General features: G+C 43.5%; 1 protein-coding gene across 2 annotated transcripts; it reads left to right on the top strand.

Moving 5' to 3' along the window:
* Positions 1 to 37,945: 37,945 nt before the first annotated feature.
* Positions 37,946 to 105,320, top strand: SLC13A1 (solute carrier family 13 member 1). 2 transcript variants are annotated; one of them, XR_014473435.1, is made up of 18 exons: positions 37,946 to 37,972; positions 44,948 to 45,075; positions 57,254 to 57,382; positions 61,164 to 61,300; positions 62,857 to 63,044; positions 65,928 to 65,979; positions 66,068 to 66,113; positions 68,893 to 68,949; positions 84,104 to 84,258; positions 86,537 to 86,656; positions 91,002 to 91,100; positions 91,206 to 91,307; positions 92,669 to 92,772; positions 96,565 to 96,674; positions 98,554 to 98,715; positions 99,612 to 99,749; positions 103,155 to 104,608; positions 104,648 to 105,320. XR_014473435.1 is itself a non-coding variant. In XM_083182847.1 (17 exons), exons 2-17 carry the CDS (start codon positions 44,974 to 44,976, stop codon positions 103,323 to 103,325), a joined length of 1,872 nt encoding a protein of 623 aa, XP_083038973.1. In that variant the 5' UTR covers positions 37,946 to 37,972; positions 44,948 to 44,973; the 3' UTR covers positions 103,326 to 105,320. The 2 variants fall into 2 exon arrangements, 1 of the variants encoding a protein (XP_083038973.1); XM_083182847.1 differs by having other exon boundaries at positions 103,155 to 105,320.
* The last annotated feature ends 38,859 nt before the right edge of the window (positions 105,321 to 144,179 follow it).

The following is a 144,179-nucleotide window of genomic DNA, read 5'->3' as shown; positions in this document are numbered from 1 at the left end:
CTATTGGTCAAACATAAATACCGTTGTTCACAGATCCTTTTGGAAGGTGGTGTACCTTCCCTTATATGTTTGACAAAGCTGCACCCTACTTAATTTATTGCGCTAGATTATCCCACAAACACTTGCCTTTTTGATACGTCTGTTTGTCATATCTGTTTGTCTGGTTTTGTCGTGTCCGTAGGCCACCTTTGAGAGGGGGGCACTGTTACAAGCTGCAGTCACAGCTTGTTTCTGTTTGTTGGTTGATACCCATTCCAGGGTTTGGTATTCTCCATGTAGGGGAGAACCTGGTATTGGGGTCCCTTGACCCCTCTTCAAGGGGGGGGTACTGTTAGGATCCGCCTCCAGCGGATCTGTGTTATGCGCAGAATCACATATTCTGTGTGTAGTTTCATGTTCTCCCTGGGTTTATCTCAGCCTGTGTGTGTGTTTACTCGCTAGTGGCATCCAGTGGTCAGCCTGGGCCATTGCAGGTTACTTTCAGTACTGTTTGTTCTGGACTCAGGTGTCTTGATTAGGCTCCTAGCCTGCAGTGCACACCTTTAGGCAATGTGTAATCAGCACCACATTGTGCTCACTATATAAACCCTCTGGTTATTCAGGCCCATGCCGGTTATAGCTTTTGTACCTTAGGGTCTCTAGTGTTCCTGGTTCCCAGTCTTCCGTTATTCCTGGTTCCTGTTCCCAGTCATCCTGCATCCTGTCGTTGATTCCCAGCTGTGTCCTCCGTCCAGTCTCCTGTCCTCCCGGTGTCCGTGTGTCGTCCTTTATCCGTCTCCCGGTCCCTGCAGCTCCTGTTGGTCTTTGTGGGATCCCTTCTCCAGCGTGGTGCTTCCTTCGGCTGGTTCCCTGCCTTGTCCGCAGCATCTCAGCTCCAGCTAAGTTGATATCCCTCGGTGTTCAGATAAGTTGGGAGATTCCCCCTCTTTGTCTCCTTACTAATCATTTGCTTATTGTGTCAGCGTATAGTGTATTGTTACACCTGTCAGCAGTACTTATTGTGTCAGCGTATCGTGTATTGTTACACCTGTCAGCAGTACTTATTGTGTCAGCATATAGTGTATTGTTACACCCGTCAGCAGTTCTTAGTGTGTCAGCATATCGTGTATGGTTACACCCGTCAGCAGTTCTTAGTGTGTCAGCATACTGTGTATGGTTACACCTGTTAAGTATTAGCACAGCGGGTTCCAGTTTAGAGTGCTATCCACTGGCACCCCTCTCCGCAGGGCAGGGTGGTTCTCGCCTCTTTGTTTGTTAGATAGATTTCCCCTTGTTTACCCCTGGCCTTGGCGGCTGCGTTGTCGCTAGTAAGACCAGGTGGCATCGGGGTGGGAGCCTGACTAACGGGCTCCCACGAACGCGGCTATTATTGGTGAAGGTTAGCTTAGCACGCATCCGCCAACTCCAAGGGGTGACAACGGAGTTAGGGTTGGCGAGATCTCCCTGTTCCTAACACATCCTAGCCAATGACAGGCTAGGAAATCCACTCTATTCATTGGTTCAGTACCAATTTGGGTAGGGTCTAGGACCTCCTGCTAAGGTATAACAGCCACAGTTGAAAATACAGTACATTGAAGAAAAATATCACAGACTGCACCTGCAACAATTATGGATAATAATTCCCATAGGTTCCAGCCAATGCAAGGTTAACCAATGGGACTGAAGGCCAAGACAACATATCACCTGCTAACATCCAAGTAATCACCTATAGAGCATCTCAACAAACAGAAATGAACATTCATTCTGATGGACAATATATGGCCTGTACAGGTTCTGATACTTTTATTGAGTTATGTGATTCTGTATAACCCTACTGCCCAGGATTCAGACCAAGAAAAATTATATTAATTACTATATAAGTGATAAGGAGGGGACGCTCCGCAGTGAGTTCATTTCTCAAATAGCTGCTATTACAAATTACTGGGGGAAATAACTCCCAGTCAAAGGCATACACAAAAACAATAATAATATGAGTAAAAGCGATAGCACCAGAATTTAAAATATAGTCACATTTAAGAAATAAAATTCAATATAAAATAATGTTAACATCTAATATATAAATGATAAACAATGGAAATTAAGGACTATTCAATGAAAATGACCACATGCATTTTGTGTGGTTAGGTATATTCACCCATGGATTCCTCTGAGAAGTGCTGAGAATGAGTACATATGAAGGAGTCCCTTTCTATTATGCCCTGCTCAAACATCGTTGGATGTCCAGGCACCTCAGTACTTAATGGCTGCAGGGGTTTGGCATATCCCTGTCCTCCGGATGCCATTCTCGGAATTGGATGCTAACCAAGTGCATGGCAAGAGGATAGTGCAATCCTGATGGGAGGCTGTTTGGTAAGCCTTCAAAATTGGTAAATGCAGGGCTGGTCCGGTCCCCAAAAGCTGAATAGTGAGGTGCAGCACAAATGAGTTTACTGGGTGTCAGTGTATGGGTGAATATACCTAACCACACAAAATACATGTGCTCATTTTCATTGAATAGTCATTATTTATTTTAGCAGTGTTTTATATTGAATTTAATTTATTAAATGTGACTATATAAAATATAGTGCTAGCGCTGTTACCCTATTATTATTATTGTTTCAGGATTCAGACCAAGACTAGATCTACAAGGCCTTTTACATTCTGCATGTAAAGAAGAAGGTACAAATTATGAAACTGGACATAACACCACAACACCAATAAACAAGGTAAATTTAAACCTTAAACACTCCATCCACTCATGGTTTAATGAAATGCTGTGCAAACATATGGGAAGAGGTGTTTATTGCATTTACAAATTGATATCAAATGCATATTATAAAAACCGTTACGATAACAAACCGGTGACTAACTTAATTGTTACACTATATTTGTTACCTTTATAATACATATAAACCATTACCCTTAGCAACAAGGTTACCATAGTGATGTAAGCAGATACCTAACACAGAGTTTTAAAGGCTCTCCTATTCACAGACACTTTGGAGGGCTGTAAACCACATTAGCATATGAATAGATGCTCTTGAATCCATTGTACAGTGTGCCCCACATGTTGAACCTGTTCACTGGCTTGATAAGAAATAAACCTATATATATTATTATATGCTTATCCAGAAATAAATCTATACTGCATGTCTAATGCGGCCCCACATGTGACTATGCGTGTGACTCACTCGCTAATAGGACTAAAGAAATGATGCACATAGACACACGGTTATATTTGAGATCACAGATAGTATATTATATGGGAAAATGGTCCAAAAAGGGTAACAGATATTTACATGGTACTTACACAATACTGTTTAGACTATACACAGGTTACAACAACTATAATAACTATACATGTAAATGAACGCAGGCCCAACACCATCCTAACACCAGCATACACACAAGGATACAATTACCGCCACAGAGACAGGGGAAAAGAGTCCTCCTTGGATCACATCTTCTTGGTGAGTGAGTGAGTTCAGAGAGAGCCTGAGAAACATAAAGTATAGTTTTGGGGGCAGGTAAGGGGGCGGGGAAGTCAATCTTGGTTGGCATTGGCTAAAACAAAGAGACTGGGCCTCTCTTTATTGGCCCTCCTGTCCACAGGGGCATCTTCCTTTAGATACTCCCTTTGTTTCTGGCCATGAGGCAAGAACCTGTTTTGAATTGATTTGTCCTTGGTGTCCCACATAATGATTCACTAGATTACACAGTTAAAATATATCTAAGGTCATGTATTGTGATCACATTACAATCACCATACTGACCTTGCGTCTGTGGCGGCAATTACAACATTTCTACATATAAAGTATGGACGATCATATTCCAATACTTTGGGGAATACACAAATGTAAATACAAAAAGGAATATCACTATGATTTAGCCATTAATGCATTACGTCCGTCCTTGTCCGTGAATTTATGCTAATAAGACGCGACTGCGCCTGAGTATTGCGTAAAGGCCGACCGTAATACGCCAATGGCATTTGAGGTGCAAATACGTTTTCCACAATATGTAATCAGGATCAGCCATCCATATAATGGGCCTCTTCGGGCGCTTCATGCCCCACTCCAACACTTCTCACATTGGGCCTTATTCTAGTCCACTCTTTCTGACAAAATTCTTCTTAAATGGACAAAACCATGTGCACTGCAGTAGGGGGGGGGGGAATAGACATGTGCAGAAATAATTTGATTTGGGTGGGATTATACTTCAAAGTGAGATCTATATTGCCCCACCTGCAGTGCACATGGTTTTGTCCATCTAAGAAGGATTTTGTCAGAAAGAGTGAACTAGAATAAGGCCCAATGTGAGAAGTGTTGGAGTGGGGCATGAAGCGCCCGAAGAGGATGCAATGGTAGAGGCACTGTAACAGCAGCACATTGCTGAAAGGAGATTGCTACCTAACAGAGATTAGTGAGGTACTTATAGGCCAACTATTCCATAAACACCCATCCACAGACACTTGTACTTTTGTGAGAGGTTGAGAGTGTGGTGTGGTGTAGTTAGGCTCTTACCTTACTGTACTTGCTCTTACCTAAAGCTGTTATACAGCTTGTCTTGGAATGCAAGTTGGATGACTCTGGAAAAGGAAAGATGACATTGCAACATGGATAGATCAATAAATTGGACCAACTAACTTATTTGACAAATTCTGTGTTCATCATCAAGCTTCTCAGATACTCTGTAATTTTATCATCTATTACCACACTTCTAATAGCTTGACCAGCCTCTTGCCCTCAGTCTTAGCACTGATGTGTGTCAGACAGGCCTGGGGCAGCATGTAAAGACACACAAGTTTTGTGGCTGAGCTGGATGCAGGCCTGGATTGGAATTGATTTTTAAAGGGGCAAAACCATACCTTGTATATGATTTACTCTTTAAAAAAAAGTCTAAGGCCAAACTCTGGCATCATTACAACATTATTCTGGTCTACAAAAGGACAAATGTAATTCAATAGTACTCACCATGCCAATCACTTTAATTATTGTAGTTTCTGTACAATACAGCGTACTGAGAAACATACAGGCAAGGTAAACAGAGAACGGCAAATTTATAGGTAAAAAAGAGCGCTATATTGTAAGTGATGTTCTGTAATTAAAACTAGGAAATTAAGAATAAAGTTCTTTAATTAAAAAAAGGGAAAAACTAAACTAAAATAAAACATACACAGTAACCAGCCATGTTAAAGATGAAGGGTAGAGGTATAGAGAAGGAGATGGGAGGGTACAGTGAGGAAAGGAGAACGTAGGGAAACGAATCAATGTTTTTACAGTCTGTTTTGACTATCTGTGGAGAAGGTGCGTTGTGTGTCTGGCTGGTGGCACTAGCTGACAACATAACTACAGCTCTGGTGGCCTCTCCCACTCTGTACCATCCTGTTTGCATTCCCACTCTTCTGCCGAACACGTTTCGGACTGTAATGCACTTTTTAAAGGATAAGCTACAGAATGGTCTTCATTCTGGTGTTTAAATACTAGAAATTTGTTATATTAATCAGGAAGTTGTCTTTCCAGGATGTTCATTAAAAAACAGAAAATGGTTATTCCAGGATGTGGTTAACAGTTAATAATCTCATGGTGGCAAATTTGCCTGTTGGTTACCATTTGATATTGCTGGGATTTTGGTTTTCCAAATGTTGTTTTCATTACTGCAAGTGGAGAGGAGGAAGGGTATGCAAGTCACAAGGATTGGTGGAATGGAGTCTGAAGAAGGGAAAGAGCAAGAAAAAATAAAAATAAAAAAGACAAATTAACATAAGAAAAAAATATATAAATAAAATAGATCACTGCTTTAAAAAGACGAATGCAGTGGCTTTAGAAATAATCTTTGATCATGTAAGTATTCTGAAGCTCAGGTTGGTAATATGGTGTTATATTTATACTCAGTTTGGAACGGTATGATTTCTAAATATTATAATTGACCATGTAATATAAAAATCTTTTGTAATTTACTATAAGCATTTAATCATACCTACAGTAAAAAAAATGTAATTCCATCTACCTCTTTCTTGCCTACCTTCCCAGAATGACAGGGAGGCTCCTGAAAATCATGTGGCCCTTCTGGCCCCCCCCGAAAAGTGGGCAAGCCCCACGGACCAACACGCATCCCCCTCCTCCGCAGGGAAAATACCAGCAACCGCGACTGTTCAGGAGGGACTAAAATGATGCAAATCATGTTATTTTACATAACTTTAGCCCCGTCCCCTGCTTATAAATTTGCGAATCATGGCATGTGCTGTAATGGTGGTGGGATAAAATCAGGCCCCACCACCCAAAGTGCAAATGAGCATATCCTCTCTGGGCTTCTCCTGAAGAGAATGGGAAAAAAATGGGGAAGTATGATCTACCAAATCTCCAAGATGGTATGCGATCATTAGGTTGACAGTCATTAGGTTAACAAGTGAATAAGGTTAACGTCTACATGGTCAAAAGGTCAACAAAAGCAATAGATCAACATGAGTCTTTTATGATCTTTTTTTTAAACCGACTAGTTCCTAGTTTACCATCCCAGTGGGCATAGAGGGAGATCACCAAAAAAAGTGAAAGATCAAATTGCCATTTTCTAAACCTTTTTCATGTGTTGAAATTTTGCTTGTGTCGACCATGACAAACTTTTGACCATGTCAACCTTTCTCCTGTATCGACCTATAGTGGTATACCTAACGACCCATGGCTTCCAAGGGACCACCTGTATGTTAATTACCAGTGCATAGCCCCTGCATTCTTCACTCTTTTATACAGTATGTCTAGTTTGCACTAAACACAGATTACTTTTATCTATGTTGTGTTGTTGGTATATGATTTAAATACTTTATCTTGCAGTTGATGTTTTTTTTTACTTTTCTAATACAGTGGTTCCAAACTTTTTGGAATGATTGTGTCCATAAGCATCAACAAAAATTTCCAGCAAATAGATTATAACCAAAAATGTATATTGTATAATTCTGAAAAAAACATTAAATTAAGTAAATTGTGTTCAGCAATAGGTTCAGCTATGTGTTGAGGGACAGGATTCACATATTTTTTTGTTGGAAGCCAAAAGCGCTAGCTTATATTGTCTATAAATAATTTGAATTGGTTCAGAAACGGCAAACCAGGGACCCCTGCAAGTGTCCTGAGGACCCGAAGGGTGGAACGGCACCCAGTTTGGGAATCACTATTCTACTGTGATATCAAATGATACACTACATATTTTATACAATAACTCAGAATGAGTTGTTTATGTCAATCTGTTTATTATTTTTTCATGTTTTGCCGTATTTGTTTTTATAATGCATGTGATATTTTCATACAGTATATTACCTGCTTACACCAGCTGTATTTCCTAATGAGGTGCAAATTTAAATGGCTGGCATTACAGCCTCCTAGCAATGCAAATTCCCTTTTGCTGTGAAACTCATGAAAATGTGCATGATTGTAGGGTATAGCCATTCCCTTAATAATGTCCCACCTGCATTACAACACAAACCTGACACCTGTTTACCACTGTTCTGTTCTGTATACCTTATAAAAAATTTGGACAGCATGAACAAATGTGCCAAAGGTCAGGACATCTCAACAGTTCCCTAAAATTTGACCCACAAAACTATAAGGTCAAATATTAGCAAAATTGATAAAAAAAACATAACTGCATGCTGAAAATTATTTAAAAATAATAATGTACAAGGTTGCAATTTACTGACAATATACTACACAGGGTGTGTCACAATTTGGCTTCTCAAGGACTTACCCATCCATACGGACGATCCGGTGGGTTTTGTCGCTCAGGATCCATTTGTCTGTCAGCTGGGCACCGCCATCTTGTCGGATCACATGACAGCACTGGCCAATTCCTTCTGCAGCCACTGTTAGCCAATCAGCAGACACTAGGGGGTATAAAGGTGTTCACGCTACAAGGATCTAAGGCCAGTGCAACACTATCCTTAAGCTTTTCTGCAGAAGCGTCCTGAGATCCCATCAGCTGCTCTGAATCAGCATCGATCATGTTACTCCACTGGAATTATTTCTTCAATCTTCAGCTCCATTCCGGTTACTCTGGTTACTCCTCTAGAATTATATTCGGTACTTATGTATTATCTGGGCTCCCATGTTAAATGCACCCCATTTTTTCATACCCCTACTATCCAACTACGCATGGAGTTGATTTTATATAGTGTGGCGAGCGCAGCGAGCCACCGTGCCCGAAGCGTGGTGAGGGGACGCGGTCTCATAAGAAAAACGGGAGCCCAGATATTACATAAGTACCTTATATTCTTCAGTCTTCTGTCTTCTGTCTTTAGCTCTGATCCACTCATCTGGTAATTCTCCGGATTAGTATTCCTCAGTCTTCAGTTTTGGTCCACTTGTCTGGCAAATCTCTGGATAATATTCTTCAGTCTTTACTCTTCACTCCAATCCAGTCTGCAGCTCATATCTATTCTTTGGGGTCACTAAAGTCCACAACTCTTTGTGGGGGTTCTTGGTGAAGACCACCCGACATGTTAGACTCCGCACCCCACTCCTGAGTCATGTCAGCCTCTTTCACAGCTACTGGCATCCCTACCGTTGGTACACAAGCACTACATAAAGCCTGCAAACCTACAGCTTCCAAATTCCAAAGTCAGAACTCAAGACTTTCAGCTGGGTTCACAAAAAAACACTAACATGACTTCTTGTCAGTAACAATGAGGAAATGTAAGTTGTGTCAAGTATAAAAGTGTTTTTTGGTTTGAAACTGAAAATCCACCAATATACTATGTATAATATTATTACAATGAATACTATAAAACATTGTTTGCAAATAAAGGTCATATATTTCTGGTTAATTAAATTGTGACAGCACTATTAACATCCCATCGTTATAAAGAGATGTTTTGTGAAACAGACTCGTAGCTTATATGTAGAACAAGTATTACCCAATGAGAAATCCCATAACACATGGTTTTAGGCTACTCCATGCCCCTTCCCAAAAATATGTAGCACGCAAATGAAATAAAGGGGGGAAAATTATTATTTAAAACAAGGCAAATGAGAAACTATTTGAAACATATTTCATATAACTTTGGGTTATACCAGGTACAGTCAGATAAACATTACAAAGTACATACGCTGCCAAGTGCACAGACAGAGCTATTCATACACCAATGATAGGTATGAGCATCCAATTAAAGCAGTTAATGTCTTGGATATATTAAATAGTGAAGTTTGAACTTTGACATTTAAAAACATGTTATGCGGCTTGTATGGAACACATTAAACGTTGGCATCTAATTTGGCTGTACCTATCATTACTTGATGCCAGGCAGTAGCGGGTTGCTACAGAAACCAATGACATCTTTCCTGTCAATTGTTAGCTTGAGTAAAAGCTTTCACAAACATGATATACTGTAGTTTTAGTTTTTTTAAGTAGTTTCATACAGTATATTATGTTCTATAAATACTAGGCACCTTTGTACATGTCATATTCTTGGAAGAAAAATAATGATCACCAGAGTGTCATATTCTTATTAGGGATAAGTAAATTCAGATTAGGAGAATCCGGATACCCCCAGACACCTTTAATCTGAACCTGCTCTCTGAGCCTGTTCAGTAAACCCGGCCAGGCTCGGAGCATGGGTCTCACAAGACCAATTAACGGCATGTGTGCCGTTTAATGTGACCTGTTCTTGATAAAAGTCATCACGACTGAAATGTTGGATACCACCACAGTCTGGTTTTGATTTAATTGTGTACCAAGTCCTACGAGTGCCGCCATCCAATCCGGGTATAAGTTTGTATATATATATATATATATATATATATATATATATATATATATATATATATATATATATATATAGGTACAGTACAGATGGGTCCTGGCACTCAATAAAGGAGGATACAACAACTCCAGTGCCACTCAATCATCAACGGAATATGTAAGCATATTCGGGCACAACGAATTCAGGCACAAAGTTTCAGTTGACTTACAACTACTTGTGTCTACTATCTTTATTACCGTTAGCTGCCGCGGTGCAGATTAAGAAATTTTAGGTGTGCTCTCTAACTTTATTGCTTATATGTATATAAATATGCGGGCGGGTGGTGCCATTTCCTCACTCCAGCTCAGGAGAGAAAGGGTGTGCTGTGCTGTGCTGCTGTGGTGTCGTGGCTCGTGTCAGTCCAGTCCAGTGATACTGCTACCATTAAAGTCCAGTGATACTGCTGCATACGTCCAGTCCAGTGATCCTGCTGTATAAATCCAGTCCAGTGATGCTGCTGTTAAACTCCTGTCCAGTGATACTGCTGCAGTTCCAGTCCAGTAATATATAAGTCCAGTCCAGTGGTACTGCCATTAAAGTTTATTGGTACTGCTTTAAAGTCCAGTGATACTGCAGTTAAAGTCCAGTCCAGTGATTGTGCTGCATAACTCCAGTCCAGTGGTACTGCCATTAAAGTTTAGTGATACTGCCATTAAAGTCCAGTGATACTGCCATTAAAGTCCAGTGGTACTGCCATTAAAGCCCAGTGATACTGCCGTTAAAGTCCATGGGTAGTGTACTGCCATTAAGGTCCAGTGATACTGATATTAAAGTCCAGTGATACTGCCTTTAAAGTCCAGTGATACTGCAGTAAAAGTCCAGTGATACTGCAGTTAAAGTCCACTCCAGTGGTACTGCCATTAAAGTCCATTGGTACTGCCATTAAAGCCCAGTGATACTGCCGTTAAAGTCCAGTCCAGTTATACTGCTGTATAATCCCTGTCAGTGATACTGCTGCATAGGTCCAAATCCAGTGGTACTGCCGTTAAAGTCCAGTGGTACTGCAGTTAAAGTTCAGTGGTACTGCAGTTTAAGTCCAGTCCAATGATAGTGTTGTATAATCCTAGTCCAGTGATACTGGTGCATAAATCCAGCCCAGTGTCCATTGGTACTGCCATTAAAGTCCAGTGATACTGCCGTTAAAGACCAATGATACTGCCATTAAAGTCCAGTGATACTGCCGTTAAAGTCCAGTGATACTGCCGTTAAAGTCCAGTGATACTGCCTATAAAGTCCCGTCCAGTGATACTACTGTGTAAACCCAGTTCAGTGATACTGCTGCATAAATCCAGTCCAGTGGTACTGCCGTTAAAGTCCATTGGTGCTGCCAGGGGCGGATCCAGGATAAAATGACAGGGGGGGGCACCATGATAAAAGAGGGTTTAGGTGGGGGAGGGGCAATATTAGTGGTGCCAGTGTACATGCTAAGAGAGCGGCAGAGAGAGGGTGGGAATGGGATTAAAAATAGGCGCTGGCATTTAAAGTATGCAGGCCCACCATGGCGACAAAAGCGAAGGATGTAGTTGTACGCGCGCCGAAGGCGCGCTCCGGAAAAGGGGTGTGGCCACTCAACAGAGGTGTGTCCTTGAGTGTAGTCTACAACACCATATACAACTTCTACACATTATGCAACAAAATAATAGACCCCTTTATACTTCCCCCTTACACATGATGCCAAATGGAATGAAACTAAATTCACATAATGCCACACGGATTGAGCCAAAATTCACATAATGCCACATGGATTGTGTCAAAATTCACATAATGCCACATGGATTGAGCCAAAATTCACATAATGCCACACGGATCGAGACAAAATTCACATAATGCCACACGGATTGAGACAAAATTCACATAATGCCACATATATTGAGACAAAATTCACATAATGCCACACAGATTAAGCCAAAAATCACAATACGCTTCATAAACAGGGACATTGCGCACCAAAGGCGCGCATTAAACATTTACACCATAATGTCCATTACACGTTAAGTTACACGCCATTATGTCCATTATGTGTTATGCCAAACACCATAATGCCTATTAAAAATTATGCTACATAAGTGCTGCTTATCTACATGCTCATTGCCAAGGGTTCCATGCTCATTGCCAGAGGTTCCATGCTCGTTGCCATGTGGGATTACATGTTCATTGCCAAGGGGAGTACATGCTCGCCGTAAATGGGGGAAAGCTGCCGCCAGGCAGAAGTGATAGCCTGGCTGTATTTAGAGCACTGCAGGTACTGGCTATTTGAAATAATACCCCTTTCACACCAGAAAATGCATTCCCAGTTTGGCCCCTTTTACACCAGCCTAGTCCCTGCATTTTCTGGTGTGAGAGGGAGAAAACCACCCCTCCCCCCCCCCCCTTCCCCCTTTAACCAGTTATCTCATTTAACCGGCTATATCTTCAGAAGCAACTGACCCATTTACATGAGTATCATATTGAAGAACTTTTGAGTGGGCTTTGAATGATTTTGGTCCAGTGAAACTGGAACGTTTGGTTCCAGAGTAATCTGCCCTCAAAGAACATGAACAGCCGTGAAATTACATTTCAAAAATAAAAAAATCAGTTTACATGCAATATCTCTGGAACCGATTGACCGATATGGACCAGCCTGGTATCATATTGAAGGCCCAGCGATTTGGAATTGAATGAGATCAACCACAAGCTTCTCTGATGCCAAGGCGGGAACTGGCAGCCGTCGGAACCGGGTGGGGGTCGGAATTGACGGGTCCCATATTATCCTATGGGGAACGTTGCAGCTTTGCCAGGCGATATCTCCGGTTTCCAGGGGGCTAGAGACACGGGGCTGGGCTCGTTGGAAAGCCCTGGTCCTCAGCTACAAAATGAAGTGACAGGGGGGCACGTGCCCGGGTGCCCCCCCCCTGAATCCGCCACTGGGTGCTGCAATTACAGTCCAGTGATACTGCTGTACAATCAAAGTCCAGTGATACTTGCACGCCCTCTGCATATGCTGGAAGGAATTCCCACAGTACAGTTCCTGAATTTGTGATTGAAGGTGTCAATGTTGTACACCAGGAGGAGGATATTGATGTAGCTATCACTGATGAGGAATTGACGAGGAGGATGCTGCTGATGGTGAAGTGGTTTGCACCAGGCGAGACAGTTGTTGTCCGTGGGACATAACCATGCCTGGTCAAAAGACCAAAAAATCCACCTCTTTGATCTGGAATTATTTTTATTTAGATCGAGACAAAAATTGTCTTGCTATATGTAGTTTATGTAAAGCTTTAATAAGCAGGGGTAAGGAAGTTGGCCACCTAGAGACATCCTCCCCTATGTGTCACCTGAAGCTCATTCATAAGTCCCTGTTTAGTTCATAAACTGTGACTAGGACCGTAAGCAGTTTATGGACACCTAAATCCCTTGGTCCTGTATAGAGATGAGTGGGTTTGAATCATAGAGATCCGAATTTACCTAATCCGAGGCCAGATCTGAGGAGTTCAATGGGTCCCCGCCATTTTCAGAGTCCAAAACGCAGCCAAAACGTCATCATCCCGAATCAGATTCTTGCAAGACCAGATCTCTAGATAAGTCCTGGCTCCGGTGCCATCTTCAGTCTGTGTGTGATAGTCGGACAGCACGGACGTGTGTTCATACTGTGTGAAGCAGGAGGGGGGTCAAACACCGGAGGGGGGCGCTATGGGGCTGCAGGGGGGGACAAACAAAGGGGAACTGCAAGGATACTTAACTTAATGAGGGCTGCAGGGGGGGGGGGTTTACAAACAAGGGGGAACTGCCAGGATGCATAACTTCATGGGGGCTGCAGGGGGGGGGGACACAAACAAGGGGAACTAACAGGATGCCAGGTTGCATAACTTCACAAGGGCTGCAGGGGGGACAAACAAGGGGTAACAAATGAAAGGGCACATACACTAAGGGGGAACTGCTGAGCGGCAGGGTACATCTAATAAAGGGGAACTACAGTACTATAATGGTAACTATACTAACTTGGAACTACTGAAGGTACCACTACTAAGGGGGTATTACTAAGGGTTCTATTATTATCAGTCCAGGGATGCCCGCATGTGTGTCGTATCAGCCCAGGGGTGCCCACATGTGTGCCATATCAGTCCATGGGTGCCCACATGTGTGCAGTATAATTCTAGGGGTGCCCACATGTGTGCCGTATAATTCCAGGGGTGCCCCCATGTGTCCTGTATCAGTCCAGGGTACCCACATGTGTGCCTTATAATTCCATGGGTGCCTGCATGTGTGCCGTTTAATTTCAGGGGTGCCCACATCTGTGCCAAATAATTCCATGGGTGTCACATGCCGCCGTGCAGCGACACGGCGGGCACAGTATTCACCCGTCCATGTCCACCGCCAGCTGGCATGTGTACGGTGGAGTCCTCGGTCAGGCTGGTGACAGCAGGTCATGGCGGCTCAGGATGCCATGCTCTGAAAGGCTTGTTGGAGGCGTAGCAGTCTGACTGTGTGTTGGTAGGTGCTGGGAGGCCAGCGCCACCATCTTGGAAAAGGGCAAAACAGTGATTGGCCAGGTCTGGGTCTTTCCCTCCTCCTCTGTCCAGGTGGCCAATGGCAGCAACCCCCTTGCCATAAAGAGGATTGCCTAGGCTATCCTGAGTCAGTGCAAAGAGTCTCTTGGGCAGTACACAGCTCTGGGAAGATCCTGACTCCTGTTTGTGCATCTGCTCACTGTGTCCTGCCAGTCAGTAGTCCCTGCTGGCCTCTGACCTCTTCTCAGCCTCTTACTGGTATCCGGTCCATTGATCCAACTCCATTCCCGGGGAGCCACTGGACCATTACGCTACCCTCCGGTTCTACCTCTTGATCCGGATTCCATCTCCAATCTTCAATCATTCCATAGTCTTATCTTCAATCATCCAATCTTCAATCATACAATCGTCCAATCTTCAATCATAAAATCTTCAATCATACAATTGTTCAATCTTCAATCATACAATCGTCCAATCATACAATTGTCCACTCTATCTTCAAACACCAATTCCCATATTTATGCAAAGACTTGTTTCTCAGATCTTTCCAAGGTTATTTCTAAGATTTATTATTTATGATTTGTGACTGCTTATCAAATAAGTATTTGATTCAAGTTCATGTCATTTATATATGAATTCTTTCATTAAACCTGCTCATTTTAAACTTACATCTTCTGGTCAATCATCTGTTCCTTTGCACCACACGATACCATCTAATCCACCACCTGTGACACATGGGTGTCTGCATGTGTGCCATATAAATCCAGGGGTGCCCACATGTGTGCCGTATAATTCCATTGGTGCCTGCATGTGCACCGTATAATTCCAGGGGTGCCCACATGTGTGCAGTATAATTCCAGGGGTGCCCGCATGTGTGCCGTATAATACCATGGGTGCCCCCATGTGTCCCGGATCAGTCCAGGGGTATCCACATGTGCGCCGTATAATTCCAAGGGTGTCTGCATGTGTGCCATATAATTCCAGGGATGCCTGCATGTGTGACGTATAATTCCAGGGGACCCACATGTGTGCCGTATAATTCCAGGGGTGCCTGCATGTGTGCCGTATAATTCCAGGGGACCCACATGTGTGCCGTATAATTCCAGGGGTGCCTGCATGTGTGCCGTATAATTCCAGGGGACCCACATGTGTGCCGTATAATTCCATGTATGCCCCCATGTGTCCCGAATCAGTTTAGGGGTGCCCATATGTGTGCCGTATAATTCCATGGGTGCCTGCATGTGTGCCATATAATTCCAGGGGTGCCCATGTGTTCCACAGACCAGGAGAGCTGCCCTTTACTGTAATTCCACGTGTGCTGCTCTTTTTTTTCTTACTAGAAGAATAAAAGTGTATTTCTTTTTTTTTACTGCAGGACAATGGGATTGCAGGTAAAGATGTAATGTCCTTGATTTCGATCGGTGCCCAGTTGCACCTGAGGGTTATACCCAGGGATGTCCGGATAGCAGATGAATGATCAGATGAATGACCCTTGATCAATCAAGATTTTCTTTTCTCCCACACCTGTGGCTGCGACGAAAGAGCTCAAATTTCCTACCCGACCCACTGGTGGTGATGCAGGGCAGGCAGGAGCAAGTTTGGACATCTGGTCTGGTCTGGTCTGTTCTGGACTGATGGACCTGCCAACAATTGGTGACATGACTACTTAGATGCTGTCACCATTGCAAAAATGGTGGAGGATTACATTGGTTACAGCATCCAAGTAGTCATGTCAGACAGTCCATAACTGTACAATTTGGAAACCCCTGCGCAAACTGGGTCTATATTAACTGAGTTGTCTCCCTTCCAGTGTGTACTTCGAAAGAGTTTTTAGTGCATCCGGGAATCTGGTCAACAAGCACCATAGGCGGTTGCTTCCACAAAACTTGGAGAAGATGTTCATCAAAATTAATTATCCATTCTTTAATGAAGACCAGCAATTGTCTCCAGAGACTACAGAGAGACCTGTGATTTTGGAGTTCAGTGGAGACAAATTTCTAATCTGTGAGGATGAGGAAATACACACTGAAGGGGGTGAGGAATCGGAGGATGAGGACGAAATCATGCCTCTTTAAAGCCGGTTTGTACATGGAGAGATGAATTGCTTCTTTTTTTGTGGGGGCCCAAACAAACCAATCACTTTAGCCACAGTCGTGTGGCAGACCCTGTCACTGAAATGATTGTTTTGTTAAAGACAGTATGCATGTCCTATTTACGTAACATACAGTAAGGGTGGGTGGGAATGGGTGGGTGGGTGGCTGGGAATGCCCAAGGACAATTCCATCTTGCACCTCTTTTTTTGTCATTATGTGCTCTTTGTGACTTAGTTTTTCAAACTGCCATCCAGTCTGCCACTGCATTGCCACTCCTAGATGAGCCATGTGTTTGTACCACCCACTTGTGTTGCTTAGCATAGTCATCCAGCTACCTTGTGCAACCTTTTGGGCCAAAAACAACATTGTGAGGTGTAAGGTTTTCAGGATAGACTGGGAATTAGTGAAAATGAAAGTCATTGAGATTAATAATAGCGAAGGAGCAATAAAACCCCCAAATTCTGCGATTTTAGTGTTTTTTATGTTTTTTAAAAAATCATCTAGATCCAAAACAAAAACATAAAAAAGTGGGTTTTTGGAACAGATCCAGATCCAAAACACTGCCGGAGATACAGACCCAAAAACACAAAAAGTGCCCAGTTCCCAGTGCACACCCCTGAATCATATAAGAAAAGCATAGACACGCTTCAATTGTGAAATTGAATGCTGTACTTCTGGCAAGTAAGATTACAGCAAGGACTGTTTGTCTAGATTTCTTATTGCACCAACCTTAATCTCATGATTGTGCCTGCTTTCCGCTTACTACAGCCAATCCCCGGTAACCTGGGATAGAAAAGGTTGGAAAACTGCATCACCTGTGCATGATTATTGTGCTTGCACTGTTGTCTAGCTTTTCAATGTGTTCTGCTGTTTGGCTTCCAGGACACTGAACCTTGGCTATGTCTTACTTCAGTCGCTGATTTCCTTGGCTTCGTTTCTGACCTTGATACTACAGTATATCATCTCTCAGCTACCAATTCCAGTTTAATGACTGCTGTTACCTGTGTATTGAACTTTTGCCTTTTCCTATGAGTCTTGCTCCATTTAACGACTTAGCTACATGCAATTGGATCCATCCCCTGAAATTACATCAATGCAGCCTCTGATCTATAGATTATGTGCCCCGTTCAACAGAGCCCTCCGCCGTCTCTCTGCAGCTTCCCCGCTGCCCCCAGCTCCCCCGATCCCTGCCCATCTCCCTGAAGCAGAGACGGGCAGGGAAAGCATTCCCTGCTGCCGTGTTGACGGGGACATGACGCTCGCACATCCCCTTCAGATGGAGTGCCTCTGGTGATTGCCAGCACTGGCTGAGAGGCGCTCCATCCGTAGTTCTTTCAGAGCATGCCATCATTTTGTAATGTAATTCCACATACATACATGATTTATATCACTCACATGTTGGGTGAAATGTGAAAGGGTGAGAGAATCAAAAAGTGAGATACTTGGTAAGAAATCTCCAGTTTTTTAAAGTGGCAATCATTTACACTGAAACACCAGTTTGATTTTGCAGTGTAAATGATTGCCGCTTTAAAAAAAAGGAGATTTCTTACCAAATCTCTCACATTCTGATTCTCTCACCCTATAACAGTTCACCCATTCAGTCTCTTATACCAATTTCACACCGAGCTTTGTGGGTACCTGGATAAACCCAGGTTTTCTTGGTGTGAAAGGGTTAGTCCAAGTTATGTGTAATGGGCCCGAGACCCTGGTCATGACCAGGGTTATTCCAGAGACTTATCCGATACAATGCTGGATGATCCAGTTTATGTTTACAAGCTATTCATTGGCAAACCAGGAGCACTGAGAGATGACATCATCAAAAGGAAGAGCAGACATGGTAAACTGGCAGGACTTGGAAGTCAGAAAGCTTCTGGCCATTAGGTGGATAGGAGATAATATAAATAACAAGATGTACAGTATATGACAATTTTGCTAAAATAATGTCTAAAATAAAATAATGACTGCAGAGGAATCAAGTGATCACAGCAGCGAGTTGTCAACAAACTGAAGGCAGTACAGTAAAGTGCACAAACACACAATAATAAAAGTGGTGTGTCCATAATAGGACTTGTGCAACACTGTTTGGCAACCCTACCCAAGACAAATTCCCTTTCCTCTTCAAACTGTGCTTACAGAAATGCAACTCCTGAAAGCAGCCAGTGTGGTTTGTCCTTGCCACATACGATAATATCAGCAGAAGGGGAATGAGCTGTGCTTGGCGGTGTTCAAAAAATATTTATATTAATGTTGTTAAAGGACTAAACCAATAATGAAGTACAAAACATAATTAATAAGTAATGTATTTAATAAGAAGGTCATTAATAACAAAAGTCATAATCAATATGAGTCCTTAGGGCTAAAGGAATAAGTAAATGCCGTCATATATTTAAAGGAAGTTATAAACATAGTAAAATATTTAAAAGTTTATGGAGAAGTTATCCTGCAATAGGGGTGAGTATGAGAGGAGAGAGATACTGAGCTTCCTCGGATCTCTCTGAGGGTTATATGTATAAAAGAAGGACTAAGGGAGAAGAAGTGTGGCAGAGGAGAAGTGGCCCATGGCAACCAATCAGCACTGAAGTAACATCTATAATTTGCATAATATTAAATTATACAGAGTAGCTGATTGGTTGCCATGGGCCATTCTCCTCCCTTATAACTACTTTATAAATATATCTCCTCAAGTGCAGTTGCACTGTTCATGTATTGAAATAGACACACTAATGTCACCTAGCCAATTTCAGGTAGGTGAGACCACCAAATGTCTAAGCAACCTCGTAGTAAACCAAGGGCAACCTAGTCACAAGCATAAGATAAAAACGCCACACAAAACCACAATATTACACTTCACAAAAAACACAGCAAATCACACAAAGATCCTTGAAGTACCATAAACAGGAAATAATTATATGTTGGGGTAAAACACACCCGGTGGGACTGTGCTGTCCTGAATCGCTTAAAAGGACTCAGGTGTCCAATCCCCTGAGGAGGATCATCTCAGCCTCTGGGCTTAATGGTGTCAGCTGCGGCAAGGCACACCTGGACAAGGTCACCCATTGTCCCGACAATGTGGAAGTCATCACAAGGCTTAACCCCTGCTGGGGCAGAAGTTGTCCTCCAGCATTCCTGGTTGCCAAGCAACAGGGGACGCGAACGTAGACTGACAGCAGCACCGGGACTCCCTAGCAGTCCGGGAAGCGTGCCCGACCCCATTGCCACTTGTCAGCATGGCTTAAGGAGGGGTTTCAAAAACTACTACCCCCAGGCTTATGAGGAAACTCACAAAAGAACATCCTCTTAAGTCTAGGGGCATGTAGATCCTTATCCAAGACCCATGATCTCTCCTCCAGTCCGTATCCCCTCCAATGGACCAGGAAGAGAAGAGATCCCCAACAGATCCTTGATACCAGGATTTTTTTCCACCAAGAACTCCTGTTTCCCTTAAATATCCACTGAGTGTAATCCCTTAACCACCTTGCGAGGAAACTTGCTGGAAAAAAAGGGTTTAAGGAGAGAGGTTTGGAAAGTATTGCCAATTTTTTTGTGACTTGGGCAACTGTAACTGGAAAGCCACTGGTTTTACTTTCTTTATAATATGGAATGGACCAAATGTCCTGGGGCCAAATGTTTAATGTAGTGGGCTGACAACAGACCCAGTTGCCAACTTTAAATGAACAAGAACGCCTGGATTTTTTAGAGAAGACATTCTCATGAAAGTAGCCGCCTTACTACTGTATGTACCTTTTTCCAAATCACCATAAGGCGGGAAGGCCCAGAAGATGAAAGAACCATAGCTTCAGGACCCAGTGAGTTGGCTTTGATATGATACCCAAACACAGTGAAGAAAAACAAAACATTACTGGAGGAATGATAAGCATTGTTGTAGGTGAACTCAGCGAGCGGAAGAAAATCAGCCCAGTCATTTTATAACTTATATACAAAACGCAAATATTGTTTTAATGACTGATTAAGCCTTTCCTTCTGACGAATGGAAAGCCTAAGTTAAACTGAGTTTAATTTTGAGAGAAGAACAAAAAAGTTTCCAGAATTGCGCAACAAACTGTGGACCTTGATCTGATACAATAACCATGGGTAGATCGTGCAGTCTGGAAATATGCTGAAGAAACAGATTGGTTAGACTTTAGCTGATTGCCTTAATGCTACAAAGTGAGCCATCTTACTAAATCAGTCAATGACCACCTAAATGGTTTGAAAACCCGAAGAAACGTGCAGACCTACCACTAAGTCCATAGAAATGTGGGACCAGGGTCTAGTAGGGATGGCCAACGGCATAAGTTGCCCCTCAAGCTGAGAACGAGGAACCTTACATCTGGCACAGTCTGGCAGGAAAGAACAAACTGCTTAGTATAATGGAAAATACTAGACCACCAAATGACACGAGAAAGAAGTTTCAAGGTCTTAAGAACCCCAGGATGACCTGCAATCTTCCTATCATGGAACTCAGCTAGAACTCTACTTCTGAGAATCTCTGGAACAAAAAGGTGACCTGTGGGAGTTTGAACAGAAGCCCGATACTTCGCGTGGCAGATAAGATCCTCTATTGTCTGGGTAAGGCCATACTGAATACATGTGGCAGGTAGAATAGATACCGCAGGCACATAACCCTAGTGTCGGGGAAGAAAACACTGTGAGAGTGTAGAGGTAGGATTTTAGAAGATACTCTTGGCGCTAAAATAATAGGGGTTCGCCTATTCCGAGTATGGGGATGTGCTCCCTAATCCCCAAATAACATGGATACAAGTAGAATAGTGTACTCTGAACTTGGCGCTCCCCTAATGGACACTAAAAACTGAATAATAAAATGAAATCAAATAAAAAGGGATACTCCCCTTCCTTTATGGATGTGAATGGCAATCTTCAACAAATGTTTTTTTCCTTGAGGCTCCTTTTCTCTCAGATTTTTCTCATCATTTTCTGTTCTCACACTGGGGCCAGTGGTCCCCTCCACATTACCTTATTTACACAGACATTCAGCTAACACAGACTCCGTTACTGGGATGGTCTGCTGCTCTCTACACCGGGACTCGCCTCTGTCTCACGGGCCCTCTGCTCCCAGATCCAGCCGAACTCCTCCTGTGAGAGTGTATCTGCCCTCACGTTCTTGAAGCCAGGCCTGTAAGTAATAAGAACATTGAAGCGAGTAAAAAACAGAGCCCAGCGAGCCTGATGAGCATTGAGGCTCGGCCCAATATTCTGAAGGTTTTATGATCAGTGATAACCAGGAATGGATGACTGGCCCCTCAAGCCAATGCCTCCACTCCTCAAAAGCCCACTTAATGGCCAGTAGACCTCAACGACAAAGGGAAGATCAGGTTTAGGATGTCTGAGGACAGGAGCTGAAACAAAAGCCTGCTTAAGGGATTGGAAGGCATGCTCAACTTCTGAAGACCATTTGGACGGATCAGCCCCTTTTTTAGTTAAGGCTACTATGAGGACCAACTAAATCCAAAAAAGAATGAATGAATGAAACACCTATAATAAGTTGCAAAACCCACAAATCTTTGGATTGCCTTGAGATTGGTAGGCACGAACCCAATCCAAGAAGGCCTGAAACTTTTTAGGCTCCATATAAAACCCCTTAGGAGAAATTATATATCCTAAAAAGGACACCTGAGCCACCTCAAATTCACATTTCTCCAATTTGGCAAAAATATGATTCTCATGTAACTTCTGGAGAACTTGGCAAACCTAAGACTCCAGATCTTCTGAAAAAATCAACGAACGTCTAAATAAACAAAAAACTTTCCTAAAAAATCTCTCAGAACGTTATTGATCAAATCCTGAAAGATGGCTGGGGCATTGGAAAATGGCATGACCAAGTAGTCATAGTGGCCAGACTGAGTACTGTCATTTTCCATTCATCCCCCAACTTGATCTGAATGAGGTTGAATGCATCTCTAAGATCGATCTTGAAAGAAAGTGGCGAGAGGGAGTTGATCATAAATAACAGAAATCAAGGGAAACGGGTAGGTTTTCTTAATGGTGATCTTATTAAGGGCTCTAAAATCAATACAAGGCCTAAGGAAGTGGTCTTTTTTCACACAAAAAACCTGCATTTAAAGGTGACCTGGATGGTCTAATAAAGCCATTTATAATACTCTCTTGAACATACTCGTCTATGTCCTTAGGCCCTGATTCTGGTTTACTCACAAAGGCTAATTCTGTTCAGATGTAACATGTGCAGAGAGAGTTAGATTTCGGTGGGTTTTGTACTTCAAGCTGATATATATATATTGCAGTGTAAAAATAAAGCAGCCAGTATTTACCCTGCACAGAAACAAATTAACAAGTGAATCTAACTCTCCCTGCAAATGTTACATCACCCCACCTGTAGTGCACATGGTTTTGTCCATTAGAGAAAGAAATTGTGTTTGCAAGTGAACCAGAATCAGGTCCTTAGTCTTAGGAGCATAAAGCTCATAAAGTCTGCCTTTAGGCAGTGGAGCACCGGGAACCAAATTAATGGCGCAGTCATGAGGACAATGAATGAGGAGACTGTCCGATTTACCCTTGGAAAAAACATTGGAAGCATCTGCATACAGATGGAGCTGACCTCTTTCTTGCAGGGGCTGGCGATTCTATCCCCGTGGCTATGGAGCTTTCTCTGCCACCCGTCGCCTCCCCGCCACCTCTTCCAGTGCCCCTCACCACCCCACCGTGCCCCCTTTCCCTGCCCGTCTCCCTGAAGAGGAGATGGGCAGGATGCCGCCGCGGCGCCACCCTGAAACTGTGAAGTGCGTGCATTTGAGACACACGCGCGTCCCAGTCAGATGGAGCGCCTCTGAGCTGGCGATCGCTAGCGCAGGCATGCTGGCAATCCCCGGGCAAGGTTTAGAGGCACTCCATCTGTAAGGAGGAATTTCCACAACAGAGGAATGACCAGTACAGTTGGAACTCCAACGAGAAATCTCACCCGATCTCCAATTAAAAGAGAGGATTATGGTCAAATAGCCAGGGATGGCCTAGAACCAAAGGAACGGTGGGACAAGTGGTCCCCGAGTCAGACAACCCGAGCGTGGCGAGCGCCGCGAGCCCGCGAGGGGCGGCGGTACGCGTCCTACGACCTTTTCATACCCACACTATCCACGTCGGTGTGGAGTTTAGAATAGAAAATGAGCCCGAAGCGTGGCGAGCGTAGCGAGCCCTACGAGGGGACGCGGATACCTTCACAGGTATCCGTGTCCCCTCGCGGGCTTCACAGGTATCCGTGTCCCCTCGGGGGGCTCGCTGCCCACGCCACATTTCGGGCTCAGTGGCTCGCTGCGCTCGCCACACTTTCTATTCTTAGCTCCACACCGACGTGGATAGTGGGGGTATGAAAAGGTCGTAGGACGCGTACCGCCGCCCCTCGCGGGCTCGCTGCGCTCGCTACGCTTCGGGTTGGCGTTGATAGTGGGGGTGGTACAGTGTGAAAAATGACATTTGGGGTGCATTTTACATGATTTCAACTCATGTCCATAATTTCAGTGGAAAATGACATTGCATCAGATCGCATGCGATGTAATGCGATTTTTCCGTATACGATGCCCATCGTGGGAGCCGTGATACTACACAAGCACCCAATTTTTTTGTACTCTCCAATCCCCCATGTACTACAGATTGTTGTGAGATTGTTGTGGTGCCAATCCAGGGCCGGTGCTAGGGTGCCCGGCGCCCTCCTGCAAACCATACATTTTGACGCCTTTTCACATTGCCATTGCAACAAGCTGCAGCCCAATAGTGGGAGTGTATGCAACATGCGATCCTATGGAGGATCTTTGGTGCATGTACATGTATGCATACACCATCTCAGTGCTGTGTCCGCAGTGGGACACAGTGTGTGCAGGAAGCTGCTCAGCTTCTCCATACTGTCGCCCACTGTCATACAGGCGCTGCGGGCAGCGTGCAGGAGGCAGTGACAGTGAGGGTTGAGGCAGCTTTAGCAGAGCAGGGATGGAGACAGCGCCTTTTCAGCATGGCGCCTCCCTGCTTTGCAGGAGCTGCTGAGTGGGTAGCGCCGGCCCTGTGCCAATCCAATAATAGAATAAATAGGGTGGGTTAGGGTCAGGCCGAGGAAGGGTGGGTTCATTTTAGGGACTGGGGGTGTAAGGGTTAGGCTGCGTGGAGGTTAGACACTAAAAAGGCAGGTTACGATTAGGGAGGGAGGTTAAGGTTATGCTGCAAGGGCCATTAGGGGGATAGGGGGAGAAGGTTAGGTCACTTATGGAGCCCATAATATTGTTTGTGTCCAATTTGTAATATACCTCCCCATAGGATCACTACACCCCTACACTACCAAAAATATAACCCCCCCCAGTATCACTACACACCCACCACCAGTGCCGGTGTAAGCACTTTCATCGCCCCAGGCAAAATGGGGGGTTGTCTCCGGGTGCCGCTCACCTGGGGGTGGGGGGTTTGAGGCCGACCTGCCGCCCAACCTGCTCTGACATCCGGTCCACCGGGGACAGGATGCAGGCAGACATCCGACTGCTCAATAGCTCCATAGGGGGGGGGGCGGCGCTCACCTGCTCCAAAAAGAGAGGGAGGGGGGTGCGGGCATCCACCTGGCAGCTCAATTGCTCCATGGGGGGGGGGGGTGCGGCAGACCCGACGCTCACCTGCTCCAGAGAGGGGGGGTTCAGGCAGCCGCCCGGCAGCTCAATTGCTCCACAGGTGGGTGTGGCAGACCCGCCGTTCGCTAGGTTCTTCTGCTCCATGGGGGAAGTGAGGTCATCCTCACACCACAACACCGCCGCATAACCCCCATCCCAGCTCCTTTCATGCCGCCCTTCAGTGACCAGCGCCCTAGGCAATTGCCTAAAGCTGCCTAGTGGTGGTGCCGGCCCTGCCCACCACCCTCTAGCAGTACCACATATTACATTAATACCCCAGTTAGTATTAATAAGCCCCTCTACATCTCCCTATATACATGTATTTACCAGCAGGTTGTAGGTGCCTGCTTGGTCTAGCAGATTGCGGAGCTATAGGAGGAGGAGACACGCCCATCAGTGCTGGGGCTTTGCGGAACAAAAGTCGTGGGGTTTCGGCTGGGACATCCTCACCCGCAGCCCATTGGTGGCAGTGGGTGATGGGCTGTTCAGCATCGCAGCAGTGCCTGCTGCAGTGCTGTGAGTCCAATGACAACAGCAATGCACCTGCTGCGTTGGAAACTGAGGCAAAACTAACAGTTTCCTACTGCTCCGGGGGCCCCTAGGGAAAGGGGGGCCTCGGGGTACATACCCCCTGGGCACCCCCTTAATCCATCTCTGATGTATATGTAGTAACAACAACAATAATAATAATCAAGAAAAATGGAACTAAGGCTAAGAAGGACACATTATGGGTAAACTACATATACAGTATGAAGATGAATACTGGAAAACTATTTGCAGATTGTTGTAAGTCCCAGATGCTGATAAATTAAATCGAAGATGCAGAGCTGAGATCCAGATAACATACTCAAATAAGGCAAAAGGAAAGTGGGTTGCAATAATTAAACAAGTCCCGGACAGCTGCCGATTTTAATAAACATGTCCCAGATGACTGATATATTTAATAATGCAGAGTAATGTCCCAGATAAATTACTTAAATAGTACACCATGTGTATAGCAGATTTACAGGGCCAGGACGAAGAGCCAGAAGGCAATCAGAGAACTCTAGCTGCACACATATGGTCTAGAGCAGTGGTTCTTGACCTCGGTCCTCAAGTACCCCAAACAGATCACACTTTTCACTTCTCCACACAGAATAACAGGTGAAATAATTAAGCTCCACCTGTGATCTTTGAAAATGTGTCAGTGAATAATCTGTGCTCCTGCCAGGTGCACTGTTAGGGGTACTCGAGGACCAAGGTTGAGAACCACAGGTCTAGAGTGCAGTCCCTGATGCAGACTTGACTTAATGAACTTGCGCTGGTTAAATAGTCAAGTGCAGCAAACAACCACCTGATTAGGTAATCAGGGCTGCAAGATCACAGAGGAGCCAGAGTGGAGAATGCTAGACAGACCTCAGGCAGAACGATACCCCAGGCAGGGAAGAGGTTGTGACATTACTCCATTAACCCCTTCACGACATTTGACGTATATATACGTCATGGCCGGGATGTACTTCCCGACACATGACGTATATATACGTCATGACTTTAAACTGTCACTGCGTCTCGAGACGCAGTGACAGAGTGACGATGTCTGCTGTCCCTGACAGCAGACATGTCCCTGCATGCCCAGGGGGGGCTGCGATGTCGCCCCCCCGTCGGCGATCGCTGTGATTGGCTGTTCAGTGTGAACAGCCATTCACAGCGTTTTCCTGTGTTACCAGCGAATCAGACGCTTGGTAACACAGGTGTCAATCACCGCCGGGCGTCAGGGGGCATGAGGGGGTCATCGGTGACGATGACACCTCACCCCACCCTCACCCCACCTGCCCCCAAGGCTGTGATTGGTCCGTGGGACCCACGGACCAATCACAGCCAAGGCGCGACATTTAAACTACCGGTGACTGCGCTGCAGACGCCATTCCGGTCTGGAGTAGCGTGCAGAGCGGTCACCGTGCCTATCTGCCGTTATACTGACCTGATCCTTGCTCATACTTACCTGATCCTTGCAAATACCTTACCTGATCACTTGATCACTGCTTGTAGCGTGCTGGACGCTTCCTGGATCTGACTTCCTGAGACTTCCTGCTGCTGCTGCAGTGTGATAGAGAGATAGAGAGATAGAGAGAGAGAGATAGAGAGAGATAGAGAGATAGTGACAGAGAGAGCTATATTTTGTGTCTGCTACCCCCCCTTTTTGGGGGTGCAGGGTTTTTTTATATATAAATAACTGTCGCTGCTGCTGCAGTGTCATAGTGATAGATAGTGATAGATAGTGAGAGATAGTGATAGATAGTAATAGATAGTGAGAGATAGAGAGATTTGTGTCTGCTACCCCCCCTTTGGGGGTGCAGGTTTTTTTTTTATATATATAACTGTCAGTGCTGCTGCTGCAGTGTCATAGTGATAGATAGTGATAGATAGTGAGAGATAGAGAGAGATAGTGACAGAGAGTGATAGAGAGTGTATATTTTGTGTCTGCTACCCCCCCTTTTTGGGGGTGCAGGTTTTTTTTTATACATATAACTGTCAGTGCTGCTGCTGCAGTGTTATAGATAGTGATAGATAGTGATAGATAGTGATAGATAGTGAGAGATAGAGAGAGATAGAGAGAGATAGTGACAGAGAGTGATAGAGAGTGTATATTTTGTGTCTGCTACCCCCGCCTTTTGTGCTGATCACTATATCTGAGGTGATCAGCAACTTTTTGGGGGTGCAGAGGTTTTTTTTTTTTATATATACCTGTCAGTTGCTGCCAGTTGCACCAAAGGTTGTGCACCTGCTGCCCCTCACTGGTAATCAGTGTCGCATCACTGATCACCTTTTTTTTTTTTTTTTGTGGGTGCTGTGTGGTCTTTTTTTAATTTTTTTTTTACACACACTGTGATTTTGTGGGTGTCCTGTGGCCACTGTGCGCTGATCAGTGACGTACATCACTGATCAGCTTTTTTCGGCACAGGGTTGATCTATTTTTTTTTTTTTGATCAAATTCCTGTTGCCTTTGAGCGCTGTTCAGTGACAGACGTTACTGACCAACATCTGTGCTCAATTTTTGGCGCAGGACCTTTTTTTTTTTTTTTTTAACCCCTTCAATTTTTTTTTTTTTAACCCCTTCAATTTTTTTTTTTTGTATAAAGTATTTTTTTTGTTCTGCACTACATACACACAACACACTACATACCCCCCGGGTTGAAATAAAGTTTGTACCCCCCCCTACACTATACACGTGTTGAAACATTTCACTACCAGTAACACAAAAATAAAAATGTCATCCCAAATGTCATCCCAGTCATCCAGAAGAATGTATTCAGTGGAGGAGGCATATGCCATGCTTGCCTCTGATTCTGACACAGCCAGTGAGGCAAGCGGGGAATTTCAAGGATTCGTCTTAAGCTCCTCTTCCTCCTCTGGTGATGAGGGACCCCCTCAAAGACGCCCCCGTAGAGCAGCTGAGACCCCCCCCCCAATAATTGATCTCGTATGGACCCCACCACCAGACAATTTTGAGCCCCAGGTTCCTGAGTTTTTGGCCATGCCAGGAATCCAATTTGATTCCACAGGTCTCAGAGAAATTGACTTTTTCAAATTATTTTTCTCTGATGATTTTATAAATTTAATGGTGGACCAAACTAATTTATATGCCCAGCAGTTTATTGCTCAAAACCCCACGTCATCATTTGCTAGGTGGACCCCTGTAGATGCAGTAGAGATGATGACGTTTTGGGGTCTGGTGTTTCATATGGGCATAGTAAAAAAGCCACAAATTAGGCAATATTGGAGTACAGATGTTCTGTACAGCACCCCATTTTACCGTATGGCCATGACTCGGACTCGTTTTGAGGCAATCCATAAATTTATACATTACACCGATAATGCACAGTGCCCACCCAGAGATGATCCCACCTTTGACCGGCTATTCAAAGTCAGGCCGGTCATTGATCATTTCAGTGCCAAATTTGCAGAGCTATACATCCCTGAAAAATTTATTTGTATTGACGAGTCCCTTATACATTTTAAAGGAAGGGTTAAATTCCGCCAGTACCTTCCCAGTAAGAGGGCAAGGTATGGCATAAAAATGTATAAGCTGTGTGAAAGCACCACAGGGTACACCCACAAGTTTAGGGTATATGAAGGGAAGGATTCAAGAATTGAACCGCCAGAATGCCCCCCCTCCCTCGTAGGTGTTAGTGGCAAAATTGTCTGGGATTTAGTGCACCCCTTCCTGGATAAGGGTTATCACCTCTATGTGGATAACTTTTACACCAGCATCCCCCTGTTTAAGGCCCTTGGTTCAAGAGGTACAGCAGCTTGCGGTACTGTGCGCAAGAACCAAAGAGGCCTCCCCAAAACGCACATTGCCCAAGTAATGAGAAGGGGTGAAAGCAGGGGAATATGCACCGAAAATATGTTGTTGGTCAAATATAAGGACAAGAGGGATGTCCTTATACTGACAACAATTCATGGAGACAGTACCACCTCCATCCCTGTACGAGGTACCAGTACCCACACCTCAAAACCAAATTGTATCCTAGATTACAATAAGTACATGGGCGGAGTGGATCTTTCAGATCAGGTACTGAAGCCGTACAGTGCCCTGCGGAAAACAAATATCTGGTACAAGAAGCTGGCCGTGTATATCATCCAGATGGCACTGTATAACGCTTACGTGCTATTCCGTTCTACCGGCCAGAGGGGGACATTTATGCACTTTCAAGAGGAAGTCATAAAGGGCCTAATATTTGGGAACCAGCAGGCAGAGGGCCCCAGTACTTCTAGTACTGGCCCCCGTATTGTACCAGGGCAGCATTTTCCCAACGAAATCCCCTCCACTGCAAGAAAGGGCAGGACACAAAAAAGGTGCAAAGTTTGCTATAAAAAGGGAATAAGAAAGGAAACTATTTTCCACTGTGAAACTTGCCCCGACAAACCCGGCCTATGTATAAAGGAGTGTTTCAAAATATACCACACATCGATGGATTACTAGGTTCATCATTTCACCGTGCATCGGGGGTCTTGCTAATGCCACATAGCACCCACCATTCATTCCACCAGAATCTGAGCTGCAAAATCCAAAAATCACTCCTTCCCTTCTGAGTCCTGCCATGCACCCAACTGGTATTTTTTGGTCACATGTGAGGCATTGCCGTACTCTGGAGAAATGGGGGCACAGATTTTGGGGTGCTTTGTCTCCTTCATTCCTTGTGAAAATGAAAAATTTTGAGCCAGAACTGCATTTTTGTGTAAAAAAATGTAATTTTTCATTGTCACAGCCCAGTTGTACCAAAATTGGTGAAACCCCTGGGGGTTTGAAATGTACACTATACCCCTAGATGAATTCCCTGAGGGGTGTAGTTTGCAAAATGGGGTCACTTGTGGGGGGGTTCCACTGTATTGGTAATGCAACATAGCACCCACCATTCATTCCACCAAAATCTGTGCTGCCAAATCCAAAAATCACTCCTTCCCTTCTGAGTCCTGCCATGCACCCAACTGGTATTTTTTGGTCACATGTGAGGCATTGCCGTACTCGGGAGAAATTGGGGCACAGATTTTGGGGTGCTTTGTCTCCTTCATTCCTTGTGAAAATGAAAAATTTTGAGCCAGAACTGCATTTTTGTGTAAAAAAATGTAATTTTTCATTTTCACAGCCCAGTTGTACCAAAATTGGTGAAACCCCTGGGGGTTTGAAATGTACACTATACCCCTAGATGAATTCCCTGAGAGGTGTAGTTTGCAAAATGGGGTCACTTGTGGGGGGGTTCCACTGTATTGGTAATGCAACATAGCACCCACCATTCATTCCACCAAAATCTGTGCTGCCAAATCCAAAAATCACTCCTTCCCTTCTGAGTCCTGCCATGCACCCAACTGGTATTTTTTGGTCACATGTGAGGCATTGCCGTACTCGGGAGAAATTGGGGCACAGATTTTGGGGTGCTTTGTCTCCTTCATTCCTTGTGAAAATGAAAAATTTTGAGCCAGAACTGCATTTTTGTGTAAAAAAATGTAATTTTTCATTTTCACAGCCCAGTTGTACCAAAATTGGTGAAACCCCTGGGGGTTTGAAATGTACACTATACCCCTAGATGAATTCCCTGAGGGGTGTACTTTGCAAAATGGGGTGACTTGTGGGGGGGTTCCACTCTATTGGTGCTTTGGGAGTCTTGCTAATGCAACATGGCACCCACCATTCATTCCACCAAAATCTGTGCTGCCAAATCCAAAAATCACTCCTTCCCTTCTGAGTCCTGCCATGCGCCCAACTGGTATTTTTTGGTCACATGTGAGGCATTGCCGTACTCGGGAGAAATTGGGGCACAGATTTTGGGGTGCTTTGTCTCCTTCATTCCTTGTGAAAATGAAAAATTTTGAGCCAGAACTGCATTTTTGTGTAAAAAAATGTAATTTTTCATTTTCACTGCCCAGTTGTATCAAAATTGGTGAAACCCCTGGGGGTTTGAAATGTACACTATACCCCTAGATGAATTCCCTGAGGGGTGTACTTTGCAAAATGGGGTGACTTGTGGGGGGGTTCCACTCTATTGGTGCTTTGGGAGTCTTGCTAATGCAACATGGCACCCACCATTCATTCCACCAAAATCTGTGCTGCCAAATCCAAAAATCACTCCTTCCCTTCTGAGTCCTGCCATGCGCCCAACTGGTATTTTTTGGTCACATGTGAGGCATTGCCGTACTCGGGAGAAATTGGGGCACAGATTTTGGGGTGCTTTGTCTCCTTCATTCCTTGTGAAAATGAAAAATTTTGAGCCAGAACTGCATTTTTGTGTAAAAAAATGTAATTTTTCATTTTCACTGCCCAGTTGTATCAAAATTGGTGAAACCCCTGGGGGTTTGAAATGTACACTATACCCCTAGATGAATTCCCTGAGGGGTGTACTTTGCAAAATGGGGTGACTTGTGGGGGGGTTCCACTGTATTGGTGCTTTGGGAGTCTTGCTAATGCAACATGGCACCCACCATTCATTCCACCAAAATCTGTGCTGCCAAATCCAAAAATCACTCCTTCCCTTCTGAGTCCTGCCATGCGCCCCACTGGTATTTTTTGGTCACATGTGAGGCATTGCCGTACTCGGGAGAAATTGGGGCACAGATTTTGGGGTGCTTTGTCTCCTTCATTCCTTGTGAAAATGAAAAATTTTGAGCCAGAACTGCATGTTTGTGTAAAAAAATGTAATTTTCCATTTTCACATCCCAGTTGTACCAAAATTGGTGAAACCCCTGGGGGTTTGAAATGTACACTATACCCCTAGATGAATTCCCTGAGGGGTGTACTTTGCAAAATGGGGTGACTTGTGGGGGGGTTCCACTGTATTGGTGCTTTGGGAGTCTTGCTAATGCAACATGGCACCCACCATTCATTCCACCAAAATCTGTGCTGCCAAATCCAAAAATCACTCCTTCCCTTCTGAGTCCTGCCATGCGCCCCACTGGTATTTTTTGGTCACATGTGAGGCATTGCCGTACTCGGGAGAAATTGGGGCACAGAATTTGGGGTGCTTTGTCTCCTTCATTCCTTGTGAAAATGAAAAATTTTGAGCCAGAACTGCATGTTTGTGTAAAAAAATTTAATTTTCCATTTTCACATCCCAGTTGTACCAAAATTGGTGAAACCCCTGGGGGTTTGAAATGTACACTATACCCCTAGATGAATTCCCTGAGGGGTGTACTTTGCAAAATGGGGTGACTTGTGGGGGGGTTCCACTGTATTGGTGCAACATAGCACCCACCATTCATTCCACCAAAATCTGTGCTGCAAAATCCAAAAATCACTCCTTCCCTTCTGAGTCCTGCCATGCACCCAACTGGTATTTTTTGGTCACATGTGAGGCATTGCCGTACTCGGGAGAAATTGGGGCACAGATTTTGGGGTGCTTTGTCTCCTTCATTCCTTGTGAAAATGAAAAATTTTGAGCCATAACTGCATGTTTGTGTAAAAAAATGTAATTTTCCATTTTCACATCCCAGTTGTATCAAAATTGGTGAAACCCCTGGGGGTTTGAAATATACACTATACCCCTAGATGAATTCCCTGAGGGGTGTACTTTGCAAAATGTGGTGACTTGTGGGGGGGTTCCACTGTATTGGTGCTTTGGGAGTCTTGCTAATGCAACATGGCACCCACCATTCATTCCACCAAAATCTGTGCTGCCAAATCCAAAAATCACTCCTTCCCTTCTGAGTCCTGCTATGCGCCCCACTGGTATTTTTTGGTCACATGTGAGGCATTGCCGTACTCGGGAGAAATTGGGGCACAGATTTTGGGGTGCTTTGTCTCCTTCATTCCTTGTGAAAATGAAAAATTTTGAGCCAGAACTGCATGTTTGTGTAAAAAAATGTAATTTTCCATTTTCACATCCCAGTTGTACCAAAATTGGTGAAACCCCTGGGGGTTTGAAATGTACACTATACCCCTAGATGAATTCCCTGAGGGGTGTAGATTACAAAATGGGGTGACTTGTGGGGAAGGTTCCTAACTTTTAGCACTTATGGTGCCTAGAAACCTACATGGTGCCTAAAAAAAAATCTCATAAAAAGGAGGCTCCAAAATCAAGTAGGTGCTCCTTCTATTATGAAGCCTGTGGTTTGGTCAACGTGCACACTAGGGCCACATATAGGATATTTTTGAAAACACAAGAATTGGGGGAATCAATTTTTAGTCACATTTCTCTAGTAAAATCTATTGTATTTGTTAGAAAAATGTATTAAAATTGAAACTCTGCAAAAAAAAAAGAAATTTTGAAATTTCACCTACACTTTGTTTTAATTCCTGTGAAACACCTAAAGGGTTAACAAACTTCCAAAATGCTGTTTTGAATACTGTGAGGGGTGCAGTTTTTGAAATGGCATCATTTATGGGGGTGTCTCACATACAAGTCCCTCAAAGTCACATCAGAACTGAACTGGTCCCTAAAAAAATCAGTGTTTGAAATTTTCTTGAAAATTTGAGAATTTGCTAGTCATATTTGAAGCCTCCTAGTGTCCAAAAAAATGAAAAGGGGGTTGAAATAATGATGGCAACATAAAGTAGACATATGGTCTATGTTAGTTATTAACTATTTTGAGTGGTATGATTATTTGTCTCACAAGCAGAAAATTTAACATTTTGCATATTGCTAAATTTTCCATTTTTTCACGATATTTTGGTATTTTTCACAAAAAACCACAGACTGTATCGACCAAAATTTACCACTAACTTGAAGTACAATGTGTCACGAGAAAACAATCTCAAAATCACTGGGATAAGTAAAAGCAAAAAAAAGTTATCCCCACTTAAGTGAGACATGTCAGATTTGAAAAAAAGGGCTCTGTCATGAAGGCACAAACTGGCTCTGTCATGAAGGGGTTAAAGACTTTCCACTGACTGTGTCTATTTATGTCCCTTTCTCAAATATTATATAAATAATAGTAATCCAACTTTAAAAACCTTACAGAGTTGATAGCAATAAGAATTTGCTTTAGTTTTGCCAATTTTTGTAGGCACTACATATCCCTAGCTGTAAAGAAGAAGCCACCAATCAGCTTGACATTATTTATTTGAAAGGTCCATACACACTAGGGGATTATGCCCAGCATGTATGGACAGAGATGACCGCTGTCATCGCTGGGGGGGAAAGCCACTCAGTGCATATACACTGAGTGGCCTTCCCTCTACACTATGCAAAGTCGTCCACAAAGCCGCTAATCTGCTGGTAATACAAGCAGATGAACAGCTTTCCCGGTGATGATACGGGATCGCTCATCGCCGGGCTGTACATACTGGGCGGCTTTGAGCTGAAAGCTGCTCAAATTTGGTGTTTTGAGTGGCTTTCAGCTCAAAATCACCTAGTTTGTATGGGCCTTAAGTTTCGCTCCAGTGGAGACCACCCAGCAAATTTAACTAACAACTTTAGAACAAAGTTTTATCTGTTCCTCAGAATGAGATTCTGTCACATAAAACCACCAAAAAAATAGGGACTAGGCACATATTGGTAACATTCATTTAACCACTTGAGTACTCAGATCAATCAGGAGCTCAAAATATACTGAACTTAAACTGTTTAATAATACAACTTTAATCTTCTTAGTTCACATGGATATAACAAACTTTAACACACAAGGACCAACAACATTTTAAGACAAGCAAAGAAAGGGTGTTGTAATTTAAATGTCTGAATTGCTTGACCTGCTGTTTTTTTACAACAGGGAATAGAGGGAACAGGGAATACATTTTCCTAGCACGGTGCCCGTCGTGGTAGATCGCATACCTTAAGTTAAGGTAACTTAAGGTATGCGATGGACGCAATTCTCTGTCAATGAAGTGTTTTAATTGCCGGCAAGGAGAAAATCGCATTGATCGCATCCATCGCATGCCATTATAATGGCATGCGATGCGACCGACGCGATCAACACGATTTTACATAGGGCTCAATGTTAAATTAGCTTCCAATGATAAAATTGCGTTGATTGCGACCACAGCATGCCATTATAATGGCATGCGATGCGATCGACACGATCAACGTGATTTTACATAGGTAACAATGGGAAATGGGCCAATGGGCCCAATTATTGATTGTATATGCACCGTCATGGGTTTTAAGTATGTGAAGTGTCCCCCCATTGTTAACGCCACCCCACTATTGACGCCAACCCGAAGCGTGGTGAGCGCAGCGAGCCCGTGAGGGGCGGCGGTACGCGTCCTCTGACCTTTTCATACCCCCACTATCCACGTCGGCGTGGAGTTGACTTTATAAAGCGTGGTGAGGGGACGCGAATACCTGTGAAGTTATGCGCGTCCGCTCGCCATGCTCCGGGCTCAGTGGCTCACTGCGCTCGCCACACTTTATAAGATCAATTCCACACCGACGTGGATAGTGGGGGTATGAAAAGGTCGGAGGACACGTACCGTCGCCCCGCTTTGGGTTGGCGTTCATCGTGGGGTGCGTTAACAATGGGGGACCATTTCACCCATGAGGGGGGTATGCAATTAAAATTGGGGTTTCGGGGGCTTTTTACTTTGGGACCAATGTAAAATTGGGTCTCAGGGACCATTTTACATTGATTCCAATGTAAAAATCGCGTAAATCGCATCGCATGCGATTTGGTTGCATGCGATGCGATCGACACAATTTTTTTAGGTCCCGATGCTTAAGATAAAAATCGCTGGCACCGTACTAGGAAACAAGTACCCATTTTTCACTTATTTATACTAAAAAATAGCCACCATCATCTGACATGCCCAGGTTCATTTGTAGAATATACGATTACCTGCCCTCGTGCCCAACTATAGCTTAACTTGAATTCAAAGAACAGATGACACTGGAATGTTCATCTATCAGGACTAACCTCTTTTTGCAAACCCGTTATATTGCTGGCAGTTTGAAAGGGGTATTATTGACAGCCTTTGAGTATATTTTATACTGCTTAAATGTGTACTTTATAATGTATTTTATGTTGTTTACTCTGTATCTGTTTGGGGTAGATCACAACTGGGGAAGAGTTTGTTGTAATCTTTATTGATTAGATACATGGTGCAGATTCTGACATCATTACCTGAGTGACGTGTTGAGGCAGCTAGACACAGAAAAGTAATGGTGATTTTGTATTGCTTTGTTACTTCATAAAAGAGCAATAAAACACTGAAAAAATTCAAATACATCGCTATTAATGGACTGGAGTGCTGTTTGCTGTATTCTACCATGATGGTCAGCCTTCACTGATTTCTTGGGCACCTGGCAAGGATTTTATATTAGCCAACAATACCGGACCATGGACATATTCTGTGTTTATATCCTTTATTATGTGTCTGATTCTGGGACTTATCGCATGGCTGAGAATTCACAGGCTGGGCATTGTTCGATAGAATGTGTACGGTCCATAGTATGCATGCATATGGCTATCCTGCGATAAAAACCTGCTCAGTTTTTGTTTGCAGGCCGTTCGCAAGTTGATTGACAGAAAGCATGTGTTTGGCATTCTGCTCATTTCTGAGAGTGTCAGGGAAAATGCAGGCATGCCTAGGTGTTTAAGAGGAATGTGTGTGATGTCAGCTCTGGCCCCGATCAGCCTGTTTCTATCGTAGCCACCAAGTAAGTCTGCAGGGCTCCAGAAATTAACAGCCTTTCACCCAGTTCTGAATTAGGCCCTATTTCAGACACCTTTACAGACACCTTAAAAACACATCAATGATGTGTGACTAATATGAAAGCTCCAAAAATGCTGGTCCCCAAACCAAATGGAAATGAAATGTACAGCGGCACAAAAATGTTCAATTTTAATAATACTTTTTGGACCTGGGACATTTGTCAGCGTGAAAGCATTCATTGTTGAAAGATTATCGGGAGGGGAATTTATAGCTTAATTCTCAAAACAAAGCATCAGAAGAGCTTAGGAACAAATTTAAGTTTTAAAAGAACACGGCGACTTTTCAGTACTCTGTATCTTATGGCTCCAAGTAAGTGCATTCACATAGGAATATATCTTCATTGTCTACTATAGAAAAGGTTGCCTTTTACATTGCCAACATGCAACCTTATTTAGCTCATTATTACAATAGCTATTACAGTATTTCTCTTGGCCTTTATATAGCAATTGTGTTTTTCATATTGTACATGTAGTATAGAGAGTCAATATATATAGCACATAGTAACTAGCTTCAACTGAGATTGTGTTCTAGGTTTCTAACACCATCTGTCTGATAGCCGCTTATGCAGTAGGTCCCTTCTTGGTAGGAAGGAAGTTATTGAGCTGAGTGATGCACCTCTAATTTACATATGTGTGTATATATATATATATATATATATATATATATACTGTATATGCCCCTGATTTACATATATAAATCTAAAATATTATATTGTTGTATATTAAACCCAGTGTACTAAGAATGCTGCTCTGTTATAGTGGTAATATACAGACACACCCATCTAATCCGACAGTATGTTGCCAGTTTTCTGGTAATGTTTGCATTGTGAGAATTACTGTAACTGCAACTTTGTCCTGCAGAGCTTAATCTACAGTACATCATCCAGCGTAAGTACAGTCTACTCTTCTTATTAAATGTGTAAAATAAAATGCATGCAATGGCAGCTGTATATAACACGTCTATAATGTACGGTATAGTGTTTTGCTATTTCACATTATTTAACGTTGAAATGAATTCTGATTATTTGTAAAAGCAATGTTGTTCTTCCCAATATGCTGGACTATACTAGGGTACTAGGCTGTACTATTGTTTTCTGTCTAAAGTAGGTACCTTACCCTTCATTTAACCGAAAGGAGACAGTAGTACCTTCACATTACTGAGTTACTATTACAAGCACATTAACAACTGTATAGTCACACATTATAATTATAATTACTTTGGGGAACATGAATCCCACTACACAAAACACATGCAGTTGTGTTAACAACATATTCCATTCTCTAGTGCAGGTGTAGCCAACTCCAGTCCTCGAGAGCTACCAACAGTTCATACTTTCCAGACCACCTTACCAACTGACACATTTTAAATGATCCACAGGTGGAGCTAATTACTTCACTTTGTGAGAAGATCTGGAAAACATGCACTGTTGGTAGTTCTCGAGGACTGGAGTTGGCTACCCCAGCTCTAGTGCAATCAGTTTGAGCACTGTTGGTGTAATAAATATGGGGAGAGAGGATTGATAATGAATATTAGCACTGGTACAGGTTGAGTATCCCGTATCCAAAATGCTCGGGACCAGGAGAATTTTGGATAACGGATTATTCCGTATTTCGGAATATTTTAATATTTCAATGATGTATTTTGAAGTATCTTGCATTAATGCTGTATAAACACATAATATACACACAAATATATTTTATTACCACATAAAATACACACAAATATATTTTAATTGTTCAAAAAACAAGGTTTCAAAACGTGAAACAAAATGTGTGTACTATCTCAGCACTGAATTTGAATGCCAAGCAATCATTGTCTTGCACATATATAGTGCCAGTTACATATCATGTCCCCAGTGATGCTGTTACAAATGTCCCCAGTGAGTTTCTAGCAAAAAAAAAAATTTTTTTTCACTTTCTGGAATGTCCGTATTTCGGAATAATTCGGATAACGGATATTCGGATACGGGATACTCGACCTGTATTATCAGTATGGGCCATTGTTATCATGTATAGAGTGACACTGCTTAAATAACCTCAATGAGTATAAAACACTGCTAATATTGGGGGTTATAAAGACCTGATTGCATGGCTGCAAACTCACAGGCATTTATCAAATGACCTTCAATAACATCCAGTGTCTTTTTTTATCGCTAGCCATATGCAAGTTGATTGACAGGAAGATGGCATTTGTGGGTGTCACCCGGCCATTAACTGGAAATTTCAGGAAAAATGCAAGCAAGCCCAGGCATTTTGAGTGAGGGCATGTAATGTCAGCTGTGGCCCAGATCACTCTGTTTCTATCGCAGCCGCCTAGTAGGTCCCGGTCTGCACACAGTGGAAAACTCATTCCATGATGAGCACTTGTGAATGGATTTGCATCTAATCGCAGGGCTGCAATGTTTACACAAGCTATTGCAGGCTTGCACAGGGCAGAGTTTCAGTCTGGCTGGGCAGAGATTACCTGATCACAGGGCTCCACAAATTAAGCAGCCAGCAATCAGGTCTTTTTAACCTCCATAAAAATAGTCTCTGCTGTCACAAATCAAAAAGTTGGCGTAATAAATGTTTGGGTACTTGTTTAGTTTCCGGGTACGGCGCTCACCAAACTATCTAAAATAAACAAAATTAACTCTATGCCAACGTAGATAGTTCATACCCCTACTATCCACATTGGCATAGAGTTGATTTTAGATAGCGTGGCGAGCGTAGCGAGCCACTGAGCCCGCAGCATGGGCGAGTGAAGCGAGCCCCGCAAGGGGACTCAGACGCACGGCCGCCGCTGCCGTGAAACTAAACAAGTACCAATGTTTGTACTGCATACTGGTAATCTATAAATATAAAAGGCTAACTACTCCTCACCTCTATGAGATGAAGTACAGTCACTGACCAATACAGGCCACACAATGGACCAAATTACTTCTTCGTAACCCAAAAACTGTCACAGCTCAAAGTGGGCTTTTAACTAGTTGTGATATAAATAATATGATGGCATGACTAGTATAATCATATTTATTATGTGTCTCTGGGATATGGGGGTACTGGGGAAGTAGACATTGGGAAACAGTTCACCAAGGCTTGGGATGAACACAGTCAATCTGCATTTTGTAATCACAAATGAGAGTGTGTCGGTATATGTGTCAATGTTTTAGTTCTAGTATATACAGTATGTACAGTAAGCTCTGGAATTGTGGATGGTGGTTGCTTGTTTTACCTCCTACCAGTATCCCTTTCCTCAGGCTTCTGTAACTAGAAAGTTAACAAACAGGTATCCCTGCACATGCTGGTTTAGTAAACGTGAAGTAGGTACAGCAGCTGTAGTGATTTATACAGTAGATCACAGCAATGAAATGAATGAACACCAAGCTATCTAATTTTTAGGAAAACATTAGGTTCTGTGGTTCATTTAAGGTCCTTATCAGGTCTTCAATGCTTCTCCCCAAGATTAGTTAAGTGTGGCAGAAAAATCTCTTAGCGTAAGGGCTATTTCACACACTCCGGCTCCTGCTGGGCGGCGAAACCCCGCACGGCCAAAAGCCGTGCCACACACATTAGTGGCCATCCCCACCATTGTAAACTTCTGAGTGCGGCACGGCTTCTTGGCCGTGCAGGGTTTCCCCTGCCCGGCAGGAGCCGGAGCATGTGAAATAGCCCTAACAATGAACACTAATAGTTTCCGGGATTGTAATTGTCAGCCTACTAGAAGAGCTCCAAATATCGGCTTCATCTATCTCCGCTCTTTGGGGCTAATTCAGTAAACCCCACAGATTAGAAAAAATGGTAATTTTGCCAATCTGTGCATGCAAAAAATGCAACCGCAGTGTAAGGTGGACATTTGCAGGGGTGGCAATGAAGTATTGTGTGGGCGTGGTCCAGACAACGCAGGCATGTTTGGAATCTTTGGTGTGATAGCAGGCCTCCACTTGGCTTCACAGCTAGGCTTTAGAGCCAGAGGGCTACCCTTAATGTGCGAGCGCTTCACTGTATAGCAAAGAGAAAAGCATCTGCACAATAGCAATGCACGCACAAAAGATTGCGGACCCTTTGCATGGAGGGACTGTTATTTTGGAGTGGCCTTGCCTTGTGCTGGACAGCACCCACAAAATTACATCTGCTACTGAATTAGGCCCTTAACTACAATTTGAGTGCTATCGAATGCAGTCTTGAACCTCCTGGGTGAATTTAAGAGTAAGGCGCAATGCTTATACTGCTGTACTTAATCAACCTCCTGGAAAATCGGTCTCTCCTGGCATATTTGAGACTCAGCTAAAGTTGTTGCAGCTGCAAACATACTACGTTAGACCTGGTACCCAAAAAGATCAGAAGGGCCAGATTAACAATGGGGCACATGATAATACATCCACAGGCCTCCACATAAAAATAGTCTTATCTTCATAACGGCATGGTGATGACCCGATGGCCAACTTGGCCACATGTCATGACTAATAAAATTGTATTTCAATTTTCCACACAAAATTATGCAATTTTACAACTTTTATGTAGTTAAGGAGACAGCGGGGTTGATGGTGTTTTGGATGTAAACGCCCACTGGCCATACCCACATCTCATTCTCCTGTGACAATAGACCCTTGATCATTTTTATCCCCAGGACCATATCGCCCTTCATTTGGCCCTGTGGTTCAGTCAGCATCACTGGAATAGGTGACAATCCAGTAGGTATAGAGCTTTGATGCAAGCTGGAATCCCACAAGTCAATGATTCTCAGAAATAAGATGCTCTCTGTAATCAAAGTCACTTTTTAATTTCCCTCAAATTCCTCACATCCATTCACATATCAAAGGAATTACAAGAGAAGATGTTGAGAGAGAAGTGCACTAGTTTCCTGCCCTCCAGAGAGGTTTCAGGTCCTATCCCAAAAGGGACATTGAGAACAATACTGATCCTGTGCAGGGTTGCCTACCCTCTCCTTCAGGGAGAAACTGCTCTGTTCCTGGACTTCCCTGGTAATGTAGGATTGCCATCACCTGTGGTGAAACACCTTTCTTATTAATTACCTAGATCACCACAGGTGATGGCAATCATACATTACCAGGGAAGCCCAGGAACAGAGCATTTTCTCCCTGAAGGAGGGGGTCAGGTAGGCAACCCTGATGTATGTGAATCTCATTGATATTCTGAAATCTCTATAATCTCTTATTATGTATTATCCCCACTCCATAAATAGGATTTAATAAGGAAGTTTTTTTTTTTTTTTTTTTACTTTTCTTTGTAGTCTTTGTTTTGGCTGTTTTTAAGTTGTTCAGTGAGGTTTAATTTATGGGAGGATATTTTGCCTAGTGTTTATCTATCAAAGGCTAATTTATGTCCTTGATGAGGTGATCATGTGACCTCAGCTGTACCTTCTCCTAATTAGCCTTGCTATATCTCTGCATTTTAGTCTCAGGGCAGTTGTCTGCCATGGCAGTTGTCTAGTTAGAAAATATACAAAGTAGAAATTACTCCTAAAAGAACAGTTAAAAAACAGTAGAAAAACATTGACCAACATCAAGGTAATAAAGTAAAGCAGTTACCTCAGTGCGGTTTGGGGCACCCGAGGGGACCCCCCCGCCCGCCGCCGATTGCCGGTAAAGGCGGTAGGGGAGAAGGGATCCCCACGCTTTACCGGCAATAGGCAGGGGGGGGGTGTCCCCTCAGGTGCCCCAAACCGCACTGAGACAACTGCCTAACTTTATATAGAAAGATCTTTGAATTAACAAACAAAAACATACATGCATTGTCATCTATTAACTTCCGGGTCTCGTGACCTTATTATACAATGGCTAATATCATATATTCTCTGTTTTTTATATTTTATTATATGAGTAATATTCTGCCAGCCCAAACTGCCTCCTAGACTGACAGAATATAGAATATTAAAGATACTAGACGGTTCTTGATATTTTTAAATAGTTGTCTATATGTGACAGGTGCATCTTGATACAGGTGCACCAATTAAAAACCAATTGAGCAATGAACCTACTGCTATATAAACTGGGCTGTGACCATCAGTCCACACTTGCTCTTGAGGAAGCCGGCCACAGATAAGTCGCGGAAACGCATTGAGCCTGTTATCCATCTGTCTGGACTCCCATCCATCCACTATATGTGACCAGTCCATTCTCCCAACAACGAACCACCACTCCTGATATCTGGACTCTTTCAATATTTAGGATACATGCTTTATTCCTAATCCAGCACAAAGGAGATCACTCGCCAAATAGGGAGGCTTGAGCCCTTGGAATTATAGGGCAAAGGACACTTGGGGTCACCCTTCCCTGGACTATTCATATTTTCCAGGAGACACAAAAGGATGGTAATGCTGATCCGCTCTGCCAGTCTCTCCATGGGTTACCTGTGTTTTACCTTATTCAATATAAAACCCTTCTGCTAGCATATAAAGCTATTAACCATTCTGCACCAGCTTATGTCTCTTTACTTATCTCAAAATATCTCCCATCTCCACCACTCCGCTCTGCACAAGTTCTGCGTCTCTCTTCTGCACGGATCACCAGCTCCCATTCACTATTACAGGGCGTTCATTGGGCTGCTCCTACCCTATGGAATGCCCTTCCATGCACAATAAGACTCTCCACCAGTCTCCAAACTTTCACGCATTCCCTGAAAACTCACCTCTTCAGGCAAGCCTATCATATTTAAGCTCCATACGCATAACCCTCTGAGGCACTTATGTATTATATAGCTTCCCTTCTGGACTTGTAACTTGGTGGGACTGCTATGCTATTACTGGTGCTTGTCCTTGTGTTTCCCTCCTATATCCCTATAGATTGTAAGCTTGCAGCAGAGCCCTCTTACCAACAGGGGTTGTTGTTACTCAGTTTGTTTTATCTCTGTTTACAATTGTAAAGTGCAACGGAATCTGCTGCGCTATATAAGAAACTGTAAATAAATAAACTCCAAACAGTTAGGGCCATGGTGGGAATCAAACCTATGACCCCAGATGTGTAAAGCAGTAGTGGGAGCAAAGTCAGATGGGAGTGAAGTCACTGACTATACTACAAAGTGCTACAGACACGAGTTTATAAAAATGCTGGCTGAGAACCAAGGATGGATGGTCCTGTTCATGAGATCTTAAAGACTAATAGATTGGGTATTAATTTGGAGGTAAACTGGGGAGCGAGGAGCGAGGACAGGGGTTGAGTATTAAGAGTGTGGGAAGGCTAGTAGGCTTTAATGAAAAGGTATATCTTTAGGGCAGCTGGTAGGCAACATGATAGGATGGGAAAGGCAGCAGCTAAGGTGAAGTCTTCTATTTGGGAGTGGGAGGAGGTAATCAGAGAGGAGGCAATGTGACAATAAGAGGAAGAATGGAGAGGACAAGAAGGAGTGGGAATTGACATGAGGTCTGTAGGAGGGGTACAAGTGATTAAGTGCTTTGAAGGAGTGTGTGACAAACTTAAACTGGATTCTGTAGGGGAAGGGAAAACTGTTGGCAGCTCATATTATCAGGGAATAATAATTTTAGGCATTTCCTTAAATGGCTTTCTCTACGGTCAACTGATTTATCAGTCGTAAATAGTTTGCTTATATATGATTTATTTATTTATTATTCTGGAAACTACTGTACATTAATATAAAAATGTCAAGCTATATAATCTGTTAGCATATGAGATAAAATACATGTCTATTAAACAGAGCTTACCTAGATTAAAGTCTCTTTATAACTTCATTATTTACAATTAGTTTCCATTCAATCAATGATGAATTTCTTGTAGTAAAACAATAAAGTTTTATTGTTAACTAGATTGGCAAAATGCCTGCAAGTGGGTAAAGGTGATTCAGTAGAGAAACATTAATCGAGGTTGTCTATTTAACAGTCATCTTAGTTTTCTTGTGCTCTTACAGGTAAGGAGAACGTAGTCATTATTACAATGCGCCTTTTCCTCAACTACATATGGATGTACCGAAGACTTTTACTGATTATTTTAATCCCACTGCTTCTACTACCAGTGCCTCTTATCATCAAAACAAAAGTAAGTAATGTGTCTAACTATAGTCACCCGACCATTTTCACTAAATAAACAGCATTGAACTTGTGACTTTAAGGAAACACATTCCTGTAAAAAAGAAAAGGAAGAGTGATCCCGCAATATATATATATATATATATATATATATATATATATTCCTTTACTTCAATATATACAGGTTGATTATCCCTTATCCAAAATGCTCAGGACCAGAAGAATATTGGATATTGGATTATTCCGTATTTCAGAATATTTTTATATTTCAATAATGTATCTTGAGGTATCTTGCATTTATGTTGTACAAACACATCAAACACATGAAATACACACAGATATATTTTATTTGTGTATAAAACAAGGTTTCAAAAACATTAAACAAAGTTTGTGTACAATCACAGGCACTGAATTTAAATGCCAAACAATCATTTTTTTGCACATATTTAGTGCCAGTTACATATCATGTCCCCAGTAGTGCCAGTAACATATCATGTCCTCAATAGTGCTGTCAGAGATGTCCACAGTACTGCTTTTAGCAAGATTATTTTTTCTCCCCATTTTCTGGAATGTATGGTTTTTGAAATAATTTGGATAATGGATATTTGGATAAGGAATACTCAACCTGTACTCCTTTACTCCAATATTGTTGATTGTGTCATGTGTCAATACTATTACACACAATGCTGTGCATTGATAGGATCATAGTGAAGGTGATACAGATGTCTGTCATTTAGAGTGCAGTATGCATTTACATTTACTTTTATCTTAATTTGACTAATTTAAAGGGGAAGCTTGCAACACTTGAAGCATTTAAAAGATTAATGTACCACAGCACCAAATAGGTTCTGGTAAATCTTCCCGAATGTAGACTGCAATTAGCTGGCAACTGCCACTAAATTTAAATTGTCAGTTGGTTTTTCATTCTGGTGCCTTCATATTGCATTTGGGCCATAGTGTGATTCTACTACCATAATGCTGTAACAATTTTGTATCCCTTATTTCATTGTACTATAATAAAACCAAGATACTAAATGTACTGTAAAACTAAAGCCATTTACTGTTTTGAACTGAGAGCTGGACCATAGATTAATGAATAATTCTGATCTTTGTAAGTAACTTCAAGTAGCACAAAAAAGAAACTGCATTGTCATAAAATTGTATTCAGCGTTCAAAGGTTAATTCCCCTTAGTTTCTGGCAACTTAACATAACAATTACAAACAAACCTTTAAATACTTTATTATTAAATTACCTAGACAATGTCAAGTTCAAAGGAAATCACCTTGGGTGCCTGTACTCAGGCTTTTAGTCCACGAAAAGTAAGTCCAATAGGGTTTCTGGTTAGGGGTCGACAGTAACAAGGGGTCGATGCCAACGTTTATGTTTCCTACACATGGTCGCTATGGTGATCATGAAGTTACTAAAATGGCACTATTGCAAATAGAAAACTTGAAAATGACCAAAAAATAAAAAATCGACCATTCGTAAATCTAACCCTGTGGCTTGTGTTTGGTCTTCCTGCTGACACACATACACTCCGATGGCATTTATTAATTTTATTTTTTAACAGTTTGTTATATAGAGCAGCATATTCTTGCACTTTACAATTGGAAACAACCATGATAAAAGAAAACTTGGCTATAAACAGACATACATTTTAGTAGGAATGACCTGCTTGCAAGTTTATCATCTATAGGCAAATATGCATTTATACACAATGATAGTGCGATCGTCTGCATAATGGTCCACCAGATTGCAAAGGTGTTTGGTGGCCTGTATTACATAGGTACATGGCAATGAAAGCTGTGGGTCAGGTCAGGTTTGAAAATATTTTGAAATAAGGGAAGAGATGTGTGTTGAGATGTTTGGAATGTGAGTAATCACTGCATGCTTAAACAGTGTTTGAAAGATACCAGTAGAGAGAAAGAGAGAGAGAGAGAGAGAGAGAGGGGGGGGGGATTGCAGATTTTTGTTAAGTTTGGGACGAGTGCAGGAGACAGAGCTTTATTGATTTGTGAGAGCAATAGATCAAGAGGGTAGGTAGTAAAGTAGGAGGAATAGAAATGTGTTCATACTTCATCTTCATTTTGTGGGATAAAATGAAGAGAAGGTGCCAGGGGGTTCAGGTAGGCTTAGGAAAAACATAATGTTTAATTTTAGATCATATCAATCTTGTTCTTCAAGTAGGTAGCAAGTTCTTGTGAAATGCTAATAGCTGGCTGTTTGGGTGAAGGTAAGTTAATACGTGATTTACAGTATGGTTAGAGACTTGTGCAGAGATGAGAGATTGGAAATGTGTTTGTTTGGGAGTGTCCAGGGCATCACAATAAGAGTGCATGAGTCTTATATGTGAGGACTACAAGAATTACATTATTGATGTTCTGTTTTACATGATGACAGATTATGTAGGTGTCTTGTTAAGTAAGAGTGCCACTGTTGACATATAAGCCTAATGTATATGGATTGTGATGGGTAGCCTGGGCCACTTTATCAATGACTATTTATAGAGTTTGGTTAAGGTATGATACAGTAACCACAGTAGTGAACACAGAAATTGGCTAGAACGGGCATTCAAGAGAGGTTGAAAGTTGTTTCTAGTTTTGAGGAAGCTTGGTTGACTTCAGTGACATTCAAGTAAACCAAAGTACTTAGGCGCTTATCGATTTAGAGGAAAAAAGAAAAAGAAAATGTATCCATTAATAAAAAGGGTAACGTTTGAATAATATTCTATAAAGCTGCGGGTCTCTGGCGTGATGGTGTTTACATGCCCAATCATTTTGGATCTGCTCTTTTCTCCCTTAGGTGGAAAAGACAGAGTAAACCAAGATACAAGACATAAAATGGAGGCACTGCACTAATTATTTATATTGAAAACTAGTACCATGGACTGATACACATGTACCAATATGTAAAATATGTATTAAATAAACAATAATGTAAAAAAAAATATATAAATGTATATATGTATTTTGAGGTGGCCACCTATCAATTTATAACAATAACATTAATCATACATATATCAAATTCATATAATTCAAAAAAAGAAAAATATATTAAAATATGCAATAATGTGAATAAAATCTCTCACTGTCAAAAATGTACTTTGTTTCCAGTGTGATGTGCTCTGTGCACAAAACTAGCAGTCCACTGTGACTCAGGGTTACTTGTCAGTCAGGTGATTGAATGGTGGGATCTATGTTGTACCGCTGAAATCCGCTGTGGTGTCGGGACTCAACACTCCACAGCAGTGGTCCAAAGGAGTGGAGCTGGCCGGGTTTAAGCAGGCAAGTGTACCGGGGGGTCAAGGCGGCATCTCACACCTGCCGCGTGACAAAATGAAATGTCCCCAGTGAGCGGGACACGGCATCTCTCATCAACCATGTCACAACACGTGGGCCACTGCAAGGTACTGTAGATGGTGGGTGGACCTTGCCGGAGACAGGTACTGGTGATGGATTGCAGCAGACTGTATCTTTCACTCATTGTGTGGTAGTTAATCCCTTTGCTCCAGTTGTAGTATGGACTTTACTTCTAGCGGCTGATAGTTGCAGGTATCCCAGGACTTGCGGTGTCTAGATTTGCCAGAAATGTTATGGATGACTGTAGACAGTTGCAGAGGGATAAGAGAATGTCCACATTGAAAATCAAAGCTGCATAAATTCTTTAAAGTAGTCCACTAACGCGTTTCGCTCAAAAGGAACTTTATTGTTATTGTATATTGTTATAAATTAATAGGTGGCCACCTCAGACTACATACTGTATATACTTTTATATATTTCCATTTATATTATTGTTTATTTAATAAATATTTTATATATTGGTACATGTGTACCAATCAATGGTACTAGTTTCCTATATAAATAATTAGCGCAATGCCTCCATTTTCAGTGACTTTCAAGGCTGATTCAGGATCGCTAGCAGCGATCTGAAATTGACGCCAGCCCCGATGGTCAGGGTTTGCGCATGCGCATTTCTGTGCATGTGCAAACCCTGTCAGCGAATGGCTTTGGCGAGTTACACACTTGCCATGCCGTTTGATGTGGGGAGAGAGGGGCAGGCTGGGGAGGTGATGGCGTTGGACTATGGGAAGAGTTTTATGGCATCCTCATGACAATGCTGGTGCCCCATCTTCGTCCTAGCGTTCATACAAAAAATTCAGTCGAAACTGAGTTTTATTTGTGAAGACAGGAGAAATAATTCAACGGAGGCATATGAAGGGATGTGTTCTCGTACACATCCCTTCACATCCCTTCATGGTACCATGAAGATTCGGCAGCAAGGGGGGATGGGTATTTGGCAGGGCAGCATCTCAGGCACTCGGAGCTTACCAAGACAACATGAATTAGGGCATCAGTTTGATGTATTGGAGGAGAGCTTGATACTTGATAGCAGGTGATAAAGATGTTATATGAGAGATGGAAGGAAGTAATAGTGAATTCAGAGTCTGGTGAAAACAAGATGAAGACAATGGTCATCCTGATGAGTAAAGAAGTCAGTCCACTTGGAGAGGTAGACAGGAGAGGTTAGAGAGTGAAGTATGGAGGCATGAGCAGTTTGTTCCACTATCAATAGGGATACTGAAATCACTAATGATTATGTGGGGATGTCAATGTAAAAGTAGTGGGGGAGCCAGGCACAAAAAAGTGCTGGAAATTGTTTGGGTTCCCAAAGTGGGTGATAGTTAGCAGTAAAATGCAGTGAGAAAGGGGTAAAATACTGATAAAATGTTCAAGCAAAATAAATGTGAGTGATGGAATTTGTGGTAGAACTGTGTTTGAGAAAGGCTCTCATAATAATTTTACAAATCCGTCTCTTTTACTGTTACCAGGCCTGGGGGGGGGGGGGGGGGTGTGAGGTGGAGAACACATGTGATATTCAAGTTCTTTTGGTCCTCTGTGTATTCGCACAGTAATAATTTTACAAATCCGTCTCTTTTACTGTTACCAGGCCTGGGGTGGGGGGGGGGGGGTGTGAGGTGGAGAACACATGTGATTCTCAAGTTCTTTTGGTCCTCTGTGTATTCGCACGGAGGACCGATGTTGGGCGCCTGCGTATGTTCAGACGTATGGTGCGTGCACCCACAGCGAACTTTCGGTTCACCGGGTGCACGCATCCATGATGGCGTGCGGGGTGGAGAAGGGCGGGGACGTCGGGCTGCCACATTACCATATGAGAACGCCCAGCATTCCATGGGCGTTCCCATGAGAACACTGGGCATTCTCATGGTAATGAGCCAGTGACACTGGAGTAGGGGGCTGGCAGCTGACTTCACTGGAGGTCAGCTGCCCGCCCATATCCATGCCAGCGTGCACGCATATGTCAGTGACTTAAAAGTCACTTTTATATGCGTGTACCTTCCACATCTTTCGATGGACGCTGACCATCGAAAGATGTGGGCGGTTACCCGAGGCATACGAATGGATGTTTATGGGGGGGCATTCATTCGCCGGGAGGGGTTTGGTGGACTCGCAAGGCTGCAAATTCACAGCCTTTTGAATCAACCAGAATAACCCCCAGTGCTTCAAGGGGAGGTGGTGTCTGATTGTATGAGCCATGTTTCTGTTACAGTCAGCAAATGCCGGAGATGTGGGAGTTTGTTTGAGAATGGCTTGGTTGATTACTGCTTAAAAATACAGCCGTTCTCGGATAAACTCCCGCACCTCTGGCTTCTTCTAGCCTGTTACACATTTATCCACAATCTGCATTCCACAAGGCACATTTTAGGCATTTGGAGGGTGATGGTAGACCAGGCTTGCCTACCCTCCCGGATTTTCCGAAAATCGGGTCCCCCTCCCAGCCCCCCCGGGAAGGTTGGCAATCCTCCCGCATTTGCCAGGCAGCCCCTGCACCCCCCTTCCATGCCGCGGGTCCATGACAAGGGGTGGGACTAAAGAAGACGCAAATCGCGTCATTCTGCATCATTTTAGCCACACTCCTACTCACGGTCCCGCGAATCGCTGCTTTTCCATGAATTGGGGGTGGAGCTTGGAGTCATCAGCCCTGTCCCCCCCCGACCTGGAGATCCGGCTGTCCTCTCCGGGCTTCTCCCAGAGAGGATATTTTAAAAGTCAGCAAGTATGAGGTAGACATGTCATGATTATTAGTTAGCCAGATTTATATATTGTTGCAAATCATTTGAATGTGAGTAGGGAAAGTGGATGAAAGCCTGAGATTGGTGATATGTCACAAGCTAATAGGTGTCTATGGTGGGAACTGAGAAATCAGACAATATCACCGGACATCCCACTTCCCCCCGAACGTACACGCATATGTAAGGTTGCTCAGAGCAACCTTACATATGCGTGCACCTTCCACATCTTTCGATGGTCTGTGACCATGAAAAGATGTGGGAAGTTCCCACTGACATGCAAATGGATGTTAATGTAAAACATCGAAACGCAGCCAGTGTGAAGGAACACAGCTTGCAAATGGTGGGATGGAGTACCACCATTCGCAAGGCGGGATCTTGTTCCCTCTCATGTATGCAAATTCGCATCTGAGCGAATGAACAAGAAAAAACCCCCATGGTGTATTTGGATTATAACTTAACCCTTTGAGTGCCTAGCAAATTTGTGAGAATTTCCAAGCAAACATTTTTTATTTGAATTTAAAGTTGAATACAGCTGAATTTCAATGTTCACTGATTTTGAAACTGCTTTTTTAACTGTTCATTTTCGAACACTTAGGGGTAAATTTACTAAGATGGGAGTTCTATTGAAGATGGGATGTTGTCCATAGCAGATTGTATCTATTATCTTCTAGAAGGTGCTAAATAAATAAGTAGACTCTGATTGGTTGCCCATAGCAACATCACATGCGTATCTAAGTAAATGTACCCCTTAGTGATATGAACACTTTAAGTATTTGAATGCCCAGCTAATCCTAAACTGCATATAAAGATATGCTATGTATAATTAACAAATGCTACAACTGAGTCAAATGTTCAGCCAATTAAAGGATTTAAATTGCAATGTGTATAACTGTACAAACACCAATCCAGTTGTCTTCATTAACTATGCATCACTAACCAAAATATCAAACACAGGCATTTACAGTTGCAAGCAAATTATGATAGTACATCAAAACAAATTGTTTGCAAAATGATGACAGAGTGAGGATTGCAGGGTGACACAGCACATAATATATGTTTAGCATAGAGATTGATTGCAAAAGTTTATAAAGTAATAGATATGAACATACCTAAAGTCCCATACACATTATACAATCCCCGCCGACACCAATATAGGCAGCGGTAGGGTGCCAACATCGGATATTGCATACACCAGTGGTTCCCAAACTGTGCGCCTAGGCTCCCTGGGGTGCCTCGGAGCACTTGCAGGGGTGCCTCAGATTGTTGGTCCAGAACCAGGGCTATTTTTGTGCAGGCTCTAGCAGGAACTGTGGCCCTTATTCTAGCTCACTCTTTCTGACAAAATATTTCTTAGATGGACAAAACCATGTGCACTGCAGGTGAGGCAGATGTAAAACCCCACCCAAATCTAATTATCTCTGCACAAGTAACACCTGCCTCACCTGCAGTGCTCATGGTTTTGTCCATCTAAGAAATATTTTGTCAGAAAGAGTGAGCTAGAATAAGGGCCACAGTTCCTGCTGGAGCCTGCACAAAAATAGCCCTGTCCAGAACCAATTCAAATTATTTATGCCAGTGGTAATGGTGGACAGTGGACGCAGGGGTGCGGGTGTTAGTGCAGCTCTAATTGGTGTCACCCCACAGAAGGGTGACACCCGGTGTGGCCCGCACCCCCCTAGCGACGCCACTGGGTGGGGTGGAGGGGTTACTGCTCCCCACTGCTGCCACTTGTTGCTCTCGGCAGACGCTCGGAGACTGTCTGCGGCGCACAGTGCGCTCTGTGACCGCCACCCTCTCTGCTTCTGCTGCCTGATAAGCCGGCGGCGCCCCGCCGGCGCTTGCTCCCACAAGCAGCCGCCGTGGCTGCCGTACAGTATCTACGCCACTGATTTTACAGATGACAGGGTTTTAGTGGGGGGGTTACTACTCCCTGCTGCTACGTCTATTTACGTCACCTGGTTACTGTTCCCCAGCCCGCCGCTCAGCTGCTGCTAAGAGACTGCTGCAGGCAAGGAGGTACCGCTCCCCATGGCTGCCGTCAGATGTATAGCGCTGCTCCTGGTGAGAGATAGGCTTCTTGTTGGGCTGAACAAGGGGCGCCCTCCAGCCCTGACTGTACATGACTTATCCGTGCAATGCTGATGCATCGTACCTATTTGGCTGCTGTTAAATACAGCAGCCAAATACCACTCACATCGACATCAGAAATACATTTGTAAGGAGAATATAGCAGCTTAGTAAATTTGCCATATTCTCCATTCGTATTTTCATCCGATTACATCCGATCCCAGTCATAGCCGCTCGTAGCACAGATCTTACTAAATTTCTACTTAGTAAAAGTTATCGCTCAAAAAGCTGATTGATATCTTTAACTATATCCTTTAGTCAGGGCTGGCAATAGAAATCTTGGGGCCCCGCACACTGATATTTCAGGAGCCCCCCACCCCCACCCCACCACCTAATCACAAACCACACAACACATGCATGTACCAATAAATGTATTTAACCCATTGAAGCTGCTTAAAAACAATTAAGCACACGGCACTCATTCAATACTGTAACATGACAATAATGAGGGCACTGCAGAGCTGGTTCCTAGCTACTGCTTCGTGCTGGCTGCTGCTGGCCTGCTGCAGCTGCCGCGTGCCTTGACTTGTCACTTACACAAAAGAATGCAGAGCAGGCAGTGCAGGCCGTTCGCAGAGGGCGGAACAGACGACCAGCCCATGCGCAGTAAAAATACAGGAGCTTGAAACTGAGGCCACAGCAAGGAACACCGAGCAGCCCCGGGCCATGCGCACACACAGACTATGAGTAGACGGCTCTGAGCGGCTGCGGTTGGTGGGGCGCACACAGAGTAGATGGCAGTGGCACACAATGAGTCAGTCAGACTCAGCGAGCCACACACAAAAAGCGCACAGTAGAAGGCCGAACTGTGGAGGTCTCTTACAGGCCAGCTAGTACAGGCGGTAGCCGGGCGGGGCACAGAAGATCTGGGGCCATTCAGATCGCTGGGGCCCATCACACTTGTCCCTCTTGACCCCCAAGGTCACCGGTCCTGCCTCTAGTGTGTATGGCGCTTTTAGCATAGATATTGTTTGCAAGAGTTTCAATTTGCGACAGGAAGATTGCAGAGTGATATATATATACAGGTTGAGTATCCCGTATCCAAAATGCTCGGGACCAGGAGAATTTTGGATAACGGATTATTCCGTATTTTGGAATATTTTAATATTTCAATTATGTATTTTGAAGTATCTTGCATTTATGCTGTATAAACACATCAAACACATGAAATGCACACAAATATATTTTATTTGTTCAAAAAACAAGGTTTCAAAACATGAAACAAAATTTGTGATACTCAACCTGTATCAACATACAAGAGAATGATAGAAAAAAAGGAAGATAATTTTTTTAAGGCTATTGCAAAATAATTTACTGTTTTTTAACTTTTCATTTTCAAGCACTTAATAATAAGAATATTTTCTCAGCACAGTAAAAACAACTGCATGTAGCAGACCCCGGTCTCTGGCAAGGGACAGTTGCACTTTAATATTGTAAAAAAAATACAGCTGGTTGAGTGGCATTCGTATACAGGTATTTATTGCCTTCACAGATTGAGTTATTATTTCCGTAACACATACAGTATACAGATAAATTGGCTGAGCTAAATAGTTGCTACTGGTTTTAGTAGAAACTAAAAAGTACAGAAGACGTTTGTTTAGTGGCGACAATTATGATCAGGGTGACCTTGAACTGACAATCTGCCAGACAGTTAATCCTTGTTCCTGGATGCTCCACTGTATTACAGAAACAATCAAACAAGATAAATGGTTTATTTATTTATTGCACCATGTAAATGCTGCTGAATGCACTGGTTCACTGCATCTAAAAAAAAGATCTGCACAACTATAGAACTGCTTTAATGTATTTTAAGCTGGGTACACATATGTACAATTTCATTTTTCTTGCGACCGTTCAAACGACTGAATACACGTTCGGCCGTCCAAAACATACGACCGTTCTGCGCGTACACATATGTACAATTTTACTTGCGACGTCCGATGTACTCCCGTCCAAACTTTTGCAAGAAGAAGTATATGAGAGACCCTGTAACCCTTTGCCTGCTGTTTTAACTAATGTGTGTTTAATGCTTACTGCCCAACACTTTAGAGGCATCACTTTAAGACATTAATCAATGTTGAAGTTTTAATAGTGTGTTATGGTGCCCTGCAAAGAGCTTCCAGCACACTCTATTAAAACTTCAACATTGATTAATGTCTTAAAGTGATGCCTCTAAAGTGTTGGGCAGTGAGCCATTAAACACACATTAGTTAAAACAGCAGGCAAAGGGTTACAGGGCCTCTCATAATGCAGCATACCACCGTGCTTTGTCAAACTGTCAAGCATATCGATCGAACGTGCGTACACACTTCACTTTTGTTCCGATATGGAGCCGTCCTGTCGGATGAAATATTAAGCAGCAAAGAACCTTCGACCGACCGACCGTGGACGGCCAAGAGCGTTTTTGGCCGTTTATCGATCGCACAGCAGCAATTGGGACAGCGTACACACCTATACAATCGAACGGCCGTTTGCCCCCAGATTGGAAGAACGGCCCGACGATTGTATATATGTGTACCTAGCTTTAGTTTGCAAAATAGAAATAGATATAATTGGTTGGATTAACACATATGACCTAAGGCACTCAACATACAACTGTGTTAGAGAGGGAGTCTACCCCATAACTCTCATCATCAGTGGCATACCGGAAGCTATTGTTAATGGGGCCGCCGCCGATTACCTGTTGCTGCCGGCCTCCGGAACCAGCAGAGCTTCCTGCTGTCTGCTGTCCCGGTGCTCCTCTGGGGTCTGTTAGAATGGCAGTTGCAAAATGGCCGCACCCCTCACAGCAGATGGTTATTAAGGATGCTAGAGGATGCAGCGACCTCTTCTTGCATCCTAAATAACGGTCTGCTGTAAGGTGGCGGCCATTTTGCAAGTGACATTCTAATAGGAGGAGTGCCGCACCGGGATGCAGACAGGAGGATCTGCTGGTCCCGGCGGGCTGTCAACGGACCAGGCGGCAGATGCAGTGGTAAGGGGGCAGAAGGGGTGCACATATTTTAGTGTTGAGGAGGCGCCCAAATTGTAGTTATGACACTGCTCATTGTTGTTCTATAGGGTATCTGCAATATATATGCACTTTCTTATACAAATTTGATGCACTCAAATTAAAGTCTGGCATACTAATAAGGAAACTCCTGATGAAGTATTTTGATAGACAAAAGCGTTAGGTTAATGTTATTCCATTGTGACCTCAATTGAGGACATCTGTTTTATATTAAAATAATTTTAATAAAAACCGTCTGGATGACTACATTCATGTTTCACTAAATAAGGGCTCTAATATATCTATATCTATATATGCAATCTATATATGCACTCACAAAGAAAGGTAGCGAGGCACCTGCTGCTGAGATGATAATGATACATACTTATATGTATATATACTCAGATAGGGCGCTCAGCAAATTGAGGTAGTGTAAAGCATCGTATGCACCACCCTAGGTATGGCCCTGCTCCACATCATTGATTTTTGCTTATACTTTTGGTGTTTTTTATTATATATATATATATATATATATATAATAAAAAATTATGACTGTCTATCATGAGTTCATGAGTCAGTCTATGAGCAGTGGTTTTTGAAGGACCCTTGATTGCATTAACAGATGGTGCTGCTTATCACACTGTGAAAGTTTTGTGAATGCTTTACATGCTTTAAGTGCGTTGCGTGTTATTCTAAAAATGTAGTCTTACTACTCCACTGTAAATCATTATATTATTATTTGGAACGTGCTATAAGGGATATCTAAAGACTATTGTACAGTAGGTTGAATAGATTTTTTCATGTCTGTTCAGCGGTACTTATGATTAGGAAATTGGATATTTCTGCATACATTTTTATTGAGATACCTACAGTATATGGTAAAACATTTTTTTTTAAATATTAGATGAATTGCATATAATTATATGCAAGTCTTAAATGCATAATATATTTTTACCCTTCTTCTGTGTCTCTGGTTGCAGGAAGCAGAATGTGCCTATGTCCTGTTTGTAGTTGCCGTGTTCTGGCTGTCAGAAGCGTTACCCCTTTCAGTGACTGCTTTTATCCCTGCACTAATGTTCCCGTTGTTTGGGATCCTACCATCTAAATCAGTAAGTGCAGACATTTCTAACTGGTTATTATCTGATTCAAGTTTCTAGAAATTCTTGAACAATGCAGCAACATATTGGAAAAGTATTACAAACGTCAATGCTTCACGTACTGTACATAGGCCCTTCTTCTGGTTGGTGTGGTAATAGCCGCGTGCGTTCGTGCCGCCGATGTTTTGTGTATGCGCATGTGCAGAGGCGTCTCTGCGCATGTGCGAGCGGGACGCACGGCCACATTCCGCATGAAATGTGTACACTACGAACAGGGGGTGGAGAGGGGTGTGAAGGGCTGTTTGGGCTCATTACCATATGTTTACACCCCGCGTTTCATGGGCGTTCCCATGCAAACGCTGGGCGTACGTATGGTAATGCGGCCGTGACGCACATGTAGGGGGCGGACATATGACATTGCCGGATGTCAGCTGCCCGCCCAGATCCCTGCTTTTGCATGGAGAAATGCCCATGTGGTCTGAGGTTGCGGGAGCTGCCTGGCCACTCGGTCCTGCATTCGATGGTCTGCGACCATCGAATGATGAGGGAGGTTCCCTGAGATGAAGGAGGCGTATTCATGAGAAATACACGTGCGGTCCGTTCGGACAGCTTCTTACCGCGTACGGACGGAGTTGGCGATCCGTATGGAAGGCGGGGTTTAGGACGCACGGTGCTGGCCGCATATTCGGATCCGGCCGCACCGATCAGAATAAGGGACATAGGGCCTTATTCTGGTTGGTGCGGCCGGGCCGTACGCGTACGTTCCGGGGTTTTTCATGATCTGCGCATGCGTACATTCGCTAATGCGCAGGCGCGAACACTCCACAACGCTTACGGACGGGTCTCTCCGTGCGAAAAAACCTGTACGCGAGAGTACGGGCATTGGGGGCGGCATAGGGGCGTGTTGAGGGGAACGGCCGAAATAATGAGGGAAAATGGGCGTAAACATGGGCGTACACGGGGGTGTGCACCAAAAATGAACGGTGCTACTACCGCACGATCGACTAAAGCACCGTTCATTTCGGACACAAAACAGGCGGCCGCCAACCGCCACCTCAGACCACCCCTACAGATACAGCATGGAAGCGTGCGCCTGGGTTTGCTAATTTACGCTGATTACTACTCAAACACAAACACCTGAATGTAATAACCAATGCTGCAGTCTATTAAGTCCAAACCATGATTTCACTACCTGCAAGCCACACACAGCACTTAAACACATTGGAAGCTTATCTTTCTATACTTCTCTACATTTAAAGGTTTGTTTAATTTAAGATAAGAATCTTTTTAAGACCTGCTTATATATGCTAAGGTAGGTATTTGTTAAACAGTTATACACATTCACTACGTGCTTTCATAGACTTTACACAGTAGCACACTCAATCTACACAAGTCGACATGTGTCAACGTGTTCACTCTAATACAAACATAGGTTTTGTATTTATGATACAATAACATAAACCACATCTAACACCTACAAAGGATGTTTCAGCAATGTTTTAAGCCCATGCCCACTATTTTGCACATTAATTAATTCAATCAATTAATTAATTTTCATAATTATAGTTGAAAGGCAAGATTTGCAGGTCCATATATGTGAAGGGTATGCCAGCGTACACGGACGTACGCTCACTCTCACGAGCGGTGACATAAGCTGAGTTTTCTATTGAAAACAATAGGGACCCGTCCGTGTAAGCTGGCGTACGCTCAGATAGCCGCAAGAAGTCGGTGGGAAGACGGACGAGAGACGTCCGTAAACGGTGGCGTACGCTCAATTGTACGCCAGTTGTCGGAGTGTAAGGGCTGGTCCGTCCGTGTACGTTGGCGTACGCTCAATTGTACGCCACTCCCCTTCGACGTTGTTTCTGCCCATACATATGCGGCTGATTTGTGGGTGGACTTAACCCCAACGGCCGCGTACGGATAGCGTACGTTAATAGCGAACGTACGCACGTTTGGCCGCTACGATCAGAATAACCTCCATAGTGAGGAATTATCAAAAGTCTGTTTTATCATTAACTCATCTCTTATATCATTATTGAAAAAGAAAAGAAATAGGTGCCAAAAATACTTTGCTGTGGAAGCAATGGAGCACTTATAACTGGGCCTTAACTAGGTGTGTGCCAGCGGTTCCTCACCCACAACACATTTGCACTGTGGGTGCATGGCAGCACCAACTGCAGGGCCACTCTCCACCCACCTTCCGCTGCCCTGTATATGGTGTGCACTCAGCTTCAATGCTGCTGAGTGACTCGCACCAGGGCCCAAAGGTGTAACTACCATAGGTGCAGGGGGTGCAGCTGCTATGGGGCCCAGAGCTGAGAGGGGCCCACTTTGCCTGTCAAAGTATCATGTGCTGTATACATTTTTCAGCTTTAGGTGATAAATAGGGGCCCTTACAAACTTTTGCTATGGGGCCCACATGTATCTAGTTACGCCACTGCCAGGGCCACTGACATTTCAAATGACACCGACCCGCCAGCTTATCAGAGCTCATGAACAGGCAGCTTCAGTTAGCGGGTGGCTGCCAGACCGCAAGATCCAATTGGCTCATGCACATATGCCATATTTCCAATGTCAGTTGGCGCTGGTGTGAGCCGCGTAGCAGCATAGGAGCTGAGCGCATGCCATGCAGGGCTGCAGCGGTGAGTGCTCCACTCCCCCTTCTCTTCTTTCCTCTCCTCATGTGACCACTAATATTTGCACTAATGAGGGCACTGTGTAAGGGGCATTAATGTGGAGACAGTGTAAAGGGCACTACAGTGGGCACTCTGAAGGGCACTACTGGGGAAATAATGTGTAATGGGCACTACTGGTAAGCCATTTGGATATCAATTTCCACCACACAAATGCATTTCAAGTATGTTTTCAACGTTTCTGTAGTAAAACTCTGGCATATTACACTAAAATATATATACATGTTTTATTACCATGAGTTAACTTGAAAGATTGTTCTGGTAAAGCTGCTGCTAAGGAACAAATAAACCATTATATGAGGTTTAACTGCAATAATCATGCAAGCATTTATAGGAGCATTCCTTTATTGTTGGATATCCACATGATGACCCTGTATGTTTCTGGGGTTGTACCTAATTTATAAGTAAGAAAAGTGTGTGCCTATCTTGGGGGGGGGGGCACCTCTGAGAACTCCTGTTTTATACCGGGGGGGGGGGGGGGGTTAGGAGGATGGGATTGTGGTTTAAGTGAATATTCTATGTGGGACAGTTATGTAGCCCACATATTGCCTGTTTCTGTTTTTCATTTCAGAAAAAGTTTAGACATTGTTTCCTTGTGTTCCTTAATAAAGAAAATATTCTGTGTAACATCATTGCTATATATAAGGGCAGTAGTTCACAAACTAGTGGCCCTTGCAAGGTTGCCTCAGGTCAGTGGTCCATGATTAATTTAATTTATTTATGGTCATTAATTTAATTTATTTATGGTCAGGGTAAGAGGCAAGATTTCCCGACATTCAAAATACAGACTGTCAAACTACCAACAAGCATTGACAGACCAACATGACACACGGTCAAAATGCTGACAAGGTTAGAATGCCATGTAAATGTCAACATCAACATTTTTTGTGTCTATGTTGACATAGGTCTACATGGACACCATATAAGTGTACCTCTCATGGTTCGCTTCGCTTGCCATATTTGTGTCATTTTGACTGTCTACCAATGGTTGTCTGTATTTTGCCTTGCTATTAATATATATATATATATATTTATATATATATATATATATATATATATATATACATTGTTTTGCTGTTCTATATATTTTTTTTCAGATTGCATCCACTTACTTCAAAGATTTTCATCTTTTACTGACTGGGGTGATTTGTTTGGCAACCTCAATAGAAAAATGGAACTTGCACAAAAGGATTGCATTAAGGATGGTGATGCTGGTTGGTGTGAATCCTGGATGGTACGGTTTTATGTATTTCCTCTAATTACAAACAAAAGCATAAGGTTTACTTTGCTACACAAAGTTACAATATCCCATAACATTTTCTAATATTTCCTGAAAAAGGTACCAGATCACAGCGATTAATAGGACTTCTAGTTAGTATCCTCAATAGGTTACTGGGTCTTAATGACCATTCATTAAAGTTAGAATATATGCAAGTAATTCCAATATAGTATAAATCTGGTGTAATTGCCAGCAGTAGACAAAATGTCCAATCTATAGAGATAACCCATGGCAAGCTGTGTAGCAGCAAGTCCCCACAAATAAATGTAAGCTAATGGTCCGCGAAGTATGTCCTCCAAGCAGGGGTGGTTGGCAGTAACGATAGAGGACGGAGGGGGGGGGGAGAGGACTAGTGCTAGTAGCGCTACTGACCCGGGGTGGGGGGGAAGCGGGTGCTAACTCTGCTTACTGGCCTCCGGTGCACAGCATGCCTTGGGAGGAGGCTGGGAAGGGAGGACTCTGCCTGCACAGCGGTGGCAGCAGCAGCAATCCCCAGACCGGAACTCCGCTCAGTGTGCTCAGCGTGTGATGATAATGAATGAGGGTGTCACACTCACAGTGCCGGACGCGGCCATCTTCCAACTGGTCAAAGCCACGGGCGGCCGCGGCCATATTTACTGCAGGCAGCGCAGCCAGGCGGCAGCCCAGGGGGAAAGCGGCGGCCCGGCCAGGGGGGAAAAGTGGCCAAATCTGGATCCGCCCCTGCCTCCAAGGTAGGTTGGTCTGGATTAGTAGAGGCTGGATAGATATTGTGGAAAGCTCAAAGCATTTAAGTGGTCCTGAAGAAGATGTGGGGTTATCATTTAAACGCGTTGAGATTTTTAACAAAAGCTGTATCCAGACTTTGATAACTTTGATGTCATTAAGGTTTGCTAATCAAAGAAAATATTTTTAGGGACTCCCTGGCAGATACAATGCTAGTAGTTTCCAAAAGGGGTGAGGGGGATAGGCCAAATATATTTTAGTTGCTGCTGCATTCCATTGACTGTATTTTCTATCTCTGTATTATACAGATACATATTATTGTAGCATATGACAAATGAAAGCATTGATATTCCAAATACTCTTCATTTAAAAAAAAATCCTTAAAGGTATTTTAAATACAAATATTTTCAGGAACATTTTAGAAAGCAGGTTACAGGTAAATGGTGCAATAGCCAGTTCCTTCCATTTCCTGAGCAGCGTTGCAATAGTCTGATTGGTTGCTGGGAGATACAGATGTTTTTCTACATGTTAATATACTGTAGTCTAATATGTATATAATTATTACTAAAAGATTAAATCAGAGATTTTGATCTGCATATAATCTATAATTGTGTCTTCCATAAATATATCAGCAATACGAACCATGTCTTAATTTGGAATTAAATTGTCATATAATAAGACAATTTAGGATGTATTAACTTAACCAAATAGATTAATGGTGCATCTGGTGCTCAGCATTTCTGATTTTTATTAATTGTGTAGCTTAAATGCTAACTATATATTTTCACTCATGTCCCCATGTACAGGCTTATGCTTGGATTTATGTTCAGTACTGGCTTCCTGTCCATGTGGCTCAGCAACACCTCCACAGCTGCCATGGTGATGCCAATAGTTGAAGCAGTAGCACAGCAGATCATTAATGCTGAGGCAGAAGTTGATGCCATGCAAATTAATTCATCAGAAGGCATTTGCAATGAAGTATTTGAACTTGACGGTACATACAATTTTCCACTTAACTAAAAAAAACTGTGAGCATTTCTTGCCATTATTTTGCATGGTAATCAGTCTATTTGTTACTTTCTCTGTACACGGAACTGTTCTTAAGAAATTTCTACTCTTATTGTGTAGCTTTTATTAGATCTTAGTGTAATGACAATATAGCTTGTATGACACATTTTAACAAAACCACTAATGGGATAGATTTATTAAGCTGAGTTATGGGGGAGAAGGGGTATCAGTGCATGTTAGGTGCACAGATACCGCTTCTCCCCCATGTAAGATGAAGCCAGTGCGCACTGAATAACAGAGGCTCTATGCACCACTCTCCATTTCGGCGCAGGGCAAATGTAAGAATGGTCAGCAGCACTAATCTTTCCGCCCCTGCAGCTGTTGACTTTAACAGCTACAGGGTGGCAAGCCCTATCCCCAAACAGGGACAGCGATGTCTCTGCTGCTGGCTCCAGGCTTCACTAGAGATCTTGCGTGAGTAGCGAGAGCTCGCACGTGCTCAGAAGAGCCGGCCGGACAGAAACAGCACAACAGTCTGAACTGATGCACTGTCTCCAGAAGGGGACATCGCCAGAGGGGGTTTATGCTCCTCCATTTTGGTGGACAAGATGTTAATATATCTTGTTGGTGTCCCTTCCTGCTTCGCCTCGTTAATGAGGTGAAGCAGGAAGTGTTATAGTAGCGCGATAAGCGCCGCTATAATACATATACCCCAATGTTTGCTACAGTACTGTACATTCAGATGTTTCTGTCATCACAGAATTTTCCAGGGAATGATGATATAGAACATTGATTGCCATCAGGGCTGCACACGACCCTCCGAGTCTTCCACTGCAGTCCCAAATTATTTCTTACTTTACAGTCAGATTTGTTAGAGCTTGTAAAACTTGACACAGATACTGTAGGCTTCTATTTTTGTGAATCAATTCATTATTTAAATTAGGAATGTGGTTAGCGTACCAGTGGTCTGGATGCAGCAATCAGAATGTCTATACCGGAATCTCAACACTGATCAGGAGACCGGGGCTGGGATCCCGAAATTGCATAATGTTGTCACCAGAATCCTGACTGTCAGCATCCTGATCACAAGTATGCCAAGAAGGCTTAGGGTTAGGCTGGTGGAGGAAGGGGGATGGGTTTGGTTGAGGCACTAGAGGGTGAATTAGTATTAGGCTGCAGGGCGGAGGATTAGGCTGCAGGTAGGGACAGGGCTGCCACCAGGAATTTTGGAGCCCAGGACTGATTTCCAGTCCGGGCCCCACAGGCCCTCCCTTACCGCAATCAGGCACCGTGGAGGAGATGTCATTGCGTGGACCCCCATATCCACCCCCTACCTTAGAGCCCGACTCAGCAGGTCCCGAAGCACAGCCTGGCTTCTTCAATGCAGGATGCCGGAGGCCAATTAAAATACAGCACTGAGGGGTGAGCCAATCAGGCAGCCGCTAATGGTACACAAGCTCTGATTGGCTCAAAAGCTACGGCAGCATTTTAATTGGCTGCCGGCTTCCTGCATTGAAGAAGCCAGGCTGTGCTTCGGGGTCTGCTGAGGACCGAGCACAGCGCAGGCAGCACACAGCAAAGGGTTGCTGTGGGCAAAATGAGCTGCCTGGGCCCTTCCAGAGGCCGGGGCCCGGGACAGCTGTACCCACGGTACCCCCCCTGTCGGCGGCCCTGGGTAGGGATGGTTAGGGTTACAGGGATGCAGGTATGGATGGTTAGGTATGGTAGGGATATGAGGAGTTAGCATACATACATACATACATAAAAGTTGTCAGAATCCAAAACATGGGGATTCTACTGTTGGTCTTCTGACAGTCGGTATCTCAAGTGTCAGGATCCCTATACCAGTCCTTTAATTTATTTTCAAGATTAAGGGTAATGGGCCTGATTCTGAATCACTCCTAAAGTAGCTGTAATTGTGGGAAGCCACAGAAGCCAGATTTACTACATCATGCTAATGCCAGTGTCTGTACAGATTAAAGATGCATGCATTCTCATCTGAAGTCCCGCACATCCGGCAACTCGGACACTATTACATTTACTCCATGGAGATAAATAAAATGTACAGAGATACAGCACCAGCCAATCAGCACCCGATTACCATGTTACAACATATGTTTGAAAAATGCCAGTAGTTGGCTGGTACTTTATCTCCATTATATCACTAGTACATATTCCCCAAGGTAAGATACTTACAAAATGCTTACTTTTGTTTCTGCATACTGTATGTGCTGTTTGCTTAAGGATGCTATCAGCAGCCACATACACAGCTGTGCCTGGCACAAAACCAGGCCAGTGTGTAGCCGTGTGGAGGTTACAGTGGCACCCATGCAGCCCCCGATATGTATCCGGTTGTTTATAAGGACCATGACAGCAACTACTGTTAGGCTCATTCCTAGGGATGCAGATTATTAGGTCAACAGTGTCTAGGTCAACAATGAATGGTCAACAGTGAAAAATCAACACGTAAAAACGGTTGATATGCAGTAGGTCGACATGGTCAAAATGTTGACACAAGCAATAGGTCCAGACAGGAAAAGTTCAACATGAGCTTTTTCATGTTTTTTTGGTGTCCCAATTAGTGTAAAGCGTACCATAGCATGGTGCCTTACTTTTACGGTTTACGGTTCTCAACTGTGGTCTAGGTGGATCCTAAAATATGAACAAACAGTTCATGCATCCATTGCATGCATCAAACTTTTGTCAATGTCGACTTTTGCCTGTTAACCAATAGTAGTTGATCTTTTGACTATCGACCTAGATACAGTTGACCCAACAACCGGAACCACATTTATATTAACGTATGTATTCAAATTAAGAGTTAAAACATCGAAATTCGAAATATTATCTTTTGTCTTAATATTTACAGAAAACGGCACTGAAATGGATACAAAATGTGAACCAGAGAAACACATTAATGGGTAAGGGTTAGAATTGAACAGATTAATGTACCTGTTTGTCACTGTTTGCATAATACAACTTACATGTACAACAATGTATTCTTTGCAGGTATGGTAATGGAACAATAACTAAGGGGAACGAGAAGACGTGCACAGTAGGTTTAATTTTCTCTACCAATAATAACAATGTAGACTACAGTAACCGACCTGGTCATTGCCTACATACTGTAATGGTCCAGGTTTTATGTATATCCATACAAAGAAAAGAGAGCCAGTGGGCGCCTTCTGTACACTAAAAAGATTTAATCGATATACACATAGATACAATACACAAAACACAGATTACATATGACGAATAGTATGCATGCATGCAAACAGAATAAAAATGTATAATCCGTATAGAGATATTCTAAAAATTGAAAAAATTATAAAAATGAAAAAATGGATATAAAAACTGAACTGCAGAAAAAAATATTTACCAAGTCCTGAATGGATGGTGTAGGGGCCAATATTTATAGTCCCATCACGGGTTCAGACCTCTCCAGAGTTATAATAGGAAGAGCTGTATAATAATGTGCAGAACGAGGCGGGTTAATCACCTCTTGCCGCTCACTATTTGGATGCCTGATAGTTGTTAGTGGCACCTGTGTTGTAAATAGCACTTATTCAGGCAAGAGTGACACTTCAAATCTTGTGTTAGACAGGGCTGAATAGTTGTCACTACAGCATCCCCTGGTTTTACCTTCCCACTGGAAATAGGCTTGCGCCTCAGTTGTAATCCACCGGCGTCTGCCGTACCACCTCTGTTGCCGGCGTCTGCCGCGCCGCCTCTGTTGTTTGCGGTCGGCTGGGGTGATGTGTATCACAGTGGATGAAGGTACCCACTTGCGGGGATCAGGTCCTTCTAGGGCAGCGTGATTAGAGACCCGGAAACAGGCTTGCGCCTCAGTTGGTAAATTACCGGCGTCTATCGTGCCGCTTCTATTGTCGGCGTCTGCCGCACCGCTTCTGATGTCTGCGGGCGGCTGCAGTGGTCAGTGTCACAGTAGTGGAAGATACCCTCTTGCGAGGATCAGGTCCTTTATAAGTGAACGTGACTTGGAGGCCGTAGGTTAGTGTCGGTCAAAAAGCACAGCGGCAGTGATGTACCCGTCGGGTCCTAGGCTGCAGTGTTCAGTAAGTGACTCCTCAAGAAAACTAGTTTTGCCGCGCTCAGGTGGCTTTTTCCTGAATTGAAAAAGCGCAGCCTTTGATCATGTTCTGCTGCTTCCGACTAACAGCACCCTGAAGTGCCTGCTAGCCCGAGTGCAGCAATTGGGCACACACACCAGCCGCGGGGTGCTTAAGAGGGCGCCGAACACATTAGACACCGGGTGCTTGGGGGGGTGGGGCGGGTATGGGGACCGCACATATTAGCTGCCGGGTGCTGGGGGGGGGGGGTTGTAGGGGATCGCACACATTAGCCGCCGGGTATCTGAGGGGGAATGCACACACCAGCATGGTTGGGAATGTGCAGGGACCGCACATATTAGCGACTGGGTGTCTGAGAGGGGGGGGACCACACACACAAGCCACTATAAGTGTCTGATGCTGGGGCGGGCTCAGGCCCTGCCACCAGGGGCCTGCATGGTTGGAGGGGGTGAAGGGAGAGAACATGGCATGGCTTAAGCGTGCATGGCGAGGGGTGCGCTGTACACACATACATATGTTGGCAGGGAGGCTAAGCTCCCTGTTGGTTCTACTGGCTGCAGTACACAGCGCCAATGTTGTTTGCCGTAGACTCCACTGAGGGGTGGGGGCGGTCGGTGTGGTGAAGGAAGGCTGGGTAGGCAGCTGCTGTCTGATTGATGCGCCTGCCTTCGTGAAACCATGGAAACTTTTTTTATTAAGAGGTGCCGGGAGATAATTGGTGGCCGCTCGTGGGACCTGTATTGCTGCTTCATTTAAATGATAAATAAGGAGCGCCCTCCAGTGGCCAGCGCCCTAGGCAGCTGCCTAAAGCTGCCTAGTGGTAGCACCGGCCCAGGGGGTACCACACTCATCTTTAGAGCTAACAGCCATGGGTAAAAATGGGCACTACATATGTTCTTAAGCTATTTCTCTATACAGCTAGAGCTATTTCTACCACATTGTCTATGGAGCTCACATGGGGGATAAGGTGAAAACACAGTGCTCGGATGATCAGAAGTGATCACAAAGGTGTATACCCGGCGTTATTTTTTAATTTACCTTCTGGTGTGAGTGTGCAAAATGATACTACACATAATAAACTAAATGCACAATAACAAGTTTGAAAATTAAATCACAATCAATCAGTTGCAGTTTAAAACAATAAAAATGCAATGTGTATTAATCTGTGGCATTATAATAAACCACTATTTTTTCAAATCTAAACCATTTAATTCGAGCAGCTTGCACCATGATTTAACTTATCTAGAACTCATTTTGTAACACGACATGTAAATGTCGTTATGTGATGTTAGCCGCCTGCCCCTGGCACACTGCGTTCTGCCCGCATTTACATGGGAATGCCCAGCATTGTATGGTGACACCCATGAAATGGTGGGCGTTCCAATGTCGGAGTGACACCACCAACCCCGTCTGCCCCCATCCTGCCCCCCCTGTGCAAGCTCCACTCTGACAGTGCAGGTCGGCGAAGGCACAAGCACGGAACCCTGCACATGCGCATATGAGATACATCGGTCCCCTGTGCAAACATGCGGGGAACCGATGAGATTAGAATCAGGGCCCGTGAGTGCAGCACAATAAAGGCATGCAGACATAAGTGCCTCTAGTAATAATTCTTATTTTGTTTTCTACTTTATGTAATTTAATATGCCTTTTAGCACATGTATTTTCTCACAACATTTAAGCTTGGCGCAACTTTATGACCCTCACTTACTAAAATGTAATTACATTATTTTTCTAAACCAGGTGGATCAAGATTATGAAGATGGAATCTGTGATCAGCAAGAAAAAGACATTCAAAAGGTAATATCTAGCCTAAAACAGAATAATGTTATTAAAATAAAAATACAGTAAATTAAATGTATACAACATATTATTGTCCAACATACAGTATAACCAATAGCCTTTGAAAAAAGTTAGAAAAATAAATTCAGATCCTAAAATAAATATTATTGTAACGTAGCCTTACCACCTGAATAATGCATTTTGAAATGGCTGTCGAGTGGATAATGGGAGCAGCAGAGGCATAACTCTGGGAGGCAATGGAGTCATCTGCCGCCGGGCTCCCGCACCCAAGGGGGCACATTTCTTCCCTGTGAGTTTGAAACAGTTAATTGAAGGACATCAATATCGCTTCTGTGGCTGAATCCCCCTCATAGCAGGACCATGTCACACTCTCTTCTTTCTAAACATATACACAACCATGCATACATATATTTATATAAGGTTGGTGCGTGTTTGGGGGGAACCAATATTTATCTTACCACCGGGCAACTGGGATGAACTTACGCCACTGGGGAGCAGGAAACTAAATCAGAAGCTACTGAGGATTCTGATTGGTCCTCCAACAAACTCCTGCTGTCTGTTCGCCTCTATTCACACAGCCACAGAAAAAATGTCTGCTTTGGCTCTATGGGGGGAATGAGACAGACAATATAATTAATAGATGGTAAAGCACTTTTTAATGTGATTCCCACTTTTATGTATTTTTGCCACCTATATTTCTTTGATCATAATTTTTATTATGATGATTATTATGATTATTATTATTATTATACACAGAAAGAAACAAGAATGATAATAACACACAAAGACTAACCAAGCCCTAGTCCAGTCTATGCTCACATATCTTGCTGTGTTTCTGGGACTTGGTATTATGTTTATATCAATTTAATGATGAAACTTTGTTGTCTCTTCTGTTTAGCCAAGGGGCATGGCTCCCAATAGCAAGCAGTGTTCTGCAATTATCGCTACTTAGAGGTAGCTGTTACAACAAAACTGAAGGAACCAGATATGGATGAATACTGCAGAAAATGCAATTGAAAAATGAAGTAATGATCTGAAAGACATTTATGAAAGCTGCCAGTGGATCTTTATCTGGTTTATTTGCCAAGGGCAGTATTCAGTACCGGATGAGATCTATGCACAAGTTTCTTTTATATGAAACTTCAGTTGTATTCAAACTGCTGAATGACAACTGTGGTAAACATCAAATAAACCCCATACTTAATAAAAGGGAAATATAACTTTTAAATACAATTTTAAAAAATCAAAGGCAATTGACTTTGCTATGTATTCCATGTATCCTATCACCTAAGAATTTACTTTCGAAAATCAACATTGTTAAATTTTACCAACAGGCACTCTCACCAGGGGGTAGCATAGCTTTGGATAGCCAAGAACTTTAGTCAGCAGCCCAGTGATGAATTTCCTGTCTTATAATAAATCAGGGAGATGTCAGCATAGAGCAAACAAATTGCATACATGCCGAAATTACAATAGAACACACAAACGCAATTACTTGTGGCCTGGTTCAGTGCAAAGCTAGGATACTGTAGGTTCTCTGAGGTGTGCTTGAGGGAGAGAAGGGTGGGCTCTCAGACACAGGTTTTCAGGCCTTTACAGCCATAGCTGGGAAGTGCAATAGCAGTGATTTAAACCCTGCTAAGTCTACTTCTCAGGGTGCTGATGCCTGGTAGAGGCCAGATCACAGGCCAAGTATTGCAGCACCAGGGACATTGACTGTCAGTGTCTGAACGCACTGAGACAACACACATATGGAGCGCTGGATGGAAAAAAATGTTTCTTTTGTTTTTCATGTGAAGTGTGTTTGCTGTGAAGTTGGTTTGCTGCATGCATGCCATTAAATACTTACAAAAAAACACTGAATACTGCTTATATTATCCTATGGCGGTGGCACTCAGGACTTGATCAATGACATGCTAGAGTGTTTAAATGGTTAACACTGCAGCCCTTTTGTAAAACAGCACAAATATAAGGGCTGAAATGTTAACCATCATTAGACGATGTGCTGGCACGCTTCCAATCTTCCTCGCCTGCCCTGGTGCTGGCTCAAAATAACTTCATATATGCATGCTTGGATGGCCCCACTCAAGGGACTCTGCTCTCCATACAATCAATCAACAGGCAGAAGCCAATGTTTTTGCGACGTTTCGGGAAAGTTTATTATCCCGTCCTCAGGCTTGAACAAATGTAACAAACAGTGACATAAATATATATTACATATATATTACCTTGTATCCCATCCTGTGCCGGCATGTAGTGTACGGCATCCGCCTCCCGCCTCCAACCCGCTTTCGGGTTAGGATCACTCCTCTCCACTGTCACACGCAGCCGCGGCGGTGCGCGGCGGGCATACTACTCACCCGTCCGCGCCCGCCGTCGGCTAGCGTGTAGTGGTCTCCAGGTCAGCGGCAGCAGGCAGCGGCAGTCTGGTGGGCAGCAGGCAGCGTGGGACGCCGGCAAGTGTAGCGGTGTGTGCTGTAGGGGCGCCGGGAGGCCGCCGCCGCCATCTTGGTTAAGGGCAAATAGCAGATTGGCTCATGTCTGAGGTTTCCGCCCATACTGTCCTGACAGCCAATGGCAGCCGCCCTCTAGGGATATAGGGGATCTGCCTAGGCCTGTTCAGTGTCAGTACAAAGAGTCTCCAGAGGCGTTCACAGCTCCCAGCTGACTCCGGCTCTCTGACTCACCTCTCCTGACTTGGTGCCTTGCTTCCAGTGCTCTGTGGTTGATCCAGGTTCTGCTTAACCCCATCGCTGCCAGTTCTCTCCACAGTCTGGTTCCTGCCTGCATCCCTGAGCTCCCTGGCCTCGCTCTTCAAGTCTTCTGCTTCCAAGCAAATTCTTCATTCTTCAGTCATCATCCATCTTCTTTCAGTCTTCAAGGATCCTTCATACCATCAAGTACATTCTCTTTCCGGATCCTCTCATTCTTCAAGACCCCAGCCTGCCGTCCTCAGTGCCTTGAACTGTCATTATTTAAATGAACTTTTCTTCTTTCAAAGTGCCGTGCTGGCTCAATTATTATTTCCATTAACTGCCACTTAAAGAAAGTATTCAAGTGTGTATTGTTCCATTTATGAATTCTATTATTAAACCAGCACGATTTAATCCTTCCTCCTCTGGTCCGTCTCCGGTTGCTACACACCACACAACTTCATCCAGCCCTTCAGTTGTGACAGTTTGTACTGACCCGATGGAGTCGGGTGAAGAACAGGCTTCCATGGCGGACGCATTTCACAGCATCGTGGCTCGTTTGGAGCAAGTAGAGGCTACCCAACGCCAAGTGGCTCAATTTCTTCAGGCCTTGTCTCCGCCCCAGGCGGCTCCCTCAGTTTCTGTGGCTACAGCACCAGAGGTTCCAGTTCCTGTTCCCATACCTGGACCCGTAGTTCCTCATCATATGCAATTACCAACCCCCAGCAAATATGATGGTTCACCGAAGGGATGCCGTGGGTTTCTGAACCAATGCGATGTTCATTTCACCTTACAGTCATCTCACTTCCCTACCTCCAAGGCAAAAGTGGCATATATTGTGTCTCTCCTGGCAGGGTCAGCTCTGGACTGGGTGTCCCCTCTCTGGGAACGCGCTGATCCCCTGCTCAATGACTATGAAGCTTTCATTACCTCTTTCCGTCGCATCTTCGACGAACTTGGCAGAGTGTCTTCTGCCGCTACTGAGATCCTGAGGATTCGCCAGGGTAGTCGTTCAGTGGGACAATATGTTGTGCAGTTCCAGACTCTGGCTTCGGAATTAAAATGGAACGAAGAAGCTCTCGTCTCCGCCTTCTGGAATGGGCTGGCAGGTCGTATCAAGGACGAATTAACTACCCGTGACTCTCCTGCTTCTTTGGTTGAACTCATCTCCTTGTGCAACAAAGTAGATCTACGGATGCAGGAGCGTCAACTAGAGAGAAATCGCTCCGATCGTCTCCGCACTCGTTTCACCACCAACGCTGTTCCTGTTCCTAGACCAGGTTCCTCCACAACTACACCACCAGATGAACCCATGCAGATCAACCGCTCCCGGCTCTCCTTAGAAGAAAAATCCCGTAGACGTCGAGAGAATCTTTGCATGTACTGCGGTTCTTCCGCTCATCTGCTGTCTTCCTGTCCACTGCGTCTGGGAAATGACCGCTCCTAACCTCCCCGAGGGAGGTCAGGTTAGGAGTTCTGCTTTCATCTCCCTCCTCAACTGTTTCCACCATTCCGGTTACCCTTGTGTGCCCTCAGGGGAAAATCAAGATTCAGGCCTTACTAGATTCCGGAGCGGCTGGAAACTTCCTTTCTTCTTCTTTCGTCTTTCAACATTCCTTGGCGGTGCAACCTTTGGTCCATCCCTTGGTCCTCACTGCAGTAGATGGGAGTCGCATCAGCAGTGGGCAAATCACTCTTCAAACCAATCCTGTGACGGTTCTTGTGGGTGCTTTACATCAAGAGACTCTAGAGTTTTTGGTCCTTCCTCAGTCGTCACACCAGGTAGTCCTGGGCCTACCATGGCTTGCTAAACACAATCCTCATATTGATTGGTCCAGTATGGAGATCAAAGCCTGGGGTACGAACTGCCTAACTACTTGCATGCCTCGTGTCATTCCACTCCATCAAACTAATCCTCAAGAAGAGGGAGGCCCCAGTCTTTCGTCTTCACCAGCTTCACCCTTGTCGATACCCACACCATATTCTGCTTTTTCTGACGTCTTCAGCAAGGGAGGTGCCGATACCCTGCCGCCTCATCGTCCCTGGGACTGTCCGATTGAGTTGATGCCTGGGAAGTTTCCACCTCGGGGCCGCATCTACCCCTTGTCTCTACCTGAGACCAAGGTTATGTCTGACTACATTCGTGAGAACTTGAATAAAGGGTTCATTCGCCCATCTACTTCGCCAGCCGGAGCGGGGTTTTTCTTCGAAAAAAAAAAAGATGGAACTCTCTGGCCGTGTATCGACTACAGGGGTCTGAACGATATCACGATCAAGAACCGCTATCCTTTACCCCTTATCACCGAACTTTTTGACAAGATCCGAGGGGCTTCTATTTTTACTAAACTGGATCTAAGAGGGGATCCGTTCTGGAGATGAGTGGAAGACGGCTTTCAACACCCGAGACGGCCACTACGAATACCTGGTGATGCCATTTGGTCTTTGCAATGCTCCAGCCGTCTTCCAACAATTTGTAAACGACATATTTCGAGATTTGCTGTATCATTCCATTGTGGTGTATCTCGATGACATCCTCATCTTCTCGTCTAACCTCCATCTCCATCGCCAAACGGTATCTGAAGTCCTGCGGCGTCTTCGCCAAAATAAACTATTCTGCAAGCTAGACAAGTGCGTCTTTGAGGTCACTTCCATTCCATTCCTCGGTCACATCCTCTCCAGCACTGGGATAGAGATGGATCCAGAAAAAGTAAAAGCCATCTTAGACTGGACAGCCCCCACCACGCTCAAAGGCATCCAGAGGTTCCTGGGCTTTTCAAATTATTATCGTCGCTTCATCCGGAACTTCTCCACCCTTGCTGCACCTCTTACTGCTCTAACCCGTAAGGGGTCAGATCCAAGTCAGTGGTCACCTGAGGCCTCTCAAGCCTTCCAGCAACTAAAGAATGCTTTTATCTCCGCCCCAATCCTTCTCCAACCAAACCTAGACAAACCCTTCATTCTTGAGGTGGACGCATCCTCAGAAGGGGTAGGGGCAATCTTGTCGCAGAGAGGGGAGGACCAGGAACTTCACCCATGTGCCTTCTTCTCCAAGAAGTTTCTTCCAGCGGAAAAGAATTACCCCATTGGGGAGCAGGAGTTACTGGCAGTCAAATCAGCATTGGAGGAGTGGCGGTACCTCCTGGAGGGGGCACGACATAAAATCACTGTATATTCCGACCATAAGAATCTCTCATTCCTCAAGCACGCCCAATGCTCGTCAAGCCCGCTGGGCCATGTTCTTCGAACGTTTCAATTTTCAAATCAGATTCAGACCCGGGACGATGAATGCCAAGGCCGATGCTCTTTCACGCTCTTTCGAAACCCCAGCAGACCTTGAGACTCCGCCTCGACCAATCCTCGACCCGCTGGTCTTTGCTCAAGTAACAGTCCAGCCTTCACCCCCACCAGGCAAGACCTTCGTTCCTCTCAATCTCCGCAAGAGAGTGCTGTCCTGGGCACACGCTTCCCGTTTTGCAGGGCATACGGGGGCACAGAAGACCTTAATGTTCCTGTTGCGTTCATACTGGTGGCCTACCATTCGTCGCGATGTAACCAGCTTTGTTGCCTCCTGTGTAAAATGCGCTCAGCATAAGTCCTCCAGAATGTCCCCTGCCGGTCCTCTTCTACCGCTAGCCATACCAACAGAACCATGGTCCCATCTGTCTATGGACTTTATCTGCGAACTTCCTCCCTCCAAAGGGCATACGGTAATCTGGGTGGTAGTTGACCGGTTTTCTAAAATGGTGCACTTCTTCCCATTGAAAGGCCTCCCATCCGCTCCAGTTTTGGCTCAGCTCTTCATTTCCACCATCTTCAAACTCCATGGGTTGCCCAAAGAGATTATATCCGACCGTGGAGTACAGTTCGTCGCAAAGTTTTGGAGGGCCCTCTGTTCCGCTGTACAAGTCAAGCTCAAGTTCTCCACTGCTTTCCACCCACAAACCAACGGACAGACGGAAGGTGTCAACCAGGACTTGGAGGCCTTCATTCGTTTGTTCATCTCTTCCTCTCAAGACGACTGGGTAGACCTTCTGCCTTGGGCGGAATTTGCGCACAATAACTCCTATCATTCATCCTCCGGCACCACTCCCTTTTTTACTGTCTTTGGCAAACATCCCCGATCTCCAGAGTTCTCAGACTTATCTCCGTCCGATGTCCCTGCAGCTGCTTCTTGTCTACAACGGTTTGCAAAAATCTGGTCAGACGTTCATACCGCTCTCCTCAAAGCATCCGCTCGATATAAAAGGATGGCGGACAGAAAAAGAAGAGCAGCTCCTAAATTAAAGGTTGGAGATCGAGTATGGCTGTCTACCCGCCATATACGCCTTCGGTTACCCTCCATGAAGCTGGCTCCTCGGTTCATCGGGCCGTACCCAATCACTCAAGTGATTAATCCGGTGGCCTACAGACTACAGCTCCCTTCTTCCTTAAAAATATTGAATTCTTTCCATGTGTCTCTTCTGAAGCCTTTGAGATTGAACTTATATCAGAAGAAGGTGCCTAAGCCGCCCAAGATTGGCTCAGAGAGAGAGACAGAGTTCGAGGTGAGGCGCATTATCGACTCTCGTTGTCGCAATACCCATCTTCAGTATCTGGTAGAGTGGCTTGGATTCGGTCCTGAAGAGAATTCCTGGGTTGATGCTGCAGACCTCCATGCTCCCCGTCTGGTGAGACAATTCTTTCAAAGGAATCTACACAAGGTGCGTAGGTGCCCTGGGGTCACCCAGAAAGGGGGGGGTACTGTCACACGCAGCCGCGGCGGTGTGCGGCGGGCATACTACTCACCCGTCCGCGCCGGCCGTCGGCTAGCGTGTAGTGGTCTCCAGGTCAGCGGCAGCAGGCAGCGGCAGTCTGGTGGGCAGCAGGCAGCGTGGGACGCCGGCAAGTGTAGCGGTGTGTGCTGTAGGGGCGCCGGGAGGCCGGCGCCGCCATCTTGGTTAAGGGCAAATAGCAGATTGGCTCATGTCTGAGGTTTCCACCCATACTGTCCTGACAGCCAATGGCAGCCGCCCTCTAGGGATATAGGGGATCTGCCTAGGCCTGTTCAGTGTCAGTACAAAGAGTCTCCAGAGGCATTCACAGCTCCCAGCTGACTCCGGCTCTCTGACTCACCTCTCCTGACTTGGTGCCTTGCTTCCAGTGCTCTGTGGTTGATCCAGGTTCTGCTTAACCCCATCGCTGCCAGTTCTCTCCACAGTCTGGTTCCTGCCTGCATCCCTGAGCTCCCTGGCCTCGCTCTTTAAGTCTTCTGCTTCCAAGCTAATTCTTCATTCTTCAGTCATCATCCATCTTCTTTCAGTCTTCAAGGATCCTTCATACCATCAAGTACATTCTCTTTCCGGATCCTCTCATTCTTCAAGACCCCAGCCTGCCGTCCTCAGTGCCTTGAACTGTCATTATTTAAATGAACTTTTCTTCTTTCAAAGTGCCGTGCTGGCTCAATTATTATTTCCATTAACTGCCACTTAAAGAAAGTATTCAAGTGTGTATTGTTCCATTTATGAATTCTATTATTAAACCTGCACGATTTAATCCTTCCTCCTCTGGTCCGTCTCCGGTTGCTACACACCACACAACTTCATCCAGCCCTTCAGTTGTGACACTCCACGTACTGTGATGCTGGATGACGTCAGGGGGAGCCAATCACCCAACCCCGGCAATGATACATTGGGCCTTATTCTGATCGGTGCGGATTTCTCCGCATGCGTTCGTCCCGCCGATGGTGATCGTCTGCGCATGTGCAGAGGTCACTCTGCGCATGTGCAGGCGATTTCGCCGCACGTATTCTTGAGACGCCGCACAGGGGGCGTAGAGGGGCGTAAGGGGCTACTTAGCCTCATTACCCTATGCATACGCCCCGCGTTTCATGGGTGTTCCCATGCAAACGCGGGGCGTATGCATGGTAATGAGGCCGTGACGCGTGTGTAGGGGGCGGGCATCTGACATCGCCGGATGTCAGCTGCCCGCCCCCATACATGATTTCACACGGACAAGTGTCCGTGTGGTCTTGTGTGGCGGGACCTGGTGGAGCGTGCGGCCCTGCATTCGATGTTCGGCGACCATCGAATGCAGGGGCTGCTCCCAAGTCGGAGGAGGCGTATCCCCGTCCAATTTCATGCGGATCGCCACATATCCGCGTACGGACGGAGGTGGCGATCCGTATGGAAGGCGGGGATTCGCCTGCACGGTCGTGGCCGCATATTCTGATCGGGCCGCACCGATCAGAATAAGGGCCATAGTATCAACTGTGAAATATAAACAATACATACATATAGTTACCAAGTTAAAAACAATGTGGTGAATTAATGAATGTGCTGAATTAATATGCATACCAATGTTCTTATCGGTTAATAATTACAATGCTGCATACCTGACAGTAAATTAGATAAAATTACATCCTATTCCTCAAATAAAGAGATTCCAATTTAGCTGGTCATTTAACCCTTTGGGTTTCAGGGTATCTAGTGTGAATAGCCATTTAGCTTTGCACTTCAATAATTTAAGGTGTCTGTCACCTCCTCTCCCATCATCAGGTACATGGTCGATGACCATGTGCCGAAAGCTGGCCAAATTGTGCTTCGCTTCCGCAAAGTGTTTAGCTAATGGTTTGTCCCCGCCTTTGCCTTTAATTGCAGCACTTATTGAGGAGCTATGTAGTGTCATGCATTCCTTAAAGGTACGCATGGTCTTGCCTACATAAATGGGCTGGAACATGTTAAATTATGATTAATAAAATATTTCTGTCCAGTTTATGGATGACAGAAATATTTGCCAGATATCATATGGCTACAAGTTTTGCAGCCAGTGCATTTGTAACATCCATTACTTTTTCTAGTTCTCATCGTAGATTCCTTTAGTTGATTGGTCACGTCACTATGCACTACCCAATCACGGATGCTTCTGCCCCTCTCGTAACAGTGTCTCACCCCCGTTTTCTTAAGGCTTTGAAATCCGTTTTGTATGACTGGCCAGTTGTTTCCGGATGCTGTGTGATATTTTTGTACCCAATTGATATTAGGGTCAGATGTTTGTTTATTTTTGGGTTCCAGTGATTGCTGTCTGGAGATTTTATCCACTCTTTGTCTGGCTGAGTGGAGGGTAGATTCACTATGACCGCGTTCCATAAATTTATCTGACATTTCGTTAAGAGTGGTGTCTAGGGTACCCGGATCACTAGTGATCCTCTTAGCTCTCAAAAATTGAGAGAAGGGGAGGCTGTTGATGGTGGATTTGGGGTGAAAGCTATCCGCTCTCAATATTGTATTTTTATCAGTGCTCTTGGTATATACACTGGTTACAATTGTATTACTTTGCAGTTTGATGGTAACGTCTAAGTAATGGATCTCTTCCAGACTCATAGTGGAAGTATGCTTGATGGGACAATTGGTGTTATTAATCTCATGCATCAAATCATACCCTCCTCTCCACAAAAGGATTACATCGTCTATATACCTTTTGTAATAAAGGATTTTATCCCTAAAATCACAATTCAAGAAGAATTGATAATCAATGTGTCTCATGTACCCATTTGCATATGTCGGAGACACATTTGATCCCATTGAAACCCCAGTTTTCTGGATGTAATATCTACCATTAAAGAAAAAATAATTTCTCTCCAAAATCAATTGTAATATGTTCATGAAAAAATCGGGGTTGGGACCAAAATAGTCAGAATGTGTTCTAATCAATTCTCCAATAGCTCTCAATCCTTCCCTGTGGGGAATGCTTGTATACAAACTGGTGATGTCCAGGGTCACCATCCAGGTGTTATCCGGGACATCACCCAGTTTGTTAAGTGAAACCAAAAGATCTGTGGTGTCCCTCAGATATGTCTCACCCGCCTGGACACACGGCTGCAGAAAGAAGTCCAAGTACTTGGAGATGTTGTTGTACAAGGAGTCTCTCGCAGACACAATGGGTCTTCCAAGCTGGTTTGACATATCCTTGTGGATCTTAGGGAGGGTATATAAAAGGGGAACCCTAGGAAAATCATTCTTGAGGAAATTGTACACATCTAAATCAATTATTTTATTCTCTTTCGCTTCCATCAAAATCTGATCTATTTCTGCTTTGTATGCATCCGTTGGATTCCTGGCTAATAAACCATATACGTCCTAATTCCCAAGTTGTTTGTAGATTTCCGTGCAGTACTTATTAACGTCCATGACAATGACTACCCTGCCTTTGTCCACAGGTCTTATGCAGATGTCCTTATAACTGTTAAGGTTTTTTATGGGTCAAATTATTCCATTTCTTGTCTGTAGTTGCTGCGTCGTTTTTCACTTGGACGTTGAGAATATCCATGAAGCCAGAGATAGTAGTGTTATTAGAGTGGGTATTAAATTTGGATTTCGGCTTTAATCTAGATCTCTTAGTCTCTGTTGTGGTAGGTGGTTTATCACCAAAATACTCTCTGAGAGGCAGTCGTCTCCTTAGGTGAAGTTGGTCGACCTTCCAATCAAAGGGCTTAAAATCTGTTGTCGGCACAAAGCCTAAGCCTTTGCCTAAAACCCTCATCTCAATTGGGTTAAGGTCTCTCCCAGACAAGTTAAATACTACTTGTTTATCCTGCATCCCCGTCCACTGCTTCTTCCTCTTATTTTTGCCTCCCCTCCTGACAGGTCTGTTCTTTCGCCGCGTCCTGTCTGCGTATTTACCCATAAAGGGGGTCTATTGTAATTGGAGGGGCCTTCACGGGCATCACTTGTTTCATCGCAGGATGAGGATTGAGGGTCACTTGAGTATTGTCTGTTGCGAGGCTGGTAGCGTCTCTGGTTACCTCATCTCCTAGTTGCTCGCTCACTGTTACCAGATATTCATTTGTACACACTCAATTCTTCCTAGTCTTTATTAACTACTTCAAATTTTTGCTTTTTGAAGGCAATCAATTCTTTCTTGTAGTTAAGTACTTGGAAGTTCAGCTTATCCTGCCATTTATCAGGCATCTCTTGCATACTGAAGGTTTTATGTTCCAATTCAAAGTTGGTGATCTTATCTTGAATTGTTTTTAATTCTTTGGCGGACTCCTCCACCACCAGCGTCATCATATCCAGAGAGCATTTATTCAGTATCGCTATTCAGTGACGTACAAATTCTTTGGTATGCCTACCAATCGTTGGGGTATTCCGAACCCTAAATCCCCTAGGGATTTTATTTTCACTAATGTATTCGGACAATGGGCCTTATTCGAGTTCACTCTTTCAGACAAAATCCTTCTTAGATGGACAAAACCATGTGCACTGCAGGGGGGCAGATGTAACTTGTGCAGATCTAATTAGATTTGGGTGGGGTTTTACTTCAAAGTGAGATCTATATTGCAGTGTTAAAATAAAGCAGCCAGTATTTACCCTGCAAAGAATCACCAAAAAATCACCAAATCTATTTCTATCTGCACATGTTACATCTGCCCCCCTGCAGTGCACATGGTTTTGTCCATCTAAGAAGGATTTTGTCAGAAAGAGTGAACTCGAATAAGGCCCAATGTAATCCCATGCAGTAGGAAGTCTGTTTCTCTCTTTTTCATTTTGAATAATGTATTATGGATTTCTTCTGGGGTAATTCCCCCTGCTGTATCCATTAATCGTTCTTTGAACAGTACAGCTTCCATTTCAGTTTCGGAGAAACGTAATACTTCCCCTATGGGGATACCAGTCCATGTAAAACCACTGGCTTGATTAAATGACCAGCTAAATTGGAATCTCTTTATTTGAGTAATAGGATGTAATTTTATCTAATTTATTGTCAGATATGCATCATTGTAATTATTAACCAATAAGAACATTGGTATGCATATTAATTCAGCACATTCATTGATTCACCACATTGTTTTTAACTTGGTAACTATATGTATGTATTGTTTATCTTTCACAGTTGATACTATGTAAAATATATCGCGACCGACGCGATTTCAGGGCTATTTTTAGCCTATTCCCCGACAATTAAAAAATCGCGTCCATCGCATGGCATGCGATGCGACCGATGCAATGGACACAATTTTACATAGGGAACAATGTTAAATGTTCCATTGGACCCGATTTTTCATTGTGTACCCACCCTTATGGGTATTTTACACATGAAATCCCCCCCCCCATTGTTAACGCCACCCCACGATGAATGACAACCTGAATGCGAGGTACGCGTCCTCCGACCTTTTCATACCCCCACGTCGGCGTGGAGTTGATTACTATATAAAATCAAATCAACGCCGACGTGGATAGTAAGGGTATCAAAAGGTCGTAGGACGCGTATCGCCGCCCCTCGCAGGCTCACTGCGCTCGCCACGCATCGGGTTGGCGTTCATCGTGGGGTGGCGTTAACAATGGGGGGGCATTTGACCCATCAGGGTGGGTATACAATGAAAATTGGGGTCTGGGGGGCATTTTACATTGGTTCCGATGTAAATATCGCGTCGATCGCATTGCAGGCGATTTGGTTGCATGCGATGCGATCGACGCGTTACAATCAAAATAGCAGGTGCCGTGCTAGGAAACAAGTACCCTTCAATGCTTATATTTTATTTTCACTTCTCAAAATACACATAAAAAGCAAAACAAAAATAAATGCAGCACATTTATGAAACAAACTGTAGTGCTACTGTACACACTGTAACAACACAATAAGTTACAATAATGCACTCATTGGACCTTATTCAGTTCCATTTACTCGCATGCGAATGCAATGTTTTTGAAATGGGCATTTCTGCGCATGTGCATGCGTCCACGCTAAACAGATTGTTTGCCAGGTGCATGCACCCAACATTTTGGCCAGTGGTGGACTGGGGTACTCGTCCATGGAACGCCCAGTGTTTCATGGGTGTTCCCATGAAACACTGGGCGTTTCTATAGATATCACCCAGTGACGTGGGTGCCAGGGTCGGGTAGCTGAAAACACCGGATGTCAGCTGCCCCCCACTTCCTTCAGAATGATCAGGCACATCTAAGGTTGCTCTGAGCAACCATAGATGTGCATTTGCCTTCCACATCATTCGATGGTCAGCAACCATCGAATGATCTGGGTGTTCCCCCACAGGCTGCGAATGGATGTTTGTGTCAAATATACATTTGAAGCCACTGCGTGCAAACACACGCTGCAAATGGGTGGCGGTCAGGCCACCATTCACAAGGCTCGCAAAGGCTGTGAATTCGAAGCCTTGCGAATAAGCCTCTTTATCTCTGGTGTTGCATAGAACATAAATGTTAGTAATGCGGAGACTAGTCTAATACTAATAACTACAAAACTACCACCAATTATGTTTACTTTTGTGTTTGGAAAATTCTGTGACAGTTGTTGATAAAATAGCAATGCAGTTGCTTTCCAAGTCAGTTTATTATGTTAATACTGTTGTACATAATAGTATCTGCTCACAGCACAGCTGTTAGGTGTCAGCTCCTGGGTTTTGTTTAGGCTTCTTGCCCATCATACCTGCCAGGATCTAAGCACTTGCCTCAAGATTTAAAGCATTTTAAAGCTAGATCAATTCTGCATTTTTGGCAAAGCTTTAAGTGCAGTGTAGGGTTATGGCTGATTTGCATTTTGTGGAAGTGGGCGTGACGAAGGCGCTCAGTCAGTAGCTTGCTCAGCAAATGTTGGGGCTACATATATCTTTAATCCATTGCAAGTTTTCTGCAGTCTGTTTTCTGACTACAACAGTAGTACAAACAACATTATTAAGAACTGTACACATTATGTATCAGGAACATTTTTCCTGTCCAGTTATGCTTACAGCATTATTATTTTTGACCCTACAACATGACCCCTTCCATCAATTACAAAATGCTCTGCTTCTGGGCTTCTCTGTTAGTTTATGATTGGCGCCACCTGTAGTGAACTAGATATTTGAAAAGAAAGATGACGGCATTCAGAGCAGGGTCTGGTCTGAGACACAGAAAGACAGACTTGAGAACATCTCGCTTTCAGTATCAAATAACTTCTGAACGGTTTTAACGATTCTGTTCATATTTTGCATAAATTATGATGGACTTCTGATGCTGGCCCAATGGTTGGGAACCTGACGGTCAGTATACTGACATCTTAATCCCAACTGTTCAAATGCCAGACAGTTTGAATCCCGACTGACAGGGGCTATTCTTCCTTGCATGGGTCCACAACCCCCATAGAGAAAGAATATAATCTGTGGAGATCGTAGCAAGCCACCGACCCCTGTACTCGCTCCCCCCTGTCGGAATACTGGCGGTACTGACCACCAGTATCTTGATTGGCATGCTGTCAAACCACACCCCTTACAATTGTTTCACTTTTAATATTTCCCAACTTTTTTGGTAAAATTGCATTTAATAGATTGATTTTACTGAATCACTTGACTGACACTTTTCCATTTATAGGTAAACCTATTTTTTTCTGTATGTACAATATGAGCATTGATGTACCGTAGGAGGTCATTTACATTGTCATTGATACTGTAACTCAAAAGTAATGTTAATTTTCTGGTTTTGTTGCAGACTCAACCAGCTTGTGAAAATAGATACAGATGTAAAAAGGACCACATGATGTGCAAAGCAATGTGTTTGTGCATAGCTTATTCATCTACAATTGGCGGACTCACCACCATTACTGGAACATCAACTAACTTGATTTTTGCTGAACAGTTTCAAACGTAAGCACAGTTCCGCATCTCTTAGCAGAATTAAGCCAAACATTGCTTGGTTAAAACATAAAGTTACACATTATTTGAATTGTTATACATTCAAAAATACATTTTGATTTTGAGTAACCTTCTGGGCAACCCTAACACTAACCCTAAACCAACCCCATCTGCAGACTAACCATCCTCTTTGGCAGCCTAACCCTAACTGTCCCCTTCAGCAGCCTGACCTTAATCATACCATTCTGCGGCCTAACCCTAGTAATCCCCATTAGCAACCTAACCCTAACTATTCTCTTCAGCATCCTAACCCTAACTGTTCCCTCATGCAGCCTAACACTAACTTTTCCCTCATGCTGCTTAACCTAACCCACTCACTGGTGCCTAGCTCAAACCCTAATTCTCACTGTGGGATCTGTTAGGATTGTGATCATTGGGATTGCAGAGCTGGGAATCTGGGGAAGGGATTCTGATGGTCAGTTTAGCGATCGCATCCACTCCTGCTACTGTACACACTGTAACAACACAATAAGTTACAATAATGCACTCATTGGACCTTATTCAGGTCCATTCACTTGCATGCGAATGCAATGTTTTTGAAATGGGCATTTCTGCGCATGTGCATGCGCCTGATGCATGCGTCCGTGCTAAACAGATTGTTCGCCAGGTGCATGCACCCAACATTGTGGCCAGTGGTGGACTGGGGTACTCGTCCATGGAATGCCCAGTGTTTCATGGGTGTTCCCATGAAAACGTTGGGCGTTCCTATAGATATCACCCAGTGACGTGCGTGGCAGGGTCGGGTAGCTGAAAACACCGGATGTCAGCTGCCCGCCCACTTCCTTCAGAATGATCAGGCACATCTGTTTAGAATTGTGGAAGGAAACAGGAATCCAGCTGTGAGGCATGATGCTAATCATTGTACAATGTATGGTGGTCTGTGCATGTGCAAGACCTCTTGTGTGAATATGCAGAATGGATCTTGCAATTTTGTTTGGAAACATGCTTGGAGGTGGTGACAGAACTTGTTTCGCATGTCGCCACCCTTTTGTAGGCATGCTGAGCCCAGAGTTTGCATTGACAAATGTAGACTTCCTGGACCCAACTGACCGATTTCTAGTCTGCGTAAGCTATGGTTTAAGCAAACTGACCAAGGTCTGCTACCATCTGACCAATGGCCACAGATTGTGACTCACGAGGGTGATCTGATACTGTGTACTCTAAAGCAGTACTTGGATCTTGAAGATGTCTATCTATTTCAGATGCCTCTTGCTGCATGTGAATCTCAATTGCATAGTATAGCACCCTGTGGCTGTTCAATATCTTACAAATCAGAATGAGCTTAAATAGATGTTATTCTGTGAAAGAGTATTTTTTTGTTTTTTCTACAGAAACTTCAGTTGAACTTACTTTACCAGGAGCCAGAGCCAACTGGTAGTTCCCAGATAGCTCTGCATTTGTAGAACGTATAGGAAAAGCCTGTGCTTTAGGGTGGGAGAAAGCTGAGAGTCACAGGCAGTACCATCCCTCCATATTATAGATGAACTGCTGATTATCTTGTATATTTTGACATTTACTATAGCCATCAAATGCCATCTATTTTGAATTGAGTTAAATACATAAGTTATATAGATATAGTTGAAAAATAACATGTGTTTCTTACCGTGGAGCATTAACATAAGGGTATAAGAGACAACACAATGGATATTCCAGGGGAAGGGGGGGGGGGGTAGAGATACAGGTGCCTTATTCCTTTTTTAGTTATTTTCTTATAATAGAACCCTTATATGTCAATATTAACAATATTAACCCCTTCGCTGGTAATCCCGAGAATTTTCCGGGCTATGCCTTAATGTCCAGACTGGCAAGCCCGGAAAATTCTCAGGATTGCCAGTGATTAGCACCGGGCTCTCTCTCCTCCGCCGCGCCTCCGCCTCATCCCGCCCCTCCCTGACTGTTGTATTACAGCCTGCGACGCCGGCTTATGACAATCCAGGCTGCCACATTAAGGAACGGGGTGCCGGGGCACAGGGCCTGGCAGCGGCTTATAGACAGTTCAGCGGCCCTTCCCAGACCTGGGGACACAGTGGTGTTTTTTTTTTTTAGAGAGCTCCCCAGAGAAAACTCGCCCAGTGGGAAGTGCTCCCTGAAAAAAACTCCACCACCGAAGGGGTTAAATTGTTAATTGAGAACAATGAGAGAACATATTGTTTTAAGTGAATCCTTATGGTTGTCACACATAAATGCAGCTTTCTGATTTGTATTATTTGTATTATTTTTTTAATTCTAGGCGCTATCCTAAGTGCACCGAGATTAATTTCGGAACATGGTTTCTACTCTGCATTCCAATCTCTATCATTTTGATGCTGCTTTCATGGATATGGCTCCAGTGGCTGTTCCTAGGCTTCAAGTAAGGGCGTCTTTTCCATCCTTCTTTAATGGGCAGCCAGTAGAGTGTAGTCATCCACACGTTTATGTGCGCCTCCTTTACTAACAATTTCCTTAGACTATTCTATTACCTATTTATTAACTTGGATAATATCATTCAGGCAAACAGTTTAAAAATATACCTGGAACTGCTGCTATTATTACTTTAGCAACAATTGTTTTTAGTACTGTATATTGTTTTTCTCAGAGTCAATTACTGTATTAAAGAGAATTAAGATTGCAAAATATTAGAATTACATGAGTGAATTTGCACACATTTGGACTTGTTACAATACTTGACAGTGTAAATTAACATTACCCTATTACTACACAATATAAAATAATGTAGTTATTTGTACAATAATAACAATGACAATGTTATTAATACATGAAAAGTAATTTCTTCCTTATAAAATATAATTACTGTATATATAAACTAGGGGTGAGCGAATTTGGTTTTACTCAGATTTACTTGGATCTTAAAGCGGGATCTTATTGGCTATCCAAAACACGTGACAGCGGATAGCCAATCATAAAAATCCAAAATGTTGATAATTTAACAAAAAGAACTGAGTAAATCCAAGTAAAACCGAACTCGCTCAACTCTAATATAAACCCCTCTATATCTATTGTTTACCACTTTAGACAGACACAACTTGACATCATATAGCTGTAATGTAAACTAATTAATCATAGCTCCATTAATCACCAGACACATACATTAGATTGATAGGTCTATATGCAAACAGCCAATTAGAAGCAAGTAGATAGTGCTACTAGTGTCATCATCATTGGTACATGTCATTATAAAAGATATGCCTTCTAAGAAAGAAGATGCATTCAGGTCTACAGTCAATAACATTGAGAAATGTTGCAATTATGTGAATGCACCCAACCCACATTTGTCAGTCCTTGTTCTGCCTTGCTAGTTATATAGGGTTGTCCATACTCTGAGATATGCAAGATAAATAAAGACATGCTTTGCTATGTATGTGCAATAGGTTTCTGCATATACTGCAATACACACACAATTGGACTTACAGTAAATCCAACTCTAAGTGATGTCTAATTTATATAGTGTTAACAGATCTCAGCCTTGTCTATTCCTGTACTCATTATCACAAAACAATTAGTTAAACATATATTGTGTTCCAAATCTTTTAATTGCATCTTGGTATATTTTTAGTCCAACCTTGGTATATAGTATTGGTCATTATTGTATTTTTTTTTTTTATTTGAGCCACTAGAGTAACATTGTGACTATGGCCCTTATTCTGTTTGGTGCAGTAATATCCGCGTGCGTTCGTGCCGCCGATGTTTTGTGTCTGCGCATGTGCAGAGGCGTCTCTGCGCATGTGCGTGTGGGGCGTACGGCCAAATCCTGCATGAAATGTGAACACTCCGAACAGGGGGTGGAGAGGGGCGTGAAGGGCTATTTGGGCTCATTACCATATGCATACGCCCCGCGTTTCATGGGCGTTCCCATGCAAACGCTGGGCGTACGTATGGTAATGCAGTCGTGACGCACGTGTAGGGGGCGGACATATGACATCGCCAGATGTCAGCTGCCCGCCCAGATCCCTGCTTTTGCACGGAAAAATGTCCATGTGGTCTGAGGTTGCGGAAGCGGGTGGACCACTCGGTCCTGCATTCGATGGTCTGCGACCATCGAATGATGGGGGAGGTTCCCTGAGATGGAGAAGGCATATTCCATGAAAAATACACGTGCGGTCCGTTCGGCCAGCTTCTTACCGCGTACGGACGGAGTTGGCGATCCGTATGGAAGGCGGGGTTTTGCACGCACGGTCCTGGCCGCATATTCGGATCCGGCCGCACCGATCAGAATAAGGCCCTATATCTACTTAACCACACTCTAAATGCTAAAATATCATCATTGAAATGTAAGACGTTCTATTTTAAATTCATTTTGTTTGTTTGGAACAAATTATTTTGTAATTACACAGTTGAAAAAAAATTCAATATTCACATACTTATTTTCTGTAATACCTACTGCATTGTAATTATCTTATAATAATGTCCTTTCGCATTTACAAGCTAATCTGCTTAAGTCATTCATTGTGGAAAAACACAAGCCGTTACGTAGGATATGGTATGCTGCACCCACAGTTACACTGCGCACACCTTGTGCTTTGCATTAATTAGTTACCACTGCATAATACATAAAGTGACTTGAGATTTACATTGCTAGTACAAATGATATAAGCGAGAATTAAAAACACGTAGTACATTTATTAGGATATATTTTAAAGTTCTCTGATAATATCAAAGAAGTTGTTTTCAGGTGAATTAACATTAAAAATGGAGTGGAAAAAGAGAAGTGGTGTTTCCCATATCAATCAAACAGCGCTGATAAAGGATTATTTGATACAGTGGCGTAACTATAGTCCTGCAGCCCCCGCGGGGGTGGGGAGGCGCTAAGAAGGTGAGGGCGCCTGCGGGCTATAGTTACCTGCTGCTGTCCGCCCACTGGCGCTTCTGGGTGTAGGGAGCTGGGTGGCTGGCTACTCCTGTGCCGGGTTTTCTGGCTAGCTGTCAGTGTGGCCGGGCCGCTCCCCCTGCTGCTGCCGGCCGCCAGGTGGGTGAGACGCATCTCCTACTTGTAAACATGCTACCCACATGTTCTGCCCACCGTCTGTCATTGGCTGCCCGTCTGCCAGCGGCGCACATGCACCAGTCACAGATTGTACTACAGGATATACGGGACCCAACAGAAGCACCGGCGGTAGGAGGTACCGGCCAGGGGGGAGGGGTTTGTTAATGCTACTGAGTACGATGCTGCGACTTGTGGCTGTATATACAGCTACAGTATACACTGTAGTGTGTGCGCATTATATAGAGTGTACCGTATATCCTGTAGTACGACTTGCACGGGGGGAGGGGGCGCTGCCCAAATTTGCAGCATGGGGGCGAAAATGTTATAGTTATTCCACTGATTTGATACATGCTACCATAGAGCTTTGTGTTTGCTATGTGTCATTTCTTAACTAGTTGACTTCTCCATGCTTTACACTGTTTGATACATTTGCCTTAATACTTTAGGTCAGGACAAAGACATATATGTGCTAAAAGTTTATTGGTATTTCAAAACAATTCATAAAGCAGAAAATCAATAAAATATGGAAGGCACAATTTAAATGAATTTAAATCAAAGTGACATTTGTGTAATATACTAAAGCAATATCAAATATGCCATATAGATTAAACACACACCTTTGGCACTGCCTAACATGAATAGCATGCATGATATGATTCTCCATACTAAATGATCTACTGTATAATTTATGCATTTAAAAAATAATTTTATGCGGGAGTATATTTTATTGTATTTTAAAGTTGGGGTAAAACAGTATCAAAACAAGACAGCCGGGGGGTGGGGGGGTTTGGCAAGAGTAGTTCTGCAGTGCTTATAAACACAGGGACATGACATGAAACAAAAAGTGGGGGATGTACTGTATTAATGCTTAAGGGGTAAATTTACAATACTGTGAGATTTTAGAAGTGAGAGATATTGGCTATAGCAACTAATCGAACTATAGACTGTGCGGGTTTTCCTGCATGCAAAAATGTACCACATTTTTCCTTTACTGCATCCCGCCCGAGAGACTCAATGCTAATGTTTGCTACTGTGCATGTGCAAAAAGTCCAGTAAAACCCAATGGCTCATGCATTCCCCTGACTGTACGCAGACATATGGAGTCACTTGAAGTGGAGTTTGCAGTTTACACCTATAGGCGTTCTTGGGTGGTGACTGGGAAGTGGCCTACAGTGTCAAGGCCATTTCATAGGCCTGTCAAGGAATATCAGTAAACACAACAAATTATTCCTCCCACTTACCGATGACCAATCCTATTGTGAATGCAGCAAGGTCCACCTCAAAATTAGGTCCTTACTGTGGCCTTTAGCTGTATCTTAACAGTTTTTGCTTATCAAATGTTGCATAAATAGCAAAAATGACAATAAAGCATATACAATAAAACAGATATGCATTTGTACTACACTACAAATGAAATCAGAATACTACACACATCAATATTATATAAAGCTGATAATTATTTATATAAATCTCTATCTTTCTTTAGTTAATCATGTAACAGCAATATGTCATAAATGCTTAGAAGTATTCCAACAAGCCCAATAATATACCATCCTGTATTATCAATCTGATTGAGGAACACCTCATCCACTTGTATAATTCTAGACCTTAAATTCTAGTTTATATAGTTCCACAAAGTTCCAGTTTAATAAATCTTAGTCTACTATTTGAACACCATTTATATAAATTTAAATATGTTCATGTTTCATTTAAGCTTTAAAGAAATGTTTAAATGCGGCAAAGAAAAAACAGAACGAGAAAAAGCCTCAGCAAAGGTCATCATGGATGAATACAATAAACTTGGCAGAATAAGGTAAATAGCCAAAAATTTAAAAAAAATAAAATAATAATAATCTTCTGGAAAGAAAAATCATGTCAAGAAGACACCAACTGTTCTTATATAAATGTTCTATTGTAGTTATCAAGAAATCATGACCTTCATCCTCTTTCTTATAATGGCTCTGCTATGGTTTACAAGAGATCCTGGTTTTATTCCTGGTTGGTCTTCACTATTTCCTGAGTAAGTAACATACTTTTTTTTGGGCATATTTGCACTTTTTATAAACTGCAAAACATTCCATTTTTCCATTGTGTCCATTTTGTTTGTTCTAATAATCGTATTATATTGATTGAAGTGCATCTTTTCTCCAGAAGTCCAACTGGAATTGCAAAATTCAAATTAGTAGCTCTAGAAAAGTTGGAACCCCCTCCAAAAGTTCTAGGCATCCGTTATTTAAGGTTTTCTTACAATGTTTATATTGTTCACAACATTATTTAAGTAACCAAACCCAGGCCAGAAAATAAAATTAGAGATATTAAAATAAATTTTATGTGTTTCCCAATTTTTTAAAATAATTTAGGTCAAAAGTTTCCTGGGGCAATTCTGTGAAACTTGAATCTGTACACAGTAATTCAGAGTAACTGTTAACTATGAAGGAGAAAGGTATTTTAAGTATAAGGTGGTTACACATCTAAAGATTATCTTTCCGATGCACCTGTTGGAGCAAATGACCACTGGCCATCAATTAATATAAACCACTAGACTGCCAACATCTATGGGAGAGATGTGCATAATATGCAGGGTCAATCACATTTGTTATATAAATTAAAATAAAACATGTTATGTAAAAAAAGATTCTATTTCCTATATAGGGTAAACATTTCAGGACATTTCAGGACATTGGCCCTTATTCTGTCCGCGTGCGTTCGGCCCGCCGATGTTTTGTGTCTGTGCATGTGCAGAGTCGTCTCTGCGCATGTGTGAACGGAACGCACGTCCAAATTCCGCATGAAATGTGTACACTACGAACAGGGGGTGGAGAGGGGCGTGAAGGGCTATTTGGGCTCATTACCATATGTTTACACCCCGCGTTTCATGGGCGTTCCCATGCAAACGCTGAGCGTACGTATGGTAATGCGGTCATGATGCACGTGTAGGGGCCAGACATATGACATTGCCGGATGTCAGCTGCCTGCCCAGATCCCTGCTTTTGCACGGAGAAATGCCCGTGTGGTCTGAGGTTGCGGGAGCTGCCTGGCCACTCGGTCCTGCATTCGATGGTCTGCGTCGGACAGCTTCTTACCGCGTTCGGACGGAGTTGGCGATCCGTATGGAAGGCGGGGTTTCGGACGCACGGTCCTGGCCGCATATTCGGATCCGGCCACACAGATCAGAATAAGGGCCATTATGATGAATAAATGTTTGCTTGGCAAATTTTCACACTTATTTTGACAAATTCACTTGGCAATCAAAGGGTTAAAATAGTTCATAGCATTTGTGAATTTCCCACATTCAAAGTAATCTGGTTTATGATGTTTACTTTGCTATGATAGATTTGAAGTGCTGTTCAGGTGTAATTTGTTAATTATCTGAATTTGTAGATACCAAGGCTATGCTACCGATTCCACAGCTGCTTTGCTTATGGGACTTCTTTTCTTTATCATCCCTGCATATCCCTGGAAACAGAAAACTGCTGGGAAAATCAGTTGAGTATTCTCTAAAAGTTCTAAGTAAACATATTTAAAGAAAAATCATTCTCTTTGAATGTGTGTGCTACTGTTACACCATTATACACAGCATGGGTATTTTATTTAAATGATATCATTTGTACAAATTTCCAAAAGAAATCAAGAAGAAAATGTGGTTTTTATATGATATAATGTTTTTTTCCAACAATTTCTCTGAAAAGAATATAGAATAAACTTTAGGCAGTGTTTTAGTTTGCGCATAGTTTTAAAGAACATTTTCACTTTTTTTTGTATTTCATATAATACCTTATTCAGAGTCAGTCGCAAATGCTATAGTCTCCATTGTAAGTTTTTTGCACTGCTTTGCATGTCTGAGGGGTGACTCTTGTCTGGAGCTGGAATGTAATGGAAGTGGGGTTCTTTAAGGAATTTAGTCCAAATAAAGGACTTATTGTATATGTATAACGGATGAGGCCTGAAGAAATATGGATCACAGCTGTGCACCACTGGTGCACCACCTCGAGCAGCACCTTCCCGTTGCTCCCCCCTCCTGTCACCCGCCCCCCCCCTGACCTCTGCGCTCTGGCTATCTTATGCCAGAGCTCCCCCGCCACCATTCGCACTGCATCAGTGACCAGGTGGCAAGCCCCACTCGGGGAGGTTCGGGGCGGCTCGGGGGTAATCGGGAGTGCTCGGGAGTTTGGGTGCCTGAGTCCCCCGAGCAGCCCAGAACCTCCCTGAGTGTGGCCTGCCACCTGGTCTAGTCACTGCTGCAGTGTGAATGGCGGCAGGGAGCTCTGGCATAAGGGAGCTCTGGCATAAGATCGCAGGAGGGCGGAGTTCAGGAACAGGGGGGCCACAGGAGAGGGAGTTAATATACTTTAATGGCCCTACACAAAGTATGTGTCAGATTTGCCTTAGAAGACACCAAACTACAAGAATAACTAAATATTACTGAGTTGCATAGCCAGCTTTTCCCATTAAGTAATGCCACTCCTATTTCTACAACTAATTAGTATTGTTGAAAGTTGACAGTGCTGTGTTTAAGCCGACAGTCTAACTTCACATGCAACCATAATTGTACCTCTATATATATTTTGCGTGGTGGTGGGGATGGGAATACTGAGCCTTTTGGTGGAAATACCATTACTCCTGATACTCCGGATCTTGTTTACCCAGCTGGAGCACCTCTCTCCTTTGTTAATAAGACACCTATGGATGGACGAGAGGTCAATATACTTACAATTTGTTGCCCTATCTGCCTTCCGCATCTTGAGTCTGCGCACACTCTGGGCTTGCCCATACCCTTGATATTGCCTAGAGCAAAGGACTTTCATCGTAATATATCTGGTTACAGTGGGACCACGTGTATTCCCCAAATACCATCAAACTGCATTCATTGCGGTCTAGCTGTTCTGTCAGCCTCATTGGCTTCACCAAAGAGTTTTGGGACGGATGAGAATGACACTGCAAGTTGGCCAGACTAATACCATATGTTCCTATCGCTTGCACTTATAAGAATTTTTCTCTTTGAATGTTGTTGTATACTAAGCTGTCCTGATTATTTCTTAGACACTCTCTAATATCTCTGATAAGTAATCCTGTGTACTATATACCATATATGGCAGGTGTAAAACTGTCAGTCATGTTGGCGGGGAAACTGAATCTTGATTTAACTTCATTCGAGATTTAAGTCCATTGCCCCTCATATATCCTTTCTACAGTACCCTGGCATTGGGGGTGGGGGGGAGTTTGCTGGTTTAGTATAGTTTAGGGAGGGTATGGGGTAGTTAATGGGATCCAAGTACGCTTCAGTTGGGGGTGGGTAGTACAGGGTGGGGGGTTCTGTGGGAGGTTTGCTTTGGGCTTTTGGGAGGTTTACTGTATTAGATTAGTGGGTTTAGGTTAGAGTTCTGGACATATGATTATTTCCTGATCTATCTTACTCCTATGGGGCTGCAATGTCGTTTTGATTACGATTCTGAATATGTGCTTCAGTATCTCCTGTTGAGGTGTGTGCCCGGATGGCGCCTTCGGGACAACACACTTCACTTATGGTATTTAAAGGAATAGATACAGCCCAATTGTACTTTCTGTATGTACTACCCTTTGTCAACTCAAGATCCTGCTTACCCTACAGTATATGCTACGTATCCTTTTTGTCTCTGTTCAGGAACTGTTTATATGTTTCTTTTGAATAATGCAAAAAGCTTAATAAAAACACTGAATTTAAAAAAATAACTTCACATGCAAGCAACCTGCAAGGGGTTTGGGAGGATCTGAATGGATCCATATCAAGGGGCACAGTGAACTAAAATGAACAACGCGTTAGTTCCAACAATCAAACACTAAAAACATTTAGCTATTGGATTTTTGCTTAATGAATTTAGATTCCAATTTATTGTATGGGGATGCGACAGCAAGACTACAGCAATGTTGAATAGGTACATTAACAAAAATAGTAGAAAATGATGTGGTCAGTGTCAAACTAATCTGAATATTGCATACCTATGTATCCTACTGGGTAGAGAGAATGGGATTCTGTCTGCCAGTTATGTACCTTTGACAGTGACCTACATTTCCCATGTTGACCATAAATGGTTAACATGCACAAGGTCAACATTTGACACTATGAAAAGGTCAACAATAAAATGGTCGACACATGGCACAAGTTTTGTGGGTGTCAGATTGTAGATCTGAGCACATAATACCCCAATAAGTGTATCATATGCCCTCTCATGGCTTGCTTTGGTTGTCATGCAAGATGCCTCATTCCACTACTGCAGCAGTTCTCAAACTGTGGGTCCTGACCCCAAAGTGGGTCCCGACCACCTCAGAACAATGGGGTCCTGACTCCATGCTGCTGGCCATCAGACTAATGTGTTTGTTGAGGGGGGACAGAGGATAACTCATTAAGTAAACACCCTCTGCTTCCCTCTTCTATCCCCCTGTCACCTTTTCCATCCCCTCATTACCCACTGCTTCCCTGTCACAATAGCGGTCACTTCATTTCACTGACCACACATTTGTGGCGGCCATTCTGTTGTAACTTGCTGGGGTCCTGTAATAATATTTACTGTCTGACGGGGTCCCAGAGCAAATAGTTTGAGAACCCCTGCACTACTGCATCGCTCAAAACAGATTACTGTTCCCAATCTAAGTGCACGTGGATGGTGAAGTAAAAGGCAAAAAATGCCAACAAAACTTGTGTCAACCATATATTGTGTCAACCATTGTCAGGTCCACTATTTGAATCTGTTAACCTTTTGACCATGTGGACCATATGGTATCAAACTTTTGACTTTCCACCTACCATCTGTATACTGCTACCAAGTAATTGTGTACTTTCACCCACAAGTGGAGATGTGACTAAGTTGTGTACAAATCTGTGTGACCCATAACTGTGTATTCTCAGCTACAGAGCATGGACAGTACAAAACCACAAATGCGGAACGCAGAAAATGTACACTGTATCTTACATCCAATGCTAAATGATCCAATAAGCTTCACATGAAGAACACATAACTGTTATCTTATTTTGAGCTGTCAAACAAATATTGCAATACATGTGTGTGTCTGTTTCTGATCTTTACCTGGCTTATACAGTACAAATTATATTTTTATGCATATTTTGTATTGGATACTGTTTTCTTTTTCTGTATTTTGTGCTTTAAATGATTACCTCCTACATAGAAATTTTTTCAGCTATTCCAAAATCATTTTTAATCTTGTTTGCATGAAAATGAAAGACCTAAAAGAAATGTAAAATGTATTGACACTAAATTTAAAATAAACAATTAATTTTTTAGCTTCCTTTGATTATGAGCCACTCATCACATGGAAGGAATTTCAGGCCTGCATGCCTTGGGATATTGCTATTCTCGTTGGTGGAGGATTTGCACTAGCAGAAGGATGTGAGGTAATAAACCAATAATTACAGTACATGATTATAGCATACACCAAGCATTGGAGCTTTTTGAAGTTGGGACAGAAGATGAAATGGGAAATGGCCAGCTGACCAAAGTGGCATGGCAAAGTCACAGTGGTTATATGGATATCCAGAAAACCCCTTAATTAATTGATTGAGTAGAGTTTACCTCCAAACAGTGGCGGAAGTCTCGGAGGCAATGGAGTCATTTGCCGCCGGGCGCCACGTTTGAAGGGGACACTCAGCAGCCTGACATCCATTGCCTCCGATAAACGCCACCCCCTGCGCGCCAGCCAGAATACTCTAATCAGAGCAGCAGTGCTGCAGTCACAGTGATAGCAGGCACGCTGCTCCACGATCTCTGTGAGAGGAGGAGGAGGCGGGACTTCCTGTCACACACAGCCCCTGCCTCCTCCTGACAGACCTGTCCTGCAGCCCGTCCAGCTCTTCTTTACCTCCCACACACAATCTAAGTTCTGACTCCTGCTACAGTATGGACGGATGCTTCTTTTATAGGTGAGAGGCCCCCCCAGTTGTAGTGTTTATTAAACTATTTATGTGCAGTGTGTTTGTGTGTATCTGTATAGGTCTATGTTTATATGCATGTGTTGCTTTGTGTGCATATGTGGCTGTGTGTTTACAGAGGTGTGTGTATATGCATATGTAGTTGTGTGAATACATGTGTGTGGCAGTGTGTATACATGTGTGTGTGGTTGTGTGTATACATATGTGTATGTTGCTGTGTGTAGTCATGTGTGTGTATGTGTATACATGTGTGTGTGGCTATGTGTATACATGTGTGTGTGGCTGTGTGTGTACATATGTGTGTGTGTGGTTGTGTGTATACATATGTGTGTATGTTGCAGTGTGTGTGTGGCTGTGTGTATACATGTGTGTGTTGTGTGTATACATATGTGTATGTTGCTGTGTGTATACATGTGGATGTATGTGCATATGTATTTGTGTGTGTGTATACATGTGTTTGTATGTGGCAGTGTATAATTGTGGGTGTATGTGCATATGTACTGTAGCTAATGTGTGTGTATACGTGTGATGTATGTGGCACTGTGTATACATGTGGCTTCATGTGCGTATGTGGCTGTGTATAAATGTGTGTGGCTGTGTGTGTATATATGTGTGTGTATGTGTCTATGGGGGTGTGTCTGCATATATATATATTTATTTTTTTTCGGGGGGGGGGGGGCAACATCACATTTTTCGCCTCCGGGCCTCTGTTATAAACTTACGCCACTGCCTCCAAACTACTGGAATCGAATAATGTTCAATAGATTGGTTCTGATGGGTAATCACGCAATGGGGAGGAACCATTGTTTCCTCACCAATGCAAGTATTTTTGCATTGGGGGCAGGAGCAGGTAGACATATGTAATATCCTCCTGTACATACAGCATATACTGTAGATGTTGCTTCAGTTAAATGTAATGTATTGCTTCAACTGTATTTAGAACACACATTGCTTAGCATGCCATACACAGCAGGTCTCAAGCTCCCAACACACTAGCATTTTGGACGCATCTTTCATTGGGTCACTAACTCTTGTGTATTGTTTATGTGAGTCCGTTATAGGAGCACTATAGTCTTGGGCCCACCAGTGAATATATATTTATAATTTATTCAGTGTAAAAACTCTGAAGTTATGAATATTGGGGCTGATCTTTAGTCACAGGCACGTCTCCTTGATCTGGCCTTTCCCAGAGCCCCCTGTTGAGCCATTGTGGCTGCTCCCTCCGGAGTAGGCATGGCATATATGACCACACTGTTATTTATATAGTTTACACTTTCAATAAGAAAAACTATTATATTTTAAAGGAAAACACATCAGAAGAACTGAAAACTTTTTTTCTTTACAGGTCTCTGGACTGTCTCAATGGATAGGAAACAAGATGACTCCACTTGGCTCACTCCCTATATGGATTGTGGTTCTCATTGCATGTATACTTGTAACCTCGGTGACTGAGGTTGCCAGCAATCCTGCGACAATCACAATTTTCCTACCAATTTTAGCACCACTGGTGAGTACAATCAAAAATATCATAATAACGATTGGAGAACTTCCCTCTTGCATAAATGTAAACATGGATTTAAATGTTCTATAGAATCAGAATAAGCTTTATTTGGCCAGGTATACTTGCGTATACTAGGAATTAGATTTAGATTGCTGTGCAATTGAGGTGCTGTGCCGCTCAGCCAATATATGCTTCCCGTATCTCCCCTGTCCTGGTCCATCGCCCTCCATAGGGTACATGTACTGTATATCTGTATATGTTATATATAACTGTACTGTCACTGTTTACTTGTTACCTACCTGGCTGTTGCACAGCACTCCAAATCTCATTCCTAATATACACAAGTATAACTGGCCAAATAAACTGATTCTGATTCTGAAAAGTTATTTTCATAAAACATATTTTCTATGCGTAAAAGTTTCTATTCCATTGTAGAAGTTGAAATACTTTATGAACAATTTTTGTTTTTTGCTACATACCGTATATACTCGAGTATAAGCCGACCCGAATATAAGCCGAGGCACATAATTTCACAACAAAAAACTGGGAAAACTTATTGACTCAATTGGGACCCTCACTCGAGTATAAGCCGAGGGGGGCCTTTTCAGCTTAAAAAATGTTCTGAAAAAGTAGGCTTATACTCGAGTATATATGGTAAATAATCCTCATTGTCACTTAATCCAATAGATTGCAAGCCAAGGTTACCAAATCTGTTCATTATGTAAATGAATCACCAATTAATATAGGATCTGGCAAAATATTTATTTAATTGCTGAAAATTTTCCTTTGCTGAACATAAAGTTCTGTAATTAACACTAATCTGATCATAAATATTGTTCTCAGTTTATAATGTCAAGTTCTACGCTTAATAGCAATGTGTTTTTTTCTCCCATCTCCCACAGGCTGAAGCAATATATGTGAATCCCCTTTATATACTTATCCCCACAACTCTATGCACTTCTTTCGCCTTCCTACTTCCTGTAGCAAATCCACCGAATGCTATTGTATTTTCCTATGGTCATCTACAAGTTATAGATATGGTAAGTGGATATTTTTCAGGGCTGGACATTGTTTTTGATAGATGGTACATTGTTTTTACTTGTGGCAAGCATATACAAATGTTAATAAATGGTCTACAGCAAACACACAGAGCACAAATGTACAATTATACTCTGCTCAAATAAATAAAGGGAACACTTAAACAACACAATGTAACTCCAAGTCACAAGTCACACTTCTGTGAAATCAAACTGTCCACTTAGGAAGCAACACTGATTGACAATCAATTTTGCATGCTTTTGTGCAAATGGAATAGACAACAGGTGGAAATTATAGGCAATTAGCAAGACACCCCCAATAGAGGAGTTGTTCTGCAGGTGGTGACCAGACCTCTTCTCAGATCTTATGCTTTCTGGCTGATGTTTTGGTCACTTTTGAAAGCTGGTGGTGCTTTAACTCTAGTGGTAGAATGAGATGGTGTCTACAAACCACACAAGTGTCTCAGTTAGTGCAGCTCATCCAGGCACATCAATGTGAGCTGTGGCAAGAAGGTTTGCTGTGTCTGTCAGCGTAGTGTCCAGAGCATGGAGGCGCTACCAGGAGACAGGCCAGTACATCAGGAGACATGGAGGAGGCCGTAGGAGGGCAACAACCCAGCAGCAGGACTGCTACCTCCACCTTTGTGCAAGAAGGAACAAGAGGAGCACTGCCAGAGCCCAGAAAAATTACCTCCAACAGGCCACAAATGTGCATGTGTCTACTCAAACGGTCAGAAACAGACTACATGAGGGTGGTATGAGGGCCCGACGTCTACAGGTGGGGGTTGTGCTTACAGCCCAACACCGTTCAGGACGTTTCACATTTGCCAGAGAACACCAAGATTAGCAAATTCGCAACTGGTACCCTGTGCTCTTCACAGATGAAAGCAGGTTCACACTGAGCACATGACAGATGTGACATAGTCTGGAGACACCAACGAGAACATTCTGCTGCCTGCAACATCCTCCAGCTTTACCGGTTTGGCAGTGGGTCAGTAATGGTGTGGGGTGGCATTTCTTTGGGGGCTGCACAGCCCTCCATGTGCTCGTCAGAGGTAGCCTGACTGCCATTAGGTACCGAGATGAGATCCTCAGATCCCTTGTGAGACCATATGCTGGTGTGGTTGGCCCTGGTGTCCTCCTAATCCAAGACAATGCTAGACCTCATGTGGCTGGAGTGTGTCAGCAGTTCCTGCAAGAGGAAGGCATTGATGCTATGGACTGGCCTGCCTGTTCCCCAGACCTAAATCCAATTGAGCACATCTGGGACATCATGTCTCCCTCCATCCACCAACGACACGTTGCACCACAGACTGTATAGGAGTTGGCAGATGCTTTTGTCCAGGTCTGGGAGGAGATCCCTCAAGAGATTATTCGCCACCTCATCAGGAGCACGCCCAGGCATTGTAGGGAGGTCATACAGGCACGTGGAGGCCACACACACTACTGAGCCTCATTTTGACTTGTTTTAAGGACATTACATCAAAGTTGGATCAGTTTGTAGTATGTTTTTACACTTAAAATTTGAGTGGGACTCCAAATCCAGACCTCCATGGGTTAATAAATTTGATTTCCATTGATAATTTTTGTGTAATTTTGTTGCCAGCACATTCAACTATTTAAAGAACAAAGTATTTAATAAGAATATTTCATTCATTCAGATCTACAGTAGGATGTGTTACGTTAGTGTTCCCTTTATTTTTTGGAGCAGTGTATAATAAACTCACAATTTGTACATCTGAAAAGATTTGTGCAGCAATTAGGATAAGGCAGAGTTGCCATCAGATATTGTGGAACCCGGGACAGGGGAATAGGCAGAGCTCCCATGGGGAATAGGGGAAGCAAAAGTGAGTGAATAAAGATATGAAATAGAGAATAGAGAGAAACAGAAGGAATAGGCAGAAGATAGGGGAGGAGTAGGGGGAGATCAGAGAGCAAAGGTTAGCATAGGGGGAGATGGGAGAGAGGAGGAATCAAAGAGAGAGAGGGTATGGTATGGGATAAGATGAGATGGGAGAGTGAGAAGGAATTGGGAGAGAGTAAGAGGAGAGAGAAAGAGAGAAGAATGGGGGAACTGGGAGAGAGAGAGGAGAGAAATAAATGGGGGAAAAGGTCAAGAGAAAGTGAGAGGAAGGAGAGAGAAAGAGAGAGAGAGAAACTGAATAGGGGTAAATGGGGATGAGAGAAAGAAAGAATAGGGGAATAGGGAGACGTGAGTGAGAGAGAAAGGGGAGATAGAATGAATACAGTAAAAATATGGGGGGGGGGGTGATGGTGGTTCAGTGTTAGTGACAACAAGCAGCTGGTCAGTACAGCTTGGGTGACCATGTGGGACTGAGTACAAAATAGTAGATTCTTTGATGTTTGGCACTACTGTACATTGATGTTCATATATTCCACAAGAGAAACAAAGAATATTTCATAGTGTTGTGCATTCAATATGGTTAGGCACCTTGGGTGAGAACATTCCTCTTCGGAATAAGTGAAACATATAGGATAGTCCCAAACAGCAATGATGGCTACTGTAGATGAGGTTACATTTTAATTATCCTCACAGCAGAGGATTAAATCATCTAATAATTATTCTCAGATGATAGTGTTTTGAAAAAAAAACAGCCCAAACCAAGAATTACATAAGGAACACTTCTTTTTTGTGGATAATCAAGTGAATGTATCCCAATGAGAGGACTATTTCCTTCATCACCTGGTACATGGTCACCCTGAGGTGACCATGGCCCACACGGCAACAAAGTTGTTCTTGGTTATGGCAGATGCAGGTAATTTCCCACACTGAAATTTTGCAGATCACTCAAACACAGTGGTTTGAGATGATGCTCCCTGCAAAAAGCAGCTTGCAGTTGGTCAAAACTCTTGTGCTGTGTCAGACGATTCTTCGAGTCATAGAAGTTCATGGTTCTCCAGTGGCCTTTAATTAGCGTCATAACAAGATTATAAAGGAAATGACAATGTTGACTTCTTTGGTGTGCAGTGACCATTATGTTACAGTTATGTGCCTTGAGATTTAACAAGAAATTTAGTCAGAGATTATAGTTTACAACTAGTCAGATTGTGTCTACTTTACCTATGCATTGTACATCCGGAAACTTAATGCACACCACTTGTATAGTGAAGAATACAAATGGACAGGGCTTGTTTCAGTTTTAAAACTCAGGCAAAAAAGCAAAAATCTGTATATGCATATAATAAACAATTATCATTGTTTGCAATTTCTTCATTTCTTTATGTGCTGCCATATGCAGGGCTGTGTTATCAGCATTGTTGTTTCCAGGCTACCTGTATGTCAAGATGGCCCTAGCCATATGTGATATAATTACATATGAAAAACGTTTTTGTGACTTTATCAATGGCTTCATTCTATATTGTAATTTTTCTGTGTTTTTCTTTTAGGTAAAAGCCGGTTTAGGAATTAATATATTAGGAGTTATGGTGGTAATGCTTTGTATCTCAACATGGGCAATGCCAATGTTCAATCTTCAGACGTATCCACAGTGGGCTCCTACCATTGCTCCTACAAACAGCACAATACCTTTTACTACAAATTTTACTGCAGGACTATGATAAAAGCTAATTAACACTCTAAGTCAAGTATAAGTGCTGTCATCTCATCCCTCATGGTAACTCTTATTTATATGATGTGGTTGTCCTAATGTGCACAAACATCATTGAAGGCTTAATTTTTGACTTGATCATCTTTCATTAAATCAGATTTGCTTCCTTTAGGTGGTTGCAGACTGCATGGGATGGTCATTCCATTTACAAACCACCTGCTGTCCAATGTTGTCCTGCCCATTAACATGTATTTGTAGCATTATATTTAAACATAGTACAGAGTATGGTTTGGTACATTTCATACTTCATTGTACAATTTTATAGTCTAGTCCCTAGGACTGTAAGCATAAAATACAAATGTGCTTTCCCTGATTAGTTAAGTATACCTAAAAAATCTACAGTTTTATTATTGAACATAGGTTTCAGTATTGCAGTGGCATTCTACCTTACTCTAGCTTTGTGAATCTGAACTTGCCTCTCACCTGTCCAATCAGGTGTGGGGAAAAAAGGTTTATTTTATTCCATATCAGATGGAACATGGTAGATACAAATTCATATTACCTGAATGTGCACAACATTATCGATCTACAGTATCTATTTATCTATCTATCTAGTCGTATCTACTGTATATCAGAGCTGTACATAAGGGTGGTAAACTGGTGCTGCCACTAATACCCCTTTTCCATCTGCAAGCCAGGTCGCACCCGGGATTTTGTACCCGACTACAGCCTGGGTGAGACCCGGCATGCAAACCCATTCACACTAGAGTCCCCACCCGGCATGTGACGTCCTCGGGAGGTGGGTCGGGGAGGTGCTGGGAGATGAAAGCATCTTCCAGCACCGGCTTTTGCACTGTAGTGAACCGGACACGGGTCGCATCGACCCCGGTTACCTGTTTACACTACACAGTGACCCAGGTTGAACCCGTGTTCAACCATAGTCGCTACCTGGGTAGAAATGCCGGGTCTCACGACCTGGGTTATTTCTACAGGGAACGTTTCCACCTGCCTAAAATCCCAGGTTTTGCGCGCTCCTATGCAAAAACCCGGGATATTTAGGCTAGTGGAAAAGGGGTATGTACAGGGCCTAGGAGGCAGCATTAACAGAGTCCTGTTGCAGCCATATTTGGCCTGCAGGATGCAAGGCCCTAAAGAGGGATGTTCAGGCGGTGCAGCTGCAGTGTGCGGGACAGCCTGGATGTGGTACCAGCTATACCCGCCCTTAGTTGTATGCCACTCTCTCCTCTGATTCACACCTCCTGCACTGTATTCTCCTATAGTTCTGTGGTAGCTGTGCTGCACCATGGAACATCTGTAAGACGCACTGGGCAGCAGCTAATAGGCCGAGCTCATGGAAAGTTGGCTCAATTAGTTATGACAAGTATAAGTGTCACCCTGGGCGGTGGGTTAAGAACCCCAGCGCTAGTAAATTGCCTATATTATAAATTAATTTAAATATTTTGCAAGTTATAAACTTAATTTTTATTTAATGAGTTTTGAGCACTGTAAAGAAATTTACTGTATCATGTAAGATCTGAATAAATGTATTATGTTTTAGTTTTTTATTAATAACTATAACATTACAATAAGCCTTTATCATTTTCTACATGTGAAACTTTGGTTTATACATATTACAGTATAAAGAGATGTGTATATAGAAACTATTTTAACATACAATGTAAATTGTAAATATTTTTGTTTTCAACCTTTATTTTTTATTTTAACTTTTTTTTTTTTTTTGCCGGGGCTGCAAGTGCCTAGGCAGAGCCAAACTTAGCCGAAGGCACTCGCAGCCGGGGCCTGCACATATACGCAGACCAAAGACATCGGGGATGAATTCAGACCTGTGAAAAACAGGTCTGAATTGGCCCCAGTAGTTTTATATTGATAGCATTAGTAACATCTCTGTATGATATCAAGAGTTATGTTTTAGTAGTTTAGTTTAGTAGTTTGGAGTAAAACTCTGAAAAGTATGCAACTGCTAATATCTGTAAATACAAAAAACAAAAAAATAAAAATCTTCCCAAAAAAAGTGAGATTTTTTTCTATAGTTATTACTTCTGTAATCTTATTCTATTATAGAATTTGCTATAGAAAAGTAACTCTAGATATTGGGGGGAATTTACTAAAATGGGAGTTATTTTTCACATGGGAAGTTGCTAAGGGCAACCAATCAGGTTCTATCTATTATCTTCTAGAAGGTGCTAAATAAATAAGAAGTAGATTCTGATTGGTTGCCCATAGCAACTTCCCATGTGAAATAGAACTCCCATCTTAATACATTTCCCCCATTGTATTATAAATTGTGTATTTCTTTTTATTATTTTGATTCTTTTTTCAAGTAAAGCAGGTCTGATGTATGTGTACAAATTGCCAATTTGGGTGAAATATAATAGGATGGGAGAATCAGAAAGTAAGAGATTTGGTAAGAAATCTCCAGGTTTTTTTAAAGCGGCAATCATTTACACTGCAAAATCAAACTGGTTTTGATGATTGCCGCTTTTTTTCTTACCAAATCTCTCACTTTCTGAATCTTTCATCCTATTAAATTTCCCCCTTTATGTCTCAGAGAACCTTTTATCATATTTTATAGTATTGTTAATGTAAAATATATAGCAAAATTTAATAAAAATCTGATAATTATATAAAAAATTATTCACTAGTCTGGTCTGTGGTTTAGTTGTCTTTGCCTTATATGATAGATAAAAATTATAATTATGATTTAAATATTAGTACCCTTTCAGGTTTGGGTTTAAAACAAGACGCATATATGAAAAAATATAAAAGAGCTAAGCTTAGACAAGAGAATATAATGTTGCTAAGTAATCTGCAAACTTGAATACACATCTAATCTGCCAGTTGCCATACATCTGTGCTTCGCTTTACATGCATGTCATTGCAAAGCTTTAGTTTTCATCAACATAAAAAAGACAAAGAAAAAATTGGTTGTGTGAATGGTCTTTCTGTCATGACAATAGCTTGAATAGAAATATGTATTCAGAGGATGTTACCTGTAACAACCTATAGCTTCAAAATCCTATCCATTTACTATGGTTTCTTTATTAATCTACTATAGTCCTACTGTATCTCCAGGAGCATTCGTATCTAATTGAATCCCATCAGGACTGTCTTGCAATTTGGTCGGACTGCCATGCTATGGAATTCTATAATTATGTCATACCTCCCAACTATCCTTTGCGGACCAGCGGGACCTTCACATGCATCGCAGTCACACACCCGAAATTTTGGGGGTGTGGCCCCATGCTAGATGCCGCTGCGCCTCTGCCTGTGGGGAATAGACACTGTGCACATGCACATGCAACATGTCTATTTCCCGCTGACAAGCATGTGGCAGAGGGGACTCCCAACTGCTCCCCCCGCCACGGGACACTGCTGGCCCCAGACGGGCCGTGGGAACGTCCGCAAAAAACGGGATGTAAACCCGGTAAAAGCAACAGTTGGGAGGTATGCTTATGTATCCCTCCTATTATCCGTATAGATTATAAACTTGCGAGCAGGGCCCTCCTACCTCTATGTCGGTTTGCTACTACCGTTTGTTTTACAACTGTTTTCTATTGTAAAGCGCAAAGGAATATGCTGTGCTATATAAGAAACTGTAAGTAAATAAAATAATAGTCATGAATGTATATATTCCGCTCTTTTAAAATATTGCTCACAATTCACCAATACACTACATAAACCAGTGGCTATGCATATGCAAACACAGGGGATTTCCAGTTACCTGAAAATACCCCTCTTCCCCACAGCCTGGCTAGCGGCCACTACCTACAGTATGAGGGGTGGAATTGAGCTGCTCAACATGCCCAGTAGCAACAGATTTTTTATTAAGTCTTCAATTATCATCCACAGAGGCTTGATGATAAATGGCTAAACATCATCATTGGGCCTACATTTATCTGATCTACTGGATTACATAAACTGCACTTTGTCTCGGGCAGACTATAGCTTGTTACATGCTAATTATGTATCATTCGTGGGCTGGCTATAATCTCTCTAAAATCCTTTAGAAATCCTGCATTTGCTCCGATTATAAAAACTATTGAATTTTTTTTTTTAATTATTGAATTGAAATTGGATGTCTTTAAAATATTGTACTACAGAACAGGTAAAACAAAGTAAAGATTTTAAACCAATCAAAAAAGACACATTTTTAATTCAACTAGGCTTAAATGAACCATCTGTTAATCGGATGTCTTCACAGATCTCATAATTATTTAATTGCTGTTCACTAGTGTACAAGTGTTTTGCATGAGTTTCATTTATTTCCCAGGAGGGCAGTTATAGAAATCAAAATGGAAATTACTACATTAAAGGGATATCAAAACTCAAGGCCATGGCAGATTATTACAACTAACATTTAGAAATAATATTATAGCATAACTGTATACCAAGGGTAAAGTTATGACTATTACATTCTGTAATGCATGGAATAATCTGTATTGGTGGGAAAGCTTAAACCAGGGTTGCCTATCTGACCCTCTCCTTCTGGGAGAAAACACTTTGTTATTGGCCTTCCCTGGGGAGCTAGGTAATTGATAATAAAGGTGTTTCACCACAGGTGATGGCAATCATACATTACCAGGGAATACCAGGAACAGATTATTTTTTCCCTTAAGGAGAAGGCAACCCTGGCTTAATCAAACAAGCCATCACCAAGGCAATGTATGTGTCACTTTCAACTGTAGTGCTTAGTAATCAATACAACAGACTAGTCTAGTCAGCAGTCCAGCTTTATAAGACACTCTCCTTTTTATTCAAATACAGATAATATATAATGTTTTAAGATTGCATTCAAGAACCACTACATGTTTTTATCTTTGGTCCATGAAGGGTTCTAGATTTCTAGATTCTATGACAAGCTTTATTTAACTATAATCTATACATTATCCCTAGCAGGTACAGAAAGTCTTCCCTGCCATGTGTTTTAAAAGGCACCTGCTTATATGCTCCAAAGGACCTGCACAATTGATTTGGTGATCAATAGGTTATGTAGTCAGGTCTAAGCCGGACAAGATCTTTTGATTGTCCTATGCAGGTGTGTCAATGTGGTCCCAGGCAACTTGTGCAGCTGAAAAGACCCCTTGGGAAAGGGGAATGGCCACGCGGCTCTACAGAACCAGAACCTACAGTATGCTTGTGTAGAAGCAAAGTCAGTAGATGCCCCTTTTTGGGCAGTACTCTTGTAAAAATATTTTTTTGACAACTTCTTTCTGAAGCCTTTGATGCTCTCCACATAGGAGATGAGGAATTTCTTTGTGATGATCTGAACCTCCGCAATAGAAACAGAGATGGTGAGGAGGTAAGAGGTCTCGTGGTCTGTGAGGAGGTAAGACATCTGTATACTCACTACACTGAGGGAACGGAAGATCTACTGCTTCCGCAGTGGCTTTGCAAGCTGGGAGTGCCTTTTGGTGACAGGTACTTCAGCATGAAGGACCCCAGGCAGTAATTTGCGAAGTCCTCCAATCAATCTGAGGGTTGTGGAGGCAGAGCCAGGGCAAGCCCAGAACCTGTGGATGTGTGGCTTCAGGTATCACAAGAAACGACAAAAGTTCATGATGCAGAACCCCCACTTTAACTTGAAGAGGCAGAGTTCTGAGGGTAACTGTTGCATCAGAAATCCTACTGCCATCCACAGCAGTAAGATAAAAAGCATTAGGAAGAGCCTCAGTGGGTAATGCCCACTGCTGGACCAGTTCAGCTGTTACAAAGTTCCCAGCCGCTCTGGAATCTAGAAGGGCAAAAACCGTCTTGAAATGCTGGCCAGCTTGTAGAGACACTGGTAGAATACAATTGGATGAAGATGAAGAGGTTTGAATCACTCCTAGCCAACCCTCTCCTTGATGGGCTAGGAAGTGGAGTTTTCCTTACACTTAGGGCAGGCAGATATCATGTGGGAAGGAGCCACAGTAAAGGCATAACTGTGTCTTGCGGCAAAATCGACACTCTTCTCTAGTCAGATGGAAGCGATTAACCTCCATGGGTTCTTCCTCTGTCTGTGGCACCGGAGCAGGAGATGTAAGAGATGTAAAAGACGGTGTCGCAACATGATTCTTTTTACCGCGCCCTTTCTTGGAAACGTAAGTCCACTTTTATACAGAAATAAATAAATTCATCTAATTTAGATGGTAACTCATGAGCAGCAAGTTCATCTTGAAGTCGGTCGGACAGACCGTGCAAGAATGCTGCATAGAAGGCCCCGTCATTCCAGGAAAGTTCAGTAGTTAGGACCTGGAACTAAACTAAATACTGTCCAACGGAATGGGATCCTTGCCGGAGGCAAAGAATTTCATTAGATGCACAGGTTACACGATACACGACCAGGCTCGTCGAAGATGCGACAGAATGTTGACACAAAGTTCTTGTAAGAGGACAAGATGTCTACAGATCTCTCCCACAGGGGTGATGCCCACTCCAGTGCTGAGCCAGACAAAAGAGAGATAATGTATGCAACTTTTGTTCTCTCTGTAGGAAAGTTACTGGGCTGTAATTCAAAATGTCTGCAAGATCCATTTTTGTAGGAGTTGACAGCTGAAGACGAGGAGCAGCAGTAGCAATCGGAGGAAGAACTTCTACTTGGGAACAGCCTCTGTGCCATGTCTGAATTTTATCCAGCCTAAAGGCAAGATCTTGGAGATAATGGAATATCTGACCCTGGGCTGCTTCTTGCTGGTTCAAATGGGCAGCCAGCTGTTGAACTGGGCTCGAGAGTGGGGTAAGGCCTCTGGCTGGTTCCATTAGGCTAGTGCTTACTGTGACGCCTGGGGTCTGAGTCATTGTGATGAAAGCCTCAGGTGTAGGCTCGGACCGATGTATGAATTGGGAAGGCTTTATTAGACCTTTGGACATGTACACACGGAATTGCACTGTAGTGCACCCAGACGCAGGGTGAGCATGGAGAAGACAATGGTAAAAGTACAATCACAATAAATAAAGCTCAGCAGATGATAACAGAGAAGATCATATTTGGCAACTGGCAGATAGTAACGTATGCACAAGAGCAGTAATTGGTACACAATAATTGTGATACAACGAGATGCGAAGGTGCAGTGCAGCGCACTGATGCAGTTCATAGATGTGGCTAAAGGCCGGTAACCACAATGAGGGCACAGTACGTTATATGGTGTTGCCTGGGAATACTGTTTAATAGGGATGTTATTCAGAGCATCGGATGCTTGAGAACGATGGTTAGAACATCGGATGCAGAAACGATGGTTGGAACATCGAATGCAGGAATGATGGTTAGAACATCGAATACAGGATCGATGGCTGGAACATCGAATACAGGGACGATAGCTGAAACTTCGAATGCAGGAACAATGGCTGGAACATCGACTAGAGCTAGGCAATGAACTGCTGAGGTGAGTATCCCTTTAACTGGACACATGATCACAGGAGCTGGAATACCTGGAACAAAGCACACTGCAGCAGAGAGACACAACTGTACCAACAGAAGACAATTGAATCACTAGCAATGTGTCTTGGATTTCCCAGCATACATATACCCAGGGGTTAAAGTGAGGGGGAACGGTGTGGAACTGAGTTCCACCACCTCTAATGGTAGGGGGAACTGAGTTCCACCTCTACAACAGCCCTGAACAGTAATTCCAACAGAAAAACCTGTCCCAGCGGCTTCTTCTTCTGACATGGAGTATGTGATGTCATGACATCACTGCCGCTGAAGTGAAGAAGGGCCACTAAGAGGAGCAGGCTCTGTGCTTGCTGAATACAGGGGGAGAGGGGTCTGGAGGGACACAGAGGTGAGGAAGTTGTTGGAGGGACACAGGGCATGGAGCTTCTGAGAGACATGGACAGTGAGCTTCTGTAGAGACAGATGTGTATAAGCAGCACAACTGTGGGCACTACTGTGTGATTTAATATGAATCAAGGGCACTACATGCAATGTAATGTGTATATGGTTATGCTACTGTGTGTTGTAACTTTTATTGGAGTTACTATTGTGTGGCCACACCCCTTCCTTGTGGGACCATTATCCCTTTATGGGAGATAGGGCACAAATTCCCTGGCACTGGTCTAGGCTCTGCCCAATGAGGTGTGTGTATGTGTGTGTGTGTGTGCACATGTATGTGGGGGGGGGGCATCAATGTTAGGGGAAAGTAGTTCCACCACCTCTCCAGGACCACTTTAAGCCCTGCATATACCCACTGAGAAGCCGGGATTGGCTAGGCAACTATGACAAGAAACCAGACTACACATGATTGGCAGCAGAAGGTCTCACACAGCCTACCACAGGTGTTAATTACTAGCAAGCATATTCTCTCTAGGAAGCATGATTGTAGTCTAATTGCAGCTGGCTGGAATACACAGAAGTGAATGGCAGACATGACAGGCCAGGTACACAGGATTCAGGCAGGATTCTGACATGTATATTGGGGCAAGCCACAAGGATGCGATCATGGAGCCACTTCCCCAGTCAGTCCACCTTACCATACACCACTTCCAGAAGAGGGGACAGCAAAGTAGGTAAGTATGCAAAACAGCACATTTCACTTTCAGCTTTTGATGGCTCATAATGGAGAAAAATACTTTTTGCTATAGTAATCATGAAATGCAGTTATAACATACACAGCAAGCCCTCAAACAGGAAATGGCATTCCGTTCCATGTTGCCATGGTATCCAGGATCACATTTTGTAACAATATCTCTATCTAGCTTCATTTATATCCATAAAAAAGAAATGTTGCTATATACAGTTATAATCATCTTCTAACATATTTAGCATCTAATAACAATACTGAGTAGTTAACTTGATTATTCCAGAAACCATTTCAATCCAAAATTGCTGCTTTAGATGCCTTGGAATAAGGATCGATATAAATTAGTTTTATTTCTGTTTCTGCTAAATCAGTGGCCATATTTATTGTTCCTAGACATTCTGCAAATGTTTCGCTAAACAGATATTTAAGTGTCTTGATGTAAAACCAATCTACAAATAGAACATGCCACATATGCATTCACTAATACAAAATACAATTTTAGAGTTACACATAATAAACTCCTTTGTTTGTTGTTTTCCAGTTATTAAAAATTTGGTAATTTAAAATGTTTACACTTGATCAATTTAAATGCTGCACATGTTTCACACTGGTGAAAGTATTTAGTTGTGCTGGTATTACAGGTATTACACATTGGACAGCAGGGGAATGACCAGAATGATACAATTCATCACTAATCACATAATTTAGTCCCCATGGGGGGGGGGGGGGGGGTTGGGAGATACTGGGGACACTGGGTGGGACCTGTCCACCTCTCAGGGGAGCTGTGTGATGGACCTGATTTCTGGAGCCTCCTGGGCATTCTGGGAGAGTAGGCAAGTATGGTTCGGTTTAGAAAGTACCTTACAGTAGAAATATACTTACCTACAGTACTACTGAAGATTTCTCTCTGGGAGAAGCCCGGTAGAAGATGCAGGTAGATGGATTGGGGTAGGGTAGGAGGGCTGGACTAGTTGCATCATTAGGCTATGCCCCCCACACTAAAATGCTGTGATTCTTGAACCTTTGATATGGTGTGGGACTAACATTACACAATTACCTCAGAATTCTGGCATTAGAAGGCTTTGCCGTGTGTGTGGGCCGGGTAATAAAAGGATAAAGGGGTTATTATAATCCATATAATTTTCTCAGGCTTTGCTGTGTGTGTGTGTGTGTGTGTGTGTGGTACACTCTCCTGTGCCGCCCATATATAATAATTTAAATAACCACAAAATAAAAGGTTTATTTTATCTGTATAATTTTTTCAGGCTTTGTTGTGTGTGGGCCAGGTACATTCTCCTGTGCCACCCGCATATAATAAATAACCCCCAAATAAATGGGTTATTTTAAATAAGTATAATTTTTTCAGGCTTTGCCATGTGTGTGTGTGTGTGTGGTTTAGGTCAAGTATACTCTCCTGTGCCACCCGCATATAATAATTTAAATAACCACAAAATACTGTAGAAGGATTATTTTTTATCCATATAATTTTTTCAGGCTTTACCGTGTGTGTGTGTGTGTGTGGTTTAGGCCAAGTACACTCTCCTGTGCCGCCCACACATAATAATTTAAATAACCACAAAATACTGTAGAAGGGTTATTTTAAATCCATATTATTTTTTCAGGCTTTGCCGTGTGTGTGTGTTTGTGTGTGGTTTAGGCCGAGTACACTCTCCTGTGAAATATTTCAATAACCCCAAAAGGATTTTTAAATCCGTATAATTTTTCAGGCTTTTCCGTGTGTGGTTTAGGGGGTACACTCTCCTGTGCTGCATATTATTATTATAACTTCAGAAATATAATGGAGAACAAAAATTGGGAGGATAAAATAGTGAAAAAACAAGAACCACTTCCTCCTAGTGCTGAAGCTGCTTCCACTAGTCATGACATAGAACATGAAATGCCATCAATGTCATCTGCCAAGGCTGATGCCCAATGTCAATGTAGAGAGCATGTAAAATACAAAATGCCAAAGTTCAGTAACATGAAAAAAAAATGTAAATCATTTGAGAAGAAACGTAAGCTTGCCAATATGCAATTTATGACATGGAGTGGCAAGGAACAGCTAAGGTCGTGGCCTATGTTCATGACTAGCAATTCAGCTTCACACGATGATCTAAGCCCTCCTCCTCCCCCCAATAGAAAATTTAAGAGCGTTAAGCTGTCATCAACAACACAGCAAACTACTTTGCCTTCTAAAGACACAATATCACAAATCCCCAAGGAGAGCCCAAGGGTGTTGGTGGTTGCGATGCCTGACCTTCCCGTCACTGTACTGGAAGAGGAGGCTCCTTCCACCATTTTCAGCATGCACTCTGCATATGCTGGAAGGATCACCCACAGTCCAGTTCCTAGTTTTGATATTGAAGGTGTCAATGATGTACACCAGGAGGAGGATATTGATGTAGCTGCCACGGAGGAGGAAGTTGAAGATGAGGATGCTGCTGATGGTGATGTGGTTTGCTGAAATTAGGCTCTGGTGCAGGAAATTGTTGGGTACTTGTTTCCTAGCATGGCGCCCATTGTAGGTGATCGCATACCTTAACTTAAGGTATGCGATGGACGCGACCGACGCGATTTTAGGGCTATTTTTAGCCTTTTCCCCGACAATGAAAAAATCGCGTCCATCGCATACCTTAAGTTAAGGCATGCGATGCGACCGATGCGATGGACGCGATTTTACATAGGGAACAATGTTAAATGGGCCAATGGACCCGATTTTTCATTGTATACCCACCCTTATGGGTATTTTACATGACAAATGCCCCCCATTGTTAACGCCACCCCGCGATGAACGCCATCCCAAAGCGTGGCGAGCGCAGCAAGCCCGCGAGGGGTGGCGGTACGCGTCCTCCGACCTTTTCATACCCCCACTATCCACATCGGCATGGAGTTGATTTTATATAGTGTGGCGAGCACAGCGAGCCACCGAGCCCGAAGCGTGGTGAGCACAACGAGCCCCGCGAGGGGATGCGTAATATCTGTGAAGTAAAGCGCGTCCCCTCGCCATGCTTCGGGTTGGCGTTCATCGTGGGGTGGCGTTAACAATGGGGGGGCATTTGACCCATCAGGGTTGGAAAACAATAAAAAATTGTGGTCTGGGGGGCATTTAACATTGGGGCCAATGTAAAATCGGGTCTCAGGGACCATTTTACATTGATTCCAATGTAAAAATCGCGTCGATCGCATCGCATGCGATTTGGTTGCATGCAATGCGATCAACGCGATTTTTGGGGTCCCGATGGATACAATTGTTATCGATGGCGCCATGCTAGGAAACAAGTACCAATGGTTGCAAGATGGACACTTTCACTATTCTGCCATTGCCTGCCAAAGACTGGGTCAACATCAAAACTACTGAACCTGCCCTGCCATCATCTCAAACAAGAGGTTGTGAAGCACTGGAACTCTAACCTCTATATTCTGCAGCAAAAGGCTATTCAAGCGTACACAGCCACCTACGACATAGGCAATATAGCAGGGATGCACCTGACCCAAGCGCAGTGGAGACTGATTTCCGTGTTGTGCAAAGTTCTTCAGCCATTTGAACTTGCTACACGTGAAGTCAGTTCTGACACTGCTAGCTTGAGTCAGGTCATTCCCCTGATCAGGATGTTGCAGAAGCAGCTGGAGAAAGTGAAGGAGGAGTTAAATCATTGCAATTCCATAAAGCATGTAGCTCTTGTAGATGAAGACCTTCATACGCTTTGCCAGGATATGAGGGTAGTCAGTCTATTAAAGTTAGAGGAATACATTCTGACCACCATGCTCGATCCTCGGTTTAAAGTCGATATTGTGTCAATGTTTCCGGCGGACACAAGTCTACAATGGTGCAAAGACCTGCTGGTCAGGAGTTTGTCATCTGAAGCAGACCTTGACACAGCAACAGCTCCTCCTTCATTTTCTCCCACACCTGTGGCTGCGAGGAAACCGCTCAAATTTCTGTCCCGATACGCTGGAGGTGATGCCGGGCAGGCAGGAGTGAGTTTGGACATCTGGACCAGACTGAAAGACCTGCCAACGATTGCTGACATGTCTACTGTTGCTGCAAATGATGCTGTCACCAGTGAAAAAAATGGTGGAGGATTACTTCAGTGACAGAATCCAAGTAAATATGTCAGACATTCTATACCTGTACTGAAAAAAAGGCAGTTTGGAGGCCCCTGTACAAACTGCCTCTATTTTACCTGAGTTGTCCCCCCTCCCGATTGTACTCCGAAAGAGTTTTTAGTGCAGCCGGGAACCTGGTCAGTGAGTGGCATAGAAGGTTGCTTCCACAAAATGTGGAGAAGATGATGTTCATCAAAATTAACTATAAATTCTTCAATGAAGACCAGCAATTGCCTCCAGAGACTACAGAGGGACCTATGATTGTGGAGTCCAGTGGGGAGGAATTCATAATCTATGAGGATGAGGAAGTAAATCGGAGAAATCGGGTGAGAAATCGGAGGATGAGGATGACATCTTGCCTCTGTAGAGCTGGTTTGTACAGAGAAAGAGATCAATTTCTTCTTTGTTTGTGGTGGCCCAAACAAACCAATCATTTCAGCCACAGTTGTGTGGAAGACCTTTTTGCTGAAATGAATGGTTTGTTAACATAACGGTGGGTGGGAAGGCCAAAGGACAATACCATCTTGCACCTCCTTTTTTGGCGTTATGTGCTCTTTGGCGCCTAGTTTTTCAAACTGCCATCCTGTCTGCCACTGTAGTGCCACTTCTAAATAGGCCACGTGTTTGTGCCACCACATGTGTCGCTTATGGCCTGAAAAAAAACATTATGAGACATGAGGTATTCCAGATAAACTCGAAATAAGTGGATATTACTGTTATTAAGGTTAAAAACAGCGTAGGAGCAAAAAAAATTCTGTGATTTTTAACGATTTTTGGAACACGAAACATTGAAGGGTGGTATTTGGAACAAATCCAGATCCAAAACACTGCCAGAGATACAGATCCAAAACACGTTTCATGAAACACTAAAAGTGGCCAGGGCACATCCCTAATATATGCACACACACACCCAGTCACGCACACAAACATACATATGCTCCTCCCCCAGCTCCAAAACAGGTCTATTTCTCCAGTAGGGCTTCAGGGGATAAAAAAATGCAAAACTCAAACCCCGAACTGGATAAGCGGAGTGTGTGTATAATACCAGATGCCCTTACCCCGCTACTGAGAGGGAATACATGTGATGCGGAATACATGTGAAGTAATCCGCATCCCCTTGCGGGGCTCGCAGCACTCGCCACACTATATAAAATCAACTGCACGCCGACGTGGATAGTGGGGGTATGAAAAGGTCGGAGGACGCGTACCGCCACCCCTCGCAGGCTCACCACGCTTTGGGTTGGCGTTCATAGTGGGGGTGGTGTTAACAATGGGGGTGCATTTAACATAGTAATCACCCATCAGGGTGCCTGTACAATTAAAAAAAAACGTTTTGATCAAATCGATCGCATCGCATGCGATGCGATTCGAGCAATGCAATCAAAACGATGGCATAAGATGAAAATCGTGGGCGCCGTGCTAGGAAACAAGTAGCCAAAGATTTCTTTGGTCAAAATTCCTTATTGAGCATTTTGTTCTTTTGAGGGGAATTTAAATAAAATGACGGGAGATCGTGGGGGATATTCAATTGTAGCTTTATATTTTGCTTATCTCACTTATTATATTATAGGCGTGATGCTGAAAGTTCTGTTTGAGCTCTCACACGTCCGTTTACGCTGACTTCAGCTCACTACCCAAGGATAAGGGGGAGGGCTAAGATTCAGGCATCTACAGCCAAGACTGTCCCACTGTCCCTCCCACAGGTGGCAATGTCCCACGGGTGGGAAGGCAGTTGGGGGGAGCTGGAGATCACCGCTGCTCTGCAGGGCAGCAGTGATCTCCAGCTCCCCCCTGTGATCGGCAAACAGATGCTATGTGCAGGGCAACTCTTCAGTGCAGGGAAGAGGGAGAGAGGGCAGTGAGGGGGAAGGGATGCTGCCCAGTTGCTAGGAGAGTGCTGGACACGTCCTCCAAAAATGATAAAACCGGGGTTCACGGCACTAGGCCCTGCCCCCTTTGCCCAAGGCTCCTACCACCTTCCCTTTAGCCACGCACCTTTTTTAAGCTGATTTAGTGAATTAAAAAGTTGGGAGGTATGTGTTAACTACATTTTAATCAAGCAAACTACTTATTTGTTCTGCCCATGCTGAAAGTACATATGAATTTTTGTAAATAAAGTTGCCTTTGGAACCCTTCCATTATGAAACTTTGAAAATGACATCTTAAGTGGCTGGGCAGTGTTATTAGATAGGTTGTCAGTGCTACTGTAACTATAAGCTCTTCAAACCATTATTTAGCCTGACATTTTCATCTAGCATACTGAGATTCTGAATGCATTATGTACGCATTAGAATCGTTAGCCCTGTTATTTTTCCAATTTGACACCTCATATAAGGAAACCTTATATATCACTCAATGACAGTTCAGCATTTGCATGTACAATACTGTACATGAGCAAAGCTGCCCTGCCATTAGCCATTTACAGGCAGTTTTTTAAAATAGCTGGAAATACAGAGTGATAACATAATTTAAAAAAAAAATTAGCATGTAACATTTTTGTATTCAAGTATCCCGAATTGGTAGAACTATTCATTCTGTAGTAGATGGCGGGGATATAATGAAATATAACCTTATTCTTACTTTAGGCCTTTGAAAGTAATACGGCTCACTGTATCTTGAGATGCAAACGTACATTTATTTCAGTATTAAGTTCCAACTTCTACCGTGTCCTTTAGCTTCTATCATACAATTAATGAAATACTCAAAATATACCATACATGTTATGTACCATGTAATGTTTAGATACGTTACAATTTATACTGTGTTTTACCTCTTAAGCTGGGTACACACATATACAATCGTCGGGCCGTTCTTCTGTTCTGGGTCGGACGGCCGTTCAATTGTATAAGTGTGTACGCTGTCCCGACTCCCTCTGTATGATCGATAAACTGCCAAAAACGGTCTTATCCGTCCATACTCAGTTGGTCGAAGGTTCAATGCTGTTTAATTTTCATCTGACAGGATGGGCCTATATCGTAACAAAAGTGCAGTGTGTACGCATGTTCGATCGATATGCTGCCCATTCTTGCAACTATACTGCCAAAGCTGGAACGCCCATGTGGGCGTTCCATAGCTGCATGATCTCTCCTACAGCACAGCATGTAGTCACTCTCTCGATTGTCATTGTCATTGCATGATGGTTAACACCCCTGCTGCACAGGTACTTGTAGCGCCACGTACAGTGGTGCAAGTATGGCGGTACGGGGTGGTACGGCGTACCGGTAAAAGATATACTGCCGGTACCCCGTACCGCCATAACAAATGCCCCCAAAAATGCTCAATGCGCATGCGCGCATATGGAAGTGGCGGGGGGCGTGGCCTCCGCCGCCCCGCCACAGCTGATAGCGTTCGGAGGGGAGGGGAGCGCATCGCTCGTATGTCCTTTCCCCTCCCTGTGTCACTGTGACACAGACGCCTGCTCTCCAATCAGAGCTCGCGGGCTGGCAGCCAATCAGGAGCCAGCCCGCGAGAGAGACTGCAGGGCTGGAGAGTGGAGACACGGAAGATGCGCTCCCCTCCAGTCCCCAGGGAAGATGCAGGCAGCGGCGGCGGGGAACTAGAGGAGGGGGAGAAGTGAACACGCACCTGACGGTGAGCTGCTGCTGAACACTGTGGGGGCATTCATGTGTGGCACTGTGGGGGCAGATCTGGCACTGGGGGCATATGTGCGGCCCTGTGGGGGCAGATCTGGTACTGGGGGCATATGTATGGCACTGTGGGGCATATGATATCTGGCACTGGGGGCATGTGTGGCACTGTGGGGGCAGATCTGGCACTGGGGGCATATGTGTGGCACTGTGGGGGCATATCTGGCACTAGGGGCATATCTGGCACTGCTGGGGCATAAGTGGCACTTTGCTGGCATATGTATGGCACTGTGGGGGCGTATGTGTGGCACTGGGGGCATACTTAGCACTGTGTGGGCATATCTAGCACTGTGGGGGCATATGTGTGGCACTGTGGGGAATATGATATTTGGCACTAGGGGCATATGTGTGACACTGTGGGGGCATTTATGTGCGGCACTGTGGGCATACCTATCACTGTGAGGGCATATGTGTTGCACTGTGGGGGCATACTTAGCACTGTGGGGGCATATCTGGGACTAGTGGCATATGTGTGCCACTGTGGGGGCATGTGTGGCACTGAGGGCATACTAAGCACTGTGGGGGAATATCTGGCACTAGGGGCATATCTGGCATTGCTGGCGCATATCTGGCACTTTGGGGGCATATGTATGGCACTGTGGGGGCATATGTGTGGCACTGGGGGCATATCTAGCACTGGTGGGCATATGTGTGGCACTGTGGGGGCATATGTGTGGCACTGTGGGGGCATACTTAGCACTGTGGGGGCATATCTGGGACTAGTGGCATATGTGTGCCACTGTGGGGGCATGTGTGGCACTGAGGGCATACTAAGCACTGTGGGGGAATATCTGGCACTAGGGGCATATCTGGCATTGCTGGCGCATATCTGGCACTTTGGGGGCATATGTATGGCACTGTGGGGGCATATGTGTGGCACTGGGGGCATATCTAGCACTGGGGGGCATATGTGTGGCACTGTGGGGGCATATGTGTGGCACTGTGGGGGCATATCTGGCACTGGGGGCATACTTGGCACTGTGGGGGCATATATGTGTGGCACTGTGGGGGTAAATGATATCTGGCATTGTGGGGGCATATATGTGCACAAGCCCAAAAAGAAATGTCATTGTGTTTTAAAGTTTTGTCATGTAGCCACTCCCCCTCGTGTCATATGACCACGCCCATGATCACGCCCATGACCACGCCCATTTTTTGGCGCGCACCTACGGTGCGTGACACAGTACCACTAAGAATTTTTTTCTACTTGCACCACTGGCCACGTAAAAAGTTAAGTCCAGCAAACCGCTCTGAAGAACGGTGTATCTGGCCGTCTAGATGTAGTCAGCCAGCAGGGTGACTAGAGACAGCTGGTTGACTGCATCTAGACGCGTACCCCAGTTATTTGCCGTATGTCTGTCTCTAGTAACCCTGCTGGCTGATTACATCTAGACGCGTACCCTGGCTATTTGCTGTATGTCTATCTCTAGTCACCCTGCCGGCTGACTACATCTTTTTACGTGGCACTATAAGTACCTGTGCAACCGGGGTGTTAACCATCATGCAATGACAATGACAATAGAGAGAGTGTGTACAGTGGTACAATCTTTTTCTTGCAAATGTTTTGACTGGAGTACATGGGACATTGCAAGTAAAGTTGTACAGGTGTGTACGAGCGTATCGGCTGTTGTTTGTGGATGGTCGGTCGAACGGTCGAAAGAAAACAGGGATTGTATAGATGTGTACCCAGCTTTAGTTCTATTAAATATAATTTAAAATTCACTGTACTTTGATTACACCATGATAACATAGAATTCCAAAGTATTGTCTAATTGTAATAAACTAGTTGAATCAAGTAATTTCCTCCAAAGAAAGTAATTTGTACTGAAATGACCATCAGATGTCTAGTGCAGGAGCACCTTGCCTAAATAAATCTATTTCTGTAATAAATCTGAGCTGGTCCATTCAAATGTGACTATCAATGCAGGTATATTTTTTATTATGTAATCATGTTTTATAAATAAGCTCACAGCCTTGAGAACTAACAGTATGTTTATTGTGGATTGAAAATGGTTCTTTTTTTTTTGTATCCTGCTAAACAGATTATTTTTTAGACTTAAATAGCTCTCTATATGGCCTAGACTAGCCGTTCTCAATCTTTTTACTCTCCCGTACCCCATGATTAGGCTATTCATTTATGAGTACCCCCTCCACTAAATTTGAAATATCCACAGTACTTAGTGGAAGTGGAAGTGAGTGGTATGCATGTCCTTATATTAGGGAGTAGCAGTGGAGTAGTGTGCGGGCAGGACTAAGGTCCCTCTGTGTATTGCCACTGGCTGTATACAGTGTCCAGGGTTCCCGCTAATGCCTGTAGGATTAATGTCAATGCTTCCTCCACCCACTTTAGCTTGGGAAAGATGATTGCTGATGTCTGAGGGCAGCGCAGGTAGCTCCCAGGGGATTGATGGTTGTCAGAAGCACGAAGAGATGCTGATGATGCTGCAGACGGAACCAGAAGTGAGGCAGAATGGTTTTCTTTACCTGGCAATGGGAGACTTCTTCTGCCAGTGGGAAACTTCTTTTTTTGGCCATTACCAATAATATTTTCAGTACCCCCAACTGTTCTGCAGAGTACCACCAGTTTGGGAACTACTTCCCTAGACTATACCATTATTGCTATAAAAAGCTATTAAATGATTAAAATGATGATGATAAGTCCAAATCTGGTCATAAGCCTGTACTATTTTGTATGTTGAAAAAGCAATCAAATATATATATATATATATATATATTTCATGAGATTGTTAAAAAAAAAAAAAACCTTTGTAAGATATTCTGATATGTACACAGACACACTCACCCATCAGTTAATGTTACACCTACAGTGAAATCAATTCATGTCATAGTCCTTTGTTTTTCCAAAAGCTTCATAATGTAGCTGTTATTTCTGCTTTGAGAAATGTGGTTCTTGTTTTGGTCCAACGCACCAGAATGCTGCATTTAGATTACAAATTATAAATTATTTGTTAATATAATTACAGTATTAATTGTATATAACTGCTTTATGAATAATGTCTTTGGGAAAAAATATCTCCATCAATTTGGCAGTGTTAGGTGTTAAAACATAATTACAGTATTAATTACAGTATTGGTCCATGTAAAATGTTATGCTCATGAGTATTATGTAACATAGAGACTAATATACAAGGATATTATGTATACAGGTATGGTCGATTTTGTTTAACCTTTTATTTTATGTGTAGATAAGTTTCTATAAAGTACATTTAAAATTAGTTTTCAAATTCAGATAAATCATTAAGTATATTGAAAACGGTGTTATTGTTGAAAGAAATATAAAAACTAAATGGCATCACATTATACTGTTAGCTATCTATTAACTAATCAAGAGATTATTTTTAATAACACTAATCACTTACATTATTTTATGTGATTAGTATTGGGGAGATGTGCTGAGCGTTCTGAGCACAGAACACGCAGAACGCTCAGCAATATTGCTCAGCAAACCGTGATGTGTCAGAGCTGTGTGCTGAGCGATCTGTGAGGGCCAGTGTTCTCCGGTGAGAACTCTGGCCCTGCCTGGTAATTAAGTATATATATCCAGCATGCTGGATATTAATCGCCGGCCCTTGCATGCAGAGCGATGTAGGGGCTTTTTGTGAGCGATCTATGAGATCGCTTAGAAAATGCCCTGAAATCGCCCCATGTGTAGGCCCCATTAGTCCAACACAATCTAGATGAATCTATGAGTAATATTAATTAAGGGGTATTTCCTTGCCAGTGCAGTGATTGCTCATATCTGTCAAATATGTGATATTAATTAAATACGTGGAGAAGCCACAGACATGAAATTACCTTTACAGTAGCTCTCATGAGATGTATTTCCTTCATTTCAAAGAAGGATTATATCCTTTGGCTGTGGGGTGCTTAATCCTGTACATGTCACTATTAAGATCACAGCAGTACCATTAATTATCTAGAAATGACAGTCTCCTGGGAGATTAATGACATCACTGCTGTTATCTACATTAATCCCATTTACAACAATTATGTGACTGGAGTATCCAACTTTCATTATATTCTAGGATTTTAAACAACAATGCTGAGACCTGATCTGGAGAAATAGTGATTGTTATAGAAAACAGAAATGTATAGAGTTATAGCAAATTGTCATCCAAACAATTAGTAGCTTTGGCTGAAGAGTGAGCTAAATTCCTGAGATTTATACTCTATATAAAGTACAAATGTACCAGAACCGCGGTTTGTATTTTTTTCCCGCTGTAGCTCCAGTCACCCACCTTCCATAGAATACATTTTTTTTTTAAATATCCCTTTGTATATACATTTAGTTTATTAGTTTGAGCATGTTCTCCAGCAATATGTACTGAGTAAACGACTTTGGGCCAGATGTACTAAGCTTGAAAAGTGATAAAATGGAGAGTTATAAACCACCAGCCAATCAGCTCCTATCTGCCATGTCACCTAGGGGTAGATGTATGAAGCAGTGATAAGGGAGGAGAAGTGATAAAGTGCCTGGTACTTTATCACCCTCCAATCAGCTTCTGACTGTTAAGTTACAGTCTGGGTTTAAAAAGGGACAGTTAGTAGCTGATTGGCCGGTGATAAAGTACCAGGCAGTTTATCACTTCTCCTCCCTTATCACCGCTTCATACATCTACCCCAGAATGTGTATGAAAAATGACAGGAATTAGCTGATTGGTTGGTGGTTTATCACTCTCCATTTTATCACTTTTCAAGGCTTCGTACATGTTGGCCTTTATATTTCTGGTTTCCTTCTGTGTTTTCTTATTTGGACAGTTTATACATTTTTTGCACAACTGTATTCATTTTGTACTTTATTTTGTACTGCACTTTTGGGACCGTCATAAGGAGCTGGCCAGTTGTGGTGGTATCCAAGTAGTTCCCTCTTTACATATGGGACTGCTTAGAACATTTTTAGAGCTTAATGAATTTTAGTCCCCTTACTAATGTGCAGGCCAGATCGGAGAGTACTTACACTTATATAAAAGTATGTGAAAGGGTTAATATTCACCTACGTTTGTATAAACTAAGTGATGATGAAACATAGAATAATCATCCACCTGGTATACCTGTCTCCCACACAGATGTGTGAACTATTTGTATGCATCTTGGTGACCTATTTAACAACTATATCTTTACTTACACATTAGAAAGGCTCACATTGGTGCTTATACAGTATTCAAATATGCTTACACCCATATATGTTATAAGCACAAGAAGCGTTTCTTAAAGTTAGTTTTGATAGTATAAGCCTCTGTTTGTTTAAAATACAATAAAAAAAAAAACAGTTTTAAGCTGCCCATACACGGTCCGTTTAATGGATCCGTTTGGGACTTAATTAGCACACATCGGATCGGATCCCTAGTGCATGCAGTGTGCATGCACTGCGATCCGATCCGATGTGTACCTAGTACAAAAAGTATGTGCAGCACATACTTTTTGTACCGTACTATGTGATGCGCGGTAGCGCGCATCGCATAGTACAGAACGGAGCCATACACAACGGACCGTGTATGGGCTCCTTTATAAATCAAATCTCACTCTACTCCAACTGCTGTCACATCTTCGGTCATAGTCGCGTCTGTGACTTTAGCACGGTCTGTGAAAATTAGCTGGATTGGCGAATAGCTGCAAATCTATTAGAAAGCCGCTCACTATCGAATGATATTTTCAGTGTGTGCAGTCTGTGAATAGCCCAGAACTTACTCGTGGCTGTCATAGAAGCAGTCGGATCGGAGCTGGAGCTGACGTCACATGACTTCCCCTCAAAAGCCTGGGCACGCCTGCAGTTTCTCTGACACCCAAAAAACAGCCAGTTGCCACCGGCTTTCTGTCATTCACCATGTATGTGGCCCACGATCATAAAGGTAGCATAATTATATCACAGGACAGCCCAGGGCATGCACCCTATGATCTATACTCATGCACAGTCTACTGATAATCATTCGGGCAGTGAATTCTCAGCCGCGTGATCAGGTTTGCATAACCGCCTATGTGCTTATTGTATTCAGGGCCAGATTCAGACCTGCTCACTGTGCTGCAAGTGTTCGGAGCCCAGGGATCAGGTAAACGCCTCACAGCTAAGCTCCCTCCCCCTGTGCAAATGCATTTGCAGCTATGCACACAAGCGAAAATCACTCACCATCGTTTAGACTTACTCAGCGCTGCAAAGGTCATGGAGAGAAGGAGGCTGCTGGGGCTGTGGTCACTGCTGAGGCTGGTTGGGGCTTCTCCGACAGGTACTCCCAGCGCCAGGTGGGTCCGTCATATGATGTCATGATGCAGTGGACATCAGTATGCATAATGTGGAAGGGATAACAAGTTATCGTTTGAGGCGCTGTTTTGTGAGCTGTTTGGCCAAGCTGCAGTAAATGGAAGTGGGGGTTCAGACCTACATATACAAAAAAACAGAAAGAAAATATTGCTGCGCTAAATGAACAGTGTGAAGTGCTTTAATTAAAAATAACTATTTATTATAATAAAAATAAACAAATTAAAAAATTGTAATGGCTATAATAATAAAAACAGGTGTGCATAAATCCGTAATTATAATTAACCACTATCCACAGTTGGAAAATGGAGATAGTGTTCATTCCAAATTGCTCCTTAATAAAGTGGGGAGGTATTTGTGTAATCCCCACCCAATATGTAAAGTCACGCTGGTTTGGCCTATGGAGGATGTTGAAATGTACATATAATGTGTTGTTAAAATGTTGTCCCCATGGGGGAAATTGCAGGACTGAACTTATGTGCGAATTGAGCAGTGGGAACCGTGTCCCCGAGATGCTGACTGTGAAACACAGACCAATAAAGCTGGAAGTCTCGCGTCCAGCGCGAGCCTCCTGTCAGCCCCAGAAAGACCGCAGATAAATAAAGTTATACCGCTCGTGCAGTGAGCGGGGAAAGCAGGGAGCGCGTGCCGCGAGATATATAAGAAGCAGCCGTTGGGGGCCGTGGCGCAGTTCCCTGGAGGCTGTAACGGAGTGAGGAGAGCTACGCAGCGGAGTGCTGAAAGACGTTATACTTACCGGCAGCTCCGGTGACGACGGCAGGGGTCCCTCTTCCCTCAGCGGTGATCCGCGCTGACAGACGGCGGCGGTGATAGTGATCCGAGCGGCCGTGGCAGCAGACGCTGAGACGCGTCACGGAGAAGGAGGACGACGCCATTGCTGGGCGTGATTGGAGGCGGCACCTGAAGGCGGAGAACGGGCATCTGTGAGGCCTACCCAGCGTATGGGGGGAGTGGTGAGTAGAAACTCAGCCCTATCCAACACACTAGCACTGCCCACAGACCAGCCCCCTGGCTAAGTATACAACCCAGCTACTGCTTCCACAGGCTGTATAACGCCATAGGCACTCTGATTAGCAGCTAGAAAGACAGTTATAGCCTGGGTTCTGCACACCCCAGCCAGATCTGAGCAGCACCTGGTTAATAGGTGATAACCTGCATATTGAGACAGTAAAGGCAGGAATACCAGTCAGGAGTAAAGGAAGTATAACATCGCCTGAATATCCACCCGTGTCTAACATAAGGCTAAACCCGGCTTAGTGGGGAGCCAGGGGACGCCTAGAAGAGAGAAATAGTCCGGATCAGATACTATTTACAGCTTAGGGAACGGGCTAAACCCGGCTTAGCTTGGAGCCAGGGGACGCCCAGAAGAAACAGATATAACTAAATATCAGGAGAGTGGTGCCGCAGGAAGATAAAGTATTAATACGGCAGGGAGCCCAGATACTTATAACGTAGGAATCGCTCTCAGCCAGCATTCAGTAAAGCGCAGCTAGACACCCTGACAGTGTATTTTATCACTTACAACGTAACCCCCTACTACCAGGGAGATTTATCAATCATCCACTCCACCCAAGTAAAGTGAACGTGAACTAAGACACTCATTGGTTGCAGCAAAGTAAAACACATTTCCATAGTCAGCGTCAAGTGAGAGAGGGAGGTACCTTAACAGATACAGTGTTGCTAAAGACTGGGAAAAAGTATTAGCAAACGTTGTTACATGAAATGACTCTAGTTCAAACTCAATACTGATTAATTGTATCCTACTCACCATTGACTGTACTGTAGATCCTCAGAAAAGGTTCTTGGAAACTGTGCGAGACTGTGATCACAGGGTAGAATTCTGTAAGGGGAGAAAAGCGCTTTAGTTAGATAATTAGATAATAAGAAGTGAGTTAAAGTATTATTGCGCAATAATAAGGTGGCAATAGAGGTACCATACATATCTGATGTTCACGGTAAATGAAATGCATGATCCAAATTAATTGCATTATCTGCTCATAGGCATACCAGTTATTGCCACCTAACATTTGTGATAATTACATTTATTGGTTTCAGTATATACGGTAAGGTGTTGTGTTAGTTTAACTGAAGAAACCTGGATCGAAGGAGATTCCCAGAGAACAAATGCATGTTCCAGTCTAATAAATCAAACGATCTCTGGTGTGTTGTATTGGTTATTTGCTGTAAAAGCCTGTGTTTCTTGTTTTGAGATATTGTAATAAACTATTTTAAACCTTCTTGTGATACTCTGTGAGAAAAAAACATCACCTGTAAAAGAAAGAAAGAAAACTTACCTCTGGAACCTTCTGAGTCGACATCAAGTAAGAAATTAAACCCGTTTGTACCTGAAGTTTACATTTGGCGTCGCACGAACAGGATCCGACCGGGAAAATGGCGGACGAAGAAACAAAGAGAGAAAAGGCAGCAGGAAGCCAAGGACAGCAGGAACCACCGGTGGTAGCTAGCTCCTCATCAGATCCTATACCTGGCCCAGTCGGGGCTGGCCCTCTGGCGGACCCTGCGCTTGGTCAAGGGGGTGCCACGGGTGGAAGTACAGTTACCATGCCATACTACTTTGGAACCCCTTGGTTACCCACCTATTCCGGAGAAAGTCCAAGAAAGGAGACTGCTACATTCACGGATTTTAGGAACAAGATGAGATCCATACTTAAAATTTACACACTGACAACACAACAACATGTAGAGATTGTGATGGGACAACTGAAAGGGGAGGCTTTACGGGAAGTGTTGTCTTGGCCAGAAACCGAGAAAGAAACCGCGGAGCACGTGTTTAAAAGGTTATCTACCACGTTCGAGATCACGCCCTTATCTGAACTTAAGTCCAGGTTCTACGCGAGAAGACAAAAGCCCACGGAGAGCTTACGAGATTTCGCCTTAGGTGTACTAGAGGCCTACCAGGATATTAATGCCGTCAGTAGCACAGAGATCGTAGACGTGGACAACACGCTGATCAGCCGCCTCATTGAAGGAGTTCATTGTGGCAATATCAAATCTCAGTTGAAACTGTTACGACTGCAGAAGGTGGGAGTCTCCTTCTTAGATTTCAAGGAAGAGGCCATCAAGTTGATTGGAACAATACCAAAAGCAGACTTGTCCTTCCCCGAACTCCCTGGCTACCAGGAAAGGGTTGCAGGCGAGGAGAGCGCGCACCTAGAGTCGTCTGGGCGTGCCCGAAGAATGCCCCCAGCTGCTCAGTATGGGCAAGTCCCCGCCCCTGATCTACGAGGACAGCTGGAAGAATTATCCTCTGAGATGGCCCACATGAGAAGGGATATGCAGAGACTGGCCAATAAAGGGTCCTCAGGGAGAACTGAGGGTAATTGGCGCTCCGGGCCCAGACGACCCCGAAATGACTGGCAGGGAAATGGCCAAGGAAGACGAGCTTCTGACCAGTTCGACTCGCAGGGCAGACCGATCTGTCGGAGATGTGGCCGGGCGGGACACGTCGAAAGGGTTTGCAGGGAAGAGGAGAATTTAAACGTGCCAACCCCGAGGATGGAGGCCGACCCTCGGGGCCCACCCCTTCAATAGGCCACAAACCCCAGGGCTGGTGTGAACAGTATATTGGACCCTGCCCCACCATATCAGTCAAAATTGGGGGCATACCGTTTTCCGCCACACTTGATACCGGCTCTCAGGTATCCACCATTCAGAGTGAGACGTATCGACATTTCTGGGGCCTAGACCACCCTGAACCCCCACCTCCAACCTGGCTGAGACTGTTGGCAGGGAATGGCCTTGACATCACATGTACTGGCTACTGTGAATTTGAATTTCAAGTAGGACCAGCCGTCCTTTCCAAGCAGGGGTTCATCATTACGGACGTCGCCGATCCCACCGTCCCAGACGTCATCATCGGCATGAACATTTTGGCGCATTGCCCAGAGGCCCTTATTGAAGCTTTAACCTTTAGAGTCCGACAAGTACCACAGCCATTAAAGCCACCCCTACAGAGAGTGATCAGAGTCCTCCAGGCGCAGCGCAGCTTCTTGAATGCAGAAGGAAATGTGGGAAAAGTCAAGACCACCGATCCAAAAGCTATACTTCTCAGGCCAAATTCCGAGACTGTTATTTGGGGCAAAGCCAGGTGTGGTCCCTCGGGAAGACCCTATGATGCTATTGTGGAACCCTGTGCTGTGCCCAGTCGAACGGATATCATCATCGCTAGGGCTCTGGTGACGGTGACAGATGGCCGAGTCCCCGTGCGGATTCTGAATCCCCACGATTACGTCGTAAGACTTCATCGGAATTATACCCTCGCCCAATTATCCTGGGTTGACTTTCCGGACATCTACGACTCCGTAACCTTGAACCTGATGCAGGCCGAAGAGGACGCAGCCACCAGAGTAGCAGAACAACCGTGGTGGAAGGAAATTCAGATAGGGGATGAACGAACCCCTGAGGAACTCAAGGAAGGCATACTGAGAGTCATCAAGGAAAATGCAGCCACTTTCAGCAAGCATTCCGCCGATTTCGGGAAAGTGGAAACGGTTCGGCATCATATACCCACCGGGGATGCTGCTCCCATTAAAGAGAGATATCGCCCCATTGCACCCGCTCTGTACCAACCCGTTCGGAAGTTATTGGAGGAGATGAAGGCCTCAGGGGTGGTGCACGAGAGCCACAGCCCGTGGGCGGCACCGATCGTGATTGTAAAAAAGAAAGATGGAAATCTGCGTTTTTGTATAGATTATCGTAAACTTAATCAAATAACACACAAAGACGCTTACCCGTTGCCGCGTATCGAAGAGTCGCTTACCGCCTTGAAAGCCGCCACATACTTTTCCACACTCGATCTCACGTCTGGATACTGGCAGATCCAGATGGCTGAGGAGGACAGAGAAAAAACGGCATTCACCACGCCCATGGGACTCTATGAGTTCGATCGCATGCCCTTTGGGTTATGCAATGCCCCCGGAACATTCCAAAGAGCAATGGAACATTGTCTAGGCTACAGAAACTTTGATATGGTATTACTTTATCTGGATGATATCATAATCTTTTCTGAAACATATCATGAACATTTAGCCCACCTAGACGAAGTTTTCAAACGCCTGGCCGAGTACGGATTGAAAGTCAAACCTGCTAAATGCCATCTGTTAAAAGAAAGTGTCAAATATTTGGGGCATGTCGTTAGTGCCGCTGGCGTGGTTCCTGACCCAGAAAAGATTGAAGCTATCAAAAATTGGCCCGTGCCTACCAATGTAAGGGAGGTACGAAGCTTCCTCGGATTTGTGGGGTATTACCGCCGATTCGTACAAAACTTTGCCCAGGTGGTAAACCCCATTCATGAACTGTTACGTGGAATCGACAAAAAACATACCAGTAAACATCTGGCCATTCAGTGGACCGAGCGGCAACAGAAGGCGTTTGAAGCATTAAAGGAGCTCATGACCAACACGCCCGTGTTGGCATATCCAGACTTTAATCAGCCCTTTATCCTGTACACGGATGCAAGCTATTTGGGGTTAGGAGCGGTTTTGTCTCAGCGACAACATGGCCAGGAGCGCATCATTGCCTGTGCCAGCCGAAGCCTAAAAAAAACAGAAAGAAACGACGCTAATTACAGCGCCTTCAAACTAGAGTTACTGGCATTGGTGTGGGCCGTGACGGAGAAATTTAAGAACTATTTGTTTTCCACCCCGTCGATACGATGACTAACTGCATAATCTTATAGGCACCTATTGTGCATTCAGCAATAGTATGCATTGTTAAAATATGTGCTGGAGGACCAGCAAGTTTCAGCGGGGGAGTATGTAATCCCCACCCAATATGTAAAGTCACGCTGGTTTGGCCTATGGAGGATGTTGAAATGTACATATAATGTGTTGTTAAAATGTTGTCCCCATGGGGGAAATTGCAGGACTGAACTTATGTGCGAATTGAGCAGTGGGAACCGTGTCCCCGAGATGCTGACTGTGAAACACAGACCAATAAAGCTGGAAGTCTCGCGTCCAGCGCGAGCCTCCTGTCAGCCCCAGAAAGACCGCAGATAAATAAAGTTATACCGCTCGTGCAGTGAGCGGGGAAAGCAGGGAGCGCGTGCCGCGAGATATATAAGAAGCAGCCGTTGGGGGCCGTGGCGCAGTTCCCTGGAGGCTGTAACGGAGTGAGGAGAGCTACGCAGCGGAGTGCTGAAAGACGTTATACTTACCGGCAGCTCCGGTGACGACGGCAGGGGTCCCTCTTCCCTCAGCGGTGATCCGCGCTGACAGACGGCGGCGGTGATAGTGATCCGAGCGGCCGTGGCAGCAGACGCTGAGACGCGTCACGGAGAAGGAGGACGACGCCATTGCTGGGCGTGATTGGAGGCGGCACCTGAAGGCGGAGAACGGGCATCTGTGAGGCCTACCCAGCGTATGGGGGGAGTGGTGAGTAGAAACTCAGCCCTATCCAACACACTAGCACTGCCCACAGACCAGCCCCCTGGCTAAGTATACAACCCAGCTACTGCTTCCACAGGCTGTATAACGCCATAGGCACTCTGATTAGCAGCTAGAAAGACAGTTATAGCCTGGGTTCTGCACACCCCAGCCAGATCTGAGCAGCACCTGGTTAATAGGTGATAACCTGCATATTGAGACAGTAAAGGCAGGAATACCAGTCAGGAGTAAAGGAAGTATAACATCGCCTGAATATCCACCCGTGTCTAACATAAGGCTAAACCCGGCTTAGTGGGGAGCCAGGGGACGCCTAGAAGAGAGAAATAGTCCGGATCAGATACTATTTACAGCTTAGGGAACGGGCTAAACCCGGCTTAGCTTGGAGCCAGGGGACGCCCAGAAGAAACAGATATAACTAAATATCAGGAGAGTGGTGCCGCAGGAAGATAAAGTATTAATACGGCAGGGAGCCCAGATACTTATAACGTAGGAATCGCTCTCAGCCAGCATTCAGTAAAGCGCAGCTAGACACCCTGACAGTGTATTTTATCACTTACAACGTAACCCCCTACTACCAGGGAGATTTATCAATCATCCACTCCACCCAAGTAAAGTGAACGTGAACTAAGACACTCATTGGTTGCAGCAAAGTAAAACACATTTCCATAGTCAGCGTCAAGTGAGAGAGGGAGGTACCTTAACAGATACAGTGTTGCTAAAGACTGGGAAAAAGTATTAGCAAACGTTGTTACATGAAATGACTCTAGTTCAAACTCAATACTGATTAATTGTATCCTACTCACCATTGACTGTACTGTAGATCCTCAGAAAAGGTTCTTGGAAACTGTGCGAGACTGTGATCACAGGGTAGAATTCTGTAAGGGGAGAAAAGCGCTTTAGTTAGATAATTAGATAATAAGAAGTGAGTTAAAGTATTATTGCGCAATAATAAGGTGGCAATAGAGGTACCATACATATCTGATGTTCACGGTAAATGAAATGCATGATCCAAATTAATTGCATTATCTGCTCATAGGCATACCAGTTATTGCCACCTAACATTTGTGATAATTACATTTATTGGTTTCAGTATATACGGTAAGGTGTTGTGTTAGTTTAACTGAAGAAACCTGGATCGAAGGAGATTCCCAGAGAACAAATGCATGTTCCAGTCTAATAAATCAAACGATCTCTGGTGTGTTGTATTGGTTATTTGCTGTAAAAGCCTGTGTTTCTTGTTTTGAGATATTGTAATAAACTATTTTAAACCTTCTTGTGATACTCTGTGAGAAAAAAACATCACCTGTAAAAGAAAGAAAGAAAACTTACCTCTGGAACCTTCTGAGTCGACATCAAGTAAGAAATTAAACCCGTTTGTACCTGAAGTTTACATTTGTAGTTCCTAAAGGAATGAATGGGGTACCTGAGTGGGTTCCAGTTTTAGACAGGAGGCATTCCTCCCAAAGTTCTTTATTTCTGGTTAGGGTCCCTTGCAGGGCCGTCTTTTCGTATGAGCTTAATGGGCACTTGCCCAGGGGCCCCAGGTGTATAAGGGCCTTATGCTGATAGCTGAGGATCCCCTTTTTCCAGGGATACCAGAATTTTGAAAATCGACCGTGGGGAACTGGAGATATCCAACTCAAAGCAGCAGTCCACATCCGACCTGTTAATTGCAATTCCCAGTCATATTTCTCAGGTTCTCTCTGACTTAGTGTTTTTTTGATAGTACTGTATATTCCAAAAGCTGGGACTCTCCCCTTTCTGTCGACACTAGCCACTTGGGTACTCTTTACCTAGCACGGCGCCCATCGCGGTCATCGCGGGCGTTGAATGCACTAAAAAATCGGGTGCGACGCGACCGACGCGATGCCCGCGATTTCCCATAGGGACCAATGTTAAATTTCTTAATTGCCCCGATTTTTCTGTTCAATGCCTCAATTGACACGATTTTTCCATAGGAATCAATGTTAAATGGCCCACAGAGGCCAAATAGCCACCCTGAAGTGTGAAATGGCCCCCACAATTGTTAACGCCACCCCACGATCAACGTCAACCCGAAGCGTGGCGAGCGCAGCGAGCCCGCGAGGGGCGGCGGTACGCGTCCTACGACCTTTTCATACCCCCACTATCCACGTCGGCGTGGAGTTGAGAATAGAATAGTGTGGCGAGCGCAGCGAGCCACCGAGCCCGAAGCGTGGCGAGCACAGCGAGCCCCGCGAGGGGACGAGGATACCTGTGAAGCCCGCGAAGGGACGCGTTTACCTGTGAAGGTATCCGCGTCCGCTCGCCACGCCACAATTGTGGGGGCCATTTCACACTTCAGGGTGCCTATTTGGCCTCTGTGGGCCATTTAACATTGTTTCCTATGGGAAAATCATGTCAATTGAGGCATTGAACAGTAAAATCGGGTCAATTGAGAAATTTAACATTGTTCCCTATGGGAAATCGCGCAATTTTTTTACCTGCGATGCCCACGATCAAAATCGTGGGTGCCGTGCTAGGTAAAGAGTACCGCCACTTGTCTCAGAACCAGAGATATCAGCCTTCTAGCAGCCGGTCCCTGCTCCAGCTCCAAATGTCTGGTGTACAGTTTTATATTTTTGTCAATGGATTGCTCTGGCTCCTGATCTCTGAGTTCCAAGTTCCCAGCATCTCCTGAAAGGTGGACTCTAGGTTTTTATACTATTGAAGGCTAAGAAATCTATTTCCAGATAATGGCGATATCTGCCCTTCCACCGGAAAATGACGAATATGAAGCCAACTCCATTATCCAACCCTCCCCTGCATATAAAACACCCCCTACCTCCCTGGAAGTCATTTACATGGGACCCTTCATTCAGCTCAATGCCCCCTTCCACACATCATACCCCTTTCACACCAGCCTAAATTCCCGGGTTGGGTCCGGGAACAACCCAGGACTAGCTCTGGTGTGAAAGGTTCCAGGGACAAATTCCTGGGTTAATTTGCCGGCAATTCAACCCTGCTAGGTAGCAGAGTTGCTCCCGTGTCCTTCCTGGACTACTGGCTGGTGTGAAAGGTGCAGGGACATGTCCTTGCTTCCCGTGTTGCCTCTGCTAGTGCTGATTTGCTAGCAGGGCAACTTCCTGTTGTGGTGGGCACTCACAGACACACCCAGAGACAGCATACAGCATGCAGGGAGACACTGTGCATGTTCTGTAGCACCACAGACCCCAGAAGTGCATTTTAACCCCTAAAAGCCTGCAATGTGTGCCATGTCTGGGACACATAAGGAGGTGAGAGAGCTATTAATCATTAGAGGGGAAGATGCATTCATATGCCTTTTAATTTGTTTTATACAAGTAAACAAAGGCTGAAATACTACACATTTTTTGTGTCTTAATTATTAATAATCAATAATCTAATGTGAGCCTAAAAAAGGCCATTTTCAATGCTATTCTCATAGAAATGCAGGGTCATCCCGGGTTCATTGTGAAAGGTGCCGACCCGGGTTGTCCTTGCTTCAAAAGCATGTGTGAATGGGTCCCAACCCGGGAATGTCCATGCTTGTCCCTGGAATTTAATTCCCGTGTTTGTCTCTGCATTTCTGGTGCGAAAGGGGTATTAGTGTTCACCCTCCCATCTCCTGTGCAGTAAAGGAGTAATTAGCAGAAGTTACTGCTCCAGGTCCTACATGTTGAATGGAAGATAGAGCACCCCCTGCCACCCGTGGGACATCAAAGCTGCTGCTGATAGCACCCCCCACCCTAGGAGGGGAGAATGGGTAAGGGCCCCAGTGCATTGCTTTGCCCAGGGGCCCACACTGCTGTTAAGACGGCCCTGGTCCCTTGAATCCAATGTGGTAATGACTGTCCTCCTCCAAATATTATGGTAAGAAGCTGGTTCAGCACAGTTGGTAGACTTTCAGTTCAGGGTGATGGTGGGTGTGGATATAGCACTGGTAAGTCTGTGACTTCTTACCATAATATTTGTAGGACATTCACTACATAATTCATGGGCTGACAAAGGAGTCTGGGATGACTCATCAGAAGGAATTGTTACACACTTAAAATTCTATAGTGATCCAAAGGAACTTTATGTCACTTTTAAGACTTAACACACAATTTATCACCTAGCCCAGTGGTTCCCAAACTTTTTTGCATCACGGCACACTAGATTATAGGGATATTTGTCAAGGCACCCCTAGGTGCAAAGTTTGCTACCAAGAATTTCAGAAAACAATATTAAATTAAATAAATTGTGCTTATATGTCATTGTATGGTCCAGTTATGTGGTGAGGGACAGGATTCACTTCTGCTTATCCACATATTTAAAAACTGGAAGCCACCATCACTGATTTTGCTTATTACATTGACCATAAATAATTTGAATTAGTTCTGGACAACCATAACGAGGCACCCCTGCAAGTGCTCAGAGGCACCCCAGGGAGCCTAGGCGCACAGTTTGGGAACCACTGACCTAGTCTGAGCCTGGAGCAGTTAATCTTAGCAAGGCAGGGTTCGACGGGTTAATGAAGAAAGCAATGAGCAGAATTTCTCAATTAGTTGGTGCAATTTTATACTGGGGAGAGAAGGGGAGGGATAAATACTAGGGAGAGATGGGGGCCAGGTGCTGGTCAGATGATATGCAGTGAGAGGGAGACAGATGTTGGACAGAGAAAGAGAGAGGGGAAGAAAAAGAGAAAAGACAGATATTGGGCAGAGAATAAAGAGAAACAGATTTACACATGTAGAAGACAGATGCTGGAAAGAGTAATGGAGACAGATGATGGGCAGAGAGAGGGTGATGCAGATGAGGTGGGGGTGCACACCCTGTGCTTATTTACCACACATATAATAATTTAAATGCGAAATATAGGTGTATTAAAAAGATTTTATTTATATTTTGACAGATTTAAACAATCATAAGGATTCAATTTACATTCCTGCTGTATAAAAAATATGTGTAAAACATAGTAATGTTAGAATAAAAGTTATTAATTAAATGACATCTAGTACCGGTACACATACACAGAAAGGACTTGGGGTCACAGGACAAAACATATAAAGTGCAGTACCGGTGTGGGTCCAGGGATAACTGTGTACGGTCCTTTTTGTGGGTTTGAAGAGAGTGTTTTGTGGTACCTTATTCCAAGGTGCAGGGGGTCTGCTGGCAGACTTACCCATCACTGCCGTGTTGCGCAAGCGGCGTGTACACCCCCACCTCCTTTGTATACTATCCAGGGTATCTGTAGTGTACCCTTACACCCTGCAGCTAACTACCATCGCACGTGGTCTGTGGTGCTGTTTTCTCCCCTCTACCAACCCCAGGGTGATGCAGATGTTGGACAGCAAGAGTCACACCTGGGCAGAGAGAGGGGGTATGGATGTTGTCAGAGAGAAGGGGGACAGATGCTGGGCAGAGAGAGCAGGGACAGATGCTAGGTAGAAAGAGGGTGCGAAATGCTGGAAAGAGAGAAGGGGCCAGATACTTGGAAGATATGGGGAAGACAGATGCTGGGTAGAGAGAGGGGATACATTTTGGGCAGAGAGAGAAGGGACAGATGAAAGCAAGGATACATGTTAGGCAAAGAGAGAGCCTGGGGCAGATATTGGGAACAGAATAGAGAAACATGTAGATCAGGTTCCTAATTTCGAAATTTGGAGAAATTGGGACTGTTGCTGACAAGTAACGGAGTGGTCATCCAAAAAGTGCTGCCGACAAGAAAACCTCAACAATGACATCAAAATGACCTAAATTCGCTCCTCTTTTGTCAAAGTCATCTTCAGTTACCTGCAACAAATAAAGTGTTGTAACCTTTGAACCACAACTGCTATTTCAAATCTGATTGCAGCAATAAACGTTTCAGAAAATTCTGATGCTGTTTAACATGACCCCCTTTCCATTTGAAAAAACTGACTTTTGATACAAAATGGGCAATTTTAAGATGATGTCCATTTTCAATACATACCCTAAGATTTTATTATTAAGATAATGCGTTTTTTGATGAATGTGAGTGTAACCCCCTCCCAAGAATCCTGCATTTGCCACTGTTCTACAGTGATGTATACAGGTGCATATGGGACATGATTTCATGCCTTTGTTATCATGGGCCCAGGGAGAAAGTAGATATTTCAGCTCAAGGGGGAACTATTGGTATTACTCAACTTTTTATGCTGTATTATTCCCATTGGTCGTGTTTTTTTTTGCACAAAGCATGAGGATGTAGCTGCAGAGGTCAACACACTTAATCATTGAGATTGGTAAATTAAGGAAATGACTGATTGACTTGTTAGTATGGTATTTATGCTTGAAATAATGCCTGCACACTCACAACTAATATCTAAAATATTACTGTAGTTGTAGTTGAGTTAAGGGCTTGCAATTTTTGAGACAAAAGCATAATTGTCATGAAACACTGTACCTATCATCATACATGTGCCTGCTGAGTCTGTCCATGGCTCTTTCTGCTCTTTCAATGCTATAGTGGTGGACACACAACACTTATCTTTTTTTTTTTGTTTTTTTACTGTGGTCATGTGATAATTGTGATCAGAGAAATTTTCCTACTTAAGGACCAGTCCTGCTGCAGATGGCCACCAGTAGATCAGTGTATTAGGGTCACTACCTAGATAAAACATCTTGATATCTGTTGTGTATGCTCTTGTGTGTGACTTTGTTATTATAGAACTCCTCTCTGCAATATGCCAGAAACATGTGTGTTTTGTGACCCAAGCTTAAGCCATGCCTGGCAGTTATTCCTCACTAAGAGGGAGTAGGGAGGTAAAGCGATACTTTCCCTTGAGGCATACTTCCCTACTTTGCTGCCCTGTTCTCCTTGTACTCTGTTGTGGGTGGCAAAGGGGGCCTCCATGGAAAGCAGGGGACTTGCTCAGCTTCCCTAGGTGGAGCTGGGAGGACCACCCAATTTTTCGGAGCCTCCCTGCCATTCCATTGCCATTTTTGTCAAGTATGCCATAAGGGGTTGGAAAGTGGGTATTTATGGCAGTATGGGGGAGAGGGGGGGTGCAGTAAGTTGAAGTTTTGCCTAGGGTGCTGTGAAGCCTTACACCAGCCCTGATAACACTTATAAATTTCTGCCTTTATTGGGTTACCCACCACCTGTCACTATAATGATCTTTAGTTGTTTCGGTATTGTATTGTGTTGGTGGTTAAACAGTGGTCATCAGCTGTAGCAAAAGAAGCATCTGTAGTTGTGGGAACTCACCCTGTGAGAGAGAATGCAGTCTATGGATCCATCCTTGAAAACTTCCCATTGAATGAAATGTATTTGAGACATTCCCACATCCTGACTACAAATCTTAATTGCTATTTGGCTAATCATGATTTTTTATTTGATTTTCCATTTGTTTTCCATTTGTTAAAGTGTATTTATATGGCTTTTAGAATTCACCCAATGGTAAAGATGCTGCAAAAAAGTTACAAAGAACCATAGCTCCAAGGAGCTACTCATTAACTTTTTGTAAATTCTACCTGGGAGTCAGATAGCAACACTTCAAAAAGTAAATCAAAAGTTGAATAACTTTGATTTACAGTACGAACTATTAATAAAATATATTTTCTATCCCTTCCACTCTGGCAATTTTAAATAAATAACTTTAACTCCTAGTTCTTGGTTTAAAAAACAAAAAAAAGAAAATGTAACTGTTTATTCAGTTTTAACTGGAGGTGGCATGTCAGCTCTATTTAGAGCAAACAAACAGTTGCTGTAAAAAAATGAAAGTACAATTGCAACGTCCCTCAAGGTTTTTTGTGACCTACCATGAAACATTTCAATGCAAAAAAAAAATATGTTTCAAAAATATATTAAAAAGGAATGAAAAAAAATCCATGTGCTGTTCACAGGAGGCACCCCCCTTGGGTGAACTACTTTTATAGAGGAGGATGAGGAATTCATGAAAGTTTAGCTGTGGGGAATGAAAAACAAAGTGTGCCATACATTATTACTATCAGATTTTTTCCAAACACTGCTGAGAGGCGTAATTCTTACTTAAAGTCCTATTTACCAATTCTTACTGTATTATCCAATCATCTATTTTATCTGCAATGTGTAAATTCAACATTTAAATTAAATGTCTGGTTGGTTAATTCTGCTTTTAGTGCAAATGTATGCCTTTGAGTAATGTGATTAAACAATTTTCCTACATTGGCATAATTTTCAGTCAATCGTTTGTGGTAAATGGGGCATCTGTAATAGGGTCTGAGTTTGACAGAGGTTTGGGATGCTGGATGAACTTGACATTTTTTTCAAGTGGCAATCATTTCACGGCAAAAAGGGGACAGGGCTTTAAAGTGGCATGGTCTCATTGGTTAGGAAGCAGGGTCTTGCAGCTTAAATGATCATTATCATTAATGCGGGAATCCGGGCAATGTAGGCTGCCCTCGGAGAATGCCTTGGCTACAGCCCTGGCTCCTACACAGAGACAGAAACATGATTCTGCTCTTAATATTAAAGTTCAGTCCCTGTTCCTGTCAATGAGGAGGAGTCTGCACTTTGGTGTCACTGTGCTTTATTAAAGAGGAGAAAAAGGTGTGTCTTATGGTGGTGCACCATTTATAAGAAAAAGAGTCATAAAATATACCTTTTATTGGTTGTATTATTTTAAAAAGAGCGAAATATGACACACAACATAGAACATAGACACAAGTGAAAACAGTGTGATTAAAAGGCACGTGCGAGTTCTGAGAGCAACCACCTGTGTTTGTTATATCTATGACACTATTTTATTACTCCTTCTTATAGTATTCAACAATTACTGAGGAGAAAGGTGTCTCAAAATTGGAATGTGGTGTGGATTTTACCCAGGGTTCTGCAGTCCATTTATGATTGCACGTATTGACTACTGCTTTATAGGGATATCCCTGTTTACTAAATATGATACTGTTGGCATTTACAGCGCAGAGGCACTAGCAAAATTCGTGGTATCAGTCATATCATTGAGAATACTTGATAATAGTAAGCAGTGTCGCATAAATCAATAGGTTGTGGTTAATTGCAGAAAAACGCTACATGTGTTGCATCTGCCGGTTACTAATCAATAATGTATTGTGGTCAATGCCTGGTCCCACGTATTGTCTAAGATTCAGGCATATAGAAGCATACACTGTAGGTGGGTACTAATGTAATTGTGCACTGTTGCCGCTGTCTGCAAACACTCCCTGTACTAGGGACAAGTGCTGCGAAGCCGTCCCTCACTGTACTGCTGGCCGCCTGAGCTGATAGCACTGCGGTTACAGGGAGACTGCTTCCGATTGAGCTGTAAAGTACATTAGAGTCCTAAGAAGGACTAGTATCACATTTGTACATAGATAGTGTTAGCAGCTGGATACATTAGAGTCCTGAAAAGGACTAGTATAACAATCAAACACACACAATTCTGGCGGTAGTGCTCAAAGAACGTGCGCACGGCTGGGTCGACCCAGCCGTGCGCACGTTCTTTGAGCACTACCGCCAGAATTGTGTGTGTGTGATTGTTATACTAGTCCTTTTCAGGACCAGGCATTGACCACAATGTATTGATTAGTAACCGGCAGATGCAACACATGTAGCGTTTTTCTGCAATTAACCACAACCTATTGATTTATGCGACACTGCTTCCTATTATCAAGTATTCTTAATGATATGACTGATACCACGAATTTTGCTAGTGCCTCTGCGCTGTAAATGCCAACAGTATCATATTTAGTAAACAGGGATATCCCTATAAAGCAGTAGTCAATACGTGCAATCATAAATGGACTGCAGAACCCTGGGTACAATCCACACCACATTCCAATTTTGAGACACCTTTCTCCTCAGTAATTGTTGAATACTATAAGAAGGAGTAATAAAATAGTGTCATAGATATAACAAACACAGGTGGTTGCTCTCAGAACTCGCACATGCCTTTTAATCACACTGTTTTCACTTGTGTCTATGTTCTATGTTGTGTGTCATATTTCGCTCTTTTTAAAATAATACAACCAATAAAAGGTATATTTTATGACTCTTTTTCTTATAAATGGTGCACCACCATAAGACACACCTTTTTCTCCTCTTTAATAAAGTCTTCTCCATGTTGTCCGTGGTAGCACACCCCTAGAGATATATGAATAGATATTGACTCAAATAACAGGGGGCCTACTCTAATTGACTACATACTTACCCTTCTGAATTGTGCAACCGATCTCCAAACCCCTATCCAGGTGTCACTGTGCTGCCTGTAGGCAAGCCATGTTTCTCAGCCTGTGAGCTGATTCAGCATCTTCATCAGATAAGTGTTGGAGGATAAACTAGAAAAAATACTTACATGCTATACATTGTTTGTAAGAATATTATTGTGTCCAATAATACGTTTACCATAATTTCTGAATAAGATGAATCACATGAACTGTTTGCCAATGACCCAGGCCAAAATTATATCCACCCAACAGGGCTGGGACTACTATTAGGCAGCTTTAGGAAGGCGCTTGTGGGTGCTGCCCGCTAGGTGGCTGAGGTCACCTACCACAAGAATGAAACATGTCTCTAAAATAGATATTGTCACCGGCTTGTCTGGTTGTGTTCCCAGTAATGACCTGGGTGAGAGACTGGAGGGCGTAGGAAACCAGAAGCTAGGCAGTTTGAGATATTTATAGCCCATATGCTGGAGGGGATATGGCCATTGGGTCTACAGAAAGTTGGTAGACACCACTAGTTCGACATGGGGATATGTCGACATGGTTCTAGGTCGACTTGGGTCAATGTCGACATGGGTTTAGGGTGACAGGTCATTAGGTGACACAAGCATTAGGTCGATAGTGTCTATGTTGACATTCAAAAGGTCGACATGGGGTTTTTCACTGTTTGTTTTTTTTGAGCCAACATGTGCCGACAGGCGGTAATTCATGCCCTAGTATCCACTAGGGCATGGTGGGAGAATAAAATAGTGTGCCCGAAGCATTGCGAGTGAAGCGAGCGATGCGAGGGGATGTGGTACACTGGAAACTGTGTCCATTCAGGTAAAAAAAAAAATACAAAAACAGTGGAAAACCCCATGTCGACCTTTTGACTGTTGACCTAGACACTGTCGACCTAATGCTTGTGTTGACCTATTGACCTGTCGACCTTAACCCATGTCGACCTTGCCCCATGTCGAATTAGAACCATGTCAACCTAATGACTGTTGACCAACTTGCTGTAGACCAAACGATCCCAACACATGCTGGAGAGCTCTAGGAGAACATGGCAGACACAGAGAATTGGTGAGACTCGAAGCAGATGTATGGAATCTAACTTGCCTGGGGTGTTCGACATGACCACCACAAGTTGATATTATTTTTGCTGCGTCTGACAAGCAGGTCATGGCCCTCTTCCTGGGTTTCTCTGTGTGGACTGTGGAATGCTCAAGTAGAATGCAGAATGGTACAGGTACACAATGGGATGCCAGACCATCGATGGTGGATCCAATGGTGACTTGGAAATAGACTAAGTATAGCAAACACTGAGGACCTTGAGCAAACTGAGGATGATAGAGTCAGTATGGTATTGCTTAGAGGGAAAAGAATGGGGAGATGGACCAGTGCACAGGTTAAATTTAAATATAGTAGTTCTTAGAATGATCGATCCCAATTAGATTATTATAGAGAGAGCACAGTCTTATCCCTCGATTAATAAGTGATGTGTAGGTGCACCCTTGAGAGTTGGTAAAGTATTTGAAAAAAAGAAGGTGTCAACATCCCATCCACTGCTGTCACATGTCACTAGCAAAATACCAACCATACAGAGGGTATTTTTGAGTTGATAACTTTGCCAGTCCTATCCAAACCCTCATTACAACTACAAATGATATATAGAGATTATGAGTCAGTATGGTAACTGGTGGTATTAGGGTCAGTCTGAGAACCGATGCTATCTGGGTGGTCTTGGAATCAATGGTGTGGGGCCAATAGCAG

The sequence above is a fragment of the Crinia signifera genome, chromosome 4, assembly GCF_055691185.1.
Source record: "Crinia signifera chromosome 4, ASM5569118v1, whole genome shotgun sequence".
Lineage (NCBI taxonomy): Eukaryota > Metazoa > Chordata > Amphibia > Anura > Myobatrachidae > Crinia > Crinia signifera.
The sequence above is the reverse complement of the archived record's forward strand: the minus strand, read 5'-3'. Positions and strand labels throughout refer to the sequence as shown.

Excerpts from the sequence above, each read along its gene's own strand:
- SLC13A1 (XM_083182847.1), top strand. The coding sequence starts at position 44,974 with ATGCGCCTTTTCCTCAACTACATATGGATGTACCGAAGACTTTTACTG. Across the intron at positions 63,045-65,927 it reads TGAAGTATTTGAACTTGACG|AAAACGGCACTGAAATGGAT; the intron begins GTACATACAATT and ends TAATATTTACAG. Across the intron at positions 66,114-68,892 it reads GGAACGAGAAGACGTGCACA|GTGGATCAAGATTATGAAGA; the intron begins GTAGGTTTAATT and ends TTTCTAAACCAG.